The sequence below is a fragment of the Syzygium oleosum genome, unplaced genomic scaffold (assembly GCF_021117445.2).
Source record: "Syzygium oleosum isolate NSW1041296 unplaced genomic scaffold, Sole_v2.1 Sole_v2.13, whole genome shotgun sequence".
NCBI classification, from domain to species: Eukaryota; Viridiplantae; Streptophyta; class Magnoliopsida; order Myrtales; family Myrtaceae; genus Syzygium; species Syzygium oleosum.
This window is the reverse complement of record NW_026607497.1, coordinates 10,314,081-10,438,167: the sequence shown is the minus strand read 5'-3', so window position 1 is coordinate 10,438,167 and position 124,087 is coordinate 10,314,081. Positions and strand designations below refer to the sequence as shown.

The window sequence follows — 124,087 nt, the reverse complement described above, 5'->3', positions numbered from 1 at the left end:
AGTTTTAGTATGCTCAGCTGTCAACTCATCGGTTGACCCGGTAACGACACTTCTAATACGTCTCCAAATGTCTAGAAAATTTCCCCTACAATGTCGCTCTCGAAAAAGACATTGGCCTATCCATTTGCACGGGTCACCAAACAAGTACAAAAAGTAGGATCTCCACAGTAATACCTTTTCGCACCCCATCTAGAAGAAGTTTGCTCTGTCTTTTGAAGCCTCCTTTCCACAAACAACTTGCAGAAAAAGCCTGCCCCAGAATCTGTTGAACTTATTCGCAACATGACTTCCTTTCCACTTTCCCAGAATCTGCCTTGCAATACACTATGTGGGATTTGACTTTGACAGATACGATATAGACGAGAGAGAGAGAGAGACACACACACACACACAAATTGTTTAATTTCCCATGATTACTTGTTCAGACCAATTACAAACCCAACTTCCTTTCTTAAAAATTGTGTTGAAATTTAACGTGCAGTGTTCATAAATTTTAAAGATATGCATGTTTCTCGGACACATCAGATACTTGGAACACAATTAAAATTCAATTCTTTATGAGAAAGCAACAAAAAAAATGTCTCCTCAATCATTTGAAAGCGAAGACTTTTAACCGCAAAAAGAAACTTCGCTTCAGATGCTTCCGACGTGGGAACGTGGACGATCATAGAATAGATCTGAATCTTGGACTTTACATCATGCACGAATCTGTCTTGAATGAGGGCGGTGTGGAGAATTGGGAATTTTCCCGGAAACCGTCGCGATCTTCCAAACTGGGACGGCTCTTCCATGCTCGAGTTCGAGCGAATCACTGAAAATTCAGTGCATTGCCAGTTACAGGACGAAGGAAGCTCGACGAAAGGACCGACCGAAACCATCATCGCTCGAAGGTTGTCCCGACATCAGCACGACCAGTTTACGATGCATTCGAATTGCAACTGAAATCATTTTTCTTCATCCTTCTTTCTTTTCAAGTGGAAGGAGGAAAATAAAAATAAATTGACCATTTATTTTGTGAAAAATTTTATCTTATTTTCTAGCGTTTAGATTGCTTCACAAAATGAGTTTAAGGAAAAATATTTTTCTAGTTAAGGAAAAATCTTAAGAAAATGGGCCAAACTCTAATGCCCAGGTCCTCAATGCTCAAACCCAGTCCATTGAGGTTGGGCTCGGGACTTCTGTGCATGTGCCTGGGTCTCGGCACCCGGACGTTGGTCCATCGAGGCCGGCCAAGACCCCAGTGCCCGTTCTCGAGTCCTCGATGCTCGGGTTCATAAATAGCGAGACTTGGGCTCGAGTCCATCCCGTCAGTGATACTTTGGGATTGTTTTGATCAACAAAATTATTATTTTTTTCGAAATTTCCAAATGATGAAATAATAAAGAAAATCATATAAAATTAATATACAATACAAAAAAATCGTATTTACATATATTTCAAGATTTGAAATTTTTTTAAGAAGCTTATATAAGGATAGAAAAGAATTAAATTATAGCATTGAAATATGTGAGAGATTAAAGAAAATTATAATTCACACATTTGCCCATAAATCCAATATTGCAAAATAAATAATATAGGATATTTAGGGGACATAAATTAAATTCCTTTAAACATGAAAGATGTTTCCTACTTTATCCTAGTGAGGTTGATTCGTAGCATGACAAAATCTAATGCATGTGGCCAAGCATGAGGAATTCAAGTGACTGCTAAATTAGTTGTGTTTCACCTGGTATAGGATTTTACCCCAACAGTAAAAAATCTTTCATCAAAGATTAATCTTTGATTTTTGACGAAGTGAATTCTGTGGTAATTTTAGATAGGAAGTCTGTGGTGTGTTTAAGGGAAAAATAAAATACAAGGATTATAAAATACGTGTGCGAAGTGAAACGACTAGAAAACTAAAAGACTAGAAATTAGTACATATATAAAAAATATTGGAAACTGTAAAATCAATCATGGTGATCGTGCCGTTACACTATCATGGGTATCTATAGCCCACTAATTACAACCACTTAAAAACAATTATTATTCTAAATACAGATTTTTTGGGAAAAGTGTCAAAAAAGTCCTAAACCTTTTGCATTGGTACAAATTTAGGCCTAAACATTTTTTTGGTGCCAATTCAGTTCTAAACATTTTATTTTTTTGCCAATTCAGTCCTTTCGATTAATTTTGGCAGAATTTTGGTGACGTGGACGCCGGCCGGCCTACGTGGCATCGCTAGCGCTGATGTGGACAATTTTTAATAATATTTTAATAATTGTTGATTTTTTAATTATTTTTTTTGATTTTTTTCCTTTTTCCTTCTTTTCTTTTTTGGCTTTCTTCCACCTTTTTCCGGTGACCGGCCACTTACCACCGGCGATGGCCGACCACCGACCATGGCTAGCCGGGCTGCCTCGCCTGGGTGAGGGTCGACCTCGCCTGGCCAGGCAACGCCCGGCGCGGCCTGGGCGAGCCCCGGCGAGGGCTCCCTTCGCTAAATTTGGCGAGGCCGCCGTGGCTTGGGCCAGGGCCGGCCTCGCCAGATTTGGCCTGGGCGAGGCCCTGCTAGATCTGGCAAGGGGAGCCCGGCCATCGTTGGTGGCTGGTCACCGGAAAAAGGTTGAAGAAAGCCAAAAAAGAAAAGAACGAAAAAGGAAAAAAAAATCATAAAGAATAATTAAAAAATCAAAAAATTATTAAAAATTATTCACATCAGCGCCGGCGGCGTCACGTAGGTTAGCCGGCGTCCACGTCACCAAAATCCGGCCAAAATTAGTCGGAAGGACTGAATTGGCACAAAGACAAAAGGTTTATGACTCATTTGACACCAAAAAAAGGTTTAGGACTAAATTGACACAAATGCAAAAGGTTTAGGACTTTTTCAACACTTTTCCTTAATGAATAGTGACGAAAAATCAGCATAAGCAGACGACGTGGATTTATAGTTGACGTGGGAATGCCACATTAGATGACTAACGGTAATTTTGAACGAAGGGTTAATAAGGGTAAATTTGGGACTATAATAAAAGTTGGAGATTTTTTTAGACAAAACAAAAGTTGTAAAATTGGGGCTAAACCTAAAATTTGGATTTTTTAGGGAATTAGGCCCCGAAAAAGAAGAAGAAGAATGATCGATATATTAAGTAGGTCACAAATGTGAGATACTAATTCGAAGAGGACTAGAAGGTCCACCATTTTTAGAAGAGCAACGCTCAGCTACCTAAAACTAGTCCACGAGATTAGTATCTTAAGTGGGTCACGCATTCAATATCCTATAAGGGAAAATGACACAAACGTCTTTGAACTTTGGTCCAATTTGTAATTTAGTCAATGAAATTTTAATTTGTTCAATGTAGTTCCTCAACTTTAATCCAATGTGTAATGTGGCCCCTGAACTTTTAATTTGTTTAATGTCATCCCCGAACTTTTGGTACATGGTCAATTTAGTCCCTGAACTATATGAAATTTTTTTTTTTTTTGATAACCCAAGAACCCCCCGCACGGCCGACTGCCGGAGAGGTAAACCTGGGGTGACGCTAGCGCAGGACCCACCACCACGGCGCCACACTTAAGAATCCCTAACGACTAGGCTGGGGTTCGAACTCCGATCCCTTCGTGGGGGGACAAGAGCGCAAGCCAACGCAGTTGCTGCGGGCGGTGGTACTATATGAAAATGTTCAATGCAGTCCTTTCCATTAATTCAAGTTTAGGGACTGCATTGAACATTTTCATATAGTTCAGGGACTGAATTGAACATGTACCAAAAGTTCATAGATGACATTGAACAAATTAAAAGTTCAGGGACCATATTGAACATTAGCTTAAAGTTCAGGGACTATATTGAACAAATTAAAAATTCAGGAATCAAATTGCACATTAGGCCAAAGTTCAAGGACCGTTTGTGTCATTATCCAATCCTATAATAGTTGGTCTCGTCGATTAGTATACTAATCAAGTCGATCTTAAATATACTTAATACTTATCTTATGATATAATCCTTTCTGGGAGAGCCCATAAACTTTCTAGAATACATTAGTAGGCCTGGGCTCGGTCCATCTCGTAGGAATGAATGGATAATCAATCTGTCCTTAATTTATGGGCTGCATAATGTAATCGACTCTCTTCCCTCTTCTTTTTCTTACTTTTAGTTAGGATGTCAACAGTTCGGTTCAGTTGAGATTTTTAGGAAAACCGAACCGGTTGGAGGTGTGCTTTGATCCGAACCGAAAGGCACACAAACCGGATGTGATCCGAACCAAAAATGCAGTTCGGATCCGTTCGGATTAGTTCGGTTTTTGATTTTCCTCTTTTTTTCCTTTTTTGCACTTCTTCCCTTCGCACCCTCCCCTCCTTGACCCATACCGGCGACATGGCCACGCCGAGCTCGCTGTCGTCCCTCGTTGCAGCCGCGATCTTCCCCGCGTACAAGGACAAAGACGATTCTTCACCAGACGATTCTGGAGGCCTTCGAGATCTCGGCCATGCTGGACGACCTCAAGCTCTGCCGCGGCGTGGAGCTCGAGGCCCGAGATCAGGAGGGCTCGAGCTCCGTCGCGGTATCCGGCAGCTCAAGATCCGCCGCGCCATGTAGAGATGATTGCTAGGTATTTTAAGGTAGATAATCGTTTTTTGCACGACGATCCTCGAGACCCAGAACCTCTCAAATCTGTCAGTTCTCGAAATTTCATATCTTTGCTCATCTGGAAGAAGATGGACAGTACCAAGATGGGACACAAATATTGAACGATTTCTTTTATCTCGAAGAAGACGTTCGGCATGGTGGAGCTGTTCGACGTCGAAGACGGAGGAGGGTGGTCGCGGTGAGCCTGAAAGAAGGGAAACCTTTATGTGCTTGGCATTGAGCTCCTTGGAGACGTTGGCCTTCTCGTTCAGTGACGATCCACCAAAACGAGATCGAAGAAGGAAAGGGGAAGGATGAGACATTGGCCTTTGAGCCAGGCGATTGAATCTGGGAGAGATGGAAATGGAGTTTTGCGAAGATAAAGGAGGAGAGAGAATAGAGCAGAAAAGGGAAAGGGAGAGAAAGAAAAGAGAGTGAAAGAAGAGCAATAATTAACGGTCAGAGTCGAAGAGAGATTTGATTAAAATAAAAAAAAAGAGTAGGAGAGAGAGAGTACTCAAAGAGGAGAAAAAACAAAATGAAATCGAAATTCGATCCCATATGAACCGAACCAAATCGAATCATCAACTAACTAAATTTTTTTACTTATTATCGGAACCGAAACCGAAACCGAACTGAAAAGGCATGAATTTTCGATTTGGTTCGGTTCGATTTCGATTTCAATTCGATTTTTGGTTCGGTTTATGATATCCTTACTTTTAGTTCTTTCCCGTTTGACCTCATCTTAAGAACATTCACTATGCTGCGGGCCCTTAAATTGTATTTAAAAGCACAGAACCAAAGCGATAATGATTCACATTTATTCGAACTTTTCCCAAAACATTTAAGCTGTGTTTGGTGGGCCGGATAAAATTATGGATAGGATAACTTTTATCCTATTCAATGTTTGGATTGACGCGAAATCCGGATATAGTTCGGATAAAAGAATCCCATCTAGGGGGTGGGATAGATATGGATAGGATACGTAAATATGAATTTTTTTTTTAAAACTAAATTTCAGAATATCCGCAAAATATTCTGCTATCCCTGCAACTTTTGTCATCTCCCTCTTCTTCTTTGACTTGTTTATACTCTGTTCACATTCACGACTCACCCACCACCAAACGAAGACAAGAAAGCTTTGAAAGATCCCTGAAATCCACTCTGCTTCGCTCCGACTAATGATTAAGGTTTTGATTCTAGTCTGGACTTTTCACGCCTACGAGTACATGTCTCAATTGCATATATACACAATCCCCGTCCTATATTGCATTGGCAACGATGGGTTACGCCTAAACAGAGCATCACAAGGTCAAGTTTTTTCAAGACTAACTTGACGATTTTGAGGGGTCGCCACCGTGTGTATGAGTGTTATCGGGAATAAGAATGTGGGACTACAACAACGTCACAGCTTAGGAGAGAGGAGCCTCCTCTTGTCGTTAGCGAAACAGTGAAGGCGTGAAGAGTGGAGGAGGTACAAGGATGATCAGAGAGAAGTATTTAGTAGATTTTTAAAGATTTTTAAAAAATTTCAATCCAGATTACACCAAACATATGATAGGATTTTTTACGATCCGAAGGATATTGAGAGGATTTTTAATCCTACTTTATCCTGTCGTATCCCAATCCAAATCCGGACGACCAAATACAAGGAATTCAAGTTTGTCAATGTTTGAACAATACTAGGACTCATTTGAACATACCCGTTCTTTAACAGAAGTGCAACCATACAATCGATCCAACATCATCCCTCAGTTATTCATAATATGACTTTTGAGTGGGATGTGGTTATTTACCTATGATTTCAGGGAAAACAAACAAATTCAAGCACCCTCATGCTTGAATAATGCTTTCAGGTTGTGAGGTCTAATTACACTCGGACTTCCATTCCACATCAATTGCGCAAATTGCCTGTTAGCCCTCTCGCTTGCATGGTCGGCATCAAAGAAGACGTACTTCTCAGGATGACGGCATAATGAATATTCCTTCACTCCTCTTTGGCCTCCACAGGTTGAATTACCCCTATAAGGACCCGAACCACAACACGCGGTTTTCCCTTCCTTAAAACCTGAATCAATTCACATATAAAAAATAAGGACTTTTATTCAGTACATGAGCGATGTAAAAGGCACAAATCCACGAGTGGTATAGAAGCAATGATGCTTAAGTTAAGTTCCCACAGCATAAATAATGTACCATATTTTGATGGGTATTGGATTCTCTCACTGCCTGTAGTGTAGTAGTCGAAGTAGGAGTACTCGAATCCTTGTAGTTGAGTCTCCAGTTTTGCCAGAATTGCAGTAAGAGCAACGTTGTGAAGCTTTGCGAGCTTGTTGGCTTCGTCTGAGCAAGCACCATTTCTGGTTAATATTCTCATGCTTGGCACACACCCAAGTTGCCCGATTCCAATCATTGCAAATTTTCTTCCTCCTACTTTGTAAATTCCCTGAAAAGAAAAATCAGAAACCCAAATCATCCCCTTGAAATGCCATAACTATTAGCAGATGTTTAGCAAGCCTAATTATTGCAAGGCCAGAACAAGAAGGTTCCCTTGCAAACACACACTATATAGTGTATGTATACAGTGGAGTGAACCTTTAAGATCTCTCAGAGAGATGAGCTAGCCAAGATACATTCGAATATCAACTTACTGTCGAATAAAAAGATACCGAAATACTTGCACAATTCTATGCTTGCGCTACCCATGGAGCTATATAAAGAACAGTTATCTAAGTGATATAATAGACCTTAATTGGATATCAAATGCATATGGTAAAGAGTGTGAGAAAGAATTACATTTAGAATGTACTTAAGAGCCGGCATCTCATACTCACTTGTCAGTTCGGATTAAGCACTCATGTTTATTCGTGCCATTGAAATATGTCTCCATTGAGCATGCTTAAAGATCATGTACTTTGAAATCGTGTCACTTTGGAATTTGTCAATATACATTGGCTTTTGTGCATGAGCTGTCGAATCGTATCCGCATGTGCCAGAAATTTCAAGAAATCACAAGATCATAAAATCTACTTTTGAAGTGAAACTAGAAAATACTTTCTCGAGAGTGGGTGTATATTAGAAATCTTGTGGTTTCGCACCTGGAGCACCGTGGTGATGTTTCCAATCACCATCCCCACGTAATCTTCCATGGAAAGGGACTGAAACAGAGCAGGATCAAAGAGAGCCGCACCGTAATCACTGCTTCCGATGCTAATCAAGTAAACACCCTCCTTGATTATCCCCTTCGCCTTCTCGCTCCCCATCTCTTTCCTCAGCTTCTTCTCTAGTTGTTCAAGCTGCTTCAGCTGCATCTTCAAATCCACCACCTGATAAGTCAACAACGCGAACTTACTCATTTCCCATCTTTCTTGCAGTCTCAAAAAGTGGAAATATTCATGTTAACCAAAACTTTGAGCCAAAAAAAATTAAATAAATAGATGAATAAGAAACATACATATCCTTTGTAGGTGTCAACCAAAGCACCAGCTCCAGCGGATGCGAAATTCGCCCCTCCCATGAAATCACCATCTTTCATTTGGATATATGGTGGAATCAGCGGCAGATTTGCATATTCAGCTGCATAACCAAAGAAAAACAAAAACAAAATAGAACAACAAATAAATTAAGAGGTAACTTATGAGGAAATAAATAGAATATGTGTACAAGTTACCCGGCAAAACAGAAGTTACCGATAAAATCGACGATGAGACGACCGTTGGTGAATCTGCCGGTGGGATAGCGGAAAAACGTCTCGCCATAAGGAGGAAAATTTGCTCTGAAAAAAGCAGTGGTGTTTATGTAGTTGTTGGTCCCTGCGTCGTTAACAGAGTCGCCGAAGATGAACAGAGCGGCATCTTTCTGAGATTGATGGTCGCAGCGAGTTGAGGCGAAGAGGCTTGCGAAAACAGCGAAGAGCAGGATGGGGAGAGTCGGAGTCGACATGATGACCCGTGTGTTGGATGATGTTCGTCCTCTTGAGGTTGGTACATATATATATGGACAAATATGGTGATAAAAGTATTTGTTACAAAGTCTTCAGTCCGTGCATTGAACAGTACTTGGGAGATACATTGGATAAACGTGGGAGATAAATCTGGACAAGTCGTCGCCCGACTATGTGTTTTTACTTTTATTCCCACTTTCGTCAAGGAGACAAGTCTCTAATCAATTTATAGTCGCTTTTTCGTTCTTATCTAGAAGCCCACTTTTATAAATCATGTGCTTAGATGATTCAAATCGGGTTCTTCGTGTGAACACTAGAGCACACCATTGGTTAACTCGATCCGGAGGCTACCATCGTTAGTTTACAGTCGCTCGGGAGTTAATAGCTAGCATAACAGCCTATATCTGGACAACGGGGTCCAGAGTACGTAAAACCAATGAGCATCCTCGCTCTGTTTCTAGTACCGCTGAAGGCAGCCCCCAATCGAACCCGTCTTCAAGTGCCAGATAGTGCGCTTCTGATCATGACTAACCCGAGGCCTCATGGATTAAAATACTTTGTTCTATTGGATGTTGCGTGAGAGTTATTCAATCAATTGAATAGCTCGTACGCCAACAACATTGGGATCAAAGACATATATGACGCCCATCGCAATCATAATCTCCATAATATATTTTATGAGGATCAAAATGACTGCATCTTGAAAATATGAACTCATTTTTATATGGAAGTGATGTCCATGATAAGAAAATAATTAAGCAGAGACCTTGTTTTTCTCTCTATTTTGTTAGTACAGAAAGAAGCAGTGTCTTCAGATCTTTCGCTGTCTATGGTCCCTGGCCAGGCCATACGATGTGTTGTTTTGTGGTAATCTGGTCGGTCCAATAATAACTGCACCTCAGGCCAACAACAATCGTCCTATTATGCATAAAAGGTCTATCGAAATCTATCTAGGATCATCAGTACCCTAGCTCTTGGCATGATCTCGTCAAATACATGAACGTCTAAATTCCTAATGATTCACCATTTTGGTAAAGTCATGTTAGTGTTAGCGTGAGTTTTCAATTAAGACTAATTGGAGAAATTATGGGGCTGATTAGTTGCTAAAATTATATTACGTAATGTCCTTATTTTTAGGATCAACCGGATCCTTAACCTAAGACAGTGCATAGCCTAAAATAGTTTTTTGGGTAGTTTTTCTCTGTAAATCTATATATATTTTTGTATTCTTTCAAAAAAGAAATAGAGAGAAAAACTTCTCTGTTCATCACGGTATCAGAGCAAAGGTCCTAGGGTTTTCTGCTATGATCAGACCTCGACCAAAAAAAAATTAGAAAAGGGAGGAACCAGACCTGATAAGAAACTATGGAAGAAACAACTGATATAGCGGCGCACCAACAACAAGGCGAGGGTCCTTCTACAACTGCCATCCTTGACGACTTAGCGACCCGAATGACACAAGTATTGACTCAGAATCAGACTCAAACCCACGGGTCAAACAACGATTCTTCCCCTGCACAGATTGGCAATAAGTTGGACGGCACCAACTATGCCTTATGGTCCCAAGTTGTTGAGATGCATATCTCTGGCAAAGACAAATTGTGATATATCAATGGGGAATTTCCACAGCCTCAACTGACAGATCCAACCTTCAGGAAATGGAGAACTGAAATTGTAATTGTGAAGAGATGGTTGATTAATTCCATGGACCCGGCCATGATAAGCAATTTTATTCATTTTCCAACCGCAAAAATGGTATGGGATTCAGTTGCTACAACTTTTTTTGATGGACCTGACACCTCTCAAGTATATGATTTGAAAAAACGTGTGACTAGAATGAGACAAGCCGGAGGGCTCATTGAAACATATTATAATTAATGGTCTTCAAGGTTTATGGTGAGGAATTGATTTCCATCGCCCTAACCCTTGCTGATATAGAGAGGTATAACTCGACTTTTCACGACGATAGAGTCTATATTTTTACTGATGGGTTAGATGATCGTCTGGATAAAATACGGGCTGATGTGCTTCAGATTCGACCGTTCCCTACGATTGAACAAGCTTATACTCATGTCCAAAGGGAGGATGTAAGACAAGCGGTTATGATGTCGAGCACGGAACTTACACAGCTGGAGTCCTCTGGCGGATCTGGAAAGAGAGAAATACCTCCGTTTTTCGCAACCAAAAGCCAAACCCAAAGAACCTAGTTAGCTCAGCCGTGGCGGAAAATCAGTGCTTCATTAACCGGGCTAGGTCGAAGAAGAAGGTGAAAGAATCCGAAATCCCCTCACCTCGGATCTGGAAAGGCCCCGATCGGAGAATCCCTCCAAATTAATATCAACGGATCTTTTTCTACCAGGAACGATGGAAGGAGCTATTATCAGTTGCGTCTGCAGGAATTGTTACGGAGAGATGGTGGACGGCTTTGCAAAGATGGTCAGGGTGCACTCAGCCGAGCAAAGCCGAGACATTGGCCATGATCGAAACCCTCAAATTTCGGTCAACTAGATCTGTGGTCGAAGTATCTAGCAGCTCTGGTCAACGAGGCCATAAGCCTTCTTGTGGCCTTCCTTAACTTAAGCCTAGCCCATTGCAAAAGGGAGGAGAATAGGGTCACGGATTGGATAGCAAATTCTCTTAGGATTGGGTCTCGTCCTCTTAATTGGTTATCGAGCCCACCGGAAGCCCTGTGGGCCTTACTTTGTTCTGATTCATGCCTTTTGATCTCAAACTCTTTAAGTTAATGCAATCGTTTTTTTTTTCCGATAAAAAAAAAATATATAAATAAATGAATAGCCTCCGAAATTACTTTCTTTGCCTACTCAATCGCTAATCTCTTACTTCACTTCTTCTCTAGCTTCTCAAACTGCATGCATCATGAAATTCGTCACCTAAAAACCGGCCCAAAGAAAATAACTCGAAATTATTTGAATCTCGTGTAAGAAAATAGAAGAGAGATGGCATTATTACATAAAAATCCTTCATATGTATCAGTCAAAGCACCGGCTCTTCTTGAAAATAAGTTCATTGGGGTCTTGGCAATGGCCGGCTAGCGACCCTCACCATAGCCTTAGCAAGGATTGCGGCCCTCGCTAAAGAGAGATCTCGTCATTGGTCGTATTCTCCGGCGGCATGTTCGTGATTATCGTCTCCATAAGCTCTCTTTCTTCGAAGGCACCAAAGAAGAGGACAACAACAATGGCAGCTTCCATTGTGGCTCGCGGATATGTCACTTCTCTAGATGATTGTTTGACAAGTAATGTGAGGTGGGCGTGCTTGAGAGAGCCAATGACGCAATGACAAAAAAATTTGTGACTAAGGGTCCGTTTGTTTCACGAAGATGAATAATTTGGAAAATATCTTACTAAAACTGATCGCTTATATCGTTTGAAATAATTAGTCAATAAAAAATATTTTCATTATTGACAATAGTTTATACATTTTCATGGACAATGAAAATAATTTTCGTTCTTTCACATTAATAAACAATACAAGTAATCATTTTAAAAAATATATATTTTTTCAAAATCCCTTATTTTCTGTGAAACAATCGGAGCCTAAGACAAAATTGGCAAAATGAGCACAAAGGCTATAGAGTTTCAAGATACAACAACAATCAACCAATGAGAAAAATGATTAAAAGACATATTTAGCTACTATAAACGGCAACTGCGATAATATCCGCTAAATTCTCGCAAACTAAATAATAATAATAATAATAATAATAATAATAATAAAAGCTACAAAGTATAAGAAATCAGATAAAGGTTCAAATTTTCTGGCCCAACAAAAAAAGAAGGCAAAGGTACTAATTTGAAGAGGGCTAAAAAGCCCGCCGTTTTCGGAAGAGCAAGACTAAGCAACCTAAAACTAATCTACAAGATCGATATATTAAAGAGGTCGCACATTCGAACCAAATAACAGTTTGTCTCGTCAATTAGTATACTAATTTTATAGGTGATTTTAACATACATATTGTTTCTCGGGAGATTTCATGAACTTCCTAAACGTAATAGTAATAATCAATATGGTCCATAGTTTAATGGGCCGCACAACGCAATTGACTCTCTTCCCTCTTCCTTTTTCTGAGTTTTTTTTAATTCTTAATTCTTTAGGACTGATTTTAAGCATAAATTTTCCGTTGGCTTATTTCCCTAAGCGATCCAAATGCTAGAAAATGAGGAAAATGTTTTTCCAGAAGATGTTTTTCGCGAAACAAACATAGCCTTAATATCAGTTCTTTATCATTTTATTTTTACCACATCTTAAGAACATCATCGTGTTTTGGGCCCTTAAAATGCGTTTAAAAGCATAGAATCAAGCAATAATCAATCTCATTTTTCGGACTTTTCCCAAAACTTATAAAGCATTCAAGTCTATTGCCATTCGAACAATACTAGGACTCATTTGAACATCCTCATTCTATATTAGAAGTGCAACCATAGAATCAATCCAACATCATGCCTCGTCATTCATAGTTTGATGTTCGAGTGGGATGTGGTTATTTACCTACAATTCTAGATAATTATAAAATTTAAACACCTTCAAGTTTGAACAATGCCTCCAGGTTGTGAGTTTTGATTACACTGAGACTCCCATTCCACATTAATTGTGCAACTTGCTGATTAGCCCTCTCACTGGGATAGTTGGCATCAAAGAACACGTACTTCGCCAAATAACGACATAATGAATATTCCTCCACTCCTCTCTTGCCTCCACAGGTCGGTTCTGCCTTATAAGGACTTCAATCACAACACACAATTTTCGCTTCCTTAAAACCTAAATCAATTTCACATTTCAAAAGTAAGGACTTCCATTTAGTACACGAGCGATCTAACAATTATGAGTCCATAAGTGGTATAGATAAAATGGTGATTAAGCAAAATTAAGTGCACCTGAGCAAAAATAACTAACCATATTTTGATGGGTTTTTTATACTGTCACTGCCTGTGGTGTAGAAGTCGAAGTAGGAGTACTCGAATCCTTGTAGTTGAGTCTCCAGCTTTGTGAGAATTGAAGGAAGCGCAATGTTCTGAAGCTTTGCGAGCTTGTTGGCTTTACCTGAGCAAGTTCCATTTCTGGTCAATGTTCTCATGGCCGGCACACACCCAATTGGCCCTAGTCCAATCATTGCAAATTTTCTTCCTCCTGCTTTGTATATTCCCTGAAAAGAAAAATCAGAAAGCCAAAATCATCCCTCTTAAAATGTCATAACAATTGACAGATAGTGTATGTAAGTAGAGGAGTATGCCTTCAAGATTGCTCGGGAGATGAACTAATCGACTACACTCAGATACCTCCTGACTATTAGATTAAAGGCACCCAAATAATTACGCAATTCTATACTTGTGACGCACACGGAGCTATATAACTAATAATCAACTAAGTGATATTATAGATTTGTATTGGATATCAAATCATGGCCTAGAAATTTAAATAACTACTTAAAATTGATCGTATTAAGAGCAATTTACTTAAGGATCGGCATTTCGTGTTCACTAGTCAATTTGGATTACAAACTCGTGTTTGATTATGTCATCATAACATATCTCTATTGAACATAAAGAAATATCACGTAGTTCAAACCGTGCCATTTTCGAATATGCCAATTTACATCAGCTTTTGTATGAAAATATGTCGGGAAAAGTGTCAAAAAAGTCATAAATTTTTGTATTTGTGCTAATTTAGTCCTAAACCTTTTTTCGGTGCCAATTCAGTTCTTACAGCTATTTTTGGCTGGATTTTGCTGACGTGGACGCCGGCGGGCCTACGTGGCACGGCCGGCGATAACGTGGACAACTTTTAATAATATTTTTCGATTTTAATTTTCTTTTTCTTTTTCTTTTTTTTTTTTTTTTACCCTTTCTTCTTCCTCCAGCCGGTTGCCTGGAGGCCAGGGCCGGCAAGCCCCGCTAGCCAATGGCGAGGCTCACCCTCACCAGCGATGGCAAAGGCAAGCCTTGCCAGCGGCTAGGCGAGGCATGACCTCGCCAGATCTAGCGAGGTTAGACCTCACCCATGGCCAACAAGGCTCGACCCTCACCAGATCCGATGAAGGCAAGCCTCGCCTAGCCCAGCGTGAGGCTCAAGCCCTCGCCGAATGGCCGCGACGGCGGTCTCGAGCTGGGCTAGGGGAGGCGCGACCTCGCCGGATCTGGCAAGGTTGGGCCTCCCCCATGGCCAATGAGGTTAGGCCTCCCCCATGGCCGGCGAGGCTCGATCCTTGCCAGATTCGACAAAGGCAAGCCTTGCCCAGCCCAGAGCGAGGCCGGCTTCGCCAGTGGCCGGCGAACCTCGCTGGTTCTGGCCTCCAGTCGATCGCCAGACCGGCGACCGGCCGGAGAAAGAAGAAAGGGTAAAAAAAAGAAAAGAAAAGAAATTATAAATAAATAAATAAAATTTGAAAATTATTAAAAATTTTCCACGTCATCGCCGGCGGTGCCATGTAGGCCGGCTGGTGTCCATGTCAGCAATATCCAGCCAAAATTAGCCGGAAGGACTGAATTAGCACAAAGACAAAAGGTTTATAATTGAATTGAAACAAAAAAAAGTTTTAAGACTAAATTGGCACTAATGCAAAAGGTTTAGGACTTTTTTGACCCTTTTGTCCAATTTTTTTGGTCTGTATTCTAAGTACAATTAAAAGTCCAATTCTTTCGAAATTCTTGACATGCTATCCGTATGCTGACAATCATTATCAATGAGGAGTTGTAACCTCCAAGGCCGCTGAGGCGATGGACCGTCATCTGGTGTATTAGCTTTCTTTTGACATTTCAATCCATATATATTCACTTTTCTTCAACATTTAGCTGCATCTCAAGCGGGCTAACGCTATGCACATTTCGTCGACGAGCTTTGCTGCACTTCTCAACTATGCGTCAACGTTGACATTGCGTATCTGTCGATTTCTGCACATAGATGTCAATGTCCATAGTTGTCAATATATCGATTAAGTCCTATTGCTCATCGATCACAAAGATTTATTCATTTTTTTGTGTAAACAAGTTGACACGTCATTCCTCCATCAATGGCCTTTGAGATTCACTTGTCGTTTCTTCAATCACGCCAAGCCAGACAAAGATAACTTAATTAAAAAAAAATAGAGGGACGCAAAAGATTACCCATGATAGAAAAAAATCAAATGTGAATTTCTCTTTTATTTTTCAGTTGATGTTGGTCTATATTAGGAGAGACCGTAATGCCAAAGGGAGCAGTGTCGTGACTTGGATGAATTAGCTATAAAGTAGAGTTGAGTTTGAGTTTGAGTTCAGTCATGGTGGCTAATGAAAAAAAAATTGCACCGAGGAATCAAAACTACAAGCTATATAAATCATCAGCCAATGGATCTACTAAAGAAAATGACTCTGATTTATCCGTAGAGCCTCACACCTCATAAAAAAATGTAAATGCTACTAGACCAATCATGCCAAAGATAACTATGGGCCCGTTTGGTTTAGCATTTGACATATCATTGACCAAATGCTAATATTTGAAATGCCGAAAGCCCAAAGCTGGTCCAGACCAGCTTTGGGCTTTTGACATTCCACAAATGATGAACCCAAATTTTTTGTCCCCAAACTACCCTCACTGATTTTGGCTTATTCCGATTTTGCCCATCTTGTTACTGTTCATCTTCTTCATGAGGCGGCTGGCGAGGGAGGCCGGCACCGGATCGGGCCGGCGAGGTCGCACGACCCAGGCAATGACCGCCTGAGGTCACGCGACCGCCCAGGCGACGACAGCTTGAGGTCGCGCGATCTCCCAGGCGCCGCTAGCCTGGGTCGCGCGACCACAAGCGGCGGCCGCCCGGGTCCCGCGACCTCAGGCACCGGCCGCCTGGGTCGCGCAACCCTAGCCGAGGGTCACCTGGCCTCGGGCGACGGCCACCGGCGGCAAATCTGGCTTGCCGAGGGTCGCCTGACCTCAGGCAACGACCGCTGGCGATAGATCTAGCTCTCCGGAAGGCCGGCTCCGGCGAAGGGTAAGGTAGGTTTTTTTTTTAAATAAAAAAGATAATTCCCAAAGCCCTTTTGCAAAATAAAGTTTACCAAACACTACTTGGCCCAAAGTAGCTTTACAAATGATTTTTTACCAAACGCCACTTGCATTTCTCCAAGAGGCTTTAACCTTATTTGCACTCCCCAAAGTAGCAATTCAAAAGCTGAACCAAACGGCCCTATATGGATTACGTTCACATTTAACAAAAGAACTGAGTCCTGCAATCTGTAACCAAGCAGGCATTGTACTGTAGGCTCATATGGGATTATGTGCACAATCGCATTTGCGCCCAGTGTGCTTGGGGAGACGCGGCTTCACTTCATATGCTTGAGAGACGACATGAGAACCTTAACTTTGCAATCAACATCGAGTTCCGATGATATGCTTAAATCGGATGCATCGACCTCCGGACTGCCATGGATCATAATGTCGAAGACTCCTTGGGCAAGTAGAAACATTGATGAGCATCATAATTGCCGTGTTAAAAGGCAAAAGAGTTTGCAAGAAACGGCTTGCTTAACTTAATATAATTGCCATGTGAAGCGAATTATATGGAAGTGAGCTTCCCTCCGAAAAAAGGATTAAAGAGTGCAGTAGCATGTTAAACCTTGAATTCCAAGGGGGCCGTATGAGAATTTAGAAACCTAGTGCTTTGATAGAGAAAATGATCCAGAGTGGAATGATTTCAGATATCGATTCATTAGTAAAAAAATTTCTCCTACTTTTGAATTACCGAAGCAAGTACTTTATGTAAGAATCGAAGCGGACCCCTCGTTATATGGTCCACTTAAGATATAATACTGGCTTGCCTGAGTTTGTGGTGACAAGTTGTGAATACTGTGATTCCAGGTTCTATCTGGGGAAAGTATCTTATTACTAAATCCCATAGCACTAATTTGCCATCTTTCTTAGCGTGCATAGAGTTGAGTTGCGCTGAGTCACTAGTTACATGATGGCAGGATTGGTCCAGAAATGGCAATTGCCATCAAACAGAATTGTTTCTGCTTCGATTCTCCTTAAAGCTCTTATATGAAATAACAATCAATCGACTCTTCATTAGTAGTCAAAACTCGTAGTAAGAGAAAACTTGACTTGAGGACTGCATGACGTGCACTTCGCGATCAGTTATCCAGATTATGCTGGAACTAGAATCAGAGATACAAAATAAATCCTGAGAAGAGTTTGTACTGGGCTTAAACATCGAGTACGGTAATTATTGAGATAATCTATTTGATAGAGTCTGCATAAGTTGCATTGATGAAATTAAACAAGGAATTAACATAGACTACGGGAGATCATGCTGTGACTATCCTATTTACTTTATAGTGTCATAACCTCAGAATCATATAGCTGCAAAGAGAAATCACTACGCTGCTAAGTGCTGATAGATACACTGATAGATATAAGTAGGTTCATACATTGAGCTCTCAACTCCATCACTGTGCTTATATATGACGAAACTGCAAGAGAAAAACTCCCACGAACCAGTGAGAAAGGAAAGGAAACGTAATCTTATTAGCACCTCAGAACTTACATACAGTAAAATTATTTCATTACGTTAACAAACCTGTTGCATCTATAGCTGAACAAACATGGAGGACACTATCGTTTAAAAAGAAAGAAAGAACAAAAGAAAACAACATTCGAGTTCTTTATTCTTGCCTATTTTCCTGCACAAACAGCTTACCATTGCTTAATTTGAAGAAAATAAAGCAGAGCCATTCCTAAAAACAATTATCTCCTTTGATGGATCTCAGGATCCCAAGACCTACAATTTCACGTATCTTTTCACAATCTTCAATGTACAGAGATTTCAGGCTTTTGAAGTTCGATAGGTCTGGCAACTTTTCGACAGATTTGCAGCCAATAATTCTCAAGTTCTCCAAGGACTCTAACTGGTCAAGGCCTTCAATGTCAGTTATCTTCTCGCAACTCTCGATCTCCAAGTCCTTCAGCTTCTTCAAGTTTGACAAGTCTGGTAGTCTCTCCAAGGATCTGCACTCCGAAATCTGCAATTCCTCCAGGGATTCCAATCTGTCAAGCCCTCCAATATCCTTGATCTTATCACAATTCTTAATTTCCAGAATTTTCATCCTTTTCAAGTTTGACAAATCAGGTAAACTCCCAATGGATCTGCATTCGGATATCTGCAGCTCTTCCAATGACTCCAATTTATCAAGTCCTTGGATCTCGAGCAACTTCTCACAGTCTCGCAGCTTAAATTCTTTCAGCTTCTTCAAGTTCGAGAGATTGGGTAATCTGTCAAGGGACTCACAGTTACGTAGAACCAAGCGTCTCAGGGATTCCAACCGTTCAAGGCCATCAAGCTTTTTCAATTTGCAGTATATCACATCGAAAACTTGAAGCGACTCCAACCCTTCAAGGCCCTGAATCTCTGATATAGCCGAGTGAAGGAGCTCCAACTCTGACAGATTTCTCAAGTGTGAAAGATCAGGAACAATCGTCATAGACTTGCAGTTGCCTATATAGAGTGTAGATAAACTAGAGGGAAGTTGAATGAAGGATTGCAGATCCACACAGGACAATACCAGTTTCTTGAGTCGATCAAGTGAACCCAGGTTATCCGGTAAGGTAGTGATTTTCGAGAGGGACAGCTGCAATGTCTCCAATTTGGATAACATTCCAAGCCACAAAGGGTTAGGATCTTCAACCAGCTTGGTTAGGTCGTCGGTGGGAAATCCCTGCAGATGAGAGCCGTCGGACAAATACAAATGCCTCAAATTAATCAGATTGGAGAGATCTGGGATTTTCTCCATTGACTGAGAACTAACTCGTAGATTAACCAAGCTACTAGGAAGCTCTGGAAGCCCTTTAAGCTCTTTGCATAACTCCAAATCAAGGGTCTGCAGCTGAGAGAGTCCGCAAATAGTTTCGGGTAAACTACAAATGCGATTATCTGATAAGCTTAGGATTCTAAGATTTGCAAGTTCCCCTATATCACTAGGAATGTCACCCTCCAGGTTGCAACCCTTGGCATATATCTCCTCAAGCTTTTCCAGCATCCCAATAACAACTGGTATTTGCTCTATGTAACTTCCCTCGACTTTCAACACTTTCAAGTTTTTCAGATTGCTAATCGAATCGGGCAACTCAGTTATCCCTGTGCTGGATAGATCCAGCTCGACCAATGACTCTAGTTGGCCTATGGTGTCTGGAAGTTTGTTTATTGACCTGCAACCTTTCAGAGATAAGCGCTCAAGTTTTACTAGCGCTCCAATAGAGTCTGGAAGATGAGTGATTTTTGCATTATCTAATGCAAGGTATGTGAGAGATTCCAGCTGGCTGATTGAGCTCCTAATTTGGGTCAATGACTTGCAATCACGGGCACTGAGAGTTTCAAGCTTCTTCATACCTCCAGGCATGATGAAAATTTCTTGTACAGAGGTTCCATCAACAATGAGCTCTGTCAAAGCTTCCATGGATCCCAACTTTTCAGGCAACTCTTGGATTGAATGGCAGTCCTTCATGTTTAATAAAACAAGATGCTTTAAGCCACCAATGGATGCATCAATTCCCACTAAACTTTCACAGCCTTCAAGAATCAATATCTCGAGAGCTTCATAGGGAGAAAAATCAGGGTTCCTATATAAGCATGTACATCCCGTAAGATTAAGAACCTTTAGGTTCTTTGACATCTGCAAGGATAGCAACAGCAAGAGCAATAAATACATAGGTATACTGAAATATTAACCTTGAATAAGATCATGGGAGTCGCAAAGCATGTCCTACCTTGAGTTGATGCCAGCCCTCCCAGTATTCGCTGATCTTGCTCCAAGAGAGATCAAGTATGACTAGATTTACCAGATAAAAGTTTGTAGGCAAGAAATTTGAAGGGCAATAATGCCAACAAAGCCACCTTAACTGTGGAAGAAGATTTTCAAAGTTACCAGCAAGGTTCACGCCATTGACCTGGAGGAACCTTAAGTTTGATAGACATGCAAAGTCAACTCGAGTGAAATAATACTGTGAGTTGCTATCAAACTTAAGACAGAGGGCTTCAACCATTTCAGTACCCTACAAATGCAACACAAAACGGAATAAGGACAAAAGCCACGATAACTCTACAGTATAGATCAGCACAATAGCTTGTTCCTACTTTGGAGCAATTTAAGGAGGCCATTGGTAATAGCTCGTAACAGCATTTGACATCATGCAAGTAACGTGTGTAAGCCCCTAGAAGTGAATGGTTATTTACTTATGGCAATGGTCAACAAGGAAACTTTTTTACCTTCTGATTTATTAATGTCTGCAATGCTTCCTCATGGTTCCATAATCTACTGCGCTTCCTGAATTCCATGCTACTTTCTTGTCGAACAATTTCTCGACCGAGGTCTCTAAGCTGGTCGTGCATCCACAGCTTATTGTCATCACCAATCTTTATCATAGACATGAGACGAAGGACTTCAATACCTTCCTCTGGGAAATAATGAGCATCATCCCATAAGTGAACTACAATTCTCTTGTCAAATCCAATGAACAAACATGCTATGTCAAGAAAGATCTGCTTCTGCCAGTGATCTAGAGCATCGTAGCTTATCCTCAACTTTTTCCCAACTTCATCGCGAGGTACTTTTTCCAACTTTTTCAATGTGTCCTCCCAGACTTTTTTTATTTTGCCGGACAGAAATGAACCTATGGTCTCAAGAGCTAAAGGAAGGCCTCCAGTGATGTCGACCACCTTATTCGAGTAAGCCAAATAATCATCAGGAGGCCAGTCCCTTCTGAATGCATGCCTACTGAAAAGTTGAATGGACTGATCTTCATCCATCCTTTCCAGTTCATATGCCCAATCCACTTCAGGCACATTGAGCACATCTTTGTTTCTGGTTGTAACAATGATCCTACTACCTGGACCAAACCAATTGCGCTTTCCCGCGAGCGCATTTAACTGAGCTCTCTTGTCAATATCGTCAAGAAGGATAAGGACTTCCTTACCGGAGAATCTCTCTTTGATTGTGTTGATGCCTTCATCAACATTAGTAATTTCTGGACCCTTCTTTTTAAGGATGTGTGAGATCAGTTGATTCTGCAAAAATTCGAGACCCCTGTTCTGTGATGTTTCTCTTACATCTGCTAGAAAGCTACAGTACTCAAAATGACTTGAAAGCTGGTTAAACACAACCTTGGCAAGAGTGGTCTTTCCAATGCCACCCATTCCATGAATCCCAATGATCCTTACATCATTGGAACCCACATTCAGCATCCTCATGAGTCTATCCACGTGATCATCGATCGCAACTAACTGGTCAGTTACATTCAAATGGTGCACCTTCAGGCTAACCAGAACTTTTCGAACTATTAACTCTATGAGTTTTCCTTCATGCCTGCATTTTGTGGATAGTTGACGGCAAGAGAGATGAGAATACTCCAATAAGAAAGATCATCAAATTAAGGCAAACAGAATTTCAGCGAATGATTTATGCCATTCTAGTCCATCCAGTCACTTAACAGTAAGATGAGGTTAAAAGCTCTAGTTTGACACAAAGAAAATGACAATTTCAATAAACATGAGTCGAGACTGAAATTCTGGTTGTACTTCTTTTTGGCGGATTCCCCAATTTTGTTTTGTGTCCGTCATTAAGAGAACAAAACTAAGATTCCAAATAAAATTCACAAGTAATGAAATAAATTAGCATCAAGGGCCTGAGAAAGTTACCCATTAGTGTCCTTTTCTAACTCCCAGCCTTTGATCTTTCCAACCTCCTTCAGAGCCTCTTCCCATTGGTGCACAAGATTGGGCTTATTCTTCTTCTTCTGTTGACGGAGGGCTTCTAAATATGGTCCCTTGTTCAGCTTTACTTCTGACGGATCCGCATCATAGAATATGGGCAGAATTTCCAGCCCAGTTAGTTTACTGCATTCCACCATCTGTGCCAACTCGCGCAGACACCATTCACTCTGTGCATAGTCTTTAGAGAAGATGGGTATGCATATCTTTGAGTTGTTGATTGCTTGGAGTAGCCAGCTGATCCTCCCTCCAACTGGGAGCTCATCATTGTCTCTGAAAGCACGGATTCCGGCATCCATAAGCCCGTGATAGAGGCAATCCACGAACCCTTTGCGTGTATTTGGGCCTCTGAAGCTTAAGAAAACTTCATACTCGACACCCGGTAAATCTGCAGAGCTATAAGATTCTAGATCAGAGCTTTCCCCTGTATCTGAATAACTGCTTAGCAGTCCTTTTCTCCTATGAGAATCTTCATGAAACCTGGTGCTCCAATCAAATTTCTTTTGCGAAAATTGTGCTGGAAGAGCGCAAAGAGTTTCCCGGATGCCTACCTTCAGAGTTCTACGATTAGATCTCTGAAGAGCTTTCCTGGGAGTAAATGGACAATGAATACCAGAATTAGCAATAAGGGGTCTACTAGATACTTGATTAGGGGTCGGAAGATTTAAAATTGTTTTGCACATCATGATGAAGATGCACCAGAACAAAAACAGGGGAGGAGAAGTTTTTGATCCTTATATGAACAGGCCAAATGAATGATAGGTTTGAAGGAGTTCTCAGCTGAGGCTGCTGAGCTCCCTTATATAGCTTTCCAAAGCCTTGTTTCAATTGGTCACACCACCAGAAGTCAAATTTTCTATCTTGATCACCTCACAACACGGTCTTGACCTTCCGGACCAATGACAGAGATCCGTGGGGACGAAGTTTTAGAATTTCTAACAGTCAGCCCATCGGGCGGTTGCGCCTCCAATGACATTTCTTAAACTTTTCCTCCAAATCTCTTGACAAAATTTCCCTCACAATGTCGGTCTCGAAAATGAAATTGGCTTATCCATTTGCACAGTCACCAAACAAGTACAAAAAGTAGGATCTCCGCAGCAAAACCTTTTTGCGCCCCTTTAACAACCTGCAGAAAAAAAAGCCTGCCCCAGAATCTGTTGAACTGATACGCAACATGACTTTCTTTTTACTTTCCCGGAATCTACCTTGCAATACACCACATGGGATTTGACTTTGACGGAGAGAGAGAGAGAGAGAGACAACAGATGTTTACTTTTATCCCATGATTGCTCGTTCGAACCAACTGCGTCAGCCAAACCCCCACCGTCCTTTCCTAAATTATTGTGCTGGAAATTTCACGTGCCATGTTCATGAATGCTACAAACATGCAATTTTCTCGGACAGCTCAGATACTTGGGACACAATTAAAATTCACTTCTTTCTTTGAGAAAGCAATAAAACAAATGTCTCCCCAACCATCCGAAAGCAAAACATCTCTCAACCGTAAACTTCGCTTCAAATGCTTCCGATGTGGGAACGACATGGGCGTTAAAATAGAATATCCACGGAATCCTTCGACTTCGCATCACTTTACAAATCACGTCACTGCAAACGAAATGAAGTGGGTCCAAACGAAGAGCCAAATCCCAAGAAGCAATCCCGCAATCCAAAGAAAGAATGAGGCCGGCGCTGGAGGATCCGGGAATTTTCCCGGAAACCGTCGCGATCTTCCGGACTCGGTCGGCTCCCCCCGTGCCCGAGCTGGAGTGGAGTACGGGGGGTAAGCGCTGCTGGAATTTCAGCTGCTTCGAAGCGCGTTGCCATTGCCGGTTGCAAGACGAAGGAAAGCTCAACGCAAAGACCGACCGAGGAAGGGGGAAAATAAAAGAAAAATCGAGGAAATTCCCATCTATATATATGTGTGTGTGTATTTATATGACATTTAGAAAGGATTGAATTTAGGATTAAAATATTTCGAGATTTGAATATTTTTTTGGGAAGGCTAATAGATTGCAATTAGGAAACACGTGAGAGATTATAGAGAATTGTAATTCGCGCAGATGCTTGCAAATTCAATACTTGCAAAATAAATATTTTACGGTATTTAGAATCCTTCAAACGTAAAATACTTTCTGTAATACTATAGGTCATGACTAACACCAAAGAATTTAATGCATGTGGCATTGCATCGCATCGTGGATTTCATACAAATCATCAATCGCTGGATCGAGTAAAGAAAAGAGCAATTGAAGAAAAATTCCAAGGCATCAAAATGGTCGAAAGAGGCCACGCTATGGCGGAAATAGCGGCTCTCTTCTCAATGACAATCACGGGTGCGTAATGCATATTGACTTTGGTAATTTATGAGCTGAAACCGTGCAATGTTTACCATATTTTCGGTTCCAAATCATGTTATGTTAGGACTATATTGAAAACTCTTCAATAGAATATTTAGCTGCTATTTCATAAGGACAAGAATTTTATTGGATGATAATAAAAACGAATTCAAATAAAGAAAATCAAAAAAGAAAGACTTTCTTCGAAGATTGATATAACCTTAACACTTCAATTGACTGATATAGCGATATAGCATGCACAGATACTTTAGAAATACCAACATTTTTCTTAGAACTCTGATTTATTCCTACAGCCTCACCTTCAACAAAGGAAAAAAAAGCGAAGCCTATTAGACCAATCATGCCGGCGATAACATATTGGTTACATTCAGATCTACAAAAGACTAGAGTCCTGTAATTTGTAGCCGCGTAGGCATCGTACTGTAGGCTCATGGTATTATGTGCACAATCACATCTGTGGTGAGTGTGCTTGGGGAGACACATCTTCACTTCACATGCTTGAAAAACGACATGGAAACCTTAACTTCGCCCTCAACATCGAGCTCCAATGATATGCTTACATCAGATGCATCAACCTCCAAACTGCACGGATCATAATGTCAGGAAGCCACAGGCAAGTAGCAACATCGTCAAGAATCATAATCGTGAACATCACACTACAGGTTGGAACTGACATTTTGGCATATAATATGCCCAATTGTGAACAGGAGAAGACTGCTGAGATGCCATTTCAAAGTTTCAGTTTACAGGCGTTTGCTCCTGTAGCAACAAATGAATGATGGAGCTGACGACTTCATTGCTAGCAGACGTATCCTGAAAAACATAGAACTGCATCAGCACGATGTGTATGACCAAGTGCAAGAATAAAGAAGTATAGATCAGAAGGATACTCTACAATCTGCATCTATGCACATCTAACGAAACTGCATAGTAGATTCTGAGCACAAAATATGTATATGCTTGCAACTAATTCTTGCAATTCACGTGAAGAAAATGTATGATGCTCGTATGTCCATATCTCTAGTGAAACGTATTCAGCTTTAAAGAAAGCAATAAAGGTCATTTCTTCCGACTTTTGGTGCAATAGACCAAAAATGAGTGCTGTCCAAATTTTGCTGCGGACATCATTGCACAGGTTTCTTGTGCAATGATTTAACTGTGTAACAGCCAATCTGAATACATCATATGAACAGTAAAGTGGTTGATGCTATACAAGGCAAATGACGTCCACTTTGTCACGGTCAGCAGCAGGATAAGCTTCCAAATTCAGACAAAACTCAATTTGAATCAAAGCCCTGGTCTATATAGGCTATCTCCTAAAATGAGCTAAAGAGTTGAAAAAGTCGATGCATCCGTATGGTCTGGCCTACAACTTCACACTGAACTCTTGCGTTTAAGAATAATGATGAGCTTATCAGATTGTTGAGGAAAAGGACTAAGCAATGAGTAAAAAGGAATAAGCAATAATTCCATCTTTGGCATTATTGCCCCGAGAAAAAAGAGGTTTGTATTCGACCAAAAAAAAAAAAAGAGAGAGGTTTGTGGCAAACTACGGAATTACTATTATCAATTGTACTTAAGTAGTGTGGTATCCAGTTGCTTACTTTTTCAGTTGATACCTCATTATTTATTTTGGAACTCACTAAATCTTGTTTGAGCATGCTTTGAAACATGAGAATTTTGGATAGACTTCACCAATTTAGAAGCATAAGTGAACATTCCACAAAGATAAACTCCTTCAAAGGCAGTGAAGGTAATGACTTGGAAAGTGGTGACTTAAATTGAAATTAAAGAATTCACTCAATCAGATCAGATGACATCAAATGAGTACTAATCTTAATAGACATATACATCAACTTCAAAGTACTCCATAATTTCAGATGAAAGGGAAGCAAACAGCAGTACCTTGGGATTTCTGATCAGCAACTTCAACACAGAATGAAGCATCAATCGAAGTTCCTTGAATATGACAGCTGTTTGAGCCGGTGCCATCAGTTTCAACCATCCATCGATGATAAGGACTCCGGACTGAAACAACCAAGCATCACAAGCACTTAACGTGAAGAAAAATTACCGAAAAATGGAGAAATTCTCGACAGGTTGGAACTGTATGAGTTTTTCACATGAAAAGTTACATCACGGAATACTACAAGTCAATCCCAAAAGTTACCATGGACAACATTTTTACAAAACAGTAAAAATCCATCAGGCATGTTCAACGAGTGTAATTTTGCTATTCTAGGAGACATAGGACATTGATTACAGGCGCACATGCACCCATCAACATGGACACACTATCTCCTCTTGGTTCATCTTATCACTACTGAATCCTGGTGAACTAAAAGTGGGTTACTGTCATTATTAACCAGATCTTTTATGTGTCTTCTTTCTGAAAGAAAATGGAGAGGGGAGATTCTGATGTATTTCCTGCTTCCTAGTTTACAAATACATGCATATATTCAGAGAGAAATTCAACAAGAAGACTACCTTATGCTGAATATCAATGGATCCCCCAAAAAGCAAAATCGAGTAAGGCGAAACAATGGTCGTATCCCGCAGAAATACCTTGCCGGTTTCTACCTGAAAAATGACATTGTAGTCATCAAATTAGCTAATAACAAGAAGGCACCGAATATTTATTTCTTCTATACAGAATTGGAGTTCAACAAGGCAAAAGTGTCAGCTTGACGTGACCCATAAAGCATATCTCACTGCCTACAGTGTTCTAGAGCTCAAACAAAAGTTTAGACATGTATACCACTTGTGAAACGAACTGGTTGTCACAGAACTAATTTCATATCTACAAAAGTACTGACCTCCCTACACTCTTCAAGAATACGTGCTTTACCATGAATGTGTGAATTACTTGACCCGATTATAAGGAAAACCCAGATAAACTCCAGGTTTCAAAAGTTGGATCTATCATTCTCAATTCAAGAAAGAGCACTCTATATCAGCTTACGCTTATTAGACATATAAAAGCTTTACGCACTAACCAGAGAAACAAACTGAGCAAACTGTCCATCATGACACTGTTATTCTATAAGGTTTATGGCAAACCTGAGCATTGCCAACACAGAAACTGAGTCTTGTGACATCTAAAACTCCAGGACCTAATTTAGGTATCAGATTATGTGCTGCCAGAAAGTACTGCTAGACAAATTGAATTCCTTAGAGTTAATATATAACTATTTATCTGACCAATAATACTAAATTCTAGCTAGATCAGCGTGCCCAAAAAAATTTGCAGTCTTCCTCACCGAAGTATGCATGTAGATCAGGAACTTAGTGCATTTCGAGGTTGGAGGCAACTTTTTGAGCTCTTTCTACCAGCCTTTCCCAATAAAGATTTTAACAATTACGATTTCCTTACTGTGACCCCCTCTTGAACCCCTTTTTCGACATGGACTGAACTAGATCATGTGTACATCTCCCATTGAAGATAATGAATGTTCAGTGTTTCATGACCAAACCTCGCCAGTTATCCAATAATTCATATCAATATAGAAAAAGAATGAGCTAATGTTTCTTATGATCCTAATTTTAATGGCTTAACGATAATAGAGAATAGCCAGGGGAGAAAAAACAGGGAAAAGGTTGACAATAAGACTAAGAGGCGGAGGTCAGAAGAAAGAAAAAAATGGTATCAACAAGTCATAGAGCTGAGCTTGGAAAAGATTTGTATAATTTGGGGAACAAATACAAAAGTAGAAGATTAAGAAAACATCGATGCAATTAATTAGCTAGAACTTCACAAACCTTCTCAAGAAAGACCAGAAATGGGTACTGAAATGATCTAAGGCTACTGTTGATGGACGTATGATGTATGTAAACTTCCCTTCTTCCATCATACCAGGCTAGACTACCCTTGGACGACAGACCAGCCGACTGTTTAAGATTGCTGAGAGCTGCCCCAGCCATTCCTACCTCGGTGGCTGCCACATTGGGGTACAGACCTGCACATAGAATTGCCTACAAAGATAACATAAATTAATAAAGTACCATGATATCATCAGACTGAAAAACATATGGTCTAGAGTCTGTGAATAATAAAAAGCTTTCAATGTAACATATGAACCGGAAAACCGAACTCGTATAAAAATGTCTCCAACATAATAATAAAAAAAGAGCCAACTGTTACTTCAACCCATTCAACCACTTGAACACAAATTGATATAATACCAACATAAAGAAAAATGTTGACTTAATGATTCCAAATGTTCTTCCTTCTTCCAAGAAAGAGGTACGTTGCATTCATCTCTCAAAATGGAATTTCATTCAAATAAGAAGGTTGCATGAATCCGCCAATGTGAGCAGCCACATTTTCATGATGAGCATTAACTAGGTATAAAAAGCATAGGCGCAAAGAGTTTTGACAAAGCTTAAGGAATATGGAAACAGCATAATCAACACAAGGCAGCTTAACACTGGCATCTAACTGAAACATGGTTATTGAAATCAAGGTCTACACTTATTCAAGCATTGACATACATTATTTCTCTCAATGTCAAAGTAAACATGAAGCTCATCTGTCAAGGAGATGTTCTGTGCATCACCATGTCTCTAGCAGTCAAGTCATTAATTAAACCATGGATGAACCATCCCTAATCTTCAGCTTGGTGAACAGCCCTTTATTTCTTTTGATGTTGCTCCAACTGGTCGGTGGGATGGTTTTCATATGTTCTACTCAAGGGGATGGTTCCTCCCTACTTCTCTACAGTTCTAAAACTTTACTAACGTTAAATTAAGTGCCCAACACTGTAAAATTTTATTGTGTTAGAGGTTCTGAAGAAGATTGGCACTGATCAGTGTTGTCTCTAAAGAAGTTGGATTAAAAACCACGTTTACTTTACTCTTTTACATTTCTCTTGATTGATATGTCAAAAGTACTTATGGATGAGAGACTTAAATCCTAGCTATATGAATTTGACTTCAGATAAATCCACATTATGCATAGTGAAATGTATGGCGAATTTGATCAACTTGCAGGCAATAATGCTCCAAGTTCCTTTCTTTCACGTTATCTAGCCTCACTGAGATATTCAAAACCATGACTGTTGTGCTTGACTTCTAATGGAAAGCTAGGTATATATTTAACCTCAACTTCCTATAATTAGCGGCCAAACTAGGTGGGATGATATTTCACTTCTAGCAATTAGTTAGCTTGATCTTATGATTGTGCTGTCATCAGAACATTTGGTCCCAATGAAGACAGACGATCCTAACTGGAATCATTCTTTTGTAAACTAGACTAGACCGGCCAATTCAACTGGCAGCCAGAAGTAATTCCTGTCTGGTTGAGTAATTCAACCATTATAACCCACTTAAAGTGGCTCCATGACTTAAAAAATGTTGTCAGGGCCCCTCTTCATTGATTTCAATGATTGTAGAGCTTCTTCCATCCAACACTAGTCATGAATTGGTCCATTGCTGGCGCAAGGTGAGAGATTTACTAGGTTGAAACTTGAATTTTGAAAAGAAGAGACTTAGACATGAGTGAGAGAAAAACAAAGAGTTGCAGTATTCAACAAGGAGTATTGCTTAAATGTAACGTAGATTGTCAGAACGTGATGATTTTGACTATGTATGATCTGAAAAAAGAAAATTGAGAAGAAAAAAGATAATGAAATTTGACGATAGGAAAAAGGAGTCAAAGCTTTTGAGGAAAAATCTTTTTGTCACTCAACCATTGATTGCTGCTTAAGGTGCATTTACTAGTATATGGTGTAATCAACAGTGGAATACATGTCAAACCAGTTCAATCGGCCTCAATTTGAAATTATAACTAGAACTGAAATTGCATGCCAAATTCAACTGAAAGAAATATTTTTCTTACCTTTACAACTGACGAATGATGCGAGTGCCTATTGAAAGGTTGTGATAAATCAGAAAGCCAACTGTCAAGATTTTCCTTCTTTCTTTGCATAACCTGAGCCACATAATCATGTCACTGTTAGAACTTATATAAAGATGGTTCCTTCATTATGATATAATGCACCTTTTACCACCTAATGTATAAAAGACTTGAAGCTAAATTCACCGTGAGTACACCATAAGACTTATAATGAACAAGTTCCGATATAGTAGTAAGTTAGGACTATATATGAAAATTCTCCTAAGGGAAACCACAGGTTAAACGAGTAAAAAACCCTTAATAGTGGAAGACGATGTACATTTTCTGGCAAGAAAATCCTACGTGAACCTAGCCAATGAGACACAGGGAAAGTGGTGAGGGAAGGACACAACAAATCCAGCCAGGTCAGATTTAATTGGTGGGTGTTTTTTTTTTTTTTTTTTTGGGGGGGGTTGCCCTAATTTTTTGTGGTTGGATGATCTGCCCATCCATATGTCCTTCAAGTCTATCCACCTCACTGGATCCACAATCCATCTTAAAGGACATATTGCGCATGCATGCGTGCCCTTCCTTTTTTTAATCTTTTGCATTGGTTTTTATCTGGACTCCCATTGTTGGATGAGAAGAATAATAAGATTACACTAGAAACTAACGTGAGCTCCAATGTCCCATTTCATTTCAGTAAAAAAGTTATGCTTTTGGCATAAGAAAAATTATAGTTTGAATTTCGAATTAAGAAAGTAAATCTTCATGCTATTTGCACTATTTTTCTTCTAAGATCTGATTTGTCATTGAGCACACTGATGATAAAGTGATCTGCTGCATATAAAAACAACCCATTATCCATAGGTGACACCATTTGAGAGATAGACTTCTGTTCAAAACTTAATATTTTGGATATCTTAGAGTCAATTATATACTCTTTCATTTAATCACAAAGAGAAATAAATAAGTAAAGGACTAAATATAATTCTCTACAGATACATGACATTCTCCAAACTAAATACCTTGACCAATTCTGTCGTTGCTGTATTTACTCCTTTACCAAGATTAACAAAGAAACAAAATTAAACATTTTCTGTTATTTTGAGTAGCTAGGTGTCAATTATGATTCTTTAATTATATCACCAAGAGAAATTGTTAAGTAAAGGACTAAAGATGATTCTCTACAGTTACATGATATGGTCCAAGCAACCATAGCATAAGTCATGTATCAATTTTGTGGTAGCTGTAATATTTTTTTAATAAGGCTCCGTTCGTTTGGCGGAAAATATTCTCCCGGAAAATATTCTCCGGGTTTTCCGGTGTTCGGGGGGCGGAAAACGTTTTCCGTGGGAAAATATTTTCCTTCCCCCCTCACAAAATAGCCCAAGTCTACGGAAAATGACTTCCGCTTCTTCAAAAGCGGAAATCATTTTCCGGAGCTTCTTCTTCTTCTTCTTCACTAAGGTCGCTGGCCGCCGCCACTGCCGCTGGTCGCCGCGCCGCCGCCGCGGACGCCGGACGTTGGCCGCCGGTCGCCGGCCGCCGCCGGACGCCGGACGTTGGCTGCCGGTCGCCGCGCCGCAGCGCGCTGCGCCGCCGAGCCGCCGGGCGCCACGCTGCCGCCGCCGCCGCCGCCGCCGACCGCGGACGCCGCCGGCGAAAAATATTTTCCGAAACTTTTTCATATTGGTCGCCGAACACCGGAAAATTATGTTCCGGGAAAACATTTTCCAGGAAAATGACTTCCGGGAAAATATTTTCCAAAAGGAGAATATTTTCCGCCAAACGAACGGAGCCTAAGAGAAAAATGGAAATATTGCGAAAATGGTGATATTTCTGATAAACAATTTCTAACTTCACTATAGCATTAAATCTGATCTATAAAATCACCTATGATAACATTAATTTAATGTAAAATGGTTGTATTATGAAACAACGGTTACAGCTGCTTTAGAATGTAAGGATAACAATGCTTACAGCTACCCGATAATGTAAAAATATCGATCATTGAACATCTCATATTAGCATCCTAGTTTGTAAATAATGTACTCCAACTTACTTTAAAATGCGCAATAGTTTAATGAAGATAATGTATAATATACAGATCGGCTAGTGCATTAACTGCAGGTAGAACATCCACCTGGTAATTCTTGGGAAAACTGATAAGCCCAATATCTGCTAGCAGAGTTCCAAACTGTACTCTCATGTCCCTACAGATTAGTACCTCCATCAGAAAATCAGACGCGAAAAAAGAAAAGTAGGTGTTGGACCGGTTGGCTTACTACCAACATGAAAAGTTAAGAAGACATTCACCTTATCATGAACATAACTGGACTGCTCAAAAAGTATGAATTGCAAAACTGTTGAGCAGCTTTGACTCCTTTCTGCAGAAACAACATTGGTACAAGTATTGAAGAGCATGCTTTGGATAGACATGGTTGTGTTTGAAAACTACATGTATTATATTAACAGCAGAGAATTCCTTCATTTACCGAATTTCAATTTGCAAAACAAAGGGAAATTGCAAAAAACGAAAAGTAACTGGAAAATAAAGTCTCCTTGGCACCATCGAGCATGCGAATCCCAACTTACAAAACAAACTTACATGCAGGAGATATTCAAAGGGATAAAAGAAAGAAAGAAAGAAATGAGAACATAAAAGGAGAAAACACAGTACGACCCCATAATCAGCGTCCTGAACAGGCATTACCACTACTTATCATGAAATTCATAAGTCGTGGTTTTGGAGAGCTATTTGAAGACCTAATGAAAGAAAAAGCCAGCAAACCTCATTAAGAACTTTTTCCCATTTCTTGTACACAACCATCATTAATAGATGGTCGGACTGCCGGTCACCCTCATTTAGATCCGTCTTATCAGTCAGCAAAGCCAGTTTTGCCCTTTCAACGGTGTGCTTCTGGAGATGAAAATACAATGTGGTCATGGACTTGCCCAAGTTCATGCACAAAGACATAAAATAGAATATAAAAGAAATTTGGAACAAACCTCATCCTTTGGGTACACAAATGGGGATTTATAGCTCAAAAAAGCCGATATTGAAAGAATGGGCGACAAGCAGCCAAAAATTGCACCATAAAGCATCATCTGGAATTTGAATGAAAAATGAAAATTCTTTAGCAAAGTTACCAATGAAACATATAAAATGACACAACCAAGCTTCATCAGCAAAGTCAGGATCTCCCTGCCAACACCTCACCATATATGAAATTTGAGAAAATAGGCTATTTGGAGGAGACAGATCATAATTATAAGAAACTGCAAAGTGGAACGAAATATACTGTGGGCATTGATAAAGCATATCCTAGGCTGCAATAATGAATTGGTCTAGAAAGAGATGATGTGTTTGTACACTCACGTTGTTTATCTAGTCAATAGAACACTTTACCAATTCAGCTTCTGTGATCAAGGTAAATCAGATTGAAATTGTTCCTGAATTATTGTATTCCTTTGTTCCACTCTATTTTGTCAGAATAACTTCCAAAGCATTGCCAGATAGATCCCGATAATAAAAGACTTTCCCATTAGGGGTATGTCTCAATCCATCAACAAAATTGAAACAAATAGGAATCAAGGTACTTGTCCCCTAATAAGATCAGTTTTACAGTGTAAGGCAAATTTGCACATTTTACTTTCTATTGGTATAAAGACTTACCAGTAGACATGCCTATTTTTTTTCTCATGACATGAGAAGAAGTGGACAAGCTTAACATTTCAGTTAACACTCTGGAGTAAAAAAAGCTACGATTTGTACTTCCGATGTACAAACTTGGACACACAGAGTATAAGTGTTGAATTCGTTCAAACCTTCCCTATTAGAACGTCAACTGGAAGTTTTGCAAGATGATATCCGAGAGGAGTCAACTCTTCATTCCCTTCCAATGCACCAACCTATAAAAATAAAGTAATAAATAAATTTGCAGGGATACCATAATTTACAAAATACCTGAAGTCAAATTAATGGTATAATAGTGAATATCTCTTTATGAGTATGATACCCCATCAAATGATTCTGCTAACATCATCTTTCTGGCAAGTTTTAAGGTAAAATACAAACTCTCCTTATGGTTTATTCAGAACCAACACTAATAAATTATATTCCTGATGGTCATTAAGTACCTCATACAACAATGAAATTGCTGAAGTCATAGCCTCTTCTCTTGGAGGTTCTAAGGCCTGCAAAGCAGAAAAATTGAACAAAGTAAACTAATATCATTACAAAATAAGAGGAAAAAGACACTTGATCGAGAATCAACACTAATTACCTTGAACAGGAAGGGTTTTATGTAACCCAGAGAAAGTAGCTTAATCTGTAAACATAACTCTACCAAGGGCATTCGAAGCATCTCAGGAGCCTTCCAGCATAAAACAATCAAGTGAACACAAAAAAAACAAACAGAATTGACTGTCCAAGCAAATAGAAAACTATCAGAAATTAATTCGACAGTAAACACCTGAAAAGGCCGCATTAGCTTCTCAAATCTATGATGTGTATATAAGCAGAAGCACGTTCCTGGTTTCACACGCCCAGCTCTTCCTCGCCGCTGTTTTGAATTCGCTTGAGATATCCAATCTTCTACCATGCTAGTTAATTTCTATACAAAAAGAATCAAGCCACTGTAACAAGTCAATAAACTCCTCAAAAGTTACAGTTTCTCCAATTATCGTGACCCGCGCCGTTAGGTATCAACTATACCCAAAACTTTTTACAAGCATAGACTACATAAAATTTAGTCAAACAAAGGTGCACGGATGGATTAGCATATGAACATTCACACTTTACAGAACAAGATTACAAGCTCATTTTACTTCACCGACAAGTGAGCCACAAACAAAAGGTAATTTTCAAGCAATAAGATTATGAAAATAGCAGGTGTTCACATATGAATAAAGGTATTCTAAGCATGCCAACTGCTGCATTATTGAGGATCTGCCACGAATAGTAAACCATCTTGCACTACGCTCTACATGTTTGCAATGCAATGCAAATTATAATAGAAGAGGAGTGCAGCACCAACCTTTTGTGGGTTATACCGATTTTCCTTGTGCTTTCCACTGTCAATGACATAAACAACATCATCGATTGTTATACTTGTCTCTGCTATATTTGTAGCTACAATGACCTATGAAAATATGATAGAAGAACTTAAGTCATAAAAATAACCAATATATCATCAACATGAGAAACAATTCTCTTCCAAGTATGATAAAAGAAATGACTTAAGATTCCTTCTTTCCAGAGAAAGCAAATGGTAAGACAACTTCTTTGTTTTTCTGAAAATAAGGGCGAAATGTATTCCTGGCATCTGCCAAGCACATATGCAGCCTTTTTCTTCCGGAACTTTTGGACCAATCTAACTTCATGATAAGCAGCATCTACTGTCTAACCTTCTAACTCCACCTCATTACAGAAGTTTCACTCAATTAAAATCCTTATTTCCAAGTCATTTTGGTACAGAACATCTATATTGCCATGTCTCCTGTAAAAAACATGTGTAAATTTCTTAAATCCGCTTGGACAGATATAAGGAAATACATGAACAGAAGTCTTTGATATTATTACTTCAATGGATTCATCTAGAAACCACTGTCAATGGAGTCGTTTCCTTACAAGTGGTCTTAAGACCAAGGCCCTGTAAATGTCCAGGCTAATTAACCCGCAACCCCCCACCCCCCGAAAAAAAAACAAAAGAAAAAGAGGTGGAGTTTCGAGACCACTTGGGTAAAAACGCTGGTGTATGGTATAAAATTCCTACTTTAAATGTCATACAAGGTCTTCTCGCTTATTTCATCTGCCTGATAAGTCATTGTCTCCCAGGAATTCCATGCCCATTTGGATAACTACGTCCAATATATGATAACATGTCAAAAGAAAAAATTCTAACAACCCCTTTAATGCATTTTCTATTCTATCTTCACAGTGGCAAAAATGAGTGTCAATTTAATCTCTTGCTTCAATCAACAAATCTACAAAACTTGATGTACTGCAACTACTCATTACACAGGAATATCATGGGTAAGATGCAGAATCAAATGATTAGACAGGAAAACTTTTCCCTTCTCCAAATATCTACTTTTCATCATGTATATCTGTTATTGAGCAAGCCATTAGCAAGTGCATCGCCATTCGAAAAACAAGAAAAGTGATTTTATGCTCAGAATCAAGGTGTACCACAGTCAGAAGAGTGCTTAATCTCGGGAACTGGGAAAATTATAACAGAAGCATACCTTGCGTATATTTGCAGGAGGCTGTGAAAAAGGTTTCTTTTGGTCATTTGGTGCCAAAGATGAATGTAAAGGAAGAATCCAATCAGATGATGGCCCACTAAAACGATAAGAGGCAGTCAACTTATCAACTAGCTGATGAATTTCATAGACTCCCTGTGTATGTGGTGAAAGAGGAGTATTACAGTTTTTTCAAAATGAAAACATCACAAAACCAAGTTTCCACAGTTATTGAAGCAACTTACGGGTAAAAAAATCAGTATTGCTCCCTCACCACAAGTTTCATCAACATGACACACCAAGTCTTCAAGAAGATCATAGTCAATGATATCCTCATTTAATTTTCTCTGTATAGAAGGTTGTGAAGTTGGATAATAGTAAGTGGTAAGAAAAGTAATCCATTATTGATAAGTGGATTCTATAAACATTTACCAAGTTCAAGCGAGTTTGCTCGCTATAAGCTTGGTAATTACTTGGCTCATAATATGGATTCAGACAGTCTTCTGACAGCTGAGAATCATCACCCCATGCAGACAAGACAAGATTCTTCTTCCCTCGATGGTTGTCCACATGACCTCTCTGAAATGAAAGCAGATCCATGACAATTAGGAAAAAAAAAAAAAAAAACTCTGCACGATGTACAGATAACACCCAAGTTTCCAAAACGTAGGTTGATGTATAAGGAAGAAATTCCAGTAATGAGATTTTCAATATCCTTGAAAAGCAGATGGTAAAAGAAAAAAGGAATTATGCAGGAAAGAAAGAACAAAATTCAAACACTAAGTTATTTTCCAGGCAAAAATAAAAACCGATGATTGTTGTTCAACCATACAGGCAGCCTAAATAATTGGCTAATGATGAACGACAATGCCATGCATATACACAGCTTAGCAGATCAAGAAAATCAAGCCCATGGATTCTGACAGAAAAATTACTATGTAATCATGTTTCCTACCATAATTGCTTATCCACATTCTTACTTGTGCATTATTCGAATGCATTAAATTCAACAATAACAAAACATGTACAGCTAAACGCATTCACCTTGTCCGGAAACAGAACATATGTTACAGCTAGTGCTTGTTCTCTCTAAATGGAGAGGGCATGCAGCTAGCCATAGATGTCTACCTTTTAGCAGAGAGGGCATTCACTTTACAGCCATTGTTTGAACATTATTTCAAATCTTTAATAAGTACCGGAGGTGCCAACATAGAACTAGAACCCTAAGTGTACGAAACTTTAAATGGTGAAAATGACAAACAAAGTTTGTTTGATAGTAGCCATCAATTGAATACCGAATGCAATCAACTTTTCAGTGAACACAGAAAGCAAATATATTCGGTAGAAATAGTGCTGCTCATATTCCAATACTATCGAAAGCCCTCCAGTCGAAAGACTTAAGTAGCTTCTTCTTGAAAGCATTCGGTGATCTTTTTTGAACCTAATCTTTCTTAATAGAAAACATTCTCGATCTTATTCAGGGCAGAACGTCGAAAATTTCAACACAGAAGTTGCACGTTTCACTACTAGGATACCTTGTCTTTAGAGGATGTTTCCCATCTTATAGAAGCTGGAGAATCTGAAGCAAGACGATACTCAAGTGTTTCATGTATATCCTCCAGAAAGTATGTTTTCACAGGATGTGTCCGGCCTTGTGCTGTTATTACAGGGCAGTTACCAAAGTACCTTGAGAACAAAGCTGAATCAACTGTTGCGGACCTGGTAAAGGAAAATAAAGCAGATGCTAGGGGTTACCCGAAGCTCGTCAATCATCAAAAATGAATTAGTTCAGAATGATGTTGTCCAATTTAAGAGGTCAACTTACATTAGAATTACTTTCAGCACCTGCCCATTGTGAGCAGACTGTCTCTCAAGAAGATTCTTCAAGACAATAAGTAGAAAGTCACCCTGTCATGGGGAAGAAACTGGTCAACGTTTTCCAGGCCATATCCCTCATTCCAGCAGTACAAAGAAAATGCTAAAGTTACACAGACAGAGATTCGACAACAAGGAAGTTAACATAATTGTCAGAGGAAAGGGGATCAAATAAACATATTTGTTAACTGTGTGATCCCGTCATTTGTTATTCACACCATAAGAAAAGTTTTCCCACTTCATTTACTATTCACACCATAATAAAAGATTTCCCATTCCATCCTCGTTAGGCCACAACTTTACGGGCAACTCCTATTACTCACACTACCCCAATCTTTAATATTTCAACCTCTCGTGCTTCCTCTTATGCAAGGGTGTCTTCAATGTATATATCAATGCGCCTGGTTAGTCAGATGCGCAATGTCTAGGTACAGGGAACCAGTCAAAGAGGCCAAAACTTGCCTTCGCATATTCAGATAAGACTATGCAACAACAGAAAAGAATGTGTTTTAAGAAAATAAGGATCATTGCCCTTCTTACTTTCATCTCACTCAAATTTGTCCATTTCACTTCTCTTGTCAAATGTTTGAAACAATTGAATGTCCATTTAAATCGCCTAATCAAACTACTCTTTGTTCTTAAGAACCACTAAAGTACTTCATGTCATTCTCCATTAGAGCAACAAGCTGATGGGAGGTCCAACTAATCTGCAAATATGTATCTCTTAATATGGCCTTAGACAGGAAACTAAGGTACTATAGGATATTATATGAAAGAAAAGGAGATTGTAATTCTACCCCTCACCAATGCCGACAATGGCATTTGGAAATCTAGATGTATCCCTTAATTTTGGAGGAAAGCTCAAAAATCAAATGAACCGAAACTTAGAATGTACAATAGCATGACCTAAATTGACAACTATTTTGGTTGAAATTTAACATGAAAGCTGCCATCACAGCGACTCAGAAGAGTGGAAGGCATCATGACAAAGCTCCAAATTCAGAAGAATGCACTTAAAGAATACAATCAGATCATACAGTTTAAGTGCAAAGAACAACTAAAAGTACTACAAATCTCATTCACCATTGGACAGGAAAACTTATAGTCACAAATATGAATAGAGTGATTAAAAAAATAGACAGAAAGATGCATGGATTGACAGACAACAAATAGATTGGCCAATCAATCCTCTTCCAAGCAGAAAGGAAACTCACATAGAAGGAAACCAATTAAACAAGATCAATGATAAAGTTCCAAATCTACTAGGCTGAGTTCTAACTGGGTTAGGACAAGCATCCTAACATAGCTAACAAAGTCAAAACAATTTAGTAACTCTGCGAGGACACCTGATTTGCATCATGAACAGATGCATTACTCCACCTGCACTAAGCTTAAGATATTCTGTAGAGGGAGATCACATGTATATAAGTCCATTGTTGATATAGAATACTTTACCGCCCCCTATCACATGCAAACTGGACAGAGAACAACACATGGAATAGAAGAACAGGGAGCCACATGCAAAACAACCATAAAGCAAACCTCCCTCCAAAGAATGTTACAAATCCAACCTAAAAATTTAAGCTATTAGGTGGAGGGAGCAGGTATATTTAAGGCCATTGTAGACCTTATATACAAGCAATGTCGATAGTTTAATAGTGTCAATACATTAATATTTGGAACATCTACTTCTCTATTATTTACCCACAATGGAGAAATCTTGAACTTGAGATCGCAATGTTAGATTCATCCAATTAACCCCCATCATCATTAACTTCAATTAACTACAAGATGATAACTTTTGTCCGCATATGCTTAGTGCTTCACCACAACCATATCTACTCGTTTATTTTGCTCCCTTCCATGTAAACTTTCTTCCAATCAATTATTTCTATTATCGAAATTCTTTGTTCTCAAGCATGATAACGTCAGTGACTTGAAGATCTCATAATCATTCTAAAAAATAAAGGTTCCCCTTAAGCAGATGATGACTAAAGAATACGAACATATTTATTAATTAGACAGCGGATTTTCAATGAGGAATAAGAATAAAATGCAGGCCTGCAGGGTATTAAGATAAGAATTTAACTAATTGGTCTTTTGCCAAAAATTTCCAGTCCATGATTTTTCAACAGCACAGAGATCCCTCAGCGGCACCTTCTTCTTGTAACGAGAACACTCTAAAGGATTGAACTAATATGGCATTAAAAAAGAGTAGATTGAATTTCGTTTACGTCTGTTCAACTCAACTCGATGGAAACGAAGAAAAACCCCCACCGTATGATTTTAAATTAATCACACAAGAGTATTTTGCAATTAGGGTGTTAGAAGATTCACCCAAAAGCTTAAGCTAGTAGGTAGAGGAAAACTATATGAATATAAGGCCCTTAGAAACCCCATAGACAAGCGATGTAGGATACCATGTGCAAAACCAGATACGGAACATGTGCAGTTCACAAACAGGGGCTGCACAGGCAAAAGAAACTTAGAGAAAAACTAGGCTCAGAAACCATATTAGAAAGTCCAATCCAAAAATCTAAGCCAATAGGTGGAGGGATAGACTACATGAATATAAGGTTCATAGAATCCCCACAGGTAAGCGATGTGGGACCCTTTAATAGATGAAAACCGTTAGAAACATGAGGATAGATGAAACAGGGGATCCCATTTTGTTAGTTTGTTAATGCTCAGGATCCTAGATGAAAACCGTTAGAAACAGCATATTAGATCATACAGACACAATCTCATTAACACGATACAGGCTGTGAAATTGTTACCAACTCACCAACAATGACCGCTCATGCACTTCATCAACTATCACGTGGGTAATGCCGGTCAAGTTTTTGTCTCCCTGTAAATCAAAAAAAGAAATGAGGAAACAATCAGATAGAATCAGGAGAATATCCTGATGACACCTTTCAATTAAAAAACTTCTTATTCATAAAAGAGCATCAAGGGTGCCTCCTAGTACAAAGCTCTAATCCCTATGAATTTTCCTTACACCTAATAAGCTCTTCAAGTACACTGTCATATTCCGATCAAAAAAAAAAAAGTCCACTGTCATATGGTAAACAATTGCCATTCAAAAGCTTAAGTTGTCAAAAAAGAGGCCCATAATACATATAAATCATGTTTCTTAACATCTCCAAGTACACAAATGTGCAGTGTCAAAGGCTGTTTAAAAAACATGCTTCATCAACCAAAGTACATGATTGCACACATAATAGCTAGCTGCACAGCTCCTTACCATACAAACTACATATATGAAATTAATGATTAGACAACTTACAGAAATGCTCCTTAGAAGAATTCCTGTCGTGCAGAAAAGAAGCTTTGTCTTTTCATTCCTGAAATATTCGTGAACAATAACCATCAATCACTGAAGTCGAATAAAACGAAAATGACCATAAGGAACCTATCCCGCAGCTTGATTCAGAAATAAACATGCCAAGAAATGCAGATTCGCTGGCACTTGGTTAAGCCAATTAAACTACTACATCCTAAAGGACTGGATCTAAGGTTACATCCCTGGGCCTGTTCATCCTGAAACAAACAAGAGCATTGAAGGCCCTTTTCTTCCACAACTGAGTTTCAATCAATGCTTCCCTCAAGGTCAAACCGACTATTAGTTCGGGCAAATTACATTGCTAAAAATAAAATTATATAAAATCAATTAAAGCTCGAATGGAGGGAGGCTAAGGTCCCCAGCAGTGTGGGGGCTTGCTTTTCCTAAAAACTGAGCATGAGGATAGATGCGTACAATGTAGCAGATCCTCTTCATTACAGAAGTTTCAGCCCCATGCATAGACTGCATCACTTCCACTCAGTGAAATATTTCTCAATCAGATAAAAGGAGATAGGCGAACTAACATGCTGAGTGTTAAAGTGAGGGAGGAAATTTGCATATTCTCCTCCACTCGGGAATCTCCAATTTAGTTTCTTCATTATTGTTTCATTTTCAGTTTCCTTTAAGTTCTTAATGCCCTAATGCTTCATTTACCTATCCTATTGACTGCTCCTCCCTATTTTAATGCCAACCAATGTGATTTCTCTTCATCAAAAGTGGTCATTTAACATGAAATAGCTATTTATCATGATAATTTCTTGCTGTCAACGGTACAGCATCGAAGGTTTAATTCCAAAAGAAATGAGCAAGTAAAAAGATAGCAGAAAATCTCATATTGAAACGAAATTCGGTACCGGTGAATGATCAACAAAGCATTACCAGTTGACCTCCCCCACAAGAACCTTAAATTAAATTCGTATTTACTTAGTAGGCTAAGAGAAGGAGATAAAGAATAAACATTATACCGAGCGCTATCAAGCCTAACTTGATAACCAATTAAAGAGTCCTTGGAACCAGGGGAACCTTCACATCGCTCATCAGCAACCCTTTCAGCTACAGAAATAGCCTACAATGAGAAATCAGAACAAAAGTGACTTCTCCACAGCGCTCCACTATGTGCTAAGTTTAGAAATGCAAATAAAATTTGATGACAGGAATAAAAACGAACAAAAGTGACTTCTCCACCTAGGTATTTGCTATTAATTTGCAGTTAAGATGAAAGTAAACGAGCTAATGCTTAACTAAGTAGTGCTGTGGTAGAAGACAAGATTTTAGAAGTATAAAGACACAGAATGAATACCAAAGGCTGAATGCTGAAAGAAGCATGATAAAAGGTATGTTTCTACTACTTCCCATTCTAGCCCCTTCAGGGACCTTGTACATAGAAGAATACATTAGGACATCTAGTGGAACATTGTTAAGTCCAGTACGCGAGATAAAGATGGGTCAGATCAACACTAACATTAGCCAAGAGAAATTGATCTATTGAATCCTGAGTCCAACCTGCAAGCTTTATCACTTTAAATTAGGGGCCACATACTACCGATATCATGAGGCATGAGATTAGGAACAGGGTATGCTGCGTGTAAAGAACACAGCATGTAAGGAATAGCCTTTGGTTCGTTAACTAGGTTCGGAGGTACTTTTTGAAGAATAGTTGGGCAATTCCCTCTGTGTCAGAGGAACTTAACAGTTTTGTGTATTTATATTTGCTTTAAAGTTACAAGGTGCAGTTTAATCAAATAAAGGAGGCCACCACTCATTGAACTTGCTTCCAACAAATCCAAAATCTTAAATTAGGTCAAAAGAATGTTCTAAAATAAGCTATAAACATTAGTTGTCGTCTTTTGATACGACTTATTCACATTTACGACTCAATCATATGAGACAGAATCATTTGAAGGGTTAATCAAAGAGTCAAATCGAGTACCATGATTATAACACTGCCAATTCGAATTGCTCAATTTTGACAACATTGATGTGGAATACTGGGGTACGAGGAAGGAAGTGTTATGAGGAGAAGGAATGGTTCGGAGCAAAGAGGATAAGAAGAGATGAGAGAGTTGTATTTATGAGTTGGAATGGAGCTTACGATCACTCCGGTGAGGATGCAGCAGGAGTGACTGCGAGGGATAGCACAAGCATCTTGTTAGCTGGAGATTGCAAGAGAATACATCTGCAGATGAAGAAGTAAATCAGGCTTAAGCAATCAACATCAGAACGGAGCTAAAGGGAGGATGAAAATCGAAGTGAAAGGATGATTCGGAAATATTTATACTCACTGCGAAAGGGGAAATGAAGATTATTTGAAAGATAGATGTCCATCATTCAGCAATCAACAAATACAGATACAGAAAATTAAAGAAGCAAAATTTTATGTTGGAAAAACAAAGCAAATACATGTGCTCATCAGGTTGCTACTAATTGTAGGACAAGGATGTACTCCTTGAATTGGGTTTCTGACCCCCAACATCCTTCTTCTTTGAAGAAGATGACGCCAAAGGCTTTTCTGCCATAGTTGGGATGTAAACTGCTGGGTTTTTGCTCTTTCATAATAAAAGTGTATTCCCTTGTGCCCCAAACTTTTAACAAAGAAATCACCACTCCTCTACACATGGACAATCTATCAATGCTTGAAAGTTTAAGCACTGACCTCACAACTCAGCTTCAATGAATGGTGTTAAGAAACCACAGCAACCATAATAACAATGGAGCAGCCATAGAGATAAAGGGAAACCACTAATGAAGCAAACATTACAAATCTATTCTCTCGTTAATAATTGCAAGGTCACCAAGTTGAAGAAATTCTAAACTTACCGCTATTCTTCTTGGCTGTGTGCATATGATGTTACAACATCCACCACATCCTGATTCAATCATGTCATCCAATATATATTGGGGAACCTACAATAAAGGCCATTTGAAAGCACATAAGGAAATGCCCGTCAAAGATCACATCACCGCTTGAGAATAATATGGTAAAAATCAGATTCAATCAAGCACGTCACAATCCATCCACAATCATGTTTTTTAAATCATCAGAAAGCAGACAATCTTTCAGAAAACTAGTATAACTTTCACCTGAGTTGTCTTGCCAGAACCTGTTTCCCCACAAACAACAAGAACATTGTTCTCCTTCAGCAGTTGCAGAATCTCATTCTTTGAAGCAGCAATAGGCAGCGCAGCTCTAGCTCTCAGCATTTCCTAAATGATACAACAACACTGTTTATGTCTACTGAAGTTTTACTAATTGAAGAAAGGGAAATCAGTTGAGGTTTTGCTATTGGATAATCAACAAGAAAGATTGCAAGGTCTCAGTGTCAAAACATGTATATGAAAAACATTGCAACTCTTTTTATGACATGTTCATATTTTCCTGCACATGCTCACTTATATGTTAATTTCCTAGCTTCTTGTGATATCAAGCCAACGATGTGCAAAGTGAGTTACGCCAGCCAGTTTATTGGTTGAACCAGGAACCAGACCGAGGTCTAGACCTCAAAGCAGTTATGGTCAGAAACAGGGTTGTGATCCAGGCAGTATGACAGATCAACTAAACCAAGAACCTCTTTAGCCCTGTTTATCAGAGAAGAAATGCAAAAAATAAAAATAAAAAATAGCAATAGCAGTGGGGACGATTCAAACCAATAACAGTACTAGAACCATAGTGCCACTATCCAGCAATGCGTCACTTTCACTAAGGTCTCAATTAACTTAATAGATGACCAACAAGAATGTGAAGCGAATACATCAGAAGCCTTATGAATGGCTTGTATGAGAGCATTCCCTGTTCTTTACAGGTCTTCTGCTCTCCATGTTTTTACTGGACTCTCTGTTTTTTCTCTCAATTTTTTTTCTTTTGATGATTTCACTCAATTAATTGAAGACAGTTTCTTCGAATTCTCTTTCTCAAAATAGAGTTCTGATGGAGCTGATGAAAGTGGGATAAATATAATGGAACCGAAGTTCCGAGCACCTGGAGGGAGAGATTAAGATTCTTTTCGAGAGCTAGTTTTTTTTATGGGACAATGGGCTGACAAGTCCCGTGGGTGGGAGAGAGAAAGATGGCAAAGAAATCATATTAAAATAAGAAGCAAGAAAGCTAAAATCCAAAAAAGAACTTTTCCTGGTATTTAACGCTGCAACCCGGCAATAGCTAAACCTCTCCGATTTTGAAAACAAACAATAAAATGGTCCAATACCATCATCGCAAAACCTTTGGAAAATTTCTGTATTCTGCCTTCTCAAATAATATATCAACAAGTCAAAGCCGCCATAGATCCTACTTCCACTTAAAACAGCAGGTAATTTCTATGACAGATGACTTCTCGCAAATCCTAAAGGATTAATGACCTGGGTGCAAAAACTGTTCGCTCCAAGTATGTGAGAACATTTTTACATGCAAATCAAACTTTTAACTAGGAAAAGGAAAAGTGAACAACTAAGAAGCCAGTCCTGAATTCGTCCTCCGAAAAGGCAATCAATTCCACAGAAAACAATAGATTTGAACCATGAAACTGATACGCACTATGAAACTTGCAGTCCTCATGATTGATTTTACAGATGATACCCATAATTAGTTGAGATGAAGATGATAAGTGGACAGGCACAATATTATTGAAAAATAGGGTGCAGAACTGCAGATATAAATATTTCGGACCAGATCAACATTTGCATAAGAGTAAATAAGATAAACAATCTACTGACCTTGTATTTCTGCATTTTCTTTCGACTCTCGTGTTGCTTTCTCAGGTAAGAACTCTCTGCTTCTTTAGAGAGCTCTACTCCTGTAAATCGATAAAGTTAGACCATATTAAATATCTCTCCCATGCTCTTCTCCATTCATTGTGATCCCACTTTTTCATGAGATAACAAATGAAAGCATTGATGTATGCTTTGTCATGACAAGATAAGATCACTAAAATAGCACCTGCTTTTCTATGCATAGAAGTCTGTGGCACCAAAATTCTCTAAGGCCGATTAGCTACATCCTTTATTGTGAATTATCAGTAGCACTAGTTACAAGTAAACAACCGCCCATCCAAAATCCAGAAATTCAAGACATGCACAGATACATTGAAATGCTAGTACCTAATCAGATATTCTCGGCCCATCCGCAATCTAAAGGTTCAAATATGCTCAGACGTACGGACATGCTAGTACTTAGATTAGATGATCTTAGCGATCCGCTTTAGCCACCTTGACATATAACTATCATACTCTTAAAACAAACTTTCATAGAAATTGAATGGAATAATCATAGGTTATGTTTCTTTTCTCCTCTGGGCCTATCCTGCCAAATTTGCATTAAATTGGAAGCAGGGAAGTTGGAGGAGTTCCCACAAAGAAGAATATGAAGATATAAGGGTAGTTATCGTACAAGGAACTCAGCATCCTTTCTATTCTAAATGTCCCAAAATCAAATGTGTTAAAAGACGACTAATACATCATGTGGCAGGTCAAGCAGTTCAAATTCTCGCATCATCATCAGTTCTACACAAAATAAATACAATCGTCAATCTTAAAATCTCAAAATTGTGTCCGGCACAAAAGGCCAAAGCACTATGGCAGAAGGGAACGGTTCTTTTTCCCATGTGAAAAACATGTAGCTTTAACTTGTATTATTGCCACCACAACTGACAAAAAGACAAAAGGACCCAAATACAGAAGGAAAGACATGCATATACAAAATCATGCTCCAATAATTCTATGACCAATCCAAGGTGAACTTGAAAAGTCGAATGACGTCTGTATGAACATTGGCTGATAAAACCACTCCAACCCAGATGAAACAACTGGTAGGTAGTGAAAAACGTAAAAAAAAGAGCTGGACTTGGCTTGGGCCAGTGTTCAATTCAAGAGAACGTGTTCATGCCAATTTGTTTTGAAAAATCATAAAGTACAAAGAAGAAAAGGCTGTAAACAACAAGTTCCATCAAGTTGCCAAACATCATTAGAACATGAGAAGACAACAATGGAATAAATATGTGGGAATGGGTGGAAGGGTGCCAAAAAAGGAACTCATTAGCATACCAACTAAGAGAAAATGCAGTTGACAATGCACATTTAACACAGAAGTAGACTACTGAACGCACAAGAGGAACATACTTTGAGTATCTTCATCGCCATGCGCACTTCTGTTTCCTTTAGCATGAGGCTCTTGAGACTTTTCCTTGAGTGATCTATCAGTGACATCCGCCACTTCACTTGATCTCAACAATGAGTTTACAAAATCAGCCCTTCTATCTTCCTCACTAGCTTCATTGTTAATTGCTGGTTCCCCTGCATAATTTAAGATGTCAATACAACAAGTATTGCTGGTGAAAACAACAGTTACGAACATCCTGATTTCAAATGGGATTGCCCAGTATCATAGGTGTGCTGATATAGCTCATTATGCACAACAGAATATAATCCAAAAGACTTAGTCTTCAAACAGAAACAACTTAGAATGGAGAAACGCTGACCTTCCTTCCACTGCAGAACAAGCGAGGCATAAGGCTCTGTGATTATAAGATGAACAGGAATATCCGGAAACAGGTGACGGAGCGCGTAGGCTGCAGCTTTATTTTGTCCATCCTGTCAAAAGTTTGAAAGAGGTTATACAAGCAAAGAGCAGCACAATTATTTACATGATCTAAAAGCTCTTTCTGCAAGAGAATAGGACCTTGGGTCAAAATAAGAATATGATTGAATCACTAAAACAGGCTTCCAATAGCATCAAAGCAGACACTAGATGAATCAACCAATGCTGGAGGAAAGAACATATAAGATGATGCAAATAACGTATAGGCAAGAGGGTGCTATCGGAACCCAATGTCCCTCTGTCACAGTATTAGAGTTCAACCGCTAGGGCATCAATGACATTCAGGACAGCAGGTACACTATCAGATGAATCAACATAGCTCATTATATGCTATATTGAAAGACGAGCACCACTCAAACCAGCTAGCTATTTCTTAAATCCCGATACCGCCTATAACATATAAGGTCTTCTTATCTGATTTTAAGATCATGCAAGATTAGAAATAAAAGGATGAGCGTGGCCCTCCAAAACTTAACGTAGATCCCACAAACAAAAGAATTCTCTGTTTTTGAGAATTGACTCTTCTCGATGAACCTATTCTAGGTAAATGGCTTCTGAGTTTCTCTCAGGAAAGAAATTCTCTCTGGGTAAGCATGATTAGCGCCACATACAGCTCTATTTTTAGTGGTTGGTGCAAAAACCAATGTGAACTCTCCGCGAGGGAATGATCTTTCGGAACATATCAGGAAGGTATGAGATTCTTTCAGCGGTGGATCAAATTCCAGATAGGTGAATGCATGTACAGTTTATTTCATCTCCATTGTTTGGTGCAGCAACTCTCCTCTTTGATCTAGGCTTCCTTCTCTCTTCTCCATCGCTAATGATTAGAACATGTGATGATTTCCGACATTTAGAGTGTCAGTTCTGGATCCATCACACGGGCTCCTATTTTTGGCAGTAAGTTTACTGATTGGTTATGTTTCTTCCTTCCTCTCTGCCCTTTACAATATCAAACTTGGCGGTTCAGGAGAAAACAAGCATCTTGGGTGTCTCTCCAGCAAAGTCTTCTAGGTTAAAGCAGCACACCAGCATTTTCATGACTAAAGAAATAAACTCACATGAGAGCAGACATATCTAGAAATAAGCCAAATCCGCATACTTGGCTAGTTTCCCCAGCCAAAGTGAAAGTTTGGGAAAGTAATTGCATGAATGCACCTCAACATACTCATCTCAAGACAAGAATATGCATGTACAAGAGAATAAGTAAGGAGACAGTCAAAGACAGAGAGACAGATTGAGGTGGAGAAAATGGCAAAGGCACAATAAGTTAATGAAGGAAGGGTCCAGATGGTGGACCAAAAAAGTTCAATGATTCTTAATAACTAGATAGACAAGTGAAGCTGGTTTCAAAATAAGTTCGATGATCCAACAAAAAAAATTTTAAAAAGTTCATGTGGATTTTTACTTTTTTATTTTTTGTTATTATGTTTATCCAGTTTTAAGATAAAGAAGGCAAAGGAAATGAACAAGTGTGCAACAAAGATAAGACATAGTAAATAACATCAGCTGATGAAAGAAGGAAAAAAGGCAAATCAAGGAACAAATCGCTCAATAAAGCCCCAGGAGTGGTTCATGCTGCAGAAGGATTTAAGTGTTTTTCTTTCTTTGTTTTTGGTTCTTTGAGCTAGGCAGGTATTGAGAGGGAGGATCAAAATTGAACTCGAGATCCCCTGGAACTTTGTAAAAGTGGAGCACCAATTAGACCAAGGCCCCATTCCACATACCAGCCTTTTTTTTTCTTTTACTTTTTAAGGGAAAGCCACTCCTTTAATGGGCTCACACACAGTACCTTAGCCAAATATAATATCCCCACACAAAGAGGCAGGAGTGTAAGTGACCAGGAAAAATGCATACCTCTGCTGATTCCAAAACTTCACCCTGGTTAGGAAGCTGAAAAGTAACTAGTCCTCCAGCTTTTCTGCTTTTGCCTCTACCGCTGGCTTTACGGACCACACTGACAGCATAAGAAAATGCTTTTGATTCACCAAGTACTTTATTAAACTTCGGTGCTTCCCACCCTGATTTTTGACATAGTTGATGCAACACAGCTTTTGGTATTTTTGGTGGGTCCCCCTGACAAAATCTTGTCTACATTAAAATTTGCAAAATAACTGAGAGACAAAGTTGAACCAAAACTCTATCATTGCCTAAGGACCAAGGAGCCAACTTGTTTCATGTAAAAAATCTCAACAATAGGACAACCGCAAATTCAATGAATTAACTCTACTACGCATGATAGAGTACATATCCATCCAAGAATGAGTAATTCCTTCTCATTAAAGTAACGTATACTTCTTTCTCTAATTACCCAGAGAATGAACCTCTAGAAGCAAGTTCCTAGCCAGCAGGCTTTACAACTGCCCAAAGCTACTACTAGGTGCTACAACAACAACTGAACCTTCTCCTGCAAAATGGGATCGACGCACAAATTTCTTCGAGTCATAACACTATCTGGTAGCACACCCTCCCACAGATCCATACACAAATATCCTCTGTTGATAAAGAATACCCAATCGTCGCATCTAACAATGACCAACAGAAAGATACTCTTCACCACAACCATTGCAAAGAAAATCATATCACAAGACAATGTCCCTGACTACAATCATCAGTATCCAACCTAGAAAAAAATAAACAGCACCATAAAGTAAAGCAGCATTTGTGGACACCAATTAGATCACGTTTTATCCCGTCAATCATCAAGCCACCCTATATCAGACATTGCACTTCTTTTTAATCACAATTCGAAAACCCCAGCCTATAATATCATCAACAAGTTATAAGCTAAACTATAGGCAAACATCAATTAGATTTTTCTGTTCTTAAGATGATACTAAGAATCGATATCTATAATGTGTAAAAGTGAAGACAATGCAAGCAAGCAGAAACACTTAAGAGTTGAGTTCAAAATTGTTGTTCCATTGATTTGCTCTTGATGCACTCAGTGATCAGTCAAGCTAGTTCATCTGGAATATCACAAAAAAGCCAGAAGGAGAAATTTTTTATGGTGAAACTCATAGTATTAACAAAATATCAGTGCACTTAAACATCAGATCTGAAGCTATCAAGAATTTCAAGCAAGCTTTTTAACTTCGTTTTTGTTTGAGTTGGAAATAATGTTCATCTCGGAAGTTTATCTGTTCCTAGTGAGCTACATCATGAAACAATACATTTTCCGTACGATAGGTAGCAAATTCATCACTTGATAACGAATTTTGTAGCCTTTACGTAGCACCACAAACAAACCACAATCCGGCATTACCTTTCTCCAGATACCCTCCAAATTCTTTTCACTGCATAGTTCTCTCATTCTTTCTTTCTTTTGTAGTCTCAAAACTTCCGAAGCAACCAGTTCATCCGCCGGTGCATCATCTGAGAATAGCCCGCCAAGCTCTACTTCCCCTGATTCTCCTTCTGTTGTGTTCTCTTCACGGATAGGTAGAGTAGGGAGGGTAGGTGTCTGAAGAGAATCTTGGGGACCCAGGGAAGCCGCCCTCCCGTCAACTTCGGTAACATCCACATGTGCAGACGAAGAAGACGAAGAAGACGAAAGACTGATATCTCTTGATTCTGTCTCCAGGTGCTCTGAGGGAAGAGAACCGGTCACATTCTCAGAAGCATGTTTGTAAGCAAAGTCCAGTGCCAACATGTCCTCAGATAATCCTGCTTTTAATGGTCAAGAGAACACAATTATTACAACAAAATCAGAAAAGAAGACGAATCGTAAAAGCAATAAACGGACCTAGAGCAGACAACTCTTGCTTGAGGTTACGGATAATTAAGCCCGCCTTTTCCTGGCTGCTCTTATCTCTCTTTTCTTTGGCTCTTGAAGCTTCCAAGCGAGCAGCATGGTACTCTCTGGCAATGTCATCATAGGACCTTGGTTCGCGTATCTATAGATTTCCAAAGAAAAACAAATGTAAAGATAACAAAAAGTAAGCATTGCCCAAAACGACAGTCAATCTGAAACTCCTGGCACTTAATAAAAACTTCTCAACTCAGTACCATCTAATCCTTAAATCAGCTCCTTGTTTGTAAAGATACTAAAATGTCACAAGCATGGCCAGAAATGACTTTGTAATCTGAAACATCTGGCACTCAATCAAAACTTCAAAAAACAGACAGCAACTCACAAGCAATGAACATCTATATCATGAAGATGACAAGTGAAACTAGCAGGAGAAAACACATATAAGTACAAAATTATCTTGTCGAAACTGTGAAAACATATGCATTACATAATTGAGAACCTCTGAAGGTCTCAACAAACATTTCAGATCATGACAGCAACGTATTAGCGGTGCCTTAAACACAAAGATTTCATCAGAGCAAAAGAGCCTTTAAAAGAGATTTGACTGAAAACTTTTTGGATAGTGGAAACAGGCATGTGGATGTAAAATGAATAGATTGACACTGTAGACGCTTTGTCCTATATTTGAGCTCCTTTTCATTTGTTTTCTTGAGTTCTTCTTGTACTTGGGTTTGGACCCCTTGGTGCCTTGTAATTAAATTAATTTCCCCAGAAAAATATCTAGTTTTTCCCCGATAAAATATTTAGTATGCAGGATGGCAAGAAAGCAAAAGAAAACACCCCCCGAATATCACATCAATTCGCTCACAAGTATCTCATTTCCTTGAGTTTTTAATACTCAAAAGTTGTCTGAGCATAGTCGATAATTTGATCAGCATTAATATTCAATAATAAAAAAAGCAATTTAAACTGCATTATAAGATAAAACAATTAGAGCTACAAAGCAAATACAAACCTTTTGCAAAGGACCTCCATCAGCCACATGATCTTCCCAGGTATCAGAACTATCCTGCTGATGCAATACAGCATTAAGAAACAAAAATAAAAAGGTTATGACAGCCAAAAAAAACTGTGAAGATAACATAGAAAAGTAAACACGTGTAACTCCATAATTTCGGCAGGGGAAAACTAAAATTTGAAACATTGTCATCCACCACCAAATAACAAGGCCAGGGGTGATTGATTCGCAAGTGGCTCGATTCCATGGCAGAGACTAGAACCGTACCTGCCAGTTAGAAACCAGCCAATACACTCGGCCAATCCACAGATGTACTTGGAAAAGAACTAGATAGTAGCAGCACCACATGTAAAAGAAATAATCCAATTTGAGAGGTATACAAGAAAAAATTTCAAATTCAACATCAAAAGTGATTAAGCTGTTTTGACTTAATTTTTTTTCTAATTACCAGAGAATGGAAAAAATCAATAAAAATATATACACATCGATTAAGCAAAATGCAAAAAATAACGAAATTTTCAAATTATACTCGAACCTACCTCTTCCTGCTGTTCCACATATCGTTTAATCCAATCTGCTTGTGATGATTTGTGGGAATCCAGACTCTCATTGTCCCAACTGCCCTTAAGCTTCACAGAATACTTGGCAGCGTCCTCATCAATCTTCGAAGACGGGCCCACTGAAGGCGCCCAATCTTCCCGCGCGGATACAAGGACGTTGACGGATCCTCCTAACAGATAATACACAGTGCAGCATTCGGTCATACAGGATCTAGCTCGCCCATGCTGTACCACAGACTCGATCTACTAAAAAACTCCACAAGCTATGAGTTCATTGGTCATGTTATATTTACCTGTACTGGTAAGTGAAGAGACCCCACTGGAGAATTTCAGAGGAAGCTCGTTCCCAGGCAAATTCAAGCATAACCAATCAAGAGCAGCCTCAAACGTGGCATTACCCTGCCCATTTTGCAAAAGGGATAAGAAAATCATAAACCTCTGCGCTGCACTAAACTATTAGAATTCAAAACATCGCACTGTTGCATTGGAACAACTACTCTGGCAACTCTTTAAATACGAAAGAAAAGGTTGGGCAAAAAATTTCTGAAAAAGAATAGGTATTAGGTTGTCTCTAAACAGCAACTGAGAAGCGTAGGATGAAGACTTTTGTCTTCGAACAACCACTGTAGTACATTTAAAGAAACGTAGACTAACATAGTAGTAACCTGAGCCTTCTAAATCCTATACATACGAGAGACCATTTCAATCTCTTCTCTTTCACTTTGGCAATCGCATATATCGACAAAACTCCCGACCAGAAAGGAAAATTCCTATAGCAACTGGATCATCAGGACACATCCTCTCGACTATATACGGCGAAACCGAAATAACATTTGCGGAATTCACATCGAACCTTGAGAGCGGAGAGCGCCCGTTCAATCTGATCATTGGAGAAGCCCTCGCAGGAGAGCTTCTCGTAAGCGGACTTGAGTCGCTTGGCCTTCTGGGCATCGGAGAGGGGACCGCCGTCGCCGGCGGGAGCGGCAGGCTCGGCCGATCGGGCGGAGGCGTTGTTGAGGAGGAGGCGGCGGAGGCGGCTCTCGTTCTCGGCCGATAGCTGGAGCTTCGGGGCGGCGGCGGAGGAGGAGGAGGAGGGTGGTTTAGCGGCGGCGGTGGCGGCTTTCTGCGGCTGCTTCTTCTTCTTCGGAGCCATTTTTTCTACTGGTTTTTCTCCTTCGCTCTCGGAGAATGGGAGCGAGGGAGGAAAGCTTATATAGGTTCTATGCGACTGACACGGCGGAGGACTCTCTTTGCGTGAATTACACTTTAGCCCCTACATCTTTCACCTGATTTTCATTTTGACCCTCGATTTTGGTTTTCTTGGCGAATTATCAATTTGTGCGCCACCTCACGATGTAATTTTACTTATATTTTTCTTAATTTCGGTTCGATCGATTTCGTGTATATTCTTGTTAATGAAAATTGATTATTGAGATGGTAACATATATATCTTATGCAAGTCGTGAGATTGAATGGTCTCGATAAAATCGGAATTGGTCATGCTGATAAAACAAAATGAAAAAGTATAAAATTCCGAGAAACAATCCGAATGGAGAACCAAAATGAAGCAAATATGTTCCATGGGACATGTACTTTCAATCTAGACAAAACATCACCAAAAATCTTATTGACAATTCCTTAAATTTTTGTCATATTAATATAAATTTGTGAGTTAACAGGAGTATCGATAGCATAGTAAACATGATTTACAAATTTTTGGTGATATTAATCCTTTACTTTAGAGGGCGATCAAATTAGAAAAAAAACATAAATTTAAAAAATCACCAACCAAAACTTTTTTTTGGCCGGTAAAATCATAAATCAAATCGCTTACTTATTGTTCGGTCATTATATATGTCTTCACATTTTATCTTCCATTTTTGCAAAGTGGTCCTCCGAGATGCTGTCTTTGTCGTTTCCTGCCCTGCCCTGATATCCCACAAAAAAATCGGAACTTTTTTCCCCTTACCTAATTATTTTCCCTTTCTTTGCAGCCAGCCGAAATAACACGAAGAACAGAGAAAAGTCGCAGGACGCAAACGTAGCTCCTAGACAGAGGGGGAGTAAAGAGGCAGGGGTAGAGGCAGAGAGCGCGTGTTCGATTTCGACTACGATTCCTCCTCCTCCTTCTTCTTCTGCGGTGCTGCGATCTATTCGATACCCATCTGCGTGATCGGGCTTGCCCGTTTCGACGTTGGACGGGAACTTTGCCTCGGCGCTCGCTCGTTGCCCGACGGGAAAAAAAAATGCAAACCGTGGTGGCGAACCGGCCCTGCTGCAAGTTCCACCGAACCCCAGAACCGCCATCTTCTTCGTCGGCCGCCAAGGTCTCGCCGTTTCTTCGGCTCTTGCTCTTGCTCTTGCTCTTAGTATGTAATCGTGGGGTAATTTTTGTTGCTTCTGCCCCGTTTTGCTAATGGGGTTTTCGAATTCGGCAGAGCTCGAGGTTCCTTGGAGCTCATGTATCGCTTCTGAAGGGGATTGGTCCGTTGCCGTGGGCGTCGTGCCGCTTCGTGCGGGTTCGGACTGCGGCTCCGATGCGAAGACGAGGTGAGACGAGAAGCACTCTGTATTGAGGTCGTGTGTATTTGCCTGGATTTATCGTACTTGGTCCTGCTGCTTGGGTGTACAGCTAGTTGATTACGGAAACAAGTGTGTCCAATAGTAGCAAGAAAATTCTGTACCATCTTATTGAATGTCGGAATCTTCAGGTTACATCGTTTCGTGGTGACATTGGGTTGGGTTGGGTTAGCCATCTCTTTCACTGCATAAGAGTGAGAGGAGAGAGAACTTTGAGGTTTGTTTCCTCTTGGGTAAGTGAAGAAAGACCTTGTTAAGGTCTATCGGTTACTTGGACATACCAGTGAGTCTTCTACTATGGTTCTGCCAACCCAAACATCTGTGCACATCTCTTCTTATCTTCCTCTGGCAATCTTTGAGAGGTATCTTCTGGAATTGATAGCTACAATAGGAGCCATCCCACTCAATGTTTAAACATACTTTCCCCTAATTGGCTCCCGATTTAACCCAAGCAGCATCCTGTTCCTGTTTCTTCATCTGGGGCACTCTTTTTTCGGGGAATAAAGATTGTAATTTCTGTGGATTTTGCTCAGTGTTCCTCCTTTCTTGACTTGTAGTTGTGAAGGCTGTCGCTACGCCCGAGTCAATGGTGGAACTTCCGCTGACAGCAGAGAATGTTGAGAGTGTGCTTGATGAAATCCGACCCTATCTAATTTCTGATGGGGGTAATGTTGCATTGCATGAGATTGATGGCAATGTTGTAAGGTTGAAGTTACAAGGAGCATGTGGTTCTTGTCCAAGTTCTGTAATGACAATGAAGATGGGCATTGAGCGTCGTCTGATGGAGAAAATTCCCGAAATCGTTGCAGTGGAACCAATAGCCGATGAAGAAGCTGGCCTTGAGATGAATGAGGAAAACATAGAGAAGGTAAGTAAGATATTGCAGCAAATATATGTTGCTTGGTATCATTAACGCTTTTGTCCTTTTCCCCTACTGTTGGGACTGATTTTCTAGGATATTTCTCCTTAAAGAATTTCTTTTTGTTAACTGCTTCAAGGTCTCTAATTAGGTACCTCTACTTGCTTCTTTTTTTTACAAATTGGTTTGGATATTTTTAGTAATGGTGGTATTGGATTTCTATGCTCTCAAGTAATGATTGGCTTGTATTTTTTCTTTCCTGCTAAGCTTGATTTCTGTCCTTATCTTTCCCTTGCTAATGATGAATGCTCAGCATGTGGTACTCCTCAACTTTAGGAAACCTTCACCAGTTGAGAATTAATTGCTGACCTCTTTTTCAGTTAAGCCCGACTACATTGCCAACTAGGTCTCCTGGAATTAGTTTGGATATTTTAACTAATGATAGGTTTGGATCCTTGGGCTCTCAACTCAAGTAATGGTGTGTTTGTCCTTTACCTTTCCTGCTAAGTTTGATCTGTCTTTCTATTTACCCCTTAGCATCAGGTTCAGGTCCTCGAGTCCACAAAGAGCTCGCAAGTTGAGGATCTATTAGTGACCTGCCCAACTGTACTGCAAATAACTCAAAAGTATTGAATCTCGGTCTACACAAATGTAGTGTAGGAAAGACATGTGTGCAACTCATGCACTAAAATTTGGAACTTACCAAAAGAACAGAGACTGTCATCGAAAGGAGTTAACATTTTTTATTTTTTTTTGGTCAGAAAAGGAGTAAACAAGTTGAGATTTGCATTTTTTCAGAGATTCTCTTTATCCTGGGACTGAACTCACACACTTGTTTGCCATAACATTCCTGACCTTGTCTGTCCATCCGTCTGTCTCAAATTGCATTTGCTTGAACAAGCCCCGGGTCGCTTAGGCAACCCCATTAAGATATCCTTATGCGCGTGACCTGGAAATCTGCTGGCTAACATGTTATTGCTTGATTATTTCAGGTTCTTGAAGAGATAAGGCCATACCTTGTTGGTGCAGCTGGCGGATCACTTGAGCTAGTGGCCATTGAAGAACCAATAGTTAAAGTTAGAATAACTGGTCCTGCGGCTGGGGTCATGACTGTTCGAGTTGCTGTCACGCAGAAACTACGAGAGAAAATTCCAGCCATTGCAGCTGTCCAACTTCTGTAATGTCATTGGGTAATGAAGGGTGTAATGCATTTGAGGTCTGATCAGTGCAGTAAATTGTGTACAGTTTTGAGAAGTCCTCTAATTTTGAAGCAGAGATAATTCGTCATTGATGTAGCTTTTCCCACCTTGAGCTGCAGCAGTGGTTGAAGCTCTGCATCCTACTTCATAATTGTATGCCAGGCTGCACACAAGTTCGAAAGGTCGATCTATTCGGGAATTTTCTCGAGTTATTAAATAATAATAAAAAAACAGCGAGATTATGGAAGGAAATATTCTCACATTTATTCTTACTGCAATACTCATTGTGGAATTGATCAACGGCATTGGTAGAATTCATGGGGTTTACCAGAATACACGTACATATTTTACCTTGATGAGTTAACAGGAAGTACTAAAATCGTAACAATATTCGATGGGATTCTTTAACAACTTTACGTGATAACTTTCATGTTTTAGTTAAATAAGAAATATTTCTGGAATTTCAACAGTGCTTATCTTGATTTAGTTTACTTTTACAGGCCAACATAATAGTTGCAGTAGGGTATATAATAGAATTAAAGGTTGGTTGTAGAGTTTTTCCTCTGCTTTTCCCGCTTTGGAACTGAATCTCCTGTATCCCGGTTGTTCTGCTAGAGTCTCTCTCCCTTACCTTTTGTTGGTCTTCGATTCTTTCATCATTGTTCTTTATTTGATTGGTAGACCCATCAAATGGGTGGATCGGGTTGGGTTGAATCATTTTCGACCTAAATAAATCCATTTAATCTATTTTGACCCATTTCATGAAATGCAAATTTAGTGATCCATATTCGACCCGACCCGATCCATATTGTCAGAACATTTTCATATTTAACCCAATTAATAAAACTCATACCCAAACTAATGCAAGAGTGTAGAGTGAGCGAGTACGAAATCGAGTGAGGGCGAGAGAGAATGAAGAGAGAATCGTAAAAGTAAGTTAAGTTCAAATTAGTTGTAAACCATTTAATACTCATATTATGTTGGGCTTTATCATCCTAAATCCATTTATTGAATATAACTAACCCATATAACAACTCAGTCGATTATATATGAGTTAAGAAATGATTCTACTACTCATTTTGACAGCCACATTAATTTGGTAATAGAGCCGGTTTCGTGGGAAACTAATTGCTACCCAACATTCTATAATTCAAAATCCTGTGTCGAATTTGCTTTCTGATTTTTGGGAGGAGAAGCAGGTTTTGTGTGTCGACCTGAGCCCAGCTCGACTTATGCCAACTCGCACTCGCACGTACACCGGACTAAGTCACTCAAGTCAGCCATTTGCGACCCATATTAATCCAAATCTCTAATACTCTACCATGTTGCTCCTCGCCTAATTACAAGCACGATCGACTGATTAGCGCACCAAATTGCCAACCGCAGCTATTCCAAGCCAATGGGGTCTCGATAAAAATTGTTTCATGTGGCCTTAAGGAAGACAAATAAAAACAAGACTGATGATGATCTCTGATCACATCCTAAAGTTTTCAACTCCAAACATGTCAATTTTCATAAGAGTGGTAATTGCCTCTAAAACGATTTGATGGCAACTACATCAATCATAAGTGTCTACCATCCGTTCTTATCTTTCTGCGCCGTGAAATCCGCATCAACAAATGCATTCATCATATATGTATGGAGAAAACTTAACTCCCAAGATGTCAGCAAAAGCATTCTCTAACTTTCCTTCAAAATACATAAACAAAACAATTGCGAGTTTTACGGAATACATTCAATTAACCACATACAAGGCAAAATTGAGGGGAAAATTTATCTAACCGATAACTCTTATGATTCTTTACCAGATTAATGCTCAGAACCTATCTAGCGTATGCAGAATAACAAAATTAATCAAGAGCTTATAAGAAAAGGCTGCTGGACGGCCTTTGCATCTCCATTTTGGTTTCAATTTATATCGCCATGCAGCATGACTCAGCATCATCCTTCTAGAGCACAGCTCCGTTTAATCGTCGCGTTCAAGTATGCAGAAATCAAAGGATCGTTTCTCAAGAGTCATCTTTTAGTGACAGTAAAGTCGAACCACCGAATCAGCACCAGATGTGAACAACCAAGGTTGCCGTGGATGGAATTTGCAATCCATCACCCCTGCCGATTAGAAGAATAATAAATAAGTAACAATATACCCAGAGGTCAGTTTCTTATCTGCATGGCAAAGCTAGTTAGCTTGTAATTAGATGTGCAGACAACGACAGTGTTAAGAGTAGAGGGGACCTGTCCCAGCATAAATGTTTCAAACCACTTGGTTATAAGATAGGAATATGGCCCTGAGGCAGGATGCGATTTTCATATGTTACAAAATGGGTTCCAAACATACGTTTTCTCCCCCATTATAAGGTTTACGCAAGAATCTCAGACACAAATATCAGAACAACTTAATTAAATCACTAATAAAAAAAGGTCAGTGCTCTTTTAATCTGCTTCCTGATGCACCGTCCACGTTTATCCAAACTTTGATCTGCTGCCAAGTATCTTGGACAGAGAGACTGCATAGGTTTCACGTAGCCCCAGGCTCTAGCCTCACCTTAATGATGATTTTGTCGACAACAGAATAAATGAATGGTGACGTCTAGAAAATCTTATGGCCAGAGCTGCTTTAAGACTTTGTCAACAAAGGAAGAAGCTCTTGCATTACCCTAAGCCGAGTGACATCAGCAAAATTGTGGACCTTTTAGTGTCCCCAAGCTATTTTATAAAAACTCACTCATCCTTGACATGATATCCTTCCTAACACTTACCCCGCCCCCCCCCAACAAAAACCCCCTAAAGAAAAACTTCATGAAGCTAGGGATAGGTATTCCTCCTCAGTGTCAATAATTTTCTGCATAGAAAAGAGTACAAACACTCACCTCTTCCATTTGAGCTTACATGCCCTCGGAGAATTTCCAAGGGAACAATGAGAGGGTTCTGGTTGAAATCTGAATAAACCATGCCATGGAACACATAGGCTGTGCAATCATCAGAACAAGATGCAAAAAGGGGGTATGAGCGATGGAAGGCCACATTTGTAATGTCCTTCGAATGACACCTGACAATCAGAACAAACATCAGAACAATCAAGTAACAAGCTGAAATCTACCAGACTATATATACATGCAAACATTAAATTTTCTACCCAGAAAAGGCAATCGTGTAACTACAAACAACCAACTCAGTTTGATCAGCTACACTTCCCCATAACGAAAATTCATCCAATTCTCACAACTTTTAAATTGTCACAAAAATAATAGCAAACTTACTGGAGTGTTTTGTAAGGTTGAGACGAAAGGTCCATATCAAACCAACAGAGTTTTCCCTCTCTGCTTCCAACAATTAAATTATCCCCTGCAAGGGAAGACAACTAAGAATTACGGGGATCTAGAAATCAACAAGGAAGAGAACACTAACATCAGATTTTCAAACATACCTTGAGGATGAATTGCAATTGAGGAAACTTCACGAAGTCCAGTCTCAAGCTTTTTAATGAGTTTCTGCTTCAAGAGGTCATACACGCGAACATTCTTCTTAGTTGAAACAAAGAAGATGGATCGAGAAGGATGAAAAACTGATGAAACTGGAAGACCGTGCAACTTGAATGGGATCTTCTGAGTAATCTTCTTTGACAACTGGTGTATTAAGATTGCTCTTGATTCACGTGAGGAAAGTTAAAGGAAACTACTTAGAAAAAGTGACCAAACCTACTGCAAATTAAAAAAGTAACACTCCACAAATTATAGTGATCTCGAACCAGAAAATGCAAAGAAGCAAATAAAAGTTCTTACTTATGTTGTTTGGGAAGTCAACTGACAAATAATTTTCGCCTAGGACAATACTAAAAGAAGACGGAAGCTCATGGCCAAAAGATGCTTCTACCAAAATAACAGGAAGAGAAGATGACAAGTCAAACTACCACATTAAACATACACAGGTCTGTCTACAACGGTCTCAATTGTGTCACAGGCTTATAGAGCAAGGATTGTGAGTGTGGCAGTGTCATTAGATCTCTTGTAACAAGAAAAAGTTGGGGGCCATCATTTCCTCTTACCATTTATTGACTGATACAGAAAGAGAGAAAAAGGAGAGAATTTGAAGAAGAGTCTATCATCTCTGTGATTACTCAAAGCTGTTTCAAAACCTTAGACCTTTAGTATTGTACAAAATTACTCATGGATGCAAATACTCTGGTTGACATTGATTCTTGTCTTGCAAACAACGCCCTATTTTGTTTCTACCATCGTTTTCCCCCAATACCTTCTAGAAAAAAGTCTACCTACTACTACAACAACTGATGTTCTGGGTTCTTTCTTGTAAGCCGCACTATTAATGCTACATATATATCTAAAAGCTGGAAGTATTCACTTCTCTTCAAACGATGGATTCAACTACCCCTCAAAGAGACACATCATCATAAAGCACTAAACCACAAGGATATCTGCAGGCGTCACTGTGGATAAATAGTCTCCTTTGCGATGCCATTCAACTGAGGTCACGGTCTGCACAAACACAAGAAATCAGCACCCATGGCTTTAGTGAAAAGGCCTTGAGATAACAACTTGAGCACAAAAGAAATTGACAAAGTTCTAAAAGGGTACCTTGAAATGTCTTAACCTGATTGCCTCATGCTTGCACCTATCATCTTGAAGCCAGCTCACCAAGGGCTGCTCATCTATGCACAACCATATATCCAACAAAGTTAAAATCAACTTCCAACGAAACTTTAAACAAATTTGATGTAGGAAGATGAGTTCCAAAATAATGAGCCCAAATTGTTTGAGAACCAGAAGAGACTGACAATGAATGATATCTCAAAAGGATCACCACTGGGGTTTATTAAGCATTAATTGCATCACACAATTCCAAAGCAAATGACTGCTAATATTCAAACTATATTAAGTAGAATATCTATCTCCACATCAGAGCATGTATTTACATACTGTTAAATGCAATTTCAAGTTGAGGTAGAAAACCTCTAAACAACAAACATGATCTAAGTAGGAAATGTCTAAACACAAAACAGAATGACCTATTTATAATAGGAAAAAGGAACTTATTGAATTCCCACAAATCCTAATAAATAAGACTATTAATTCTTCAGAAAAGAAGAGAGAAATTTACTATAGGACACCAAGGGGATAAAACTACTCGCTCAATGAGGAGAAGAATCCCAATCCAATGAGAACTCCTCATTGAATTGTGAAACCATGCTAAGCTCTATCTTCACCAACTCAAAAATGTCAGGAAACTTGTCTGCTATGTTGCACCGACACGTGAAAATGGCCAACGTGTCGGTGTCGGACACGTCGACACGCGTTGGACACGTCGACACGCGTGGACACGCCTCCGACACGCGGTCAACACGGTGTCGGATTTCCGACACGAAGTCAACTCTCCGGACACGCCTCCGACACGCGAGTCCGGCGTGTCCGAAGAGTAAATTTGTAAAAAATGAAAACAGAGAACAATAAAAGGCGTCGACCACCAAATTAGGGCTAAAACACGATTGCCTCTTTACTTCTCTGTTCGACCGACGAACTCCCGTCCTCCGCGCCGCTCGCCGCTCGCCGCTCGCCGCTCCCTCTCCCGCTCCCGCTAGCCGGTCGCGCTCGCGGCTCACGCTCGCCGCTCCCTCTCCCGCTCCCTCTCCCGCTCGCGCTCGCTGCTCGTTGCAGGTAGACCTCTCTGTTTCGAAAGAAATTGTGGTGGCTGGGGAACTGGGAAGAAGGGAGAAGTCGGGGAAGGGGGCGTGTGTGGGTGGGTTGGGGGAAAAGGAAAAAGTGGTGGGCTAGGTCAGATGGGTGGGCTGCGTTTTTTTTTCTTATAGGGAGTTCAGATGGATGGGGAAAACAAATTTTGGTGGACTGCTGTCTTTTTTTCTTATTAAGAGCTGCGGTAGGTCATTTTATAATTGTGATGGTATTTAATTATTAAAAATATATATTTAATATACGTGTCCTAACGTGTCGGAAAATGATATTTTTTGAGAATTGACGTGTCGCGTGTCGTGTCGTGTCGTGTCGCGTGTCGCGTGTCGGTGCAACATAGCTTGTCTGATCTTCGCAATTGCATAAACATGGTAACTAAACCTTACCAGAGTCACCTGCTGTCCCAGATATTTCAACCTGGAGAAGTTCCTGAATATTTTTCTGATCTTCTTCATTACCCAGTCCTGTGTTAAGAAGTAGAACATCTTGGCCCCTGCAAAGACAAACAAGGCAAACAAATATCAACATAAACAGTGAAGCCAGGATGAGGATAGGAGATTAAACAACAAATTGCTGGAACTCACGCAGCAATTGCCAAAATTGGAAGCTCGGACAATGGATTCCAGGATACACACTGGACCGGTTCACCTATAGTCCACACCCCACGACATCTGCCAGTTTCAACCTCCCAAATGCGAACAGTTCCATCAGCAGAACCTTCACTTGCCACAATAGAAGACGAGAATGAGTCTAAAAGTCATGAAATTCAAAGAAAGAAGAATATATGAGATTACACGCACCTGAAGCAATCCACTGCCCTGAAGCTTCAGTAGAAATCGACACAACAGCACCCTCATGACCTCTGTACTCAAGATAACATGTCACTGGGTAAGGCTTAAGATCCTTCCGACTAGGTAATTTGGGCTTCAACGACTCGGGGTCAATGTTAAGCTGAGGCATTACATTGCAAAAATCAATTCATTGATGAGTTTTGAATTGCAGTTGCTACTTGCTAGTAAGCACATAACCATACTCAAAGACAGCATTGGTCTCCTCTCATATCATCCAGGCCAGTCATAATGACTTACACGTTTTTTCCAAGCTCTATATGACATGTAGAGATCCATGCATCGCTCAAAAGAGTCATTAACAGCATTTTCATAAGCCGGCACACTTTTGAGAGATGTGTACCTAGATAGAAAGAGAAATAAATAATTGAGAAGCATGACAAAAAGCAGACCAGCCAAGAAAATGGGAAACATTGCATTTACCTTCTAGGAATGAATTTAGGGCGATCTTCCTCATACATAAGCTGGTAGGAATTTATCTCTTCCTGTGTGGGTATATATTCTAAAGACGGATTATAAGATTCGTCATGCCCTGGCAAAGAGGAGAGAAGAAAGGGGATCCTTCATCAGTGCTTGTGAATGACTGATTTTTTCTCAATCTTTCTGACTTCATCAAAATGAATCGGGACTTATAAAAAATAGTGGATTGACTGTTTATGAACTGTGGGAGACAGATCACCTGGTAATTTGGGTTTTGGAGCAGGGATATAGGCTAGATGCCCAGCCTTGTCTTTTGAGTTGAGATCATCTCCCCACAGGTTATAGAAACGTGGCTCTTCTTTTGGCTTGTCTAACTTAATTAATCCCTCCCGAATAGCCCTAACATACTTTGCAACCTGCATATGTTTGGTGCCCAACATGAGCCATGTTCACATGATAACAATGATAATCCAATGCAAAATGCAATGAATATTTCAGTATCCATTGGTCATAAGGTGAATTGCGAAGTAGAAAGAATATAGGCAGGTTATTGAGTGCTTCAGTTTCCCACCGCGGTGGTATATATTTGTGGCTTCCCCAGTATAGAAAAAAGACACTTAAATTGAACAGTCAACAACATATTAAGAGAAAAAAAGAAAGCAATAGTGCATTTGATAATAGAAACTTGAGTATCTGAAACTGATGTCAGCTATTAGGAATAGTAAGCAGCAATTGATAAGCATAGTTCGAAGCCAACCGCAACAAGAATAGAAGCTATCAGAATCAAGACCCCAGTAAAGGATCTTAAATGCATTTAAGAAACCAAAAGTAAAAAAGCTGCATCATTGTTACGAGCTCAGCCAGAAAGGTAGAGGAATGAGAATCAAAAGATTACTGACTACTTCCCATATGTCATGTAAATAGGGAAATGCTGAAAAGACTGACCCTTTTGGCCTCCCATTTTGAAGGAATGAAACGTCTCTTTGGTTCTGGGGCATTTGATAATGGGTGTTTTGCATCATCCCATTTGAAAAAGTCAACATAATCCTGCATTTTAGAAAGAAAAAAGTCACATTGAAGCCCCTTCAATAAGTAAAACTAGGTTTATAGCACAGTGATGACAAGTGGCACAAACCGGATATGGATCAAATCCAGCATGCGGTGCTTTTCCTTTGAGCAGTCTACGAATAAGTCTTGTTTCATCTTTGGTCAGCTCCACTACCTCATCATTGTACTCATCATTAATCTTGCGCCTGAATAGAAAATCAAATAAAAAACACATAAAATTCTATCTAAAACCAATTTATAAAAGTAACGTATAAGAGCAAACATTTTTAACTTTCTTTAAATAAATTCTAAGGAAGCTCTCAACTCAGATTAAACTGATTGGATAGAGGCAACTGGCAATGCAGAAAAGCTGACGAATCAAGCCTCAAAAATAATAAGACAATCAGGGAAAGCAATCTTATGTGAGTTGCACTCTATAAAGCAAAAGCATCTGATGATAACAAATATTAATCTGTTGGCTTTTTTCCAAAATTTAAGACTAAACAAAGTAACCAATGGAAAATTTTAAAATTTTCTCACTAAACATTAAAAGAAAAGGGATGAGAAAGGGGATCAAAATACTGGACGTTGCAAAAAACAAATAGTCAACTAGAACTAATGTCAAAGTGAGAACAACAACGCCCCATCTCCTTGATCAGTGTATAGGGACTCCATACTCTGTTAAATTGCTGAATTGACGGAAGTGACAGAAATAACAAATATGACCACAAGTTTGAGGCATATGGTACTTTCATTATTTTCCTATGAGGATCTCAATAGAGAGAAACCATTGAAAGGAAAGTTGAACTCACCAATTTTTTGAGTCATCAGCACTGGCAAGAAAAGCATCCAATTTATCTTGTCTTTCTTTCTTTTTTATCTTTTTCCCCTTTACATTGTAACCAATATGTTCCTCATCCTTATACCACTCAAGAGGAACATCACCAATCGTGTTCCGTGAAGGAACCTGTAAATTACGCAAGTGCCAATCAATTATAGGTGAGCATTGTACAATTCTAAATATGCTCAAAGCTGTCTAGAGAAGTAAGCAGACCTCATCTTCAGATGAATCACTCTCTTCAGCTCTTTGATCTGTTTCAGAGATTTCACTTCCACTATCATCAATTCGGGCATGATCATTACTCGATTCGCCTTTATTGCTTGTTTTGACAGAGCCCTGCCATTAATGCCCAGCAACAGCATTACAATATGAACAAGTTCATCATAGCAGAACAGACAGAACAAAGACCTTCTTCTCTGTTTCACAATAAAAGGACAAGAAATGACATTACAAGTTCTAACCATAACTCTAGTATTGCATTCAATTGACTCAGAGTTTCGTCTATTATGGAACTCTACTCGAGCTTCAAAGGTGAAGTTGACTCAGAGTTTCGTCTTAGTAGTCCTTCTATGCCTCAGAACCAATACTAGATGTGCGAATAAGTTTGCTCGTCTCACTAAGAAGCAGGGAATAAATTACAGTGAAGAAACAAAGAAGGCAATTACCATGTACCTTGTGCTCTTGCGAATCACTTTCTCCGGATTCCGACTCCTCCAACAACTCAAATTCCTCGGAGTTTCCATCCTCAGATTCATCCTATAATCACGACACCAGAAGAACGTGATGAAGCCCCCCCTGGGAAGAAATAACATGCCAGTACGCAAGCAAGCACGCACAAACTGGAGCTGCACAAGAACAAAGGAGCACGCAACAGATACCTGATCAGAACCGGAACCAGCAGCGCCCTCTTCTCCGGACTCCAAGTCCTCTTCCGACAGCTCGTAATCTTCGGAATCCCCATCGTCGGAGTAATCCTACGACAGACAGACGGACCAACGCATCAATCTCGACACACGCGAATCGACAGAGGCAAGACCGACGGATGAACGCAAGAGCAAAAAACCAAAGGGAAAAAACCTCGTAATCGGAGCCGGAATCAACGGGAGAGCCTCCGCCGTCCAAAACCTCCGGCACGGACCGAGCTCGCGGTGCTTCTTCCTCCACTCTCTCCTCCTTCTCCTCCTCCTCCTTCTTCATCTTGTCTTTCTTACCGACCGCTCCCATCGCTGCTTCCTGAGGACAAGTGGCGCAAGCTTTGGGTGGAAGAGGCGAAGGTACAAAGAGGCTGCCGCCGCCGCTGCCGCCGCCGCCGCCGCCGCCGCCGCCGCCGCCGACGACTGTGGAAGCAGGGGAGGAGGGGCTTAGCAGCAAGCAGCACTAGGGTTTAAGCCGGCGGAGGAACGAGGAGAAAGCGGCTCTGCGTCCGCGCCTAATACCGTTTTTGCATTGGCATTTAAATAAAACGGAAAGAAAAGGAAAATAAAAACCATAAAACATTAAAAAAAAAATTGTGATTTAGGACTATTACTGCAGCCAAATGCCAAAAAAAAAAATTTGCATTATTTTTCTTTTTTAACGCCCGGAAATTACATCATGATCTCTCGATCCCCTAAGGACAAAGGAAATAAACCTCTAGGTGGCCTATCTAATGCAAAACTACTACATGCGTTAATGGGCTGAAGGAAAAATGCATGAATTTATATCGGACAAAAATGTCGTCTCTTTAAATGGCCCAAAAGAATGCATGGATTTTCGCGACAACAAAAATACACATTATTGAGTTATCTTACCATGCAAATTGGAAGTTGCTCAAATTGTCAATTGTTTGGTCCACTGCATAATGCGGTCCTTAAACTTTTAATTTGTGCAATGTGATCCTTGAAATTTGGTGAAATGTGCAATATCATTCATAGACTTTTAATTTATTAAATATAGTCCAAAGACTATATAAAAATATTTAAAAGTTTAAATACCATATTAAATAAATTAAAAGTTAATGAACAACATTGCATATTAAAATCAAACTTTATAAACCATTCAAGTCATTTTCCCTTTAGAATACTAATTTTTTATTTGACTTTCAGGCAACTTGAATTTCTTTCTATTTTCCGGTAGAAGCATAACTGGCCTCGATTAAAAAAACTTTAAAACAACGCCGTCGTGGAAAACGACACCAGCTCACTTTGCTGATATGTCTGTTGTGATATGTTGGTGCCGTTGGCCATGTCGAATCTCACTTCAACTTGAATGAATGCAAAATTCGAATGCAATTATTTGTTCTTGCTCAACTCCGTTTGTTTGGCGGAAAATGAATAATTTGGAAAATATTTTCCACAAAGTGATTGCTTGTATTACTTACAAAAATGATCTAACGAAAAATATTTTCATCATCCATGAAAATGTTTAAACATAAATTACTGTCGATAATGAAAGCAATTTTTCATTATTAATTATTTTAAGTAATACAAGCAATCATTTTTCAAATATTCAATTTTTCGCGAAATAAACCCAATACAAAGTCAATATAGTTTTCGAGAGAAATGGTTAATTTTTTATCCAGTAGGATCATGCGGCCTATTACTACTAGGGAAAGCCCATCATGCGCACTGCATGGGCTTCTCCTGTAGAACAGTGGGCCAGTTGAAACTGACGGGGGAAGTCCCACATATAGTTCGCGATTGACATTTGACAACCCCGCTAATCGCAGCTATAATCGCATGATTAGCAAAAATACATGTGGTCACGGGAAAGGTTAGAGAATAGGTAAGCATATATTAACTTCACTACAGTTCTCAGATATATACGTGATACCCGAGTACGGGCTTTCGCTCATTAGGGTCACATGTCAAGTTCCAGCTCGTCGGAAACTCGAGGTAGACTTGCCGGAGCAAAGGGCGAAGCGGGAGAGAATTTGGCTTGTCTGCCCAACGTGGTGGTGTTTTAGGATTGAAGAATCCATGTGTTATGTACTTCCGAGTAAACGCTTCTTGCCGGCACTGTCGGTTGCATCGCCAGGGTTGATCTTTCCGAGGAATGTCGTTGCGAGCGGGTCTGCAATTGTGCTCTGAACATCGTTTCCATAGTAAAGGCCGTCGTCGAGCAAAATTGATGGGTGTGAAAACATCTTGTTTGCAACACCATCGGTCGCTTATCTTCTGCCGTCTGTACAATTCGATCCTTGAAATTTTCTTCTTGTAACAGCCGAGTCGCCAAGCTCAATCCGACTCGTGTCGGCATTAGCAGCACTACCAATACTACTAAACGATGCACTTCTGTTTCGGCTTGTGTAGCTATTAGCAGCACCTGTACATCTTCCAAAGAGCGTCGCGGAATCGCCATCGAAGCCAATTGTCATCAACGAATAATCACTTGCAAATAATGTCGCAAAATAAACTTTAGAATGTTCCCACACTTCCTTAGATTCTAAAACCGATCGCTATAAACCAAACAAAGAGGAAAAATAATACCTAGAGGAAAGGTAATTGCAAATCTAAAAGAACAGATACGGCAAAGCTACCAACATAACCAAGATACAACATTCCTGATGAATTCTACCCCCTCCTCCATCTTCTCCTAAAGCCGGTTCTCCAACTCGGGTGCTTCTAGTCGACCTGAGCACTGGCTACCGAGAACTAAAGCCCGAGTTTGGACAGAAGCTGCTGCCATCTGGGAGTCTCTTCATCGAAAATGTAAGTCAACGGAGATATTAGAACTCCGCTACCCCCGATCTGCACGATAATTAACGAAAATTAACAGCTGCAAATATCTTCACTTCACATTAGGATGTGACCAGGGGGAAACAAAAAATCTTTGCATAAAGCAGCTGTGTATTAGCTGTTTCCAAGAATAGGACTTACTGCTCTCAACTGCTGCACAGAGCTATAGAGCGCCTTTTTAGGTATGCAAATGACTATTGCATAGTAGTCCGAAACCACTTCTCCATTGCGTTTGCAAAAGACTGGACTTACGGTAGGTCCCTGTTAGCGTATGAGTACCAGAAAATCAGAAAATCTGGAGAGTGAGAATGACATAACTAACAGCTTAAACTTCACGTCGAGCTGGGGCTGCACTTGGAGTATGAGAAAAAAGGGATCACTGCATTACCTGCAAACCAGAGAGTGATGGTTGACTAAGTACTCGCTGAGCGACTTCCTCTGCACTCCTGCCCCTCATATTCGCTGTTACCTGTAACAAGAGTTAAAACCGATTATAAAGCATTCATTTTGAGACTTGGATAAAGTAGTCAATCAAAAGTATGTATCTGCAGTATCTGACTTGCGTATAATCTAAAAGGCTTTGTATTGCACTTACAGAATTTTCTATAATATTTCCCCCAAATTTTTATCGCAGCAATTCCCTACTCAGTTGTTGAATAAGAAAAGGTTGAACAAGTCATACTTGAAAATGAGATACGGTACGCTTATGTCCACAGAGTACTAACCATGTCATATCCGATTGACACTGCTAAATTGGCCTCAACACAAAACTTGCACTAACATAAGTCCCCCGATTAAATTTTGTTTTTTGATGAGTACACTGATATATCTTTTTTACGCAGCTCAGCAACATAGTAATGAGTGAAAGGGGGATGGCAACAGCAGGTGCAACTAAATAGTAGGTAAACTCTAATGGGAAGTATGTCTGGATGCTGGACAGGAAGTTCAGCATCATATATACAATAATCTACGCACCGTGAATTGGCCAACTGCCTTAAGATGTGCCTCCAATCTTTCAAGAATCTCGTGAATTGCGTCAAGAACACCTTCCCGTTGGACTAGTGACTTCCTACTTGCCACAAGAACAGCCTGAACGATATTCAGGCCCAGGATAGGAGAAGTTTAAAAAAGACAGAATGAAGAAACGATCATATGGCGAGCTTGCCAATGCAAACGTGTTACCCACCTGGCTTTTCAACACTGTACCACCTTCAATTTCTTTTAAGTTATTTTCTTTTAATGTTGTCCCACTACTTACAAGGTCCAAAATAACATCAGCAGTCCCCATCTGGATTACCAAAGAAAAGAAAAGAAGTCAATCGTAGATCATGCAGACACAGCATCAATACTATACTGCCAATGCCATCAATTAGCATCAGCTTAATTAAATCCTTGACCTCCCCTCATGGAGATGCCATTGCAGATATCAGTGTGCCACACACCAAGATATAATGACGGTCATACACATTTTTCTATTCACCTAAATTGCAGCTTCTAAACAAATACATGAATTGAACTACAGTTGATATGCTCATGAGGTTGCTTTCCTAATAGCTTAATCTTTGAGGGCATAAATGTATTTCAAATTCTTTTTAACAAAGGATGAAGCAAATGTCCGTAGAATTATTTCGTTCCAAGGGATAAAATTTTCAATCATTTAAAAGAGCAAAAACCTGAAATTCATGGATTAATCACATCAACTATGGTGGCTTGATGTAGGCTCAAATATACATTCTCCGGGACAGGGAATGTACATGCATTGCCCCATAATGTGGATAGGCAAAGGTCTCCATAAGCACAATGTACCAACATTTAGAATATGAAAATTAGTGGGATGTACACTAGTTCGTCCTTCCTTTCACTGCATCTACCCGTCAAGAAAGAGATGGTAGTTTCCACTCCCTCCGTTTCCTTGTTTCTCCTCTTCAATAGGAAATATTTCTCTCCCTTTCTTAGTTAATGAAGATTCTCAATGTAACTAGATTCCCAGACAACATTTTTTATCTCCAAAATGGGGTGCATTTAGGAGTGACATACAGGGCAGCACTCCATAGACCAACCTACAAATATAGTGGGAATCGAGATATTTGCCAATAATGTAAAAGATGTGGTAAAAAGTTGACCCCTGAAGCAGCATGAAAAGAATAACACAACCCTGCCATACCGAGCAAAAATATTTGTATTCACCAATCTGCACTTCCAGTACAGATCTTCTAACCATCTACGTAGAAAAAGAGAAGGGACTCGAATCCAGAGCCATAAGACTCTCAATGCATTTCATCGTCTTTTGATTTTCAAAACAATAATTGAAATGGTCTGAACCTTTTTCGAACAGGAAAATGAAATGGATTAAACTTTCAGATTTTAAATTCTAGTTGAGCACACAAGATTGATCCCCCCACGACATAACTTTACCAGAATATGGGTTCCCAAACCCCTTCTCTTGAATCTCTTAAGAGAGCTTCCACAGACATATAAACTCCGGTGTTAGTTTAAAGACAAAATGCGCTCAATGAAAAAATTCATCATGACAATCACAAACCATCTGCCAATACGGGTAATGAGTTGGTAAGCTAGAAAGATAACAAATAAGTGAAAGAAATTGGTATTTTTACCGCAGGAGCTGCCTCCAATGCTCCTTCACCAGTTGAAAAGCTCACATGCTTTAGTCCAATTTCTTTCATGAACTTAGGCCCCAGCTATAAAGACACAAGGAAGAAACTTCAACTTAAGCAGTTATTAAAGGGCACTCGCTCTGGCAACCCATAAGGAAATTTGCTATTGAAGGTGGACAGATGGCACAAAAAACAAGGACATTTAAGATCTGAAATGAAAACATACGTAAGAGAAACCAGTAGCAACTCTGAGCGGTTTCTCTTTAGTCCATTGGGGCATTTGTGCTAGCTCCTTCACCGAATTGATCTTCTCAAAGATCCCATATTTGGGAATCTAATAGGAGATCAAAAGAACATATCAAACACTAAAAATTTCCATAGCAATTAAACCAATTGGAAAAAATTCTATCAGTATATCAAATTGAGAGCATAAACTTTCTTACTGCGAGAGACAAACGGCAATCCCCATAATCAAGATCATCGTGAACAATAATAAGATCTTCGTTACCCTGAATAAAAGGAGCATAAGCTCTTTTAGGACAGTCTACTATGTCAAGTTAGTGTTGCGAAATTAACATTCTACGATATCATGAAGTTGAAAAGCTTGATGAAAACACAAAAACACTACAAAAAGTTCAGAAAAAGCTCTGATATATGAAGTTGAAGCAATCAGGAAGTTTTTGTCTCTGTCCAGCATTCCTCACACGGTGATCGATAAATCATCATTCTAGGATTTCAAGTCATAGTTTCCTATCCACACGTCCAAACAAACACAAAAAATATGAACACTCTAACCACCTAAACTATCTAAAGACTTCAAAGGTACATACTGAAACTCTTCTGCTAATCCAAGCCAATTTTCTAAATTGTTTACATGGAAAAGAGTAAACAACCCAAATAGATTCATTCAACAAGTACTACAAACTCAAGCAAGGTAATATGTGATCCGCAACTAATATTGTCATCCATTCAGGTAAGATCTGTGATCCAACTTCTCCGCTGCATATTTGACACATAGGAAGTACTACCCTATCATCTACTAAGTACTAATCTGCACAATTGCAGGTGATCTATATGCCAAGTCAATCTTTAATCTTTCAAGGACGACATTCTGATTATAAACAAGCTGGGGAAGGATGACATACTATTGAGGCTACAACTGCACTTTGACAAAGTCTCCTCATCTCTTTTTCACGTATCAAGGATGGCCTACACTTTCTAAAGACAACAGGAAAACTAGGATCTTCTGTCAGATGCTCACAGGGACTCTTTAAAGTTGTATTATTCAGAGAGCCACTCCTCAATCAACTTTATTCATAGTAGTCAATGTCTAATCAGCACACGGCATTTTCAATTTGCAGTGGGGCATCTGGTGTGACTTCAGTCTTAGCTTTTTGGCCATAGCTACTGCCCTCAGCATTTCAAGTTTAACCTTTGTTTGATACCAAACACACCTAGTCTTGAAAAATATGTGATCATTAACATTTCAAATCGAAACGAATTATTCGTAATTTTTTGGTTTTAGCATGAAAGCTTATTCCAATATTTTGGTTTTAGAGGGAAAGCAAATACGACTTTTTGTTTGATAAAGCACTCTTGATCTTCCACTTCATACAAAGCAGGGGAAAACCGTGCAATAAATTGTTTTCACAGCTTCAGAGTATAATCTTTGAATGCAGACGAAACATTAATGAAAAATGATGAGGAAAAAATCCAACCAATGATAAAACATACAGCATATTTACCTGTCCAAATTCACTAACTGTGTCAAAACCCACTATTCCAATGTCTAGATCTCCAGATAACAATTTTCTTACAATGTCCTTTGGTCGCTGAAACCAGACTTGCAAACTAGCAAGCTGCAAGATAAGTTAGCCACCAAATCAGTTAAGAACATTCTGCAGTATATAGAACTAACAACTGAAATACCAAATGTCTACAGTAAAACAAATATAAACAGTGCCCTGGAGATTTTTTTAGTTTCTCTAATTACTTTTTCATGGAGAGTTTTCTATGTTATATGAATAAGAGCAAATCTATCTAAGAATAGAGAAGCGCTTGTCTAGCTCATCACAACAGAAGTACTCTAAGACACGGACCTTTTCAACCACAGCAATTGGGTGACTTGAATTGGTCATTTCTTCTTCTTGCGTTTTGCAGATATGGTTTCAGCATTACCCTTCGGGTTCAAACCATCAGCACTCTGTGAAGATTACACTCTATCTTAATTAGTACATAGACCCTATTTTACATTAATGATTTTGTAAAGGGTTAGCACTCCTTGGTTCCCTGTCCACATATTTCAGATATGATGACTATAAAATCTCTCTCTCTAAACCTATCTCTACTAGTTCTTAAAATCAAAATTGAGGTCCAAGCGAATTACAATAAAGGAACTCAAAATGTCTTACCACCATGTCTATACCAATATGAGGCACACATTTTTCATGAAATTTCCATACCTGTGGAATTCCTGCAACATACTGTCGAGGATTAACGTGCTTGACTGACAATTGGCAATCCTTCAGGAACAAAAAGTCGAAGAGGGTCAGTACGCACATAAAAAAAAACAAACCACCACAAGTCTCCTAGAGCGGCATCTCAGAGATTCAAGCCACTTTTCATCGCCAAAGTCAAATCCGATAACACTACGTATAGCACGTCTGTATGCATTCAACTCTCTATAAACTTCGCATTCGGAACCGATTCCTCGGCAACCAAAACCGCAATGCGATGTATACCTCGAGGAGGCCGAGAGTGTCGTCGGCCATGCGCCCTTTGCTCGGCAGACCGAGCCGGATCTCCCTCCGCTCGCCCTCCGGCCTGCCTTTGGAGGCCGCCACCGCGACCGCGACGGCGGCGGCGGCGGCGGCCGCGGAGGACGGCAGAGAGCCGGAGCAGCAGACGATCCTCGGCAACGCGGGCGGCCTCAGGGAGGCGGCGCCGACGGACGTGCGGGCGCGGGAGGCGGAGAGAGAAGGCGCGATTGAGGACCGCGAGAGGAGCCGCCGGGAACCGCGGGACGGCGAGGCCAGCGACATCGAGACGGGCGACATTGTTGACGGCGAGGCCAGCTCCGAATGATTGATTGAGAGAGAGAGAGAGAGTTTCGAAGTGTGAAGATATGGAGCGCCGCGGCGGCGCCGCCGCGAGGGGAGGACGACGACGGAGAGAGAGGTAAGAGTCAAAAACAACGGCAGTGTGTGTGTGGAGGCGGAGATACGTCAATTTGGTCCACACGTGACGGTGTCGAGATAGTATCGCAATTTAACCTGAACATCCGGTGGCGCTGTCCCGCGCGGGGCGCGGAATTTGGTCCCGCTTGGTTCAATACAAAAATGGAAAAATGACACAAACAGTCCCTGAATTTTGGCTTAAAGTGTAATTCGATCCTTAGATTTTTAATTTATTCGATATAGTTCCTGAACTTTAACCCGATATTCAATGTGGTCCTTGAACTTTTAATTTATTCAGTGTGATCCCTAAATTTTTTGTACATGTTCAATATAATCCATAAACTTTATAAAAATGTTCAATGTAATCCTTCCATTAACTATATTGTAAATTTTCATATAGTTTATAGAGTAAATTGAACATGTACTAAAAGTCCAAGGATCATATTGAACAAATTAAAAATTCAAGGACCACATTGAATATTAAGCTAAAGTTCATGGACTACATTTAATAAATTAAAAATTGAGGGACTAAATTGTATATTGGGTCAAAGTTCATGGATTGTTTGTGTCATTGTCCATACAAAAATCGAATTTTCTAAAAAAAAATATAAGTTCAATAAAAAAAATTCTCACTAATTGCATGTTTGGAGAAAAATAATAGTAAGAAATCGGTTTGGACGCGAAATAGAACATTTCGAAAAATGAAATCGGATTATCAGACTATATAGTTAATATCGAGATTTCATTCTATATTTTTATGACGATAAAGTTATTGAAAACCCACCCATGGGTAGCCAATTAGTTAGAGCGTACTTGAGATTGTGTGGTTAGGCAGACCGATCCCGCGTTCGATTCCCCAAATTTGAAAGACTTTGTGATTTAAGTGGGGTCAATATGGATGGGTTCATTGTCTTTAGTCTCCTTGAGAATAGTCGGTCTACAAGAACCCACTTGACACCTCGGTTACCAAAAAAATTATTGAAAACCCAATTCCTCCATCGACCGCCATCACTGCTCCCATCTTTACCATCAATCACCGGCTTTTGCCTTTGGCTGCCGAACTGTGTTACCAATAGTCAAACTCTACGGCCGGTCAGCAAACTTGCGATTGACTTGGAATTCACATAAAGCATAAGGTCCGAAAACTATAACAATGAAACTGTAGCGGGTGTAAAAGGGATTTTTAGAGAGGTTTATGATAATTGACATTGTTATTCACGAAGTCAAGTATCATGAAGTCAATTATCGAATGCTACGTACCTAGTGTTATCCTTTTAGAAGAAAATCAGAAAATATATTGTGTTTAATGCGTGGTAATTGGATTGAATGGATCAAAAAGTCTTGCTCGAGGAGTTATGTCTAGCAAATCCAACTATACGAGATGATGTATAGGATAATCCCTATTTATCAGTGTAGCATGTATTGATGATGTAAAATTTAATAGATATATATATATGTAAGCATACATGTCAAGGGTGATTAGTTTTCAAATGAGTAGATTTTAGACCAAAAATTTTAGAATCTACATTATAAAAATCGCTTTAGAATCGGCCTATAACCGAACCGGCTGATTCCAAGGTTAATCGAAGAACCAACCTACCTTATTTCCCTTTCTTTTTCATTTTTTTCAAGTCAAGCAAATTTATTTTGTACTCGTAATGTAAAAATTTCCCATAATTAATATAAGACCAAAATAAAAACATCCAGATGAGAAAACTAAAGATGCCACATTAGCGCTTCTCTTAAAATATTTAATAAAAATAAAGTCATATATCCTAAGAAAGTAATAAAATAGCCATGTCAGCATTTATTGTTGATCGAATTTGACAGAGATAACGGAATGATTTAATTGCACAAATTTGACAAGATTTAGACTTGATTGTATTTAGTGAAAATTTTAGGACTCAGTTGCACTTTTGTAACAAGTTTTAAGATTAGTAAATTATTGCTAGTTTATAATGCGATTAGTAAATTTATAAAATAATTAAACAAGCCTAGACCCTTCCATGCCTAACCTATCACATGCCTCGAGCCTCTATGTTCGGGCTCCCACGCACACTCGGACAACCGTTTGTAGCGAACTCCATACATTCTTGCTTTTGATTGTACATTGAGTTGGTTAGTGGTTTTATAATTTTTCTTAATGCTTCTCAATCTCTCTTTGCCATCACCGCTGGCCTTTGCTCACGGAACTCTCATGCATTGTGCACTTGCTGTGCACATACCGTGCACGTCCTGTGCACTTTTTCTAGAAGGATTTATGGTTAAAAGGACTCCTCAAAGTGTATACGCATTAATTTTTAACCCCTAAATAAAAATAATTCTCATTAAATCGCATAGCATGTGTACACTGGATGTATTTGCATTAATAAAATTTAGTAGAACATGTTTTCCTTTTCTTTTAAAAAATATTATTAAAATTTAAAAAAGAAGAAGAGAAAAGAAAAGAAAGACAAAAAGAAAGGGAAGTTCTGGCACATCATAGATTGTCACAAAAATAGGGAGAGACAGAACGAAGGGGAGGGGAGAGAGATTTTAGAGGGGACACTCGGAGAAGAGGGGCTCCAAGATCAGAATTTTTTGGCCGGAGACACACAGCTCTCAGTTTTCTTCTTGTTCCTTCTTAGGAAGGTTCACCCACCCCTCCGTCTCGCTTGGCCGACCATCTTCTCCGCCAACCACCACAGCTACATGCCTTCTAGCACGTTGTCGGCTGTGGATGAACACCTACCGGAGCCGCAACCCATTTTCCGGTGATTCCTGCAGTTTGAGGTTGCCACAGTCAATCTTTTATTTCCTTGCCTTTAGTGTGCATATATGTTTTTGATTTGCTAGAACGGCATTTGTTTTTTATGTGTGTTTTCGGTAACATTAACATCGCCGGAATGTGGAGTGGTAGCTGTCGAGGTGACGTGACGACCAAAATTCAAAATTATGTGTGTTATTATCTGAATGTAGAAACATCCAAAATTCAACAAACGTGCGACTGTCTTGCTTCTTGCCTGATGTAAGTTGCTTTTGAAAAGGCCGACAATTATGTTTATAATTGCAAATCCTGGGTAGGCTAACGGAGATCCATTGAAGGCAGCAACAGTAGCCCAATCCAGGGCAAAGGAGCCAATACCGAGACCACTACGTCCGGAGCCAATTATTTGCGCTGTGACTGAGTCCTTCCATATCCAACATACAAAGGATAGGGTAGTTATGGATGGAAACAGATAGTTTGGAAGCTGGCAAAGCAAGATCCTGATAGTTCTTGGTATTATGTTCTTCTATCAAACATTTATTCCGGTACTAGCCACTGGCAAGAAGCCCTAAATGTGCAAAAGATGATGAAGGATAAGAAAGTGCAGAAAGTAGCAGCTTATAGTTGGGTAGAAGTGGATAACAAGCTGCATAGATGCACGACCGCGTAGATAAGTTGAATAGAGAATAAATTAATTACATTCTTGCTTTTGATTGTACATTGAGATGGTTAATGGTTTTATAATTTTTCTCAATGCTTCTCAATCTCTCTTTGCCATCCCCTGGCCTTTGGTCACGGAACTCTCATGCACCGTGCACATGCTGTGCATGTTCCGTGCACTATTTCTAGAAAGTCTTATGGTAGGATGTATATACTCAAAGCAAATACCGTTAATTTAGTGATTTGCTGTGTCTGAATATCCACTTCGTGGAATTGAACTGCGCATTGTAGGATCCTAAGACTTGTAAAGAAAAATTATGTAACACGTATATTATTTTTATGAAATTCAATAAATATGTCTCGAGGTCGAGTTTAAAATCTCGATATATACTTTCACCGAGATTAAACTGTGTTCAATCTATATGACACTATAATCTTATTGATCTTAAGAAGATCATTGTCTTGGGAAAATACTAGCTTAATAATATCTTAGGCGAATCCGGCGTTTCTTTACCTTTTATTATAGTACGGTGAGATTCTAGAATCTTAATCGGCATTTTAGCAGCAAATAGTTCCTTGTAGATATGGCTAGAACCGATGGTTTTCTCCAACTATTAACTACTGCTAGCTAGATTAATCTGGTATGGTTTTTTTTTTATACCCATTTCGAGTAGGGAAATTTTGCCACTCGATCGAAGGCATGTTCATGCTGAGACCTGTGTTGCCAATTTTCATTGTGGGCGAATTACATTAAATTCATTATTTTTCAGATTATTTGAACAAAGGCGACAGCCATACCAGATTCTCGTGTGCCGGTATTTAGTTGAAGTATGCATTTGGTGCATCAGAATGCTCCCGTGGCAATGCTTTTGAGGTCCTCATTTCGTTATTGATTGGTGATATGCCTGAAATCAGCCGGTTCTCTTATCACATATCTTTGTGGAGAAGATGGATACATTCTCCTGTGCTTGTGAATCGTGTTACGGCACGGTGGTGTCTGAGCAGCTGTCGAGTCTGTTGTCAAGGGAATGTTTGACTAAATTACCAAATTGTCAATCTATACTCACCAATGCTTCATCCCTCTTCAATCTCCAAGTGGATGTTGGACCAACTTGGCTATGGTATGTTTCTTTCCTAGTCAAAAATCAATCCATACTCAACATGCATCATCCTACCCTCTATTTATAAGAATCAATTAGAGTTTCTTCCCCATATTTATTTCCATACAAAAGATATCTGTCAAGTTTAAGAATCAATCAAATCAATTTTACCACTCGGCATTTTAATTAAGCGATTTCAGCCATGGGCTTGGGCCAAAGTTTAATGATCTCGTGGGCTCAGTCTAGCTTATTAATTAAGTTCCGAACCACCCGTTCAAGCCTATCCGCCGCCAATCTAATTTAAATGCACTATATGAGCCTATTACCACAAATGCCCCTAAAATTTATATGCAGTTTAATAATTATTTTTTTCCTAGGCGCCGCGATTGACCCCTAATTTTTTTTATGTGATAAATAGCTAAGTGGATCGCCAAAATTTAAGTGTCAACGGCCGCTGATGTCCAGCAAAATTCACATTTTTTTCCTAGCTTTTCTAAATACGGATGACCTTTTAAATTTCGACAGCAAAATTCATGTATTTATTGTAATTTTTCCAATAATTACGTGAGAAAATTCGATGATCAGTATAATAGGATCTAAAAATGACGATACTGTGAGTTTAAATTAATTGTTCTACTGATGAGAATGCTTTCATATTGTAATCGGATCATTTATGCTACAAGATTTTATCAAAGGTATCTCGTTTAATATGAATATTTTACTATTTCGTACTATCCAATTAAAAATCAAAAGATCATAATATTTTCGTCGAGTGATCTGATATCACGTACTCCATATAAATTATATGTTATGTCATATCATTAATTAACCGTTAAAAATATGAAATTAGTTAAAACTCGAAAATTTTTTATTCGATTAAAATATGACATGCATTTGATACGTGTATTTTTTTAGGTAAGTTCAATAAATACGCAGGAGATGAAAATTTTGTCGATAATGGCATATGTACAAACGTTGTTTCGTTGAATATTTTATTGATAGAGCCTCATCTTACCACGACATGCATAAATGTATGGGATGAATCTATGAACTTTGATATGTAACGGAGTTCCTAAACTTTGAGTTTGTTCATCGTGATCCTTGAACTTTATCTTAATATTCAATGTGGCCCATGAAATTTAAATTTATTTAATGTGGTCTATGAACTTTTGATACATGTTCAAATATTATTCAATGTTGTCATTTCATTAATTTAAGTTCATGAACAACATTGGATAATCTAGAGACCAAATTTAACATGTACAAAAAACTCAAGAGACTATGCCGAACAATTTAAAAGTTCATGCACGACAATGTATATTGGGTTAAATTTCAGGGATCATATTGAACAAATTTAAAATATATGAATCACGTTACACGTTGAACCAATAGACATGTAGGCACGGAAGGCAAAGATAGAAGGTGTGATTGAGGATGGCGAGAAGTGTTGCTGGAACTGTGGGACGGCGAGACCGACGACATCGACGCGGACGCCATTGGTACGGCGAGTGAAGCTCCGAGAGAGAGAGAGAGAGAGTGTGTTTCGAAGTGTGAAGATATGGGGCGCCGCCGCTAGTGGAGAACGACGGCGGAGAGAGAGAGAGAGTCAAAAAGAGGGGGAGCTTGTGTGTGAGTGTGCGGTGGAAGCAGAGAAATGTCCCTTTTGTCCCCACGTGCGACGGCGGCGAATGTCACGCTTGACCTGAATAATATACCGTGGTACGCGTGTCTCGTTTGGTCCATTCGCTAAATCCAACTCCGCCGACAAATTGGATTTTAATTCCCACTAATGTCATGCTTGAGAAAAATAAAGAGTACCGATTTGGATTCCGTGATATAGTGATATAGATTACTTAACTAAACCTGGGGTTGTACCATTTCACATTTTAATACCCAATTCCACCACCAACCGGTGGCGGCTGGCCGCCGCTCTCGCCACCGGTTGCCAGCCTTCGTCGTCGGCCCTCGGACTCTGTTGCCCATGGCCGGACTCCTCCGCTGGTCGCGGGACTTTGTTATCAAAAATCAAATTCCCGCCATATGTTGCGAAAATTCACCGTTAGCCGTCAAATATCCGATTACCGTTCGCTGTCACTAATGAGAAATATTCTCTCGTTGAAAACCAAAATTTCTTACGATCCACAAACTATTTGTTGGCACCTATTCTCGCGGGGAGATCGCGACACTGTTGTAAAGAAGATTAATTGGAATGGAAATCCATTTGAGAATTCACCATCTTCGAACCAAACGAAGCCTCATAAGCTATACTAGCTTTGCATGGCACGGGCACCATCCTTACCATGGCATATAACCTATATAAGCAATAATTGGCACGTCACATCATTATTTGACACTTGAAAATCAATAATTAATTATAAGTTGGATAATTTTCATTCGAATGTAATACGACGCGTGCTTCGTACATGCATATTTCCGTAAGTCCTATAGATAATCACGTATACGCAGGTGTTTTTTTATTTTTTATTTTTTTCTGTAGAAATACGAGTATTTTGCCTTACACGACACGCATAAATGTATATTCCGAAATTCGGGTAATACGAGGGACTGGCATTCCTTCCGGTCGAAGTCCCTCACTGTTTCTCGAGCTCCAAGCAAACCTCGATCGCCCCCATGGAGTCCGCGAAGCCATGGACGGAGGGCGCGAGGTTGAAGACGAAGGCAGCGTTGCGCCTCTGGTTCGCTGGATTCGCGGACGCGTGCTGCCTACATCGAGTCGTCTCCCTCTGCCTCAAGTACACCTTCCTTCCTTCCTTCCTTCTTCGTCTTTTGGCTCGTCGTTGCGGCTCTTCCGAGCTTCGCTGCTTCTCGATTGGCGTTTCTGGGTTTCCCCGGGAAATTATGGAGGAATTTGAAACTGACCCGAATGGGTTTTTCTTTTTTTGGTTGAATTCGCGCTTTGGTGGTAGGTCGAAGAAGCTTTCGATCAGGACCGGGCAGTGTTTTCTCTTGAACGGCTTCATATTCCTCGGGAGGTAGTTGCTGGGTCTCTGGGAATCCTGCTTTATCAGATGAATTTGACTTCGTGTTTGACTGAGGTGCCGTTTTTAGAAGTTGGGTACTACGCGGTCTCTCTGTTCGATTGAATTTGCGATTTTGGGTTTTTTTTGAGACTGTCGTTGGTGGTCTATATGTTAGAGATCAAGGAGATCAGAAGCTTTGTTAGCTTGAAAGCACTTATCTTTGGTTCATTACCTCAAGACTGGCGTCCGTTGATTTGTCTGCAAAGCCGTGCCTTTTTTGTTTCGGTCATTTCATGTCCCAGTGCCCTCGGTTGGAAGATCCTTACCCGTTTGATGAAATTTTCTTAGGGGACTTCCTTTCTTTTTCGTTGTTCTGAATGCAGTCAGGAAATTATAAATCAGAATGAAGTGTACTTATTCTCCAGGCATGGATGATGGTGATATTCGAACGAACTCTTTAAGCTATTGTAATTCTTTTGTGAATTGTGATGAGGTCGGTGCTGTTGCGCAAGCGGTTGTCTGTTGTGGTTCTCTCTTCCTTTTGATAGAAGTTTCTTTGGCTTTGCTTGAAATTTGTGCCTGAGGGAAAGGAGGAAAATTTCAGTGAAACTCATGATAATGGGACCACTGGAAGTACCTGTTTGTACTTAATGTTAATGAAGAGAGGGGTTCTGGTTCTCGTGGAGCACTGCCCTCCTGTCCATCCAAGTCAATTGCCACATGAGAAGTGTTATAATTTTATAAGAAAATAACTCATAATACTTGGCACGCTCTATGAGGTTATTGGCATGGTTGGCTTGTTTGCATCATCCTTTGGAGCACCTAAAAGTTTCTCCACTGAATTAGGGTATAGTCTTGCTATGAAAGAAGGAGGGGTAAGATTGTAGGAAGACTAATCGTGGGTGTGTTGGAAACTCTTAATAAACATAATGAACGTGGCGAATTCTTAATGGGCTAAGATTTTAGGGTAACATTTGATGAAAGGACTAATTCTTTTACTATCAATTAATTTTTTTTAACAATTGCTGTTTCTCTTAAAAACTCATTTTTTTGGTGCATGAGGCAAACTTGAACTAGAAAGGTGTAGGTAGAGCTATGAAGTGGACGACTGGAACAGTGAAAATATATATGTTTAGCTGGAAGAGCTAAAAACCTAGCATCATCTTTAGTTAGGAAACATGTGCAAAGCATGTGTTGATATTAGTTCCAAAAACTAGTTGACTCATGCTGTGAAGTGTTTTCATGGCATTTTCATTGCATTCAGTTGTAGTTATTTTCTACATTGTTATAATCAGTTGAATCTCTTGATTAATGTATGCGAATAACAGCTGTAATTTGTAACAATTGATATTTTTGATAGATTTTGTTTCTCAACTCTTCTGGCAATGCTCTTCCACTTCGTTCTTCAGAATTCTACATGCCGTATGTGTGAAGAAAATAATTTTGATATATTTGCAGCATCTTTGTCTTAAAATCGCTTGTCATCCCTACACTTCAGTGGATATTGCCCGAGAACTGCTCTCAGATTACTTCTCAAGGTTCTTGTCCTTCTTCCGGTGTTTTGAAGCTCTACTCCTTCCTACATTTTGGACTTGTACAATTATTTTATGTAAGTATGCTCATGCCACTTGCAGTTTTTTACTTACTAAACAGATCTGCTGTTTTATGGCCTCGTGTTGGCAGGGCAGCGGACACTACCCGAAGCTATAGTGTTTTGTGGAAAAGAGGGTCGTTTGCTGTCCTTATCTGTTGCATAACTTTTGATTTCTTCCTAGCTTAGCACTCAAAGTTAATCACATTTTAGATGTTGAGTATGGATTGATTTTTGAGTAGGAAAGAAACAAATTATAGGTAATAGAATTTATTGTTTGATTTCTAGGTTCCTAAGCTTGGGAAATAGTCTCGAGAGATATATAGGGCATGGAAAGTAGCCTGCTGACCCCTGAAATTGCTCAATTTAAAGAGTAGTGTTATTTATTTAATTGGTGTAACCTTCGTACAGAAAAAAACTCAAGATAAGATTTTAAGATAGGTGAGTTCGCATCAGGTTTACAGAAACTCAAAGAATGGCAGGCATATCACAATAATGAGAAAGTTAATGTTTTATGTTATGAAATTTCTTATAATCTCTTATGGATTAATTAATTCTTACCTGGATGTTTTTTTTTTCGACAGGTTTTCTGGTTCTACCCGTTGTACATATTTAGCTTCATTTTGAGCACTATATGGTATTGCCCTCACTTTCACCAAAATTTCATTCTACACTAGTTATTTTACGTCTTTTTACTCTGGTAGTCTTGTTTGTTTGATTTATGGGAATTTTCCATGAAGTAAGGATAACTTAGGCATCGTGACTAGGAAATAAAATACTGTAAGCATGTGCATATGGCCTTTCTTGTAACTTAAAAGGCAGGAGTCAACATGTTGTTCTGTTATCAATGGAAACAAGGAGAAAGAAAAGATTCCTGCGATAATTTGTGGGTAAACTTGACCTAGTGCATTTCCTATTGTAACTGATGTCTTAATATTGAAAGCTAGCAAAAGCAACACGTCTTTTGTTTAGTCGATGCAAGAAAAACAAGGAATGTCAAGCTGTTCATAACTAGAAAGGTTAAAGAGACTCAATAGAATTCTTGGTGCTTGATTAGCCTTGTTGTTATGGGGATAAAAATGGTCCAAGGGAAGAAGGTGCTCCTGATGGATGCATTTCATAACCATCTTTTGTGAGGTGGTCATTGAGAGATTTAATAAATGGTCCGCTTTTATTGCTTGCATCCTAGGTCATGATAAACATGTGTCCCAGATATCAGTTTATCTGGTTGTAACTCAGTTTTGCTTTCTCGGTGTCAGTAGATATCAGTTTATCTGGTTGTAACTCAGTTTTGCTTTCTCGGTGTCAGTTCGTAATAAGGAGGTTTCTAGATCTACCGCTTCACTCTTACTGTGCTGTCTACACTTCTAAATTCTTTAGGACATAGAATCTTTTGTTGATTATTGTGCAATCTTTCCTAGTACTTATGATATAGGTCATGGATGAAATCTAAGATTTTGGTGGAAGATGTGAATGCAGGTACAGTGACATAGCTAAACATGGATTTGCTGCTTTGGAAGGATCTCGCTCTATGTTAGAGCAACCCTCAAGCCAAAATGAGGCAGTGGCCTCGGAAAGTAAGATTGAAACAGAAAAACTAGTTGATCTTGGAGGGTATAGAACTAAACACGGTTGACTATTCTTATACTTGGCTACGGAAGTTGGCCTTTGGTATTAGTTTATCTGAAGCTAATGTGGTTTCATTTTCCTTAGGGTGATGATCGGAATTGGAGAGCAGGTGTATTCAATACTGCTTCTGACCTTCTTCTTCCTAGAGGTGAAATAAAGTCTAGATTTAATCTTGATAAGCTACATCATGGGTTAAAAAGCATTTTAATTGGACTTTGAACTATTCTAGTGATCAAACACGTTTTATAACCCACAGGTGTTGAATAGAGTGAAAGGTTTTGTTAATTGCTCAAGTGTAGTAGAATTTGACGAGGTGCCTGATTCCTGTGATGTGTACGTGTTCACAAACATCGCAGCCCAAGTGTTTACACCATTGTGGCTCCTCATGCAATGTTAGTAGAATGTTTTCCCAATAATGAGCAATTTCTGTTTTAAAGGCCAATGTCGTTGATTTATGAGGGAATCACCATAATGAAATCGGTCATGTAGATGCGATTGGAGGGGAGACTGCCCGATCTTTCACCTCTTCCATGCCTAATAAGATGAAATGTCTTAGCTATATGACTATACTGAAACTGTGATTCCAAAATAAGTCTTTTGAATGGTAGACCTTATATATTCTCTTGTTTTAAGCAGTTTTATGGGGATCTATTTTCTGCTGCTTTGTTGCCTTAACAACCGCATCTTTCAGTTTCTTTTCATACACCATTTGTATGAATGCCTGACAAGCTGAGAAGTTGTTACTGCACCTTGCAGGTTTATGCTCTAGGATTTGTTCCCTATATTGGAAAGCCGCTTAATTTTTTGCTGCTCTCCTGGATGTATGCTTATTACTGTTTCGAGTATGTAATCCTCTCAATGTATTTTATTGGGTTACACATTCTGCTCGCATTTTTCCTTCTTTTTATATGGAACTTTGTAGGTACAAATGGAACTTTACTGAAGTTAGTCTGGACAAGAGGCTGGACTTTTTTGAATCCAATTGGGCATTCTTTGCTGGCTTTGGTAATGCAACTTCTGATCATGATACTTAATATGATCCATCGCGGCCTCAGTGTGTGTGTGGGGTGTGCGTGTGTGAATGCAACTTCTGATCATGATACTTAATATGATCCATCGCGGCCTCAGTGCGCGCACGCGCAAATGCAATTTCTGATCATGATACTTAATATGATCCATTGCGGCCTCAGTGTGTGTGTGTGTCAAAAACTTATTCACCATGGTTTATGTGGGATCCACAAATCCAAGAGTATCTGCAGTGGCTTTTTATTGTTTCTTGCTCCTGCAATGGATGTGCTAATTTTTTTTATGGCGTACACGCACATGGGGGTTAGAAAAATATGCTATTTCTTATGTTACACACTTTTTCATCATCGTCTTGACATTATCTACATATGAATAGAAAAGTAGTTTCATATGCTTTCTTTTAATAGCAAAGGATGTGCTGATATATCTGACAGAAGTAATAAAAGTGAATGTTTGAGTATAATCCCTAAATAATGCTCTTTTCATGTCCTTTGTATGGTTTCTTTTTTCCCAGAAATAGTCTATAGGAGACTGGCAGTCAAGTTTGGTGATCTGCATGGAAAAGTATGAAATGTAAACTGGAGCCTAGAACTTGAGTCAAGGGACTACTGGTTGAAGTTAAGTGATAATATGAAGAGTTGACTTTAATGATGCTCTTCTATTTTATCTGGAAGAGAAGGATTAGATTAGCTTGATCTTCCTAAATTACTGATTTACGAAATTTTATTAATCTGATGGGAGCTGGTAAAGATATGTCATTCTAAACTATGATATTCTATCTACAAAGACAATACAAGAAAATTAGCATACAGTTCTTCAACTTGTATGCTATCATAGTTTAAAATTGACTTTATTGCTCTTAGGTAACTTATATTTAGAATGAGTTAATAGATTTTTCTAATGTTGACTAAATAGAATATGTCCTGTTTGAATAAGCGAGATGAGCTTTCCTATTGTAAGGAGTCATTTTGATCACTACATTGGATTACCTTTTCCGTATCAGCTTTAAGAATTTCATATGAAATGACAAACTGGGTTATGTTTATCTACAGAGAGTTCAATTGAATTTTGTATACCTGTTAGGTAAAATTGAAACAATCGCAAGAAACTAAAACTGGGTCAAAGTTTGTCTTCTTAAATTTGTCAACTTGTGGTGAATGTTAAATTATGTGGCTTGTAAAAAAAACACATGCATTGTTGATCTCTTATAACAGACTTTTTGAGTCACGGCACGCTTGTCCCTCGTTTTGACTGAATCTTCTAAATCAACGTGCGGGTTATAATGGTGTCTCCCAGCATATCATGTTGGAAAATGGTTCATATGTTTCTTTGAAGCTCATATGATTCTTTTTTCTTCCAGAGATGGCATTATATTTAGTGTTATTATGTTTTAATTTCATGTGGAGATTCAACGCCTATGTACTTCTAGGAGAATGTTAAAATGAGATTTAATTTCAGGGCATAATCTAATTCTGATTGGGAGCTAGTGAGCTTCTTTATTTGCTGGTTGTGAGCATGTCTAAAATGCAGTTTACTCGGTGGCAAGTCAATCTATTTATTCAATAGATTTGCTTAAATTCCTTACAGGAAACCCCTGCGTTCTGGCTATTTTCTTTTTCTCACCTCTAGTGGGATATGGTGTCATGGCTATACTTTTTCCACTGGTATGTCTTTGCCTTTTCCTCTATTGCCTTTAATGTGTGCATATAATGCTAGAAGCATTTATAATAGTTAAAGCTCTTTTTGTTTGCTAGTTGATAAAAAATTTAGTCAATTTTCAGCAATTGTCTCGAGCACTTGTGATGTAGTTTCATTTTAAGTGTGAAATGATATACTCACACTTTATTTCAAACCCCTGGTCAAGTCTTTTCCTTAGTTAACAAATTTCTGCCCCTAAATTCGTGCTTATCATCCGCTTTGGCTGTTCGCTGCTAAACATCTATATAATTCTTTATCCGAATCATGCTCAACTCAGGTCTAGCTGCGCTAGATCAGCATTAATTGTAAAATTTCCTAAATGGTGCTTATGTGCTATAATAGATGTCATAAATGCTGAATTGGACTCCAAGTTTAAAGCTTTGTCTCATTAACATGGAAACATAATAAATTTAAAGTAGGTCATAGACCAAAAAACATACAAGAAGCTAGCAAACCCTTATGTTTCCCTGGGCAAGCAGCCTGTTGATGCTGCTAGATATCAGAATAGGCGTTCCAGCATCTGAAGGAAAGTAGATATGCTGGTATTCTGTCATTGAATCGATTCTACAGAGGAGTGCGGCCACATATTCTTCTTAGGCATCCCATTTAGTGTAGAGTATGTACTTCAACATTTAGCTGTTTTATTGTCTTCAGAAGAAATTGCCAAATCAGCAGATGACACATGGTTCTTCATACTTTTCTTTAATATAACCGTGCTTACTTCTCTTTGCTGAATGATCAGATTGGTTTGATTCATTCGCATTCTTTATACTAATAAATGCGTCTTTCAGTTTGTGTTGACAGCTACCAGCTCAAGGGCTGAGCAAGCTATATTTTCTGAAAGAAGAAAGCAGAGAGATGCTGGATTTGGAAGGCTTCCAATATTTTATGTAGCCAATACTTTGTCGTAAGATTCCTCTGTGTCTATTCAATTTCTTAGACAAGCAGCACCTTTTTTTTTGGGTATGACGTGAGTATGGATTTTAGCAGCAATAGGATATCCAGATTTGGATGAATTACCTTCACTTATCGATTGCTTTGCAACTGTGAACATAACAGCAATTCTTGGCTGTTCAATTTGACAATCTTATAATTGAAACTTAAGTCTCCGCCTAGGTTTTGTGTATCATTTTATCTCTGTGGATGTTTGCTGTTGATCTTGTGAGACACATTTAGGAAGTTTTTATCATTTTCTACGGTAGTTTCATGACATTGTAGAGATAGTAGTACTAGAACTCTCTTGATGCTTAGAGAATTGTATTTTGGCTTGACAAAGTAGCTAATGCTGTTTCAAATGCTGACAATGCTAAAAACAGCAACCAAGTGTTATCCCACCAATCTGGATTGGGTACGTGGATCCACTTACATTCTCTCTGTTTCATGCTAATTTTTCAATTGAGATCCAAATATTCAAAATCTTTATGTCGAGTCTACTTCCATATGTTTTAAAATCTCTCCTCATCCCTTTTAAATCTACATCCCTATGATAGAACCGCATCTAAACACTGTTGTTCTTCATTGTGGGACCCACCTCAGAAGAACTTGTCATCTTATTTCTAGTTGAGGCCACACAAACTTTTCCTCGAAAGCCTTTCCTTTTTTTTTTAAAAATGCTTTTCAGTCTTTAGTGCCCCCGCATTGATCTAAGTAGTCATGTCCGCTATCCCTATCTCGCGCACATGTTGGGAATATTTTCAAGTGATATTTCATGTGAAAAAGCATTCTTGGCCTTGCACGCATGTTTTAGGATGATATTATGCAGAATTGTTTTAAGTACAGTATGATCCAGCTTAATTTTTTCTGTGAAACATTGTGTAGAATAAGGATATGGGGTTGATCTAAATATTATCAATTCCTTGCCAGGATTTGGTGATTTTGCGGATACGTTGACATGTCCTGTATCTCTACTTTAAATCTTCGCGATGCTACTATTTATGTTTCACTCTAATTCTGTAGGATGTGGGTCTTGGGTCTTTTCTCTTCGGAATCTCAGGAGCAAGTACGAGAAAAGAAGATGCACTAGAAAGCTTTGATCACTGCAGACATAATTGTAGCCTGCAAGGTACTTGCTTATTACCCATAAACCCTCTCAGCTCTTGCACAGGTGATTCATTAACAAAGTTATCTGGTCATGACGGTAGTTATGGTGTTGTTATTGCTCTATTTTGATTCAATAGACCGCGCCCTACAACGATATATGTTGACAGTAACACGTGTGCTTCCGTACAGGAGGTCAAGGTATCGACAATCATCTGACGCATCTGATGCTAAGAAGTCTGTACATATTCATTACAAAATCCTGCAGCATAACATTTCCATGAAAGGCATATTTGTTAATGAACCGGGTGGTCCACAACGACGCTGTTGTGTTCGTCTGCTATTAACAAGTTTGTAAAGCACTCAACTGTAAATTCTTGCCGACACGTGAAATTCCCTGGTGAAGGTCGACATGTTGACTCTTACTTTTCATCCCTTGAATTGTACATAGCAACATATCTTTGTTAAGTTGCAATAGACTGTACAGCTTTTCTAATTTTGTCCTGATTTCGTGGTACTATTTGCTGGAAGGATCCTCAGTATCTGTGCTCTTGTTGGTGTAAAAGGCGGTTCCCCTTATATTTGTACCTGGAGAGAAATTGATCACCAGTTGATATAAAACTTAGGGAAGCTAGCATAGAAAGAACTCCATCATACATATGAAATACCGAAGGAAGCAATGCAGAATCCTGATGTAGATTGTCCGTGACTAGTAAAATAGTAATTTGTAACTAGCGGTAGTAATATGGGGGAGGTTATGCTGCGTTAAAGCCGCCGCCGCCGCCGCCGCCGGGACACGTGGCAAGCATTTCCGACGTTTCCCATGACCCACATGTACCTTTAGCTCAAGAAAGAAAATTACACTGCCCTCGAAGACTAAAATCCCTACACCTTAGTCCCCAAGACAAACGAAGCCCCTCTCTCTGTCACTCTCCTTGCAAAAGTCTTGGTTGTCGTGTGTCCTCAATGGATCTTGTCGATGGTGCAGAATCAGATGAGCAGAGGGATGCCCTCGTGTGCGTGGTTCAGAGCTCAAGGTGGCGTCGAGCTCTTCAATGGCGAGGCGTGACACCATTGTCAAGCGCTCGTGGTAGAGAATGACAAAGATTTAAGTCATGAGAGAGAGAGAGAGAGAGAGATAGGCGTGAGATCAAGCTGAGATGGCGGCGGCTTCGGTTTGGAGTGGGGAAAGCGGCGGCGGTGGCTTCGCGGAGGCAGCCGCTGTGGTGGAGACGCGTTGATGGGTGCCGAAGTGGTGTGGGAGAGAGAAGGAAGCGTGGTTGGGTAAGAAAGAAATGCTACTTTTTTTTACACTAGCGCCGCTTGATAGCAGCGTAACCTCTCCCCAGTAAAATTGAAGCCACGGGCCAATCGTTGAGCCAGTAATATCTTAGTAACTTACCGATAAACATTTGGATTTACCAATTTCTAATTAATCACTAACTTTATCAAACTTACATTTCATTTTCACCATCGACTAACACAATTTACCAGTATTATTCATTTGAAGCTGCACAAAGTAACTCACAACCACATTTGCCAATTTGCAGGTTGGTTTGTACGACCTTTGAAATTTACCGGTGAATATTGGAACCGACCAATATTGATTACATCAAGCTGCTGTATACGTTTGAGGGAGTTTTACCAACATGTAGTTACTAACAATTGAGTCTACTAACGAGTATCGAATTTACCCTCGTATCATTGATATTAAGCTACTTATTGTAAGTCAATTGAGGTTGGTAATCACCCTTGGATTCCACACGTACCAAACCATCTCCCTTCTTTTATTGATCCTGATCCTATATTAAAGCAAAGGAAAGTAGCGAGCTTCTTTATTCCAAGGACAAAATCTTGGGATGTAAACAGTCTAACTCAGGTGTTTTGCCCAACCTCGATCCAAGACATTCTTTAGATTCAAGTTCCATCCTCCATTTAGATGGATAAACCGATTTGGCAGCCAGCTATTGATGGAATTTTTACTGTTAAATCCGCTTATAAGCTCATCAAAGTGCCTACAGCAAATGGGTCTTTGCCCTTGGAGTATTCAACCTTTCGTTGCAGATTCTCGCTTTCAATTTCAGCACAATCCAGGTTGGAGCTTGGACTAGACCCGTAGATCCAAGAATGGAGCTGCTCATGCACTTGCAAATTGGGCCTCCAATCATATAGGCACCAAATCCTCTTTTCTTTACCATGATCTCCCTGCTAGAGTTAAAAATATTGTACTAGTAGAGTCTTTTTTTATATTTCGCTCTAATGTAGGTAATGCTTCCTTTTTGTAATTGCTTTGTTTGCAATATAAAGTTTAATTTCTAGCAAAAAAAAAAAAAGCTACTTACTGTAATATATTCGAAAAAAGTTACCCAACACTCTGATTTGCCAATTTGTACTTGACTAGCAATTGACATTCTTTCACCTTCCAGAACCTTAGTTGTATGTTGCTTGATTTGATTTTTGCAACTTACCAACTCAAACATTAGCTTAACAATCAACCATTGTTTAGTAAATTTTACAACCCGCCGAATATCAGTTTTCGGCCGCTGCGAGCGCGCTCTTATCCTCCACAAGAGGCGCGCGGAATCGCCCCCGGCCCCGAGCGATACAACAGCATCCTTTACGCCGGCAGCATTCTCTCGCTCGTCGCTGGTTTTTATTTTTGAGCGAACAATTTTGAGAAAAATTGGCTTTGGCCCCTTGGGCTTTCAGCATTTCTGAAGGGTTCCGGGGTCACGATGAACGTTTTTTCTTCCGAAATCGCCAACCACAATTTTTTTTTTTCAGATTCCGGCCCTGCCCTTGCCTTGCCGCTGCTCATCTCCTCCAAGGTTGTAGATCCGGGTCGCCGGTGAAGCTCCGCCCGAGGTCGTGCGAGGCCGGTCGATGATGGCGGAGAATCAAATTCCTAATCAAAAGACTATATCAAGAATTACTAACCAAACGCTATTTGCTTTGAGCAAAATACATTTTAAGCCAATCAACTATGGGGAAATGAAACGAGTCATTTCACCCCAGTGTTTTGCCAAATGAACATCAGTGACATCATCCACGAGCACAATCTTTCTTACTTAGGATCATCCAAACTTCACCGACGATTAGTTGCATCATCTCACTAAACTCACCAAGATTTTCTACACGGAGTTAATAGCTATTATGGCTAGCAAACGACAATTTTTCGAAATCTCTGTACTCGGTGTTGCATCAACCGAGCGGTTAACGACTTGATTTCGATACGATACATTTCTTGTTAAATCACGGATCTCCCGTTCAAAAAAACCTTAGGCCACCATTGCCACCAATGCATGTGAACGGAATAATTAATGTCCCGAGGTGGCCTTTAATGGAATCGGAAAATTTAGACATTATGTACCTACTTATCTTTCTATCCTATAAAGCAAGTTGTGGCATTTGGCGTCGTACGCGTATTTACGGAAATGTCCATGTTTTTCCTATCATTCATTATTTTGTTCGAATCCTTTACTAATGTAAATCAAACTATCATCACCCGTAGAAATGATCGAAATAGTTAGAAAAAGGGGAAAATGACACTAGAAGTGTCATGATATTCGTACGACGCTCACTTTAGCGTCAAAACTTTTCGCCATATCACTTAAGTACCAAATCGGAAAAAAAACGATCACTTATGTGTTTATGTGGTTTTTATGAAATAATATATCCAACATGGAAGACGAGTGACCTTTCTATACCTAAACGACGTCGCACCCCTCAAATGGAATATCTCTATCATTAAGACAAATCCCTCTCCCTGTAGACTTGGAATCTCCTTCTCTGTGTTGATTGAGAATCTCTCTTTTGTCGCCGTTTGCACTCTCGCTCGCCTGCTCGCGCGCTGTCTCTCTCTCTCTCTCTCACTAGTGACTCAATCAATCGGTGGCATCCTCTCTTACTCACTCACTCAATCGGCGCAAGGAAAAAAAAATTAAGGCTCGGTGCTTGAAGGAAAAAAAAAAATTAGGGCATGATGTTAGAGGGAGGAATGTCGCAACAGGGAAAAGGTGAGTGATTTGGCGGTAATACTCTACTTTCTTCTTGGCTTTGTTGGCACGAACTTGAGCCGCTTGTGGTTATTCTCTTCTCCATCGCTAGATTCAGCTCTTAATTTTGCCCTTAAATCATCGGTCTGAATTAGGGTTTGGAGCAGAGGGGGAAATTGAACGATATGTCCTCGAATTCCCGTTAAATCCGGGGCTTTTCATGCGCAGCGACATGATTTTAGGGCTTTTTCCATTGAATTTTGGCTAGATTTCTAGCAACTTTGTCCGTCGGAAAAAATGGTAAAATATTACAACGCCGTATTTCCGGTATCCCAAATCGAAGTTAGGCACTAAAGTGATTCGCTGATAATTTCCGGTACAAATTGAGCGAAAGTTATGGCACCTGCAATATCTTTTTCCCGAAAAAAATACAAACCGCTTGTCCACTAATTCAAAAAATATATAACTCAATCGCATATTAACTATTTAAATTTCACAATTTTAATGGTTACGGGCTCCTCCGGTGAACAAACCAACCTTAAGCTTTCCGACAGTCTCTCTCTCTCTCTCTATCTCTTCCCTTAATTCGCGTCGATGTCGTCGTCGTCCCGATCGCGATTTTTCCCGAAACCCTAGTTCTTGAACTGCTCGGATTTCGATTGGTGATATGGAGGTGTAGCGAAGCGACGGAGCGAGCGCAATCCGAAGATGGAGTCCCATTACGCCCACCACAACAGCATCTTCGACCGGCGCCCCTTCCTCAAGGCCAAGACCCCCGCCGTCAAGTGGGTCAAGCAATGGTATACTCGCTCTCCTTCTCGCGCTCTGTCATCGTTTGATGATTTGGGTGCTCTCTTTTTCAATCGATCTGGGGGTTTTGAGGCCCAATTTGTGATTTTTTTTGGTCGCTCGGATTGTGCTGCCTGGAAGGAGGATTTGGGATTTGTGCTGTTCTGCGTACTCGTAGTAGGAATTTTGGCGGTAGATCTCGTGCGGTATTGTTGAATCGTCGATTTCGTTATATAGGGCCTGGAGTGAGCATGAATCTCGAGTTCCTGGGTCAATCTGAGTGAGGTGGCAGGTGAAAAAATTTCGAATTTTAGTTGTTGCTTCCGTGACTTGCGCATGATTGTTCGGGCCGGGGGAAGTTGTCTAGCAATTTGGTGAGAGAGAGTTGGAAAGAGCTCTCTTTTGCAACGTTTAATGTCTGAGGACTATATTGCTCGCGTTATGTAGATTATGGATATGATTATTTGAGTTATCGAACATTCTACATGATTGAGTTTTGATCATTGCTCTGCATTTTGCAAAACTGTTGATATAAGTTTGTTTTCATGTATGGGTCTGTCGACTTGCGACTTTTGGGGGAATGGAGGTTTTTTTAAGCCCGCAGGGATTTTCATGCCACTGGACGAAAGTGCTTTTGTAATTCTATCTAGTCCAGGCGTTCATCATCGGATTGAATCTTTTTTATGCTATATGTTTTAATCCTAGCAGACGTGTATGTGTGCATGCTTGCGTTTGCCAATTTTAACATCAAATGGCTGTATCAGAATACATCTGTTACTTGGACATCTTTTTCGCCGGTTGTAATTCTGTGTTGGTTATATCTGATGTTTGCAGAAGGCTTAACCTATTGGCATTGAGAGTCATAGCATTAGAAGTGTCTAATTGGATTCTTATTAAGCTTGGCTTCTCGAGTTTGCTTGTTTTACGAGGGATTCCTTTTACAAATTTCTAACTGTTAATCATGTGGTAGGCGGTGGGTGGATTGAGTTTAGTACCACAAGTTTTTTTGACGAAAATTGAAGGCTTTTTCTTTTTGTGCCCTTTTGTTGTATTTTGATGGTTCTGAGTGCTGCATTTTACCACCTTATTGTGTGAATTGAGCTTTATATATGACGTAGTGCATTTCTTCTTAGGGTGCCACAAGATGTTGTAGCGACTGGCGGGAAGTGCTATCTCTTGAAATGGGTTTCAGGTGACTTGCACTTCATTTGAAACTTTTGATGTCTGAATTTTTTTTATTAACCCGTTATAATTTGGAATGGCAGTGGGATTGGCTTTCTTAATAGTTTTAAGGCATTCAATAAGCCATATTAAATTTCATGACCTGTTGAAAGTAATTTTTTTTTATGTTATAGAAATTTGAGGTGATTTTAAATGTTAATAATTATATTTTTCTAGAAATTGTGGGTGTTAAGTGTACAAAAGAAGTGTCATGTTTAATGTGGAAAGCCAAAAGCCGAATTAAAACTCCTTTGTCAAAAGGTGGGCAGAAACATGGGATGTTTGGGGAAATCACTAATTCAGATGAGGCGTAAAAGGACCAAGCTGGCTCCAAGTAACTGGAAGAATAGGTGTACGTGAATATTCAATTTTCTTCACTGAAGATTCTTTGCAGGGTACATGTTGGTTCAACGAGATTTACTATTTGCATTTAAATGTTAATGTAGTTGAAAATTTTCTCCAATATCATAGTAACCAGTAGTTAAGTCCGGTTTGTTTACTCCTATAAGCTGGCTTAGTTTCATGGAGGCTGTCGTGATGGTAACTGTGGAGTTACCTTGTAGAGTTCTTGAATGAGAATATGCCTTTTTTTTTCTTTGTGTGGTTTACTGGAAGATGGGGAAAGAAACTCATGAATTTTCAATTGAGCATTACTAGACGAATCTCTTTGCTGATAAGCCATCCATGGCAATTGGATCTGGAAGCAGGTGGTTTATTTGCAACTAAAGCTTGTCTGTTTTTTGGATAGCTACTTTAGGGAAGTTCTTGGAAATGGGGCCATTATTAAATCAATGGGAAGTTTTTGGAGCTCTAGTTTTATGCTCGAATTTCATTAGACAATTTGAAGTTCATCAAAACTCCGCATTGATTATATACTCTCTAATTAGAGTGTTCCTCTCCTTTCTCTTTTTCACTTGTGTTTCCTTCTTTATTTCTCTTTTGTGTAGCTTAAGTATACCTCCTTATTCTGAAATCGTTTCTTTTTTTTTGCATTACCATTACTTACAAAAAAAGAACGAAAAGAACTTTTAAGCATGGGCTCAAGTTTCTTTATGTCTCACATGTAGAGAGCACATTGAAGGCCTTGAATGAGAAGGAAAAGGAGCCAAAGGAGCCAGAACCAGAGCCAGAGCCAACTACTGAAGTCCTTTTCCTTTGCAGCTATGAAGGATGTGGAAAAACCTTTATTGATGCTGGTGCTTTGAGAAAGCATTCTCACATCCATGGAGAAAGACAGTATGTGTGTCACTATGAGGGATGCGGAAAGGTAGCATGCCTTGTGTTTTGTGCTTGATCATCTTATATCATCTCAATGTTGTTATTGCTTTCCTCTATTTAGCTAATGTCTAGCTGTTATCTTAGATTTTATTGTCTTTTCAGGGACAGTCAATAATATTGTGTGATATTTTAACCATATGGTGGTGACTGCAGAATGGCTTGGATAATATTTTAAGCAATTACGATGTGACTTCTCTCATAGTTTTTGTTTCAATTGCCAGCATGCATTTTACTAATTTTAATGGCTCTCAACTTTAGTTTATACATGGCCTTATGGAGATTACTTAAAAAATAAAAAAAAAACCTGGGGCTTGCCCTGTCTGCTGTTTATTTAATTTTTATCAACAACTTTAAGCTTACTTGTTGATATTGCCACATAGGTGCATTGGAAGATCAATCCGTAGTCATAGTTCTGGTTGGCTTGGTGGTAAATAGGTTTAAACTACGTGTTTGAAATCAAATGTCATCTATGGATCCAAATGCCTGATATTCGGGGTTTATGGCTAATGTATAAGATTGATGCATGTGATTTTTGTCTGAGTGCCGAGGGGCCTTCAGTCAATTGTCAATTGATCAGTTTTACCATTTTACTAACTCTTAGGTCGTGTCTGATGGACCTTGCCAGGGATGTCCAGCTGTCCACTAGCTCTCTCTGTCTCTGTCTCTCTCTGTCTCTCTGTCTCTCTCTCTCTCTCTCACATGCGCGCGCATGCACAAAAACGGCACCCTTTCGTTGGTTGCTGACCAGAGCAAAGATCAGCCACTGGTCAGCGACCACCAATGCTAACTGTGACTGGTAGCGGACTAGAGATAGGTTAGCAACTAGTTTCCAGCATCTGGTTTTTTGGGTTGGTCTCCCTTCACTTAATAATTTTTTGTTTTTTGAGTTAAATTTCAGTTCACGTGCAGCTTTTCTGTCTTATTCCCTGTTTGTCCATTCCCTTTGCAGTTCTTTGGGGTTAAAGTATCCAACATCACTTGTTCCTGGGTTTGTTTGGCCTTATATTGATGTTTTCTCTCTTTACCCAGTAATTTAAGTTTATGGATTGGATCTTCTACCTGAACTTACAAAATATGAAAGTTGTTTCTCTGCCAACCTTGCAGCATATCCTTATCAATTGCTAATGAACTCTCAAAGTTTTAGATGGAGTGTTTGTTGGTAATTGTTTGTGTTTTGTTTTGTGGTCAAAAGTTATTTTCCTTTTTTGTCTCTTTAGGTATGCACTGCATGCTGATTGTTCCTTTGCTTGTATTGCAGAAATTTTTGGATAGTTCGAAATTAAAAAGGCACTTTCTTATTCACACTGGGGAAAGAGATTTTGTATGTCCTTATGAAGGCTGTGGTAAGGTGGTCAATCAATCTGCCCCCCCTGAATCTAATTTCTAGGCTTTGCTGGGTTGGTTTATCTTTATTCACTTGTTGGCATTTATTTTTTGTATGAGATGGTGTCTCAATTTTCTGTAGTGGTGTAGCCAGAATTGTAGTTCCCAACTAGGTCCTGACTAGAATTCTATAGGGCTAAGACTGAGTAAGAGATTTTTACTTCTCTGAGATAGTTTAATCCTCTTTCCATTACTTGTTGAGAATCGCCTGACCCAAAAAAATAGAAGTTGACAATCATATTGAGGTTGGTTTGTTATTATATCAAGATGCACGAATTATTTTAAGCAATTTTTCGCTCTTGTACTTTGACGTGTTTTCTAATCAAGTCCCTGGATATCTAATTTGTTAAGTTAAAATCTACCATCACAAAATTTCTAATCAAGTCTCCTGACACCGAATCCAATCTAATTCAACTAACATGTTCATTTAATGATGACAGTGTGTATATGTGTGTGGAAAAATTTGACCAATGTAAACAATGTCAGGGTATGATGTGGATAAAGTTTAGCCCATGTGGACAACCACGTGGATATCCACATTGGTAAGATTTTGTCCACATCACACTATAAAGTCGTTTGATGGCCACGTCAGTTGGATTTGGCCGAATGTGGTGTCAGAGGAATTTCATTAGATAATTTATGAAAGTAGAAGCGGAAGGACTAGATTAAACAAATTAAAAGTGCAGGGAATTGATTAGAGAAAGCATGAAGTTACAAGGATGAAAAGTAGATTTTTTTTAATTTTAAATACTCTTTTTAGTATAGTAAGTGCTGGTGCTGATATATTTTGTAGTCCGCTTTCCTAACTTATTCACTACGACTCTAATTCCTTTCTTTCTTTCCTTTCTACATCGTAAGTTTGACTGATCTGATTGTGAGGATTAAGATCATAATTGGTTACAGATAATAATTTAGTACTTAAAACCAAAAGACATTTAACACCTAAGAATTTTGTGAGTAATCGGCATAAGAAAGGCTAATTTTTCATACAGGATATTGACCTGTTGACATGAATAATTAGCACACTGGTGGATGTGATAAACAACATGCTGTAATTCAATCTACCTATTCTGGACATGCCACATATGCTTGTGGTTATTATTTGTTTGGACCACTTGTTGTTTGACAGTTCACTTGTTATTTCAGGCATTTTCCCTGGATTTCAACCTGAGGTCTCACATGAAAACACACTCTCAAGAGAACTATCATATTTGCCCATACTCGGATTGTGGAAAGAGATATGCTCACGAGTACAAGCTTAAGAACCACATTGCATCGCAGCATGAAAAGGTTGGTCTTGCTTTCTTAATATTGTTTTACTACTGAAATGAAGGATGCTTGGGGAGCCAGGCATCTGAGCAGTTTGAGATTGGGTTCCACATTATGATTTTCAGTTTCTACGCCATGTGTGATACATGATTATTGCCTGAGTCGCTAAGTTGATTAGTTAAGCACGATTCAAAAGGAAATTAACTTGCAAAGTGGGAGTTCTTCATTTTTCCGATAAATATCGGTCAACTTGGAAACATTGGGAAATCTAAGTTTTGATTACATGCTAGGGGCTATTTTAGTTCTGACTGTCATTGATTTAATTGACTTTGAATCTGTGACTTTGACTTTCTACCTAATTCCACAGAATGCGGCAGTTGAGGTGACGAAGTACACACCACCTCCAGAGAAGATCACTACTAAGGCTTCTAAGCCTTCCAGTGGAGCTTATGGATCGGCATCATCTGACCGCCCTTATGCTTGTCCGTATGAAACGTGTGACAAGGCTTATATTCATGAGTACAAGCTCAAACTTCACTTGAGAAGAGAGCATCCCGAGTACATGGCTGATGAGAATGCTGAGAATGCCACACGCAATGCAGATCATGAAATGGACGAAGCTAGTGATCAAGATAACTACAGCAGAAAGCGCGCCAATGGGAAAAGCCAGAAACAAAGCAGACAGAAACCAAACTTGAAGACGCCCCCAGCAAAGTCCGCTAAGAGGAAGGGTGCCGCCAGCCCTACTCCCGTAGCGTTGAATGTGGTGAAGAAACCGTGGCCAGTTAAAGAAGATATATACGAGGAAGAAGATAGTGAAGAGACGGAAGAGGACCAAGAGAATGTGGAGGGATGGAGATATGCAGAAAACAACGAGGACGACGATGAAGAGACCGAGTATGAAGACTAGCTAGCTATCTGCAGCAACATATGTATTTAAGAGGAAGGATTGGGTTGATGAAGGGACAAGGATGTCAAGATTAGACCTGGAGGATGCTGCCATTAGCTCCACTGTGAAGCTTGATTGCTCTTTCTCTCCATTACTCGCGGTTCCTTAATGAGCTGCATTCATGTGTCAAAACAAATCTGCAGCAGCATTGTTGTTGGAATTTTTCGACTTAAATGGATAGTTATAGATCCCTAATCATGAAACCCATCTAATGGCCAAACTGAGCTTTATGTCCATCAGCAAAAATCGATTTCGTAGACGGTCCAAGGGGTAGTTCTAAATTAAATGAAAGCAAGGGTGGATTTCGTATTGAGAGTATAGGGAATAACGGTGCTATCATTTCAATAAAAGAATGGGTATTTGCTCTACTCTGAAATTTGTTCGACACCGGTTCTTAAATTTGAAACTAGATACGGCCCTCTAAGTTCTGAATCAAATGAAAGCTAGGGTTATGGTACTCTTCCAAGAACCATAAGTTGAAAGACAATACAAGGGCATGCTATTATCTATAGTAAGCATTTCATGGACAAAATTAGGTATATGTATTCATCGCCAAATTCGTGCTCATTAACCAATTTTCTCAATCTTCTTCTGGAAACATAACAAAAACTCCCATTATAATGGACTTAGAATCAAGATCTCCATGTCCATGCAACGCATATGTTTTTCAAAATTTTAGTAAACCAAAAATATTTGCACAGTGAATTGTCCTTTAAGCACAATATGTTGCTTAAACTAAATTGATCTCTAATTAGAAGAATTTTACATAAATATAGCTAAAACGTATCACTTTGAAATATAATCTACTTTAGGGACGAAGCGGAGCGCGCAAGCACATAAATAGTTGGAATAAAAGTTTAAAGATTTCTAACTCAGATGGGTCACTTGCCTGGCTTAGCCCTATCCAATCCAACCCAAATTATGTAACACGATTCAAAACCTCCGAGAAGACTTGAACAGGGGAGATGCCATTGGACTAGTATGTTCTCGGCTTGTTTCGTCTCTAAGTACTCGGTTGTAAGATGCCTTGCATAAGATAATGCTGCAAAGCTGTGGCTTTCAAAAGCGCAAGAATTGAAAAAAAAAAATAGTTCACCCATTCTCTCTTATGCACTCTACGTTTGGTCATTTTAAAAAATTTTTTTTAGGTAGTAGTAACTTTTTAATTTTTTTAATTTTTGGATGATCAATATTTTATCAATTCATAAAACAATTCACCCACTCTGTGACATAGACTTCTTTTGGTCATTTTAAATATTTTTTTATTTAACAATGGTGAATTTTTTATCGTCCAGAAGAAGATTGAGAAAATTGGTTAATGCGCATGAATTTGGCAATGAATAAATCAAGGTCGAGGTCAAGCAATGCAACGCAACGGCAAGTGGCACGCATGACTTGCGAGCCCCCTCTTGTTCACTTACTTCTGGGGGTCCACCTCGTCCTTCACGCGTTTTGAGGTCGGCTTTTTTCGCCTCTCTTCCCTAAAGGTATGGTAGTTTCTCCGATTTTTGGATTACTTCGTGTTGAGCATAACTTGTAAAAGCTTGATTTTGATTCCGTTGCCTACTGTTGTTGTTCTTAATGAAGTTCTTGAGCGAGACGGATTGAGAGTGTGTTGTTATCAGGTTCAGACGTATTGTTGCTGATTCGCTTTGCTCAAATCGGTTCTATATTTTCAATTGCTTATGTGCTTTGCTTGGTATTTCCTGTATTGGTAAGAAAGGATGACCCCAAAACTAACGCAAATTCTGGGGAAGTTCGTCTTTTTCAGTGGGCTTTTGGTGCATGAGTAGTTGTGGAAGATAGAGAACCGTGCTCCACATTAAATTTCACCTCATGTAGAGTGAAACATATGCTGCAAGCTCCACATTAAATTTCAGCGCATGAGGTACCCTCTTGCATATAGAACTGAATATGGTGTTATGAGGTGACCAAATATATACAGGCCCTGTGGAACCTTGGAGAAATATTAACTTTTTCTTGTACCAGAGATATATGAACTTGATGAACTCGAAATGATACATGCTTGAGATTGAGACATGAAAATTTGCTTCAGGGTCGTGTATTTTGTAATACGGAATATATGTTCATTATGTATTCCAGTCGTTAGTCTTGTAATGAAATGACTTTCTTCTAGTCAAATTCCCCCAGCAGTGAAAGATTTTTGCAGGGGTTTTCGTGTAAGATAGCCACGGTATTGTTCGTAGGGGTTTTTGTGTAAGAATAAAGAAAATGACTCCCTGGTTTCGTTTGCAAATGAATTTTACCTTCCTGAATGAATCAAATTACACGGCCACAACCCAATCGTCCCAAAAAAAATCCACACTTGGTGGTTAAATAGTGACAGAGCAACCGTACAATAATGTCTTGCAACGTTTTTGGGAGCCTTGAATTTCCATGTAAAACTACAAAAACGTTGTGTCCGTGGGGTGTGATTCACCATTTCTTAGGAAAGAAGTAGCACTAAGTAGCAATGAGACAATTTGTACTGGTTAAATAGAGACAGAGCGAGCACCCGCACATTACGTTCCTTCCCTAGCTATTACAAGAAGCACAAGTTGACTGTTAGGAAGCAGACTAAACTCTCTTCTAATCAAATTTGTACGAGATGAGATATCATAATAGTTGTGTGCAAGCTACGATCGAATTTGTAGGATGTGATTTTTTTTTTCTATAAATGTTAATATGTATTTTTTCCATTGCTCTCGACGCGAAAATATAAAAGTTACGATCATTGTTTCTTTTTTTCAATTTTTAAAATTTAAAAATTAAAAACCTTAATTTGGTCACACCAAAGAACTTTGCAAATATATGTTTACCAAACAGTCAAGTATTTTCCCAATGCCCTTTTTAGTTATATAGTTTACCAAACAATCTAATATTTTTCTAAAATTTTTTAGGCTAAAGACCTTTGCATATGGCAAAAGGCTTTTTCCAAATGCTGAACCAAACAGGACTTGATCTGCTCCCAAAGTGTCTGAACTAAAGTGAGACAGTCAGACTCCACAGTTAACACACGTGTGCCCTTTTCCTTCTCCCCACTCGGAGGCGAACTTCAAACCCTCAATTACTGCTAGGGTTTCAGCATGCAGTGCTGATCGCGCCTTCACCTCTCGAGCGAACCCACCCATCAGCACTCCGGATACGTCTCTGCACACTCCGGCTATCGCTCCAGTAGAAGTTCCGGCAACGAAAGCACCATCAACGTCGATTTTTAAGCAAACCCAAAGCCGGCGGGATCCATTTGAAGGTTGAGTTTTGATTTGCGGCCGAGCGAACCTTCTGATTCGAGCACCAAGATTTAAAAATTTCGTGCTTTTCAAGTGTTTCGGACACAACTCCTTGTGGGTCTGGCATTTTAGCTCGGAAAATGGCTGCGTTCCTCTCTTTTCCAAATGAACCAGAGCACTTCAGCCACTACCTCAAGGTTGGGTGTATTAGGTAAGTCACTCTTGTAGTTTAGAAGCCATCGATCTATGCTGGTGAGACCTTCTCTCTGTATCCGTATGCGTAGATTTTGGTCTGACCATACTTCAGTTGTCCAGGGACAGAGTAGGAACAAGTGTTCTGCTGTTTCTGGGCTTGTTCTGCACAAAGGGCACATCGGGTCAGGTAAAGCTCTTCGTCTGAATAAATTTTCCTTCGTAGGGAGTGCATTTTGGCATAGATTCCACATGAAAGTTCTGATTTTGGGTAGGGTCTTCCAATTCCACACTTTGCACCACAAAGTTCTAGGCTTTTGGTAAGAGGACGATGCTTGCTTATGAGTTAAGTCCTTGTCCCCTTTCCTGAGAAGATTATACCCACTTTTGGCTGAATAGGTTCCAGACTTTGCTGCTGTCCATACTATTCTGTCTTCCTTTCCTGTGGATGGGATGGGGATCGCCAGTATTTCATTAGCGATTCTATCTTCAAACACGTTTTGGATTTTTTCTTCCTTCCATGAGTAGTTGTGTTTGTCTATCAACTCGGTAACAAGCTGAGGATCCTCTAGATTAGTAGGTCCTGTAATTATGCCCTGCTTCAACCATTTATCTTCGCGGATTCTAATTGATTCTCCATTGCCTACTGACCATTGAACTGAGACTGATATTACATCCCTTCCAATTAGCTGCCTCATTCTTTTATGCTGAAGCTAGCCTCATGCTATCAACATTCACCATCCTTAGATATGACTTTTTGATTAATACCATGTTTCTAAGTCATTGTATTAACTCTCTTAATAAACAACCTTTTCCTATTTCCCCTGCTTTCTTGCTTCTTCTTCCTTTTTTTTCACTATTCCCTTTGGTATCAAGGACTGTGGTGGAGCTATACTGCTTTGGAGTAGTTCTTGAACTTTTGCTGATCTACTTTTTAAGTTTAGATTAATTAGCTGCCCTTTTTGTGTGTTTAGGCATGGAGGAACAGTTCATTCTCAGGGTTCCGCCTTCTGTACCTTGAACATATGGCTCCTAAATTTTAGCTGCCTCTTTCTTCTATCCTTAATCTTGCCTAATGCTGCAACGTTCACCTTCCAAAATATGACTCTTTGGTTAATACCATGTAATCAGAGAAGTTGTAGTTCTTTCAACATTTGCTTATCTACTTGGATTAATTTACTGGCCTTTTTGTGTGTTTAGGCATGGAGGAACAGTTCATTTTCAGGGTTCCACCTTCTGTTGCTGAGCGAATAGAACTACTATTGAATGAAGATGCATCTACTTCTGATGACAAGGTGTTAGATTTATCTTTCTCTGGTATGAAACCTGTATCATCCGTGTCCATTAAAAAAACTACAAGCTTTTATGAAAAATGAAGCCCCCTAGAACAGACAAGATGTGTAGTTGTATCTCTTATCGTTAACTATCTGGCAAGGCTTTCGATTAGGATTATAAGCTTATCTAGGAATAACTCTTCTTGAAAGGAAGGCGTATTCTATCTGTGGATTCTGACATTCCAAATGGAGATTCTTTCCTTTCTTGGATGTTTGGCTGGATCCGGATGGACGTCTCATTATATTGACATAATTGGAATACTAGTGGTTATACTTTTTCCAGTTAGGCGTAGTTTGTTCTATTCAGTCATTATCATCGTGTCATATTGCATAAGGTTTTACATCCTATGAAGGCTTTGCATATTTTGGTTGCAAGTTTATCTTTTAATTCCTTCTCTTGGCAGAGGATGGGAGGACTGGAACTTTTGTCATTGGAAATGACCATTTCACTGCCTCTCTGATGGATCTACCAACTGTTGTGGAGTCTTACAAAACCTATGATGATACTAATCTGATTAAAACTGCAGACATTGGTCAGGTGAAGGGCTCTTTTTAAGAGTTTCCGCACTGTTACTTCATTTGTGAACCTTTTTCTTAAAGGTAACTCATGTACAGATGATAATGGTCAGAGAACCAGGAGATCCTTCCCCAGATGTGGTGGAGTACAGACATGGTCTGACTCCTCCTATGAGGGATGCACGCAAGAGAAGATTCCGTAGAGAACCTGACCTAAATGTAATTACCACCTCAGTCTTCTTTGAGCATGTATCTATTTTTCCTTCTACTTGGGGGAGTGGAGGGAAGGGGAACTTGATTAGGAATGGTAGGTTAGATATAGGGTCTGCTATCTAGTGGTGAATTGCATTGTAAAACATAAAGTATCTGCTAAAGTTGAGGACATAACATTAGTAGAATTTACTGCATCACTGAAGTGGAAGCGTTGCCTGACATGGATTCGTAGACATACTAATAAATCTAAGTTAAAGTAACCGGTTCATGTGTGTTGAAGGCAATATCAGGTACGTATAGGTTGTAGATTCTAGATATATGATCACCTCATCTTCTTTACTTGCTGCAGCCTGAGCTTGTGCAGCGTGTTGAAAAGGATCTGTTGAACATCATGGCTGGTGGGACAGCAGAAAATGCTGATATCCTTTGATGCTAATTATCTATTTCTTGATGTTATAAAAAAACTCATATCTATTCCTTGATTATAGTAGTAGGCATATCAGCATCTGCTTGCTAATTAACTCATATCTGTTGCTTAGGTCCGTTAATATGGTTTTTTGGAGTGCCTTGTGTGCTTCAAGCAAGGCTTCATCACGTTGATTGAGGCATCTAAGTTGTTGAATCGACAATCCCTAAAATAAGGTCAAGGGATGAATTGGTAATGGATATTAAGTGCAGATATTTTAGCTCTCTTTTAGGTTATGGGACAATTAGCATGTGAACCGTCTTTATTGCACAGATAGCAACTGCCATCTTGGATTCTTCTTCTTTGTTTTTTTGGGTGGTATCTGCGGATGTGCATCTAGCTTCTATCAGCTTGGTTGAGGCATCTACGTTGTCCAATTGATGATCACAGTAGTAAGGTCAACAAATGAATTTATGCATATTAAGTAGAGAAACCACGGTTCTCTTTTGGCCTCTTACGGCACATTTAGCATGTGAACCCACTTTATTTGGCAGATGGCACCTGCCATTGTTTGATTTTTCCTTGACATGGTGCCGTACATGTGGACATGGCTGAGCAAGAGGAAGACGGAGATGAAAATTCCCGCAAACCAGGCAGGAAGACTGCTCCTAAGCCCACTGCAAAACCCAAAGTGCCAGAGGCTGAGACTAATGCGGCGGAACCTGAAAGAAGTGATTCTGATGAATCTGACGAATCGGGCTAATTTAAATATTTCTGTTTTCTCTTGCTAGATAGTGAGGTCTCAACTAGTTCTGAGAGAGGTGGGACTGTTCGCAGCGACATATATAGTTACCGCAGAATGGTGGCTGTCGCCCTTGTTCATTGCTATAACGTCAAACTAGTTATACAAATGTTGGGGGATGGGCATCTCGTGGTAATTATGGCATGTTAGGCTCCAAGTCTGTTCGCCTATGGTGTTACGTAGAAATGTAATTATCTTGAATATATTGACTATTTCTTTATATTTCGATTGCCTGTAATGGATAAAAGAAACATCTTGTTCTTTCTTTACTAGGTTGTTTGTCGACGGAGTTTTTTGGCGTTCCTTCCTTCTCTTCTCTCTTCTCTCTTCCTTTCTTTCTTCCTTCTTCGGTGGGGGTTCCAGATGAAGAATTCGCTCAGGAAGTTGCAAGGGTTCGGAATCCACAACCACAAGCACGTCGGCGCTAGGGACAAGCGGGATCTTCGATGCCTTTCTCAATTGGACGAGCTCGCTCAAGCTTCTCAGGTACCCCGCCTCTCCCTCTCTCTCTGCGCGCGCGCTCATGAGTAGCTTTTGGCGGCCGCGACAATCTGGAATGAAGTAGAGGGCAAAACAGGTGGCGGTGCGGTTCGGTTTAGGTTGGCGAGCATGTTGTTGCGGTCTCGCGGTGCAGCGTTTGCGATGGATGTTGCTCTATTCGGAGCCGGCTGATTTCGCCATTGCCTGTGAAGACGGCCGTAATCGGGATGCTTGGTTTTGCTTGCATCGAGCCTATTTGTTTTGAGTATCTGGTGTTTCGTCTCAAATTTCTTGGTTCGGTTTAACTCTTTCTGTCTCTGTCTCTCTGTCTCTGTCTCTGTCTCTGTCTGTCTCTCTCTCTCACGTGCATGCACATGCACAAAAACGGCACCCTTTCGCTGGTTGCTGATCAGAGCAAAGATCAGCCACTGGTCAGCAACCACCAATGCAAACCGTGACTGGTAGCGGACTAGAGATTGGTTAGCAACTAGTTTCCACATCTGGTTTTTTGCGTTGGTCTCCCTTCACTTAATAATTTTTGTTTTTTGAGTTAAATTTCAGTTCACGTGCAGCTTTTCTGTCTTATTCCCTGTTCGTCCATTCCCTTTGCGGTTCTTTGGGTTTAAAGTATCCAACATCACTTGTTCCTGGGTTTGTTTGGCCTCATAGTGATGTTTTCTCTCTTTATCCAGTAGTTTAAGTTTATGGATTGGACCTTCTACCCGAACTTGCAAAATATGAAAATTGTTTCTCTGCCAGCCTTGCAGGCATATCCTTATCAATTGCTAATGAACTCTCAAAGTTTTAGACGGAGTGTTTGTTGGTAGTTGTTTGTGTTTTGTTTTGTGGTCGAAAGTTATTTTCCCTTTTTGTCTCTTTAGGTATGCACTGCATGCTGATTGTTCCTTTGCTTGTATTGCAGAAATTTTTGGATGGTTCGAAATTAAAAAGGCACTTTCTTATTCACACTGGGGAAAGAGATTTTGTATGTCCTTATGAAGGCTGTGGTAAGGTGGTCAATCAATCTGCCCCCCCTGAATCTAATTTCTAGGCTTTGCTGGGTTTGTTTATCTTTATTCACTTGATGGCATTTATTTTTTGTATGAGATGGTGTCTCAATTTTCTATAGTGGTGTAGCCAGAATTGTAGTTCCCAACCAGGTCCTGTATAGAATTCTATAGGGCTAAGACTGAGTAAGAGATTTTTACTTCTCTGAGATAGTTTAATCCTCTTTCCATTACTTGTTGAGAATCATCTGACCCAAAAAAATAGAAGTTGACAATCATATTGAGTTTGGTTTGTTATTATATCAAGATGCACGAATTATTTTAAGCAATTTTTCGCTCTTGTACTTTGACGCGTTTTCTAATCCAGTCCCTGAATATTTAATTTGTTAAGTTAAAATCTACCATCACAAAATTTCTAATCAAGTCTCCTGACACTGAATCCAATCTAATTCAACTAACATGTTCTTTTAATGATGACAGTGTGTATACGTGTGTGGAAAAATTTGACCAATGTAAACAATGTCAGGGTATGATGTGGATAAAGTTTAGCCCATGTGGACAACCGCGTGGACATCCACATTGGTAAGATTTTGTCCACGTCACACTACAAAGTCGTCTGATGGCCACGTCAGTTGGATTTGACCGAATGTGGTGTCAGAGGAATTTCATTAGATAATTTATGAAAGTAGAAGTGGAAGGACTAGATTAAACAAATTAAAAGTGCAGGGAATTGATTGGAGAAAGCGTGAAATTACAAGGATGAAAAGTAGAATTGTTTTAATTTTAAATCCTCTATTTAGTATAGTAAGTGCTGATATATTTTGTAGTCCGCTTTCCTAACTTATTCACTACCACTCTAATTCCTTTCTTGCTTTCCTTTCTACATCATAAGTTTCGCTGATCTGATTGTGAGGATTAAGATCATAATTGGTTACAGGTAATAATTTAGTACTTAAAACCAAATGACATTTAACACCTGAGAATTTTGTGAGTAAGCGGCATAAGAAAGGCTAATTTTTCATATAGGATATTGACCTGTTGACATGAATAATTAGCACACTGGTGGATGTAATAAACAACATGCTGTAATTCAATCTACCTATTCTGGACATGCCACAGATGCTTGTAGTTATTATTTGTTTGGACCACTTGTTATTTGACAGTTCACTTGTTATTTCAGGCATTTTCCCTGGATTTCAACTTGAGGTCCCACATGAAAACACACTCTCAAGAGAACTATCATATTTGCCCATACTCAGATTGTGGAAAGAGATATGCTCACGAGTACAAGCTTAAGAACCACATTGCATCGCAGCATGAAAAGGTTGGTATTGCTTTCTTATTATTGTGTTACTACTGAAATGAAGGATGCTTGGGGAGCCAGGCATCTGAGCAGTTTGAGATTGGGTTCCACATGTCCTATTATGATTTTCAGTTTCAAAGCCATGTGTGATACATGATTATTGCCCAAGTCGCTAAGTTGATTAGTTAAGCACGATCCAAAAGGAAATTAACTTGCAAAGTGGGAGTTCTTCATTTTTCTGATAAATATTGGTCAACTTGGAAACATTGGGAAATCTAGGTTTTGATTACTAAGCTAGGGGCTATTTTAGTTCTAAGTGTCATTGATTTAATTGACTTTGAATCTGTGACTATGACTTTCTACCTAATTCCACAGAATGCGGCAGTTGAGGTGACGAAGTACACACCACCTCCGGAGAAGATCACTACTAAAGCTTCTAAGCCTTCCAGTGGAGCTTATGGGTCGGCATCATCTGACCGCCCTTATGCTTGTCCGTATGAGACGTGTGACAAGGCTTACATTCATGAGTACAAGCTCAAACTTCACTTGAGAAGAGAGCATCCCGAGTACATGGCTGATGAGAATGCTGAGAATGCCACACGCAATGCAGATCATGAAATGGACGAAGCTAGTGATCAAGAAAATTACAGCAGAAAGCGCACCAACGGGAAAAGCCAGAAACAAAGCAGACAGAAACCAAACTTGAAGACGCCCCCAGCAAAGTCCACTAAGAGGAAGGGTGCTGTCAGCCCTACTCCCGTAGCTTTGAATGTGGCGAAGAAACCGTGGCCAGTTAAAGAAGACATACACGAGGAAGAAGATAGTGAAGAGACGGAAGAGGACCAAGAGAATGTGGAGCGATGGAGATATGCAGAAAACAATGAGGACGACGATGACCGAGTATGAAGACTAGCGAGCTTTCTGCAGCAACATATGTATTTAGAGGAAGGATGGGTTTATGAGGAGACGAGGATATCAAGATTAGACCTAGAGGATGCTGCCATTAGCTCCACTGTGAAGCTCGATTGCACTCTCTCTCCATTACTCGCGGTTCCTCAATGAGCCGCATTCATGTGTCAAAACAAATCTGCAGCAGCATTGTCGTAGGAATTTTTTGACTTAAATGGATAGTGCATAGAACCCTAACTATGAAACCCAGCTAACGGCCAAACTGAGATTGTGTCCATCAGCAAAAATTGTTTTCGTAGACGGTCCAGGGGATTGTTCTGAATCAAATGAAAGCAAGGGAGGATTTCGTATTGGGAGTACAGCGAATAATGGTGCTATCTTTTAAAAAAGCAATGGGTAGTTGCTGTACTCTGAAATTTGTTCGACACCGGTTCAAAACTTTAAAACTGGATACTATCCTCTAAGTTCCGAGTCAAATGAAAGGGAGGGTTATGGTACTCTTCCAAGAACAATTAGTTGAAAAACAATAGGACGACATACTATTATCTGTAGCAACCATTTCATAGACAAAATTAGCTATATATATTCATGTCCAAATTCATGCTAATTAACTATTTCTCTTAATCTTCTTCTGGTAAAACAAGGAAAAGTCGCATTATAACGAACTTAGAATCAAGATCTCCATGTCTTGGCAATGCATATGTTTTTCAAAACTTTAGTTAATTAAAGATATTTGAACATCAAATTGTTTTTTAAGCACAATATATCAAGTAAAATAGATGTTCTAATTAGAAGCATTTAACTCAGTTTAGCTAAAACATTCAGTTTGAAATATGGTTTAATGAGCGCACATGTAAGTAATTGGAATAAGTCCTAGCGTTTCTAGCTGAAATTATCCTTTTGATTCGCGTGATGAGATGAACCCACACTCAATCCAACCCAACCTGGCCCAATCCAACCCAGCCCAAGTAACATGATTCAAAACCTCCGAGAGGAGTTGTACTGGGTAGATACCACTCGACCAACAAGTTCTCGGCTTGTTTTGTCCAAGTACTAGGGCAATCTTGTAAGGTGTCTTGCCTAAGATAATGTTGCACAATGTTGGCATTCAAAAGTGCAAGAATTATTTACCCAATCTTTGACACAGACTTCGTTCGGTCATTTTAAAACATTTTTCTTCGGTAGTGGTAATTTTTTAATTATTTTTCTTTTTTATGACCAATGGTCATTCTTTTCTTAATTAATAAAGCAATAGACCATTTCTCTTACATAGACATCTTTTGGTCATTTCAAAACATTTTTCTTCGGCAGCGGTCATTTTTTTAATTATTTTTCTTATTTGATGACCAATGATCATTCTTTTCTTAATTCATAAAACAATAGAACCTTTCTTTGACATGGACATCTTTTGGTCATTTGAAAATATTTTTCTTCGGCAGCGGTCTTTTTTTTTTTTAATTTTTTCCTTTTTGACGACCAATGATCATTCTTTTCTTAATTCACAAAGCAATTGACCCTTTCTTTGACAGTGACATCTTTTGGTCATTTCAAAATATTTCTTTTTCGGCAGAGGTCATTTTTTTTAATTATTTTTCCTTTTTTGACGACCAATGGTCATTCTTTTCTTAATTCATAAAGCGATAGACCCTTTCTCTAATGTCTTGGCGACAGTCATTTTTTTAAATTACTTTTCTTTTTTTGACAACCAATGGTCATTTTTTTCTTAATTCATAAAGCAATAGACCCTTTTTCTGATGTCTTGGCGGCAGCCATTTTTTAATTATTTTTCTTTTTTTGACGATCAATGGTCATCTTTTCTTAATTCATAAAGCAATAGACCCTTTCTCTGACATAAGCAACTTTTGGTCATTTCAAAACATCTTTCTTCGGCAGCAGTCATTTTTTTTAATTATTTTTCTTTTTTGACGACCAATGGTCATTCTTTTCTTAATTCATAAAGCAATTGACCCTTTAGACATCTTTTGGTCATTTCAAAACATTTTTCTTCGGCAATGGTCATTTTTTAATTATTTTTATTTTTTGATGACCAATGGTCATTTTTTTTATTAATTCATAAAGCAATAGACCCGTTCTATGACATAGACACATTTTGGTCATTTTAAAACATTTTTCTTTGTTGGCTGTCTTTTTAGTTATTTGTCTTTTTTTACTACCAATGGTCATTATTTCATAAAACAATTCACCCATTCTCCGGCATAAATATTATGAAATTGCCAATTTTTGATAGTTTGCTTTTTATATAATATATCTTGGCTTATTTTATAAGCAACCGTTGAGCAAATGGGGTCTATTAAATCACCAAGGTTGGATGGTTTTCAACTTTTCAAGCATTATTTTACAAGAAATTCTGGGATGTGGTCGGAGATGACATAGTCAACTTGGCAGGTGTGGCTCTTCAAACCGGACAAATTCCATCGGATTTGGCACTGACATATGCGGTTCTTTTTGCTCGAAAATCTATAGGCCAACACAGACTAAAAGGTGCTGGCAAACCTAATCGAACTGAGCGCAAGAGGTTTAATTCGGGATGAGGATGGCAGGTTGTTTTACTGGCTTGTCGATGCAGTGAATAGAGAAGCCAGTGATCTTATAGGTTTAATATATGAAGGATGAATAATTAAGAAATACATTGACAATTCCGATTTATTAGTTATTTCTATTCAAATTTATATCACTCTAAAGCAATCAAAAGATGGGGCTAAAGCATTAAAAAATGGAATTGCTTGGGTCATATGAATAAAAATCTGACTTACTCATATAGTTTCACACTCGACAGAGTGGGTATACTTAATCTATCAATTTCCATTTAAACACATTAGTTTTTTTATTGATACTTGAGGATCCGATGGTTAGATAACAATATCATACATATAGGTGAGTCAAAATATCAAAAGATATATAGTCCTAAAAATCTCATTAGATAAGATTAATGATAGAATATTTAAATATTAAATCATGCTTTCATCTAACAGTTTAAACTTTTAGAACAGTTGGTAATGGTTCCTCCCAAATCTTACATGGTATCAGAGCAGGTTCTGAGTTCAAATCTTTTTAGGCTCCTATTTACCTTTCCAATTAAATATGTCCACGTACTAAACAAAAAGAGTAATAAATATTTAAATATTAAACCACGCATTTATCTAATCGCCTAAGCTTTTATAACATTATAAGCATCATAAGGGCACTGCATTTTAAGTGTCGAAGGAAAAGCACAATCATTTCTCGCTAATTAGATTGTCCATAATACTGTTGTGAAAAAGTTAATTTCGTTATTATTGAGTGTGTAAACTCAATTTTTCATATTAGAAATTCTTTTGAATGACACAACGTACATTAATTTATAATACTATTGCATATGTATTTTTCATTTTTAGTTAAATTATATGAATTATCGAGAAAATCAAGTAATAATCATTTTCAAGTTCATTTGAAAAACTAAATCATCACTTCAAATTTTTGGAAATTTAGGTGCGACAAAATTTACATACATATTATACCTTCAAAGAATTCTTGTTGAATGGTTGAATGCAGAATGAAACTTTTAATTTTATTTATACTCTGCTTTGCCTAGTTACTCTGGTTTCAAAACTTGGCGTTTTTAATTCTGCATTATTCTAGCAAAAGTTTGAAAACACCTATTCAACCCCCTTTATGTGATATTGTTAGTCAACATCAACTGCAAGAAAGTAGAGCAGATAATTTTGGAATTGTAATTGCTTGTAAATAAGTATTACTAAATAGTAGAAGCCACATATAGCATGGGTAACTGTTTACGTGTAATCGTGGGTTATAAATACCCCAAATATATTATTTGTAAAGGTTCGACCAATCAACCGAAGAATGCATATTTTTCTTCATCCTCATTTTCAATAGAATTTACATTTCAGTGCAATTTACATCGTTGGCAGCAATTATTTCTACTACTTGCATCTTTAAATCTCCTGTCCTTTGCTATCTTGTCCTTAAATCAATAAAGAGCATTTAAATGTCTCATCAGTCTTGTGTTCAGTTTTACGGGAGAAAAGGGAATTTCATCGAGTGAATCGTTGGCATGGGAATCCCCGACTCAACCCAAATTGTCGAGCGCATTGTTTTGGGTGATAAGGTTGAAAACCAGGAAAGAGTTTTTCTCCGTTGCAAAACATTGCCACTGGAATAGATGGAGACTCCAGGAATATTTATTGGACAAAAGTTAGAAGTGTCGACAGAAAGAGTAAGGCTGTGTTCGTTTGAGGAAAAATATTTTTCCGGAAAATATTTTCCGCGTTTTCCGATGTTCGGGGGCGGAAAATGTTTTCCGTGGGAAAACATTTTCCTTCCCCACCCCCAAATCCTTCATTATTTTGAGGAAAATGATTTCCTCTTTTCACAAAGAGGAAATCATTTTCCCCAAAATTGAAGGTAAAATTGTCCATGGGAGGGAAAATATTTTCCGTGGGAGAGGAAGTTGGTCGCCGGTCACCACTGTTGGCCGCCGGTCCGGCTCAGCGGCCCGCCGCTGCCGCTGCTGCCCAGCCGCTGGCCGCCGCGCCGCGGCCGCTGCCGCCGCCGGCCGCCGCCGCCGGTGAAAAATATTTTCCGAAACTTTTTCATATTGGTCGCCGAACACCGGAAAATTATGTTCCGGAAAAACATTTTCCAGGAAAATGACTTTCGGGAAAATATTTTTCAAAAGGAGAATATTTTCCACCAAAACGAACGGAGCCTAAGTGTATTGAAGAAAATGTTTGAATGGAGAAATGTCGGCTGGTATCGGTAAAAGTGAATGGCTTTGACATCTAAAATTGCAAGGGAGAAACGGTTGGACTTCTAAGCCATGGAATATCCTAATTCTGAAAGCCATCTAACGGCCAAACTGAGATTGGGAGCAAGTCGTACCAAGAGTTAGGGATTATCATTTCAAAAAAGAATATTTGCGACACTCTCAAATTAGGAAAATGACATAAATGGTCTTGAACTTTGGTCGAAAATGCAATGTGGTCCCTAAACTTTTAATTTATTCAATGTGGTCCTGAACTTTTGGTAAATGTTCAATTTAGTCCTCAGACTATATAAAAATGTCAATGTCGTCCCTGATCTTGAATTAATGGAAAGACAACATTGAACATTTTCATTTAATTCAGGGACTATATTGAATGTGTACTAAAAGTTCAGGGACTACATTGAACAAATTAAAAGTTTAGGAACCACATTGCACATTGGCTAAAGTTCATGGAACACATTGAACAATTAAAAGTTGAGGGACCACATTGTAGGGAAAATTGTCCAAAAAGTCCTAAACCTATTGCAATTTAGTCCTAAACCTTTTAAGTTTGCCAATTTAGTCCTAAACATTTTCACTTCTTGCCAGTTGAGTCCATCCGGCCAACGCTGACGTGACAATTTTTAAATATTTTTTCGAATTTTTTAATATTTTTTTTGAAATTTTGAATTATTATTTTTCTTTATTTTATTTTCTTGCCCTTCTTCCCTCTAGCAGGTCCAGCGACCGGCCAGAGGGAAGAAGGGCAAGAAAAAAAAATAAAAAAAAGAAAAAAATATGTAAAAATTGTCATGTTAGTGTTGCCCAGATAGCCGGCACTGGCCGGCGGCCACGTCAGCGTCGGCCGGCTAAAGTTGGTCAGATGAACTCAATTGGCAAGAAGTGAAAAGGTTTAAGATTGAATTAGCAAACTTAAAAGGTTTATGATTGAATTGGCAACAATGTAATAGGTTTAGAACGTTTTAGACAATTTTCCCCCACATTGCATATTAGACCAAAGTTCAGGGACCATCTATGTTATTATCCCAAAAATTGTTTGACGCGGGTTCTATTCATATGAAAGCTACGGTTATGGTACTTTTCCAAGAACTGTAAGTTGAAAATTTATACAAGGGCATTCTATTTTTCATATAAAACATTTCATAGACAAAATTAGCTAGATGTATTCATTGCCAAATTCATGCTAATTAACTAATTTGTTTAATATTCTTCTAGTAAAATAAAGAAAAGTCTTATTATAATGGACTTAGAATCAAGATCTCCATGTCCATGCCACACATGGGAAGCTTAGTTCTGTCTTTATGTGATATACTAATTTATCTGTTTTTCAAACTTTTAGTTAAATAAAAATATTTGAACATCGAATTGTCTTTAAAGCACAATATATCAATTAAAATGAATCCACTTCTAATTAGAAGAATGTTACTTAATTTAGCTAAAACATTTTATCTTAAAATCTGATTTTCCTTAGAGCCCAAGCAGCACGCACAGGCATGTAAATGGTTCGAATAAAAGGCTTCTGGCTTAAATTATCCTTTTAATTTGTTGGACGAGATGACTCGAACCGATCCAACCCAATCCAAGTAACATGATTCAAAGCCTCCAAGAGGACATGAACTGGGGAGATACCACCAGACCAACATGATCTTGGCTTGGTTCGTCTGTAAGTACTAGGGCAATCTTGTAAGGTGTCTTGCCTAATGTTGCAAAGTGGTGGCTTTCAAAAGCGCCTGTATTGTTTACCTAATCTTTGACCCAGACTTATTTCGGTCATTTTAAAACATTTTTCTTAGGTAGTGGTCTTTTTTTAAATATTTGTCTTTTTTTATGACCAGTGGTCATCTTGGTCAATTCATAAAACGATAGACCCCTTCTCTGACATAGACTTCTTTTGGTCTATTAAAATATTTTTTCGTCGGTATTTGTTTTTGTTAACTGTCATGTAGCGCAGCTCATATATAATATGAAATTGTCAATCATTGGAAGCCATCTTATAAGATAATCATTCTTGGCTTATTTATAGAGTTAATTTAACGAAAATCCCCAAACTGATACACATATGATAAATTTACCCAAAACTAATTTTTTGACTATCAAAAGCCTCAAATCGGTACACTTGTGATAAATTTATCTTCCGTTAATTTCCGTTAAATTTTACCATCAAATTACTGAGTTGAATGATATGTGATAGTTGGCGAATGTACTAGTATGAGGTTTTAGAATGGAGCTTTATCAATTTATGATTTTTCGTGATATTAAGCTAATTTAACGGAGGATAAATTTATCATATGTATATTAATTTGAGATTTTTTGTGATATTTATTTTATAAGCAATCATTGAGCAAATAGGGTCTTTTAAATCACAAGAAATCCTGGGATGTGGTTCGGTTGGAGATGACAAAGTCAACACGGTAGGCGTGGCTTTTTATGTAGGACAAGTTCCACCAGATTTGCTGATTTGGCGCAGACGTATGCAGCTCTTATTCCTAAACAATCTATAGGCCATTACAGATCAATTAAGGTGCGCATAGCAACGATTCTGTATTCAAAAATCGATTCTATTTATAAATAATTTTTTTTGATTTTGTGTCCGGGAACTGATTCTGAGCATTTGAAGGCTTTTGTTAACAGCCCAAAATTTCCATTCCTGAAATAGAAAAAGAACAGAAATGTATTTGATAACGGCACAAAATTTCTTTTTATTAATAATATTTTAATAATATTTTTAAATAATTTAATATTTCTTTCTTTCTTTTTTTCTTTTCTTTTTTTCTTCTCCTCCTTCTTGGCCATGGCCTGGTTGCCGACCACGGCCGGCGACTAGCCACGGCCGGCGACTAGCCATGGGCTAGGGCTGGCAAGGGTCGCCCTTGCCAGCCTTTTCCAACCCTCGTCCGAGTCGGCGTGGGCCGCCCTCGAGGCTTGCGGCCTGGGCGAGGGCTGTCCAGGTTGGATCTGGTGATGGTTGGATTTTCGCCATTGCCCTCGCTAGATCCAGCGAGGGTGGCCCTTGCCCAGGTCGTAAGCCTTTGAGGGTGGCCCTCGTCGGCTCGAGCGAGGGCTGGAAAAGGCCGGCGAGGATCTAGCCCTCGCCTGTGGCCGACGAGGGCCGCGCCGGCCCTTGCCTGTGTCGTCGGTGGCTGGCCAAGCAAAAAGAATGAAGAAGAACAGAAGAACGGGAAAGAAGAAGAAGAAGAAAAAAAAATTCTTTTTCAATTCTGATTCTTATTCCCAGAATCAAGAAGCTACCTTTTTTGCTTCTTGATTCTGTTCCAAAACTGATTTTGGGAATAATTTTTTGTAAATTTGTGCTTGGGAACAAAAAGTTTACCAAACGGATTTCTATTTCAAAACTGATTCTATGAACAAAAGAACAGAAATTTTTACTATTTGGTAAGTTGCCAAACGGGCCCTTAGTGTGTGTAATGTGTTGCAAAAGATCATCTCCAAGGTGCGGGTAAACCTCATTGAACTGAGGGCAAGTGGCTTAGTTCGGGATGAGGATGGAAGGGGCGGTTCACTGGCTATTCGTTGAATAGAGAAGCCAGTAATATTATAATATCCCGTGCAATACACGAGATACAATGATATAAATAAATTATAATTTTTCACATCTTTTAAATATACGTAAAACATATGAAGGATAAATAATTAAGATACAAGTTCCAATTAAAGTCAATATTAGTTGTTTTTATCCAATTTTATATCAGTCTAAAGCAATAAAAAGAATATTAAACTGAGCAATTGAAAATCAAATTGCTTAGATTAAATGAATAAATCCAACTTATATTATTTTGCACTTGAAATAATTAAAAATACTTAATTGTTCAGATTTTCTTTTGAAAATCCGATAGGTATAAAAAAAAAATACAGTCCTAAAAATCTCATTATAGAAGGTTTAAGAAGTCGAAAAAAGTCGGCATATTAATTTTGTTGTAGATATTCCATTGATAATAAGAATCATTAAGGACATTGCGTTTTAGGTTTTGAAAATAAAGTACACTAAACTCTTGTTAATTAGATTGACCATAATACTACTGTGAGGAAGTTAGTTTCTTTTCAATTGTGCGTGTGAACTCAATATTTCGTGGGAGATATCTTTTGATTGACACACGTATGCTGACTTATAAGTAGATCATTACATGTATAGTTCTCATATTTAGTTAAATTAAATTAATTATAAAGAGAACCAAGTAATAACCACTTCCATTTGGTAGTTTAGGTGAGACAACAATTATAGACATATTATACCTTTGACGAATTTTTGTTGAGCGGTCAAATGGATAATCAAGATTTTAATTTTTATTTGCCTTACGCCCCCGCCCCCCGGGCCGCGGTGCCGTTCGCTTTATTATATGGATTTGATTTGTCTTTTCATAATCTTAACGTGGATTACTCCTACTCAGTGAGCAATCTTTTGCGGTCAAATATCTGATATTCGAAAATCATAAATTTGTGTCAATTTGATAGTAATCGACTTCGTCAAATTGGAGAATAGAATCCAATGGCAGTGCTTATGCGATGAGTAGACTATAGAGGATCGAGAAAGGAGCCAAAGCTCATTCTGACAATGTTGAAGTTGTCTTGGAGAGCAATTAAATAATAAGAATATGTTTGTTTTGAGGGAAATTTTATGATAAAGAAAAATATTTTTTCGGGAAATATTTTTTCAGGAAAATGTTTTCCACTTTTTAGATCAGAGAAATCATTTTCCCAATTTTAAGCATATATATTATCTTTGACTGTAAATGATTTTCCGCTGACCGATTACTTTCAGCAAATCAAATACATGAAAATTTAGAAAACTAATTTGCGCAAAATTTTTCACTCAAATAAACACACCCTAAATATGTGAGTATTATGGCCAAGAATAAGAGAGAAGAATGTACATTGAAAATCCAGAATAGAAGCGAAAATCCGAATTCGTTTGTGCCTCGAATAGCCCTTATTGCAGGAGGATCAGTTGACATACTCTTATAGAGACATGAGCGCTAACTTCCTCTACAGCTGTCGCGACCTCCCCGAACCGGTCCCGCCACCTAAGGGATTAGGCTAATGGATTACTAAGTTAAACCTAGCTCGAGCTCTCCCAAGCCCATACCAATTCGCGACTTGAGTTTAAGTTGTTAACATGCAAATCAATTTCATCTAGGAGTCGCCACTAATCGATTTTTGGTGGGTCGATTAGACACCCAAGTAAAGCACGGGAGAAATGCTTTACTTCTACGAACCAGAGATTCAATGGGTACGGGGACTTGATTACACTAATTGACTAATTAGTGCCCTTTCGGTACCTAATCTTGTTCAATTTCACCACCTAACGTGTTCACACTAATCGGGAGTCTAAAAAATTCATTCCTAACCAAGCTAAGGAGGCAACAATCACTACATGAACCTAACATGCGTAATCAATCACATGCAAGGTTAAATTAAACGCACAATTCAAGTGTGTGAACCAAGCAACGTGTGGTCGAATATGGCACTAATCACACAATAGGGCCAAAAAAATCAAATCCAAAGTCCAAATATATTTTCTGGTTTTTCGAAATTTTTTTTAATTTTTTTTTTGAATTTTTTGAATTTTTTTTGTAAATTTAATTAAAATTTTAAAAAAAGATTTTAAAATTTTTCGATTTTTTTATAAATAAAATAACATAAAACAGACCGGGTCGGATCTCCACATCCG

General features: G+C 39.1%; 10 protein-coding genes and 1 long non-coding RNA gene across 19 annotated transcripts; 5 read left to right on the top strand and 6 right to left on the bottom strand.

Moving 5' to 3' along the window:
• Positions 1 to 6,254: 6,254 nt before the first annotated feature.
• LOC115669554 (GDSL esterase/lipase 5-like) lies at positions 6,255 to 8,587 on the bottom strand. The gene is made up of 5 exons (XM_056316963.1): positions 8,296 to 8,587; positions 8,061 to 8,182; positions 7,705 to 7,932; positions 6,803 to 7,052; positions 6,255 to 6,674 (listed from the first exon to the last, which is right to left on the bottom strand). The coding sequence occupies exons 1-5, from the start codon at positions 8,546 to 8,548 to the stop codon at positions 6,430 to 6,432; spliced, it is 1,098 nt and encodes a 365-aa protein (XP_056172938.1). The 5' UTR covers positions 8,549 to 8,587; the 3' UTR covers positions 6,255 to 6,429.
• A 4,244-nt stretch (positions 8,588 to 12,831) lies between these two features.
• LOC130139616 (uncharacterized) lies at positions 12,832 to 13,781 on the bottom strand. The gene is made up of 2 exons (XR_008817715.1): positions 13,464 to 13,781; positions 12,832 to 13,328 (listed from the first exon to the last, which is right to left on the bottom strand). It is a non-coding gene; the product is annotated as an uncharacterized LOC130139616 (long non-coding RNA).
• Positions 13,782 to 18,077: 4,296 nt separating this feature from the next.
• LOC115668595 (disease resistance protein RPV1-like) lies at positions 18,078 to 23,112 on the bottom strand. Its single transcript, XM_056317433.1, has 4 exons — positions 22,225 to 23,112; positions 20,797 to 21,892; positions 20,298 to 20,582; positions 18,078 to 20,203 (listed from the first exon to the last, which is right to left on the bottom strand). The coding sequence occupies exons 1-4, from the start codon at positions 22,980 to 22,982 to the stop codon at positions 18,272 to 18,274; spliced, it is 4,071 nt and encodes a 1,356-aa protein (XP_056173408.1). The 5' UTR covers positions 22,983 to 23,112; the 3' UTR covers positions 18,078 to 18,271.
• A 1,730-nt stretch (positions 23,113 to 24,842) lies between these two features.
• Positions 24,843 to 55,046, bottom strand: LOC115687976 (DExH-box ATP-dependent RNA helicase DExH7, chloroplastic). 5 transcript variants are annotated; one of them, XR_008817785.1, is made up of 35 exons: positions 54,725 to 55,046; positions 54,165 to 54,270; positions 53,851 to 54,041; positions 53,309 to 53,365; positions 52,285 to 52,435; positions 51,805 to 52,205; positions 50,397 to 50,615; positions 48,424 to 48,535; positions 48,065 to 48,238; positions 46,664 to 46,743; positions 45,038 to 45,160; positions 44,774 to 44,860; positions 42,922 to 43,022; positions 41,900 to 41,957; positions 41,396 to 41,461; positions 38,561 to 38,643; positions 38,271 to 38,454; positions 37,168 to 37,314; positions 36,981 to 37,082; positions 36,739 to 36,891; positions 35,529 to 35,633; positions 34,965 to 35,105; positions 34,776 to 34,865; positions 34,630 to 34,686; positions 34,318 to 34,401; positions 33,499 to 33,597; positions 33,281 to 33,409; positions 32,806 to 32,876; positions 32,633 to 32,702; positions 30,490 to 30,582; positions 28,413 to 28,625; positions 27,141 to 27,233; positions 26,559 to 26,681; positions 25,328 to 25,466; positions 24,843 to 25,235 (listed from the first exon to the last, which is right to left on the bottom strand). XR_008817785.1 is itself a non-coding variant. In XM_056317180.1 (34 exons), the coding sequence occupies exons 1-34, from the start codon at positions 55,022 to 55,024 to the stop codon at positions 25,392 to 25,394; spliced, it is 4,338 nt and encodes a 1,445-aa protein (XP_056173155.1). In that variant the 5' UTR covers positions 55,025 to 55,046; the 3' UTR covers positions 24,843 to 25,391. The 5 variants fall into 5 exon arrangements, 4 of the variants coding, with proteins under 4 accessions (XP_056173155.1, XP_056173156.1, XP_056173158.1 ...); XM_056317180.1 differs by having other exon boundaries at positions 24,843 to 25,466; XM_056317181.1 differs by having other exon boundaries at positions 24,843 to 25,466; positions 53,309 to 53,362.
• An 853-nt stretch (positions 55,047 to 55,899) lies between these two features.
• On the top strand, positions 55,900 to 58,809 carry LOC130139612 (nifU-like protein 2, chloroplastic). Of its 2 annotated transcripts, XM_056316934.1 has the most exons (5): positions 55,900 to 56,198; positions 56,310 to 56,421; positions 57,009 to 57,319; positions 58,303 to 58,500; positions 58,585 to 58,809. In XM_056316934.1, exons 1-4 carry the CDS (start codon positions 56,118 to 56,120, stop codon positions 58,489 to 58,491), a joined length of 693 nt encoding a protein of 230 aa, XP_056172909.1. In that variant the 5' UTR covers positions 55,900 to 56,117; the 3' UTR covers positions 58,492 to 58,500; positions 58,585 to 58,809. The 2 variants fall into 2 exon arrangements, with proteins under 2 accessions (XP_056172909.1, XP_056172908.1); XM_056316933.1 differs by lacking the exon at positions 58,585 to 58,809 and having other exon boundaries at positions 58,303 to 58,504.
• A 1,364-nt stretch (positions 58,810 to 60,173) lies between these two features.
• LOC130139751 (ribosome biogenesis protein BOP1 homolog) lies at positions 60,174 to 68,736 on the bottom strand. 2 transcript variants are annotated; one of them, XM_056317390.1, is made up of 19 exons: positions 68,445 to 68,736; positions 68,246 to 68,341; positions 68,040 to 68,123; positions 67,581 to 67,703; positions 67,339 to 67,493; positions 66,615 to 66,732; positions 66,425 to 66,526; positions 65,739 to 65,895; positions 65,483 to 65,591; positions 65,300 to 65,402; positions 65,012 to 65,162; positions 64,796 to 64,928; positions 64,598 to 64,704; positions 63,102 to 63,175; positions 62,942 to 63,002; positions 61,937 to 62,164; positions 61,770 to 61,854; positions 61,380 to 61,558; positions 60,174 to 60,618 (listed from the first exon to the last, which is right to left on the bottom strand). In XM_056317390.1, the coding sequence occupies exons 1-19, from the start codon at positions 68,589 to 68,591 to the stop codon at positions 60,533 to 60,535; spliced, it is 2,298 nt and encodes a 765-aa protein (XP_056173365.1). In that variant the 5' UTR covers positions 68,592 to 68,736; the 3' UTR covers positions 60,174 to 60,532. The 2 variants fall into 2 exon arrangements, with proteins under 2 accessions (XP_056173365.1, XP_056173366.1); XM_056317391.1 differs by having other exon boundaries at positions 68,033 to 68,123; positions 68,445 to 68,589.
• A 1,979-nt stretch (positions 68,737 to 70,715) lies between these two features.
• LOC115687982 (ATP phosphoribosyltransferase 2, chloroplastic-like) lies at positions 70,716 to 76,895 on the bottom strand. Its single transcript, XM_030613704.2, has 11 exons — positions 76,440 to 76,895; positions 76,161 to 76,220; positions 75,444 to 75,557; positions 74,142 to 74,207; positions 73,925 to 74,032; positions 73,699 to 73,782; positions 72,270 to 72,371; positions 72,059 to 72,172; positions 71,472 to 71,552; positions 71,225 to 71,344; positions 70,716 to 71,095 (listed from the first exon to the last, which is right to left on the bottom strand). Exons 1-11 carry the CDS (start codon positions 76,752 to 76,754, stop codon positions 71,000 to 71,002), a joined length of 1,260 nt encoding a protein of 419 aa, XP_030469564.2. The 5' UTR covers positions 76,755 to 76,895; the 3' UTR covers positions 70,716 to 70,999.
• Positions 76,896 to 83,940: 7,045 nt separating this feature from the next.
• Positions 83,941 to 92,838, top strand: LOC115687984 (protein EI24 homolog). Its single transcript, XM_030613706.2, has 12 exons — positions 83,941 to 84,133; positions 84,308 to 84,373; positions 85,820 to 85,970; positions 86,537 to 86,589; positions 87,432 to 87,566; positions 87,666 to 87,729; positions 88,338 to 88,423; positions 88,504 to 88,586; positions 90,195 to 90,271; positions 91,097 to 91,212; positions 92,262 to 92,367; positions 92,535 to 92,838. Exons 1-11 carry the CDS (start codon positions 84,012 to 84,014, stop codon positions 92,326 to 92,328), a joined length of 1,020 nt encoding a protein of 339 aa, XP_030469566.2. The 5' UTR covers positions 83,941 to 84,011; the 3' UTR covers positions 92,329 to 92,367; positions 92,535 to 92,838.
• A 4,022-nt stretch (positions 92,839 to 96,860) lies between these two features.
• Positions 96,861 to 103,446, top strand: LOC115687983 (zinc finger transcription factor YY1). The gene is made up of 6 exons (XM_030613705.2): positions 96,861 to 97,137; positions 98,260 to 98,318; positions 99,415 to 99,614; positions 100,884 to 100,973; positions 102,155 to 102,298; positions 102,645 to 103,446. The coding sequence occupies exons 1-6, from the start codon at positions 97,046 to 97,048 to the stop codon at positions 103,185 to 103,187; spliced, it is 1,128 nt and encodes a 375-aa protein (XP_030469565.2). The 5' UTR covers positions 96,861 to 97,045; the 3' UTR covers positions 103,188 to 103,446.
• Positions 103,447 to 106,545: 3,099 nt separating this feature from the next.
• LOC115665395 (transcription initiation factor TFIID subunit 7-like) lies at positions 106,546 to 110,188 on the top strand. Of its 3 annotated transcripts, none has more exons than XM_056316849.1 (7): positions 106,546 to 106,667; positions 106,772 to 106,838; positions 107,849 to 107,965; positions 108,387 to 108,520; positions 108,598 to 108,717; positions 109,061 to 109,132; positions 109,719 to 110,188. In XM_056316849.1, exons 3-7 carry the CDS (start codon positions 107,851 to 107,853, stop codon positions 109,878 to 109,880), a joined length of 603 nt encoding a protein of 200 aa, XP_056172824.1. In that variant the 5' UTR covers positions 106,546 to 106,667; positions 106,772 to 106,838; positions 107,849 to 107,850; the 3' UTR covers positions 109,881 to 110,188. The 3 variants fall into 3 exon arrangements, with proteins under 3 accessions (XP_056172824.1, XP_056172823.1, XP_056172822.1); XM_056316848.1 differs by having other exon boundaries at positions 106,555 to 106,667; positions 106,764 to 106,838; XM_056316847.1 differs by having other exon boundaries at positions 106,608 to 106,838.
• Positions 110,189 to 111,311: 1,123 nt separating this feature from the next.
• On the top strand, positions 111,312 to 113,977 carry LOC115665396 (zinc finger transcription factor YY1-like). Its single transcript, XM_030587289.2, has 3 exons — positions 111,312 to 111,406; positions 112,587 to 112,730; positions 113,085 to 113,977. The coding sequence occupies exons 1-3, from the start codon at positions 111,395 to 111,397 to the stop codon at positions 113,613 to 113,615; spliced, it is 687 nt and encodes a 228-aa protein (XP_030443149.2). The 5' UTR covers positions 111,312 to 111,394; the 3' UTR covers positions 113,616 to 113,977.
• Positions 113,978 to 124,087: the final 10,110 nt, after the last annotated feature.

Coding starts and splice junctions, on each gene's coding strand:
- LOC115668595 (XM_056317433.1), bottom strand. CDS start 22,982: ATGATGTGCAAAACAATTTTAAATCTTCCGACCCCTAATCAAGTATCT. Junction 20,583..20,796: donor AGACATTAATAAATCAGAAG/GTAAAAAAGTTT, acceptor TTGCATTTGTAG/GGTACTGAAATGGTTGAAGC. Junction 20,204..20,297: donor AGGGCTGGCATCAACTCAAG/GTAGGACATGCT, acceptor CTATCCTTGCAG/ATGTCAAAGAACCTAAAGGT.
- LOC130139612 (XM_056316934.1), top strand. CDS start 56,118: ATGCAAACCGTGGTGGCGAACCGGCCCTGCTGCAAGTTCCACCGAACC. Junction 56,199..56,309: donor CTTCTTCGTCGGCCGCCAAG/GTCTCGCCGTTT, acceptor CGAATTCGGCAG/AGCTCGAGGTTCCTTGGAGC. Junction 56,422..57,008: donor GGCTCCGATGCGAAGACGAG/GTGAGACGAGAA, acceptor CTTGACTTGTAG/TTGTGAAGGCTGTCGCTACG.
- LOC115687983 (XM_030613705.2), top strand. CDS start 97,046: ATGGAGTCCCATTACGCCCACCACAACAGCATCTTCGACCGGCGCCCC. Junction 98,319..99,414: donor TCTCTTGAAATGGGTTTCAG/GTGACTTGCACT, acceptor TCTCACATGTAG/AGAGCACATTGAAGGCCTTG. Junction 102,299..102,644: donor TTGCATCGCAGCATGAAAAG/GTTGGTCTTGCT, acceptor CTAATTCCACAG/AATGCGGCAGTTGAGGTGAC.
- LOC115687976 (XM_056317180.1), bottom strand. CDS start 55,024: ATGGCTCCGAAGAAGAAGAAGCAGCCGCAGAAAGCCGCCACCGCCGCC. Junction 43,023..44,773: donor CACAGCCAAGAAGAATAGCG/GTAAGTTTAGAA, acceptor TTCTCATTGTAG/GCTATTTCTGTAGCTGAAAG. Junction 26,682..27,140: donor CCATTGATATTCAGCATAAG/GTAGTCTTCTTG, acceptor TGGTTGTTTCAG/TCCGGAGTCCTTATCATCGA.
- LOC130139751 (XM_056317390.1), bottom strand. CDS start 68,591: ATGGGAGCGGTCGGTAAGAAAGACAAGATGAAGAAGGAGGAGGAGGAG. Junction 62,165..62,941: donor ATCCACAGTGACGCCTGCAG/ATATCCTTGTGG, acceptor AACTTTCCTCAC/GTGAATCAAGAGCAATCTTA. Junction 60,619..61,379: donor TGTAAGCTCAAATGGAAGAG/GTGAGTGTTTGT, acceptor TCTAATCGGCAG/GGGTGATGGATTGCAAATTC.
- LOC115669554 (XM_056316963.1), bottom strand. CDS start 8,548: ATGTCGACTCCGACTCTCCCCATCCTGCTCTTCGCTGTTTTCGCAAGC. Junction 7,933..8,060: donor TTGACACCTACAAAGGATAT/GTATGTTTCTTA, acceptor TTGACTTATCAG/GTGGTGGATTTGAAGATGCA. Junction 6,675..6,802: donor CCAATACCCATCAAAATATG/GTACATTATTTA, acceptor GAATTGATTCAG/GTTTTAAGGAAGGGAAAACC.
- LOC115687984 (XM_030613706.2), top strand. CDS start 84,012: ATGGAGTCCGCGAAGCCATGGACGGAGGGCGCGAGGTTGAAGACGAAG. Junction 86,590..87,431: donor TTCATTTTGAGCACTATATG/GTATTGCCCTCA, acceptor ATGTGAATGCAG/GTACAGTGACATAGCTAAAC. Junction 88,424..88,503: donor TATGCTTATTACTGTTTCGA/GTATGTAATCCT, acceptor GGAACTTTGTAG/GTACAAATGGAACTTTACTG.
- LOC115665395 (XM_056316847.1), top strand. CDS start 106,703: ATGCTGGTGAGACCTTCTCTCTGTATCCGTATGCGTAGATTTTGGTCT. Junction 107,966..108,386: donor GTTAGATTTATCTTTCTCTG/GTATGAAACCTG, acceptor TTCTCTTGGCAG/AGGATGGGAGGACTGGAACT. Junction 108,521..108,597: donor AAACTGCAGACATTGGTCAG/GTGAAGGGCTCT, acceptor ACTCATGTACAG/ATGATAATGGTCAGAGAACC.
- LOC115665396 (XM_030587289.2), top strand. Junction 112,731..113,084: donor TTGCATCGCAGCATGAAAAG/GTTGGTATTGCT, acceptor CTAATTCCACAG/AATGCGGCAGTTGAGGTGAC.
- LOC115687982 (XM_030613704.2), bottom strand. CDS start 76,754: ATGTCGCCCGTCTCGATGTCGCTGGCCTCGCCGTCCCGCGGTTCCCGG. Junction 74,033..74,141: donor ATTGCCGTTTGTCTCTCGCA/GTAAGAAAGTTT, acceptor ATCTCCTATTAG/ATTCCCAAATATGGGATCTT. Junction 72,372..73,698: donor CATTGGAGGCAGCTCCTGCG/GTAAAAATACCA, acceptor TTGGTAATCCAG/ATGGGGACTGCTGATGTTAT.